Raw genomic sequence first — 130,228 nt, 5'->3', positions numbered from 1 at the left:
TTCTTAGACCACATTTTGAGTAACACAACTATGTAGATATAGCATTCCTTAACTTATCAAACCAATTGAAATAATCTCTTGAGATGAACACTAGCATTAGATGGGTGTTTGGACTTTAAAAACTGAGATTTTAGGGAGGAGCTAAGATGGCAGAGTAGTAGGAGGACCCTACGCTTGCTTTGTCGCTCAAACACAGCTAGAGAAACATCAAATCATTCTGAATACCCAAGAAATCTACCTGAGGACTAACAGAACAAACTGTATAACTAGAGGGGAGAAGAGGCCACATCATGGAAGGCAGGAGATGTGGAGATGTGGTTTGGGGGAGAAACAGATTGTGGGTGCTGTGGAGGGGAGGGAGCCCTGGTCATGGAAAGAGAAGAGAGAGAGAGAGGAACACACGGGTGATCACACAAGGAAAACACTTGCCTAAAGCCTTTGGGAAAATGAGAGGGACAGATTTTTGTAGTTTTTAGAAGCAGCAGGGCTCAAAGACTGGAGTTTTACAGGTCTGTGTCATGGCTGGTGTAAAGCCCTGAGGGTGCTGCAGTGCTCCTGTGGTAAAGGAAGGCAGAGCCTGGGAGCAGACAGCATGATCTGAGGATCCCTTGGGATGTGCTAGGAGAGATTGTTCCCCCTTCCTGGAGTGTATCTGGGAGAAGCGGCATTGCTTCTCAGTGAACAAAAGAGTTGGTGGGCACCATTGCACTCCCATGCCTCTCGGCATAGGTGCAGAGACACCTGCTGAGGGTGGCTAACCTGGACACTGGTTCTTCACTGTGCTTTACTCCAAACTCCATGCCCCCGCACTTTGGTGCAAATGCCCTTCTGGGACAAACCTGCATCAATCCCAGTGCAGTGAGACCCTCCCCCAGAGGACCGGAGCAAGTTCGCACCATGCCAGGTCTCTAAAATTTGGTGTTTTAAAACTCATCTGGCCTGCCTGGGATAGACCACAGGTGTACTGTGCTACTGGACGGGCAGACAGCTCAGACACAAACAAGGTGGAGGCAGGGATCTGAGAGAAGCCTGGAACACATGAAGAGAGATTTTTCACTCTTCCGGGTGGCTTCCTAGACAGCGGAGGGTGCAAACTCCCCTCTCCAGGGATGAGAGAGGGGAGCTGGTGCCATTTCTCTCCCTTGCCCCTCCCTTACTAACTTCAGTAAGCAGCACAATGCCAACAGTGTGCCTAAACAGCTTGCACCAAGCCCCACCCACCTGTGCTCTGCACGTGCTGCTTTCCTTCAGCAAGTGTGCCTGAGATCCAGAGCAGCAGGCTCCTCCCCCAGAAGACCAGCACAACTCACCCCCCACTGCACACACACACACACACACACACACACACACACACACACTACATATACTGACCATAGAGTGCTGCAAAGCTTCAGCTCTAGTGGAAATAGCATCGGGTCTCTTTTAACAAGCAGACCAGAGCACACCTACTTAAAATTCACCACACTCTGGCCAAGGTCCAGCACTCCCCACAGCAGGCAAGGAAAAATTCTGCAGAGAACTGACCTGAGGGAAAGAGCAGCCAAAACACAACAGCAGAGTGCACACAGCATACGCTAGAGACACTTCCTGAAGTGCCAGGCCCTGGACAGTGTATGACCTCTTCTTCATAAAACCATTACTCTCAGTAGCAAGAAACATAATAAGCTTTCTCAACACAGAGAATAAGAGACTTAGACAAAATGCCAACATGGAGGAATTCAATCCAAAAGAAAGAACAAGAAAAGGTCACAGCCAAGGATCTAATTGTAACAGATATAAGTAATATGGCTGATCCAGAATTTAAAGCAACAATCATATGGATAGTAGCTGGGCTTGGGAAAAGCATAGAAAACATCAGGTAGTCCCTTACAACAGAGATAAAAGACCTAAAAACTAGTCGGTCTGAAATGAAAAATGGAATAACCGAGATTTGAAACTGACTGGATGTAATGACAGGAATGGAAGAAGCAGAGGAACAAATAAGTGATATAGAAGATAAAACTATGGAAAATAATTTAAAAAATAAAACTATGGAAAATAATGAAGCTAAAAAGAAGAGGGAAAGAAAAATTAGATCACAAATGTAGACTCAGAGAACTCAGTGACTTCATAAAGCATAATAACATTCATATCATAGGAGTCCCAGAAGAAGAGAGGGAAAGGGGTAGAAAATTTATTTGAGGAAATTGTAACTTAAAACTTCTATAACCTAGGGAAGGAAACAGACATCCAAATCCAGGAGGCACAGGGAACTTCCATCAAAATCAACAAAAGCAGGCTAGCATCAAGACATATTGCAGTTAAATTTGCAAAATATAGAGAAAAAGAGAAAATCCTAAAAGCAACAAGACAAAAGAAGTCCCTAACTTACAAAGGAAGACAAATAAAGTTAGCAGCAGATCTTTCCACAGAAACTTGGCAGGCAAGAAGGGAGTGGTGTGTTATATTCAACATGCTGAATGAGAAAAATATGCAGCCAAGAATACTCTATCCAGCAAGGCTGTCATTCAGAATAGAAGGAAAAATAGTTTCTCAGACAAACAAAAACCCAAGGAGTTCATGATCACTAAACCAGTCCTGCAAGAAATATTAAAGGGGACTCTTTATGTAGGAAAGAAAGACCAAAAAGTGACAAAGACTAGAAAGGAACAGAAAGAGTATACAGAAACAACAACAAAAGTAATAAAATGGCGCTAAATTAATATTTATCAATAATTACTCTGAATGTAAATGGACTAACTGCTCCAATCAAAAGACATAGGGTGTTAGAATGGATTAAAAAAACAAAACAAGACCTATATATATGTTGCTTTTTAGGCATAAAGACACCTGCAGATTGAAAGTGGGATGGAGAACCATTTATCATACTAATGGACATCAAAAAAAAAGCCAGAGTGGCAATACTTATGTCAGATAAACTAGATTTTATACCAAAGACTATAAGAAGAGATGAAGAAGGGCACTGTATCATAATAAAAGAGTCTATCCAACAAGAAGATCTAACAATTATAAATATTTATGCCCTAACTTGAAAGCACCCAAATATATAAAAAAATTATAACAAACATAAAGGAACTCACTGATAGTAATACAATAATGTTAGGGGACTTTAACATCCCACTTACATCAATGGACAGATGACCTAAGCAGAAAATCTACAAGGAAACAATGGCTTTGAATGACATACTGAGACGGATGGACTTAACAGATATATCCAGAACATTTCATCCTAAAGCAGCAGAATACACAGTCTTTTCAAGTGCAGATGGGACATTCTCCAGAATAGATCACATATACTAGGCCACAAATCAGACCTCAATAAGGTTGAGATGATACCATGCATATTTTCCAACCACAAAACTATGAACCTTGAAGTCAACCACAAGAAAAAATGTAAATGACCACAAATGCATGGAGGTTAAAGAGTATCCAACTAAAGAATGAATGGGTCAAGCAGGAAATTAAAGAAGAAATAAAATAAAACACATGGAAACAAGTGACAAAACACAACAGTCCAAAACCCTCTGGAATGCAGCAAAAGCAGTCATAAGAGGGAAGTATATTGCAACACTGGTCCACTTCAAGAAGCAAGAAAAATCTCAAATATGCAACCTAAGTTTACACTTAAGGAGCTAGAAAAGGAACAACAAATGAAACCTAAATCCAGAAGAAAAAGGGAAATGATAAAGATTAGAGCAGAAATAAATGATATAGAAATAAACAAAGAAACAAAACACCACTAGAACAGATCAATGAAACCAGGAGCTGGTTCTTTGAAAAAATTAATAAAATTGATAAACACCTATTCAGACTTATCAAAAAGAAAAGAGAAAGGACCCAAATAAATAAAACCACACGAGATAAGAGAGATCACAACCAACACCACAGAAATACGAACAATTAATAAGAGAATATTATAAAAAATTATATGCCAACAAATTGGGCAATCTGGAAGAAATGGATAAATTCTTAGAAACTTAAAACATAAACTACCAAAACTGAAACAGGAAGAAATAGAGAACTTTAATAGACCAATAACCAGCAAAGAAATTAAATCGGTAATCAAAAATCTCCCAACAAACAAAAGTCCCAGACCAGATGGCTTCCCAGGAGAATTCTATCAACCATTCAAAGAAGAGTTAATACCTATTCTTCTCAAACCGTTCTAGAAAAATAGAAATTCATTCTATAAGGCCAGCATTACCTTGATTCCAAAACCAGACAAAGACCCCACTAAAAAAGAGAATTACAGGCCAATATCCCTAATGAACATGGATGCAAAAACTCTCAACAAAATACTTGCAAATCGAATCCAACAGTACATTAAAAGAATAATTCATGACGATAAGGTGGGATTTATTCCTGGGCTGCAAGTGTGGTTCAGTATTCTCAAATCAATCAACATATTATACCACATTAATAATAATTTAAAAAAAAGGATAAGAACTATAAGTTCCTCTCAATAAACGCAGAAAAAGCATTTAAGAAAATACAGCAACCATTCTTGACAAAAACCCTCAACAAATTAAGGATAAGAGAAAACAGACTTCAACATCATAAAGGTCATATACAGAAGAGCCACAGCTAATACCATTCTCAATGGGGGAAAAACTAAGAGCTTTTCCTCTATGGTCGGGAATAAGACAGGAATGTCTTACTATTTAACATAGTAATGTTACTATTACCATTACTATTTATCCATTACTATTTAACAAAGTACTGGAAGTCCTAGCCTCAGCAATCAGACAACAAAAAGAAATAAAAGGCATCCAAATCAGCAAGGAAGAAGTCAAACTTTCACTATTCACAGACAACATGATACTGTATGTAGGTAACACATAAGATTTCACCAAAAAACTGCTAGAACTGATAACACAAATTCAGTAAAGTTGCAGGATATAATCAACATACAGAAATCTGTTGCATTTCTATACACCAATAATGAAAGAGCAAAAAGAGAAATCAAAGAATCAATCCCATTTACAATTACACCAAAAAATGTAAGATACCTAGGAATAAACCTAACCAAAGAGGTAAAAGATTTGCACTCTGAAAACTTTAGAACACTTATGAAAGAAATTGAAGATGACACAAAGAAATGGAGAAATATTCCATGCTCAAGGATTGGAAAAACAAATATAGTTAAAATATTTTAAAAAATTGTTATGTGTCAACATTACTCACAGTAATCTACAGATTTAATGCAATCCCTATCAAAATACCACCAGCATTTTTTTTTTAAATTTTTTTTACATTTATTTATTTTTGAGAGACAGAGACAGAGCGTGAGCCAGGGAGGAGCAGACAGAGAGACACACACAGAATCTGAAGCAGGCTCCAGGCTCTGAGCTGTCAGCACAGAGCCTGATGCGGGGCTCGAACCCACGAATTGTGAGATCATGACCTGAGCCGAAGTTGGACGCTTAACCGACTGAGCCACCCAGGCGCCCCACCATTTTTCACAGCGCTAGAATGAACAATCCTAATATTTGTATAGAACCACAAAAACCCCAAATAGCCAAAGCAATCTTGAAAATGGAAAATAAACCTGGAGGCATCATAATTCCAGACTTTAAGATACATTACAAAGCTGTAGTAATTAAGACGACAGTACAGTACCGTCATAAACACAGACACATAGATCAGTGGAACAGATTTAAAAAACCCAGAAATGGACTCACAACTATATGGTCAACCAATCTTTGACAAAGCAGGAAAGGATATCCAATGGAAAACAGATAGTCTCTTTAACAAATGGTGTTGAGAAAACTGGACAGCAATGTGCAAAAGAATGAAACTGGATCCTCCCCCCCTCCTTTTTTTTACACCATACACAAAAATAAATTGAAATGGATGAAAGGCCTAAATGTGAGACAGGAAACTATCAAAACACTAGAGGAGAACACAGGCATCAACTTCTTTGACGTTGGCCATATCAACTTCTTACTAGATACATCTCTGGAGGCAAGGAAAACAAAAAGCAAAAATGAACTATTGGGACTTCATCAAGATAACAAGCTTCCGCACAGCAAAGGAAAGAATCAACAAAACTAAAGGGGAACCTTTGGAATGAGAGAAGATATTTGCAAATGACCTACCTGATAAAGGGTTAATATTCAAAATCTGTAAAGAACTTATCAAACTCAACACCCAAAAAATAAATAATCCAGTTAAAAAATAGGTAGAAGACATGATTAGACACTTTTCCAAGGAATATATACAGAGCGCTAACAAACACATGAAAAGATGCTCAATATCACTCATCATCAGGGAAATACAAATCAAAACTACAATGAGATATCACCTCACACCTATCAAAATGGCTAAAATTAACAACACAGGAAACAACAGATATTGGTGATTATGCAGAGAAAGGAGAATCCTCTTACACTATTGGTGGGAATGCAAACTGGTGCAGCCACTGTGGAAAACAGTATGGAGATCCACAGAAAGTTAAAAATAGAACTACCCTATGATCCAGCAATTACACAACTAGGTATTTACCCAAAGGATAAAAAAATACTGATTTGAAGGGACACATGCACCCTGATGTGTCAGGGTTGATGTATTATTATCAACAATAGCCAAATATGGAAAGAGTCCAAATGTCCATCAACTGATGAATGGATAAATAAAATGTCACACACACACACACACACACACACACACACACACACACGCACACACTATGGAATATTATTACTAAGCCATCAAAAAGAATGAAATCTTGCCAATTGCAATGACACAGATGAAGCTAGGGTGTATTATATCAGAGAAAGACAAATACATTATGATTTCACTCATATGTGGAATTTAAGAAATGAAACAGATGAACATAGGGGCAAAAAGAAAAGAAAGAGAGAGAGAGAGGCAAACCATAAAATAGACTCTCAATTATAGAGAACAAACTGAGCATTGCTGGAATGGATGTGGGTGGGGGGATGGGCTAGATGGGGGGTGGGCATTGAAGAGGGCACTTGTTGTGATGAACCCTGGGTGTTATATGTAAGTGATGAGTCACTAAATTCTACTCCTGAAATTAACATTACACTATATGTAAACTAACTGGAATTTCAATAAAACTTGAAAGAAAAAAACAAAAAAAATGAAAAAGAACCCTGAGATTTTATGATCCCATGCATTGATGTTAACCTAAAGGGAAGGCTCAGAAAATTGCTGTTGCATTCTTCATCTGAACCTTTTTAATTCATTTTTACCAATGACTTAGATGAAGGTATGAAGTTATACTCATCTGACTTATGTACATATGTGTACATATATATTTTAAAATAATAAGCACTAGTTTGTGTGACCCATATACCAAGCTGTTTTACGATTAGTATTTTATTCAGTCTTTTTTTTAATTTTTATTTATTTTTTTAGTAATCTGTACACCTAACATGGGACTTGAACACATAACTCAAGATGAGGAGTCACACACTCTTCTGACTGAGCCAGCTAGACATCCCTATTTTATTTAAATTTTAGAACAATAATTTTGTTGGGTAGGTACTGCAATCATCCCCAATTTATGGTTTATAGTAACTTCTTCAAGGAAGTTACTACTTAGCACTACTTAGTGTGGAGTTGGGATTTGAGTTCAAGCCAGCCTACTCCATATCCAGACCTTCCAACTCACCATGACTGGCACAATTGTAAGTGAAAGAAACAGAATATTTAAAGTATTCTCTAGGCAAATTTGCTAGTAAAAAATCAATACTATGAAATTTAAGAGGAATAAATGTCAATTACAGTAAAACCTTGGGTTGTGAGTAGCTTATTCTGTGAGTGTTCCACAAGATGAACAAACATTTCTAATAAATTTTAACTTGATAAACGAACGATGTCTTGCCATACCAGTAGTACGTGATGCCCAACATCACATGATCACTGAGCCAATGGTTCTTGAAATTCACTTTGATATACAAGTGTTTTGGATTACAAGCATGTTCCCAGAACAAGTTATGCACTCTATCAGATAGATTAACATGAGTCAATTATAGAAAAGATGGTTGAGGAAGGCCTGGCACATCAGAGTCCCTTGGGATCACCTCATATCCTTCCAGCTTCACCTCTAATACCATCTACTACGGCAGCACATGTCCTTAGAGACACTGCAGACCACCTGCAGTTCTGTAAAGAACCCACCTTTCTGCCCTGCAATGCTTAGGAACCACACTGGGAGAAGACTGCTCAGGTTACATGCAATAGCAATGGAAATAAGAGCTGATGGACAAATTTGCTTGTCAGTATTTTCATTGTGAGCAATTCTGGTCAGCATTCTACAGTCTCAGATGGTCCTAGTAAGATGCAGTCCCAGCTGCCTGCTGCCTGGACCACTCCATAAAGCACCGTTGATTGGCTTTTCTTTCCTCTCTGTTTCATGCTCCCTGGTTCTCGCTTCTGGTCCCAGCCACACAAGTTCTGCACACAACTTCTTGTCTCAGACTCTACTTTGGAAAAATCCAAGTGTCTCGGTTCAGGCTGCTTTGACAAAAATACTATAGACGGGGTGACTTTTTTTTTTTAAGTTTTATTTATTTAAGTAATCTCTACATCCAACATGGGGCTTGAATCCACAATCCCAAGATCAAGAGTTACACGCTTTTCCAACTGAGCCAGCCAGGAGTCCCTAGACTGGGTGCCTTAAACAGCAAACATTTATCTCTAACATTCCTGGAAGCTAGGAAGACCAAGATCAAGGCACTGGCATATTCAGTGTCTGGTGAGAGCCCCCTTCTTGGTTCGTAGAAAACTGTCTTCTCACTGTATCCTCACATGGCGGAGGGGATAAGGGAGTATTATCAGTCTTAAGTCTGAAGTCTTTTCAATAAGGGCACAAATCCCATTCATGAGGGTGCTACTCTCATGGCCTAATCACATCCCAAAGACCCTACCTCCAAATACCATCACACTGGAGATTAGGTTTCAACATGGTGGTTTCAGGGAGGCCTTAATGCTCAATCTATTGCACCAGGTGAAGACAGTGGCCTGGCAGTAAATCATGTAAACATTAGATGGTAATAGATGACAAATTCAGCTGAAGACAAGAACATGATATGGTAGAAAGAAAAAAAGGAGAGGAGAGAGAAAGAAAAGAAGGAGGGAAAGGTGTAGGAGTTGGCATAAAAGCATTACCATCTGAAGACCTGGGAGACATCAGTTGGCAGTATTACCTACAATTCTCAGCATCCACAGAGACTCAGTCCTTCTCATGTTAGGGCTCTTTGAATCATTTTGTGAGTACCAGAACGGTTTGATTGACAACCCTCCAGACACACAACACACAACTTCATGAGCCCAGTGATTTAGTCCCCTTGCAATGCTATTCTTCAGCTCTGTGCCCAGCCCTGAGCAGCCTTCACAGGCCAGAGCTCCCCCACCCATTGAAAGATGCTTGGCTGGGCACTCCGGAACTTACTCCAGGTGTTTGCCATTTGCTTGGTTTGTGTTGTTTTTGTTTTGATTTTTGTTTTCTGTCTTTTGCTTATTGGGCTTTTTATGAATGGATCTAATGCCATAGTATCCTTTATGAAGAAGTCCTGCTAGAACAATCAATCTGAAGAATGATAATAATAACCTGGGTATATTTTGCATCTCTGTTTCTAATGCTTGATGTGTCTTCACGTCTATGGTCTCTATCCTCACGACATCCCTGTGGAAAGGGCTAAAGCAGAGAGCACACACACCAGGATCTAGCCCATCAGGTTTCCAATGTTTCTGGTAGAAAGTTTAAGAGACATTTGACTGAGTCATTGGCACTTTCAAAGTTTTGCATCTTCTAAACTAACAGATCATTTGTCTAATTGTTTTCTTTGTTTTTGGGTTCTTTCCAAAGTTAATTACCAACCTTAATTAGTTCTAGTTATGAGATCTCTAAGAGTATATTCTTTGTTAATATATGCTACTTTATTAGCTAAGTCTAAATATTTACAAAATCTTCTAATCTATTAGTTTGGCTTCCTTGATAATGACTATTTTTATCTCTTTCTAAAAGGAGACATTGAGAGAGAGAGAGAGATCCGGCCTTAATCCCAAAGCTTGCGGGAAACAGAAGAGCTTCTTCTCCTTATTTTGTCTTCTGTTATTTATTTTTAATTGGAACCTCTGTGGGCGACAGACATTGGAACAGAGTGAAACAGGTAAATTGCCATGGCATTAGAGGTGTTGAGTGTATCAAAGATAAGGAAAGGACCAAATTTGTAAGCATAAGTGAAGGCCACCTGACGTTTTTCAACATTGATGGTTTTGTGGTACCCAAAAATGACAAATTCTTTTTAAGGTGCCCCTGAATGACCCATTCCTGCCCACGTCTCTCCAGGGTGCCTTGACTGTGCCTACACATTACACAACTCAACCAAGACTCTGAGCCATTTGTCTGAATCTGAAATTATTCCCCCATAGATGCTTAGAGAAGACCCATGGGTATGCTCACTTCAGTAAGAAAATTGGTCCATAGCTTAACTGCTGTGTTTCTTAGCTAAGGTCTTTGGATAAACTCCAAAGCAATAAATCATCACATGTGCCAGGAGAGAATTTTTTGTGATAGTTTGATCTATCTATATGACCCTTATATATACTATCACAAAATAACAATAATAATAATGGACACCTTGCATTTGTATACCACTGTCCATATTACAAAGTACTTTCTCACTTATAATAAACATGTCAGTAGAGGTACCTTGGACTGACCTATTAATGTAGTATGGTATAGGAAGGTTCTTTCTCAAGACTGTAAATGGAGATAAACAGATCATATGAAGGTAAACAGTAAATGCTAAAAAAATTGCAAAGCATATTATTTGGATAGGGGTCAAGGGCATGAGTAGTCATAGAAAACCAAGTTAAAGTTAAGAGACAGAAAAAAATTATGAATAAGCAGAAGGAAGTACAGAAAATATATACAGAGGACAGTGGCTGCAAACTCAAATGTTTTCATCTGAATGAAGTAACTGTGTGAACTTGTAACTATATGACAATAGCACATGCTTTGCCAAAAAACATTCATATTCAAAATTTGATCTAAATGTTGAGGTAGTCAGGGACGCCTGGTGGCTTAGTCGGTTACACATCAGACTATGGCTCAGGTCATGATCTCGCAGTTCATGAGTTCAAGCTCTGCGTTGGGCTCTGTGCTGACAGCTCAGAGCCTGGAACCTGCTTCAGAGTCTGTGTCTCCCTCTTTCTCTGTCCCTCCCCTGCTCATGCTGTGTCTCTCTCTCTCTCAAAAATAAAGAAGTGTTAAAAAATTTAAATGTTTGAGGTAGTCAAATAAAGCACTTCTTCACTCTGTATTTGGCTTCTTGGCCTCCACTTTCTAAGCCTTGGAGGACAGGGAAGGAAGAAGCCAGTTGGTGTGGAAAGAGCAGTGGGTACACCAAGAGAACAGCAAGGTCACAGAGAACAGATACCATGAGGGCAAGACCATGTCACCTGCGTGTGAGAGAAGAGCAAGAAAGAAATGGCCAGAAGTGACCCTACAGTGCCCTCTGTCTTTTGGGACTCTGTTTTCCCTCCCAATCTATCCGTCCACATGTGATCCTGCAATAAATGTCTTTTCTGCTAGAGTCAGAGATTCTTCTTCCTCATCCAAACAGCCTAACAGAAACCACCTACATACCCTTTTGATTTTCACAAAACCCCAAATAGTAGAAGGCTGGAAATCAGGGCTTCTTGAGTCTTGTCTAATGCTGCTCTCAGCACAGACACAATATTTACCTGCAGCATAGGATAACTGAGAAGCAAGGGTACATGTGTTCTCCTCGTATGGCATTACATTCCAAACCTACTTGGCTCCCAGTGGCCTTGAGATAATCTCTTTTCAGCCCTTTAAAAAAAAATGTGCTCCATAAAGAGGAATTAGTGGTGGTCCTACCAGTACTGGGAGAGTTACCCTCTCAAACTCATCCAATTTAGTCTTCAAAAAAACCACACAGAGGATCTGAACACCTAAATATGTCATCATGTGAAGAATATAAAGTAAATACGTAAAATAATACAGCCATACATTAACTTAAATAGTGCTAATAAATTGTTAGGCTTAGCAGGAAATGGAAAATAGCTAATGGAATAACGAAGAGTTTGTTTATTCCTGGAGCAGACCGCTATCATTCGTCATGTTCCCAGTTCCCCTGCCAAGAGCAGCAGCTAACAGGCTTGCTTGGGGTGATGAGGCGAGCCCAGGAAACTACTGTTTTCTAAATTTTAAAGGAAGTGCGGTTGTCATTCTAGGACTGAGAGGAGCAACAGGGAGAATAATCCACACAAGGGGCCTTTGTAATGTGAACCCACACTAAGGCAGGATTAGTAGAAGTTAGGGATGTGACATTTGGAGGCAGTTGGGTTTGGATTCATGAACAGAGTTTTGGAGCAGGGTTGGGTCCCTAACCCAAAGGAAATTAGTCCATAGGCTAGCAACTGACCTATTGTGTGGGTAGCCTTCCTAGTCTTGCTAAGTCCCACTTTCTCTGTTGTAAAATGAGAAAATAACAATACCTAACTCAAAGGACTAGGTACTGTCTGAGATCCAGCAAGCGAAGTGCCAAGCACAGTGCCTAGGACACGAACACTCAACAACTGTTAGTTACCACTAACATGTGGCCAAAGACGCAGCGACATAGCCCAGAAGCCAAAAAGCCATGTCTTTAAAGCCAAACTAGGAGGGCAGAGTTTTCCAAATTCTAGTCACTATTAGAGTGAAAGAGAAGTCCATTAGTTTATGTGGGCAGATCACAATTCACTTATTCAGTCATTCAGGAAACAAAATACACTCTTGGATTAAAGTAGAGAAATGGACAACTGGGTGGCTCAGTCAGTTGAGCATCTGAATCTTGATTTTGGCTCAGGTCACGATACTAGGGTGGTGGGATGGAGCCCTGTGTCAGGATGAGCGTGGAGCCTGCTTGAGATTCTTTCTCTCTCTCCCTCTCCCCCCACTCTCGCTCTCTCTCTAAAATAAAAATTAAAGGGGTGCCTGGGTGGCTCTGTTGGTTAAGTATCCAACTCTTCATTTTAGTTCAGGTCATGCATGATCTCAAGTTTCATGAGTTTGAGCCCCATGTCGGCTCTGCTCTGAGCCTGAGGAGTCTGCTTGGGATTCCCTCTCTCTCTTCCTCTCTCTCTCTCTCTCTGCCCCCTCCTGCTCATGCTCTCTTTCTGTCTCTCTTAAAATAAATAAACTTAAAAAACCTATAAAATAAAAAATTTTTAATAGAGAAAAACCTAATCACTGTTCAGACATTATCAAAACTTAGTTTGTAGGATAATATTTTATTTTGTAACAAAAATTAGAGAAAGAAAATCATTTTTCTATTTGATTATGAAGGGAAAACATCGCAATCACATGTTGATGATATAAGGCAAGATGCATAACATACACCAACAATCTTGCACTGATGTGTAAGTCCTTGTAAGTTAATGCCGACAATGCCGCCAGTGTATCGACGGGCACCATGAGAGATTTCCCAAGCCCATTGTGAATGACGCGCACCTGTTCCCCACGCTCCCATCTCCCTTGCAACAGTGTGACATAAAGAGGGATTAAAGGCTGAGAGATTACTTAGAGGCTATGTATTTTTGTTATGATTTTCAATTTTAAGGTTCTCGCAGGCAGGAACTGTATCTCATTCATGTTCTCCAGGGTATATTTATGGGTATCAATTACCAAATTAAAGAAATCTTGGAAATAAAAAATGTACAGTTCTTCACTGCAATAACCTTAGTTTTCAGGAGACATTTTCTTTCTTTGAAGTGCTATATGATCTTGAGGCAGGTGTTCATATAGTCCAAGGTCAATTTGAGGGCTAGGTTTTTTCAGCTTGCTTGTGGTGATTACAAGTGAGGCAAACAAACTGGACTAGAAATAGGGGATTTGGGCACCTTGGCCTCCACACTCTTTCTCCCCCCTGGCCCAAGGCCAACTCATCACTCCAGGTAGTAATGGAGGCAGGCAAAACAGAGAGGCCTGACTAGAGGAGAGGCTGGGCATCTTCAGACCTCACTGGAGGCCAGTTTCTTTTCAGCTTGTCTTCTTCTGATTCTTTAGAGCCATTGCTCCAGACCCACAAGAAATAGTCTCATAAAGTGCTGGTTGTCACTGGGCACAGATGGGGCGTGATGACATTTTCTCCCTTGTCACTGACGCAAACAGCAATGACTCTGTCAGGAGATAATACCTAGTGCCACATTATTGTATCTTGGAACTCAGATACATGATCTTTCTTATGTCTAACACACAGCAAGAACACATGGAAACTAAAATAAATGCTCCTAATTAACAAATGAAAATACATCTGAGCCAAGTGAAAGCTGTCAGCTGTTTAAGAGGCCTCCTTGGCTGCTGGGGCTGCCCATGACAGATCAAACCATCTAAACACATTATAACCACAAAAGGCATGGGATTTTCAGACTCGTATCCACGGAATGGCTTTTTAGTTCACTCTGCAGAAGAATTTTTTCCTTACTTGTAATAAATGAGTTTAAGCCAAAATCAAATTTTGATACTGATAAAAAAAAATCAGCCAGTACAATTGATAGCACCAGTTTAAGGAATGAAACACTTCTTCATGGAAACAGTGATTCATGAGCTGCTCTTCCCTATAGGAGATGAAGCCATTTGGGCTTTCCTCAGAGATGCTTATATTACTGGCAACGTTTAAAAAAACTTCATTATATAGAGAAAATTCCAGCCTTCAATTTTTCTTCTTGAGAGGGTTCAGCGGCTGCTTTGGTATATGTGTGTCTCTTGGTGAGTGTGTGTGTGTGTGCGTGTGTGTGTGTGTGTGTGTGTGTGTGTACGTGTGTGCGCACACACACACACACGAGTGTGTTTCATAAAATTAGATTCTAGCAAAGGGAAAGTGCATTTATGCAAAAGCAATTCATCAACCACTTCTGCGCTCAGAATTCACCGAGGTAATTTAGATACTTTAATGGCAAGGTAGTTTAGGTAGGTAGGAGGCGATGTCCCCTCCCCCATCCGACTGCTATGGTAATAGAAAACGTGTGCTCTAAATGAATCTTTTCAGAAAAGTAATTCTAGTTTTAATTATTTATCCACTACCAAATATAAAATATAATTACACAGCCAATGTCCATGGGAACAAATCCACAGCCCAGTGTAGAGCAGAAGAGCTTTCTGCTTTTAGAAATTTTCCATTTAAAAAAGAAGATATTTAAAAAAAATAAGATTAGCCAATGCAGCTTTTAGTGCTAATCTGATTTTCATGATGTTAGTGTTTAGTAAGAGCCCACTGCTTGCTCAAACACAATGGCTCCAGAATTTGCAGTGTTTTTACCATGGCCTTGACCTTTATGATGTCAGACATATATTACTTCTCTGCTATAATTTACTATTGACATCATGGATTAAATTTGTTGTTTCAGCTAATGTAACTGAGCAAGCAAGGTAGATTGTGAAACCAAAGCCAGCTACTGAAATACGAGGGTTGTCAAGTATAAATTTACAAAAGATATTCAGACTGGGTGTGGAAGACAAAAATAAATGGACAAAGAAGCTGTTTTTGACAGACTGCAAGGGGCTAGAGACTTCAACTTGAACATTGTAAATCCAAATGTCACGAAACACTGCTGCGGAGTGAGAGACACATCTATTCCTCAGGAATATAAATGGTGATGGGAAACCAAACTTTCAAGACACTGTGCGTTTGTGAAAAGTATATCCCTGCTGCCTGGTAACAAACTCACTGATCTCTTCTTCCTCTCTTCCCACCCAGCTTGGAAATCATTGCAAGTCCCTACCCCAGAACCAGCAATGACCACAAAGCCAGTGTTCCTCAGGACATCATTTGGACAAGAAGCCAAGATTATATTCCCTAACATGAGCCATGACCAGTTTTCACATCTCTGACAAATAATGTTTTTTTTTTAATTTTTTTTAATGTTTATTTATTTTTGAGACAGAGAGAGACAGAGAATGAACAGGGGAGGGGCAGAGAGAGAGGGAGACACAGAATCTGAAACAGGCTCCAGGCTCTGAGCAGTCAGCCCAGAGCCCCACGCGGGGCTCGAACTCACGGACTGTGAGATCATGACCTGAGCCAAAGTCGGACGCTTAACCGACCAAGCCACCCAGGCGCCCCAACAAATAATGTTTTAACATCAAAATGTAAGTGGCTTGAGAGGGAATACTGTAACCACCAGAACCTATAAAGGTGTTTCATCATCAGCATTGTGACCCCCCAGAAAGTAACTCAGCCACCCCCATGCCTGGTCTCAGAACAACAGTCTGGCCTCCAGGACTGTGTCTGTATGAGACTGCTCATTCATAGTCAGGCTTTCTTTGTAACCTTCCTAATGTATTTTCCCAGATACTTTGCAAGCTAAAAGCACTTCAGAATAACTGAAATCAGGACACAATAAATGTGGGCTACACCTGGATGCATTGATGGCTGGGTAACAAAAGAACAGAAGCGTATGAAGTAAAATGCTTTTCCACATCAGAACTTATTACTATGGATAATGCCCACTTGGATTTCTCAATCTAGTCCAAGGTTAGACTAGATGTTATGGATGGTATACAGTGGTTATACATTAGGGGAAATTTTAAGAGGATGGAGAGCTTAGGGTTCCTCTTGTCCCTATAAAGTCACTTAATAAGTTGGCTGTTACCCAGCCTTTTCTATGGAAGGTGAGAGAACACCATCTAAGTCCATGAGTCAGAAATACAATGAGTGTTTATGGAATAACACATAATACTTATGCTGCACTGGGCTTTAAAATTACATAGTCATCATTACAAATAGACTTTTCCCTCAAGTTGACAGTCCAATGTCCCCGTGTGTCTATGTGTAAGAGAGAAAATACAGATTCTAAGAGCAATGTTAATGTGGAAAATGAGCACATGAATACATTCTTTGCTCCTGATTCAAATTATGCCTTTGAATAAGCTGTTAAAAGCCTCTCATGGGGCCAGACAGTATTTTCAGGTAGACATGAAAAAAAAATGACACAGAAAGCTCTCCTTTACATCTACTCTGGTTAGCCATGGAGATGCCACGATTGAGAATGGGGTCAACTTCAAAGACCAATCACCCTTTTGGGTGTGAGAAGCTGGAAGGAAGATGTGCTGTGAACCTAATCCAAAAAAAGGGACCAAGAGCCCCTGGAGCTGACTCTAGATGCAACCTTAGAGAGAAATCCACAATCCACAAAGAAAGCTCTAACTTGCCTCAATCTCCTGACACCTCTTCAAATTAATTTGTGGGTGATTGACTGCAAGTTAGTTGGACACCCTCTAGAGCTCCCTCTCTTGGTGTAATTCAAATGCCCATTGTCCCGTGTCTCCTTGATTTTCAGGCCTTATGTGGGTGGGAAATTTTATTGTATAAGTTGATGGCTTAATTACTCCTGAAGAAAGTACCACATTTCTTTATTTAGAAAAATAGTCCCTTTGTTTAGGAAAATCAACTCTTCCTTTGCCTCACCCTAGCACTTAGTTAACATCCCATGTCATTTTCATGAGCTATTGATATTGGGTTGCAGCCACCATATATTGATTTATCTCTGTCTCCCACCGAGACAGTGACTTTGTTAGGATGTGTTCAGCTACGTTAAAAAATATATAAATACAGTGGTTTGATCAATATCTTCTCATATGTCACAAAGTTCACAAGTAGTATCTGCACAATTGGTATGTTCACTTTAAACCATCAAGGGCCAGGCCCCTTCCAGCTCTTTGCTCCACCATCTTAACATGTGGCTTTCATCCACAGGGTTTCATCAAGGAAGGAGAAAATGACAGAGATGTAGGAAGAAGTGGAGCCTTTTTCGGAAAAGGAAACCTTTCCCAGAAATCCTTAGCAAAATTCTACTTCGTCAAAACTAGGTTATCCTTAACCGCAAAGGAGAGTAGAAAACAGAGATGTTATAAGGGTATAATGCCATCATGAACAAAATAAGGTTCTGTGGGCAAGGAGAAAGGAAAGGACCAGAGATTAGGTAGATGGTGCATTGTATGCCACAGCCATGTACCTGGTAACTCTGCCATATGTGTTTGTTGAAATGAGTTATAGATGATGCAAAGATGATGCTCTCAATTTTTCTAACACACACACACACACACACACACACACACACACACACACAGCAAAGCTCTCCATAATGTTTTTTCTGAAGACTACGAAGATGATAAACTTTCCAGATGCTCCCGTATAAACAGTAATTAAAGTTCCTTGGACAGGAGCGCCTGGGTGGTTCAGTCAGCTAAGCAGCCGACTTTGGCTCAGGTCCTGATCTCACAGCTTGTGAGTTCGAGCCCCACTTTGGGCTTTGTGCTGACAGCTTAGAGCCTGGAGCCTCTTCAGATTCTGTGTCTTTCTCTTTCTCTCTGCCATTTCCCTGCTCACACTCTCTGTCTCTCAAAAATAAATAAACATTAAAAAAATTTAAAGTTCCTTGGACATTTTCTTATTTGAAAAATGACAAGCACACTGGACCTTGAGGAGAAAACCTGGGTTCTGGAACTGATTCTGGTACCAATGATGTTATTTTCCCTCTCTGGGCCTCAGTTTCCTAACTGGTCTCACTGCCTACAGTCTTGCTACTTCTTCAAGTCCATTCTCCATCTAACAGATACATATCTCTCCACTGCTCACAAACCTTCAGTGGCTTGGGTTGAAACCAAAGTCTTCTGGATCTATCCTTGTCTATGTCTCCCACATCATCTGGTACCACTCTTCCCTTTGTTCCTTCACTCTGCCACACTGGCCTCCTTTGTCTCCCTAACTACTTCAGGCTCACTGTTGGCCTTTGCACTTGCCCCCCTCTTCAGAATGTTCTGCCCCAACGTCTTCAGTGACAGGCTTCTTCTTATTGTTCATTTCTCAGTTCAGATGTCACCTCTTAGCAATGATATCTAAACTACAATCTTCCACCCAAACCTTCTCTATCACCCCATTTATTATAGAACCCTGTTTATTCCCTTCAGAGCATATATCACAGGCCCTTAATTATCTTGATAATTTATTTATTTGTTTATTGTCTGACTCCCACTGAGAATGTAAATTTCTTAAGCACAGGGACTTCTTCTCTGTTATTCACCATGGGTAATTCTGGCATGGTTTCTGTCAAGTCCACATACAATAAAATTGTTGAGTGAATGAATGAAGAATGAAAATCTCAAATTTGATCTCACAGTTCCCTTCCAACTCTAAAACCCTATGACTTCTGTCTCATAGGGTGACTATGTGCATGAAATGAGGTAATATATGTAAGCGTTTAAGCTAGTAAACAGTAAACTAATGTTAAGGCTATTTTAAAAATAGTGTGATATAGGGCAACTTGTAAACTGTTAAACAAAATTCGGCTCTTTGAACATTGTTTACAAAACAAAGCTGGAGATGATAAAAATTAGATCCAGAGCAAATGAACCATTTTGAAACAAAGTGTTTTCTAAAAAGGTGATATTCTAGAAAACAATACCAACAGAGTAATTTTTCCCTCAATCGGCTCTGTTGAAAGTAATATTCTTCCCCTACCCCATAATATTTGAGGTAGTTCTATTTGCAAGTCATTTCTAAAGGGCAGCAATTTATTTTGTATTAGTGATTCTGTGAACTGCAGATCCCACTCTGTGAGATCATAAATCTCTGTAATATCTGCCAGATATGAAACTGCATTGATGTGAGTTCAAGATTATAGAAGACATACCCATTTAAAAACTTTCATTGGCCCAATTGTGTTTCCAGATGGAGTACTGGACAAGAAATGGAACCTGAGAGTCTGCCTAGATGTTCTTTAGTGGTCTGCCAGACTTAGCAGGAGCCAGTCAATACTTATCTTAATGATAGAACAAGTGTGTAATGATTCCCAAGCACTGATTTGAAGTAGTCACCTCATTTCACTTGAACGCTCATTAGAACATTCATCAGAGAACTTTGTTAGGCCTCATGTCACTCTCTACATCTAAATAGCCAGTGGCTCCCCCAGCCCCTATCTTCTGGCCCTCAGGACACCACAACATGGCTCAGCCTAATTCCTAAGCACATGATGTCTCTGCTCCTATGTGTAACCACTATATTCCAGCCAAAGTGAATTGAATTTTCAGAATATGTCTGATACTCTCTTACCTGCCTGGCTCTGCCATGCAGTCCCCAACTCGAGATTCCCCTTCTACAACCCCCACCATCCCTACTATACAAAAAAATTACCTCCTTCTTAAATCCTACAGTCTTCCTCTTGGAAGTCATCTCTCCATCATCTTTGTATTTAATTATAATAATTACAAATTGCATTTATTGAGATTATGCACCAAACACTGTTCTAAATATTGTCCATAGCTTATCCTACAGCCTTCAGATAACTCCATAAGTACTACTGTAATTCCGCTTTCCAGATGAAGATGCTGGAGTCAAAAGGAGTTATGAACTACTACATAGCTAGTACATGCCACGGTTGACTCAAGAATAGACATATGACCTCTAGAACCAGTGATGTGCAGGTGCCAGCTTGGACCAGCTTGAGAGAGCCAACAGTATCTCCTTCCAGCTCTGCATTGGGTGATGTCGTACTGGTAGCTTAACATAGGCTGTAGTGAGAATATCTACACCATGGAAAAGGCATGAGCCACAAACCATTACAACCCTTATTTTATTCCAGACCATCCGTTGTTAGACATCTACCAGTACACCACTGCCTAAAGCTTGCCCTCTCAACCATTACACCACACTGCCTCGCCTATTTGCGTAAACATTTTTCCCACTAGACTGTGAGTTCCTCCAGGCAAGGGACTATGTCATACTCATTTATATCTCATGCTTTCTGGGCACATTGCCTTCTTTTCCACAGTAAGTATGCAATACACAGTTATTGGAATGATTCATAATTCATTGCCAAAGTAGCTAATACCAATTATGAGATGAAAATACTTACATACTTAATACTATTATAAGATGAAAAACATAGTGGTAGCTTCTCTTCTAGTTAAACAAAATATTTCTCACTTTAAAAAATATTATATACTGGGGCGCCTGGGTGGCGCAGTCGGTTAAGCGTCCGACTTCAGCCAGGTCACGATCTCGCGGTCCGTGAGTTCGAGCCCCGCGTCGGGCTCTGGGCTGATGGCTCGGAGCCTGGAGCCTGTTTCCGATTCTGTGTCTCCCTCTCTCTCTGCCCCTCCCCCGTTCATGCTCTGTCTCTCTCTGTCCCAAAAATAAATAAACGTTGAAAAAAAATTTTTTTAAAATATTATATACTTTACATATTTATGTCTTTATTATAAGGGACTGACATGATTATGGAAGCTGAGAAAACCCATGATCTGTCTTCTGCAAGCTGGAGATCCAGAAAAGCCAGTGGTAGAGTTCCAGTCCAAGCCCAAAGCCCCAAGAACCAGGAGAACCTGTGGCATAAGTTCTAGTCCAAATTGAAAGGCCTGGGAGTGAAAATCCTATCAATGGTGTTTAAGTTCCAGTCTGAAGGCAGAAGACCAATTCCCAGCTCGAACAGTCAGAAAGAAGAAAATTTCCCTTCTTCCCTCTTTGTGTTTTATTCAGTCCTTCTGTGGGTTGGATGAGGCCCAGTCACATTAAGGAGGTCAATCCGCTTTACTCAGTTTAAGGATTCAAATACTACTCTCCTTTCTAAACACCTTTGCATACATACCCAGAAATAATGTTTAACCAGATAACTGGGCATCCTGTGGCCCAGTCAAATTGACAAATAAAATTAACCATTACACTAACCAATAAATAGGAGGGATGCTGGGTAATGATTGGCCTTTTCCCAAACTCATCAGACCTCTGGGATCTTACCTTACCCCAAGAACTGCTCCCTTCAGAAGTCCCCACCGGCAGGATCTGCCTCCTCACCTTCCTTTGGCTCAGACCCCTCAAACGGGACCCTATACAGGTCATATCTGAGCTTTCTGTGCCTCTAGCATTGGGCAGATTAAACTGTTGACTTCTCCCAGGAAGGGGCCTGTCTGTAGGCCTCCCATGCCCCCCCCCCACCCAGTGCCCACCCCATCCCACATGCCCAAACTTGTTCTCCTGCCCCTACTGGGGACTCTCAGCATGCCATATGACAGAGACAATGTTTTCTGCTTTGTTTTGTTTTGTGACCAGTCTGAAGCTCTTTGAGGGCAAATACTACATTTTTCATCTGTTCTTGTCCTGTTGCCTTTAGCACAGTGCCGGCCCCAAAGCGGGGATTGTCTGAGAATAAAAGAAATTATGCCATATCAGAAGACAATCAAGTGTTCTGACAGCCTCTATGGGGCACCTAAAAGGAACAAGGAAATAGCAGCAGCAAAATGTCTACCTGGAAGAGTAGGAAATGGCATAATCCAGAGGGGTTTCACTTTATTTAATTAGCACTCAATAATATTTACTATGTACCAGGCGTGATTCTATGCACTTCTAAAATAATAAGTCATATTTAATCTTGAGGAAACAAATAGGTTGAATAACTTGCCTGCAGTCAACAGCTGAACTGCACAAACCAAACAGTGTGGCAGCAGACTCCTGCTCTTGACCAGGACCTGCTGCTGTTTTTGTGAACCAAACAGTTATGAGGGAAGCCGGCAGTCAAGCCAATGGGGCAGATTCAAGTTTGGGGAATGACTTCTGGACCAGGAGCCCGGGAGGCAGAGTGCTAGGGAAGCCTGGGACACACAGAGCTTGATGGAAGCAAAGATGCAGACTGTTCTCACCAAACACAGGTGCAGTGGGGACCAACAGGGGCAAAGCCAATGGAAGTAGGTTCTTAATGCCAATCTCACTGTCCTTAGAGAACAGAAAGCAACTGACCCATCCTTCTCACACTGTTTGGTGGCTAGGGGCAGGCTCTGGGGGCAGACAGCCCTAGCTCTGGATCCCAGTTCCACTGCTGAACAGCTGTTGACCTTGGACAAGTTACTTAGCCTCACCGAGCCTCAGTTTCTACCCTGAGGGATTGTTCTAAGGACTAAATGAGATAATGCATTGTAGAAGGCCTTCAACTTAGTAAGCACTTACTAAATGTTGGTTTATATTATTATTACTGTTGTTACTCATTTCAAATCCCCTTTGGCCTTGTCTGAGCTGATGTAGCAAATTTAAAATTTGTAATTGGCTCCTACAGTATGTCTCGTCCTGGCCTTGGGCCAAGTATATCTTCATTATGAGGAATTTGTTCATTCTCAAATTTTTTGTGTGTGCTTACTGTGTGTATGCGCCAAGAACTATCTTTGATGCTTAAGAGACAAAGATGAATAAAGCACTTTGTGCTTTAGGGTAAATAAAAATGCAAAAAAAAAAAAAAAAAAAGACTTAGAGGTCATTGTAATAAATGGTATCCCAGTGGTATAAATGAGTCACCATAGAATAATGGAGAATAGAGTGCCAGCTGATGGGAGGGGCTTGGGATCTTTATATTTGAACTCAGTGTTGAGGGGTGAGCAGGACCTCATAGGTGGCAGGGGAAGGGAGTGGCTGGCATTCCCAAGGAAGGCACAGAATGAGCAAAAGCATAGAAGTGAAAAGGAACAAATTATTTGGCATGGTTGTGAGTAGGATTGTAGCAGGAAATGAATTTGGAAAAGGAGGCAGGGGTCAGATCCTGTAGACAGTAGAACAGTGCTGAGGGACTTTATGTAGTTTTAACTTGATTTAATTTAATTATCTCATGTTAGATTTAATTTAATTTGCATTTTAGAAAGATTATTTTGGCAATAGTTTTAAAAATTGATTAATAGTGTCATCTCAACTTCAGTAAAAACTTTAGTGATTTGCATATGCCAATCACAACCTTTGTCCTTAAACATGTATCTCCTGTACTCTAAATTCCTTAATATTTTTCTTTTAATTAGCTGCCTTTTTCCCCCCTCAAAATTATTTTAAAATAAGCTTTATATCACAGGCATAAGTGAGAAGCCAGTGTCATTTGCCTTAAAAGTGAACACAGTAGTAGTCATATTAACCAAATAATATTATAAAATTTGATCCAGATACTTTTCAAAAGTGTTGAGTCTGAAGACTGTTCTGATTTTGTCTTTTAACGCTTGCAAAGTAGCTTCGCTAAAATGCTCCCCAGAAAAGTTGTAGTGGGCAGAAAGATGGGTGACATAGAGGCGAGGGAGTTGAAGAAGCTAAAAGTACGAAGTGGGAAAAATAGAAATAGAGGAGGCAAAAAGACAGTTCAATGCATGGGGGCTAATGGATAGGAGGTTTCCACATGGACTATATTTTCACACCTCTGAACCTTTGCTTCTGCTGAAATAGTCATCCCAAACCCTCCAGTGTCTTCTTTCTTTCATCCAAATTACTGTTCTCTCCCACGTGTTTCCACAAAATTGTTTTTATAGCTGGTATGTCTCTGTAGTCCTTGCCAGTGAAGTTGCGTGTTGCAAGCTTTGTATTTTTGAGAACTTAGCAGTTGCCTACAGTGAGTGTTCAGTTGAAAAAAAAATGACAAGAACAAAAATTAGTTCAGCACGTGTCAGATGGATGTGACAGATATACTAGCACCAGCATGAGACTTTCTTCTTGATCCAGTTAGATAAACTGGGTAAAGAACAGAAAAGGCAATAAGTTTCTGATCACATGACCCAGTTATGAGTCCACATTGCCTGGCAGCATCTTACACTTTGGGAAACACGGATTAGAGCGGGAGTTTTAAAACTTCTTTGATCAGGACCTATAGAAGAAACACATTTTATATCTGGAGCCAATGAGAATAAGAGCATGCACACACACACACACACACACACACACACACACAACTAAAGAAAAGATAATTTAGGCAATAATAGTCACCCTTACTCTGTATACCGTGCTGCAGTATGCTTTATCCCATGTTGTTGTCTTTCCTTTTTTTCTTTTTTAAAATGTTGATCGTGGAATGCTAAATTGATTTCACCCCCCCCCCCCCCAGAACTGGCTTGTGAAAAACTCATACTTTGAATATTTCTGAATTAAGGGAAGAAGGACTGGTGGTAAGGAAACAACAAAAGAGGCTATTGTAATCATCCCAGCAAGAAATGATGGGTCCTACTGGATGCTAGTGGCAATAGAAACGAAATAGAGATAAAATTGACAGTGTGATTACACTCGCCTTTAAAACATTGTAACATTTCCCATAGGGCGGTGGAATTTATAAATCCATTTATTGCGAGTTAGTTTAATGTGATCGAGCTCTCTAGCAATTGGTCAACTTTGGGGTGACTTTTGATGGGAAACTAGCACTTCTGGGAAAATTGGCTGGTGGCATCAACCTTGCAAAGCAACACATTCGATCAGATTCAAATCTGAGCATTTTTTTTTTATGTTGGAAAGCTTTCTATTTGCATATTCCCTTCACATCATGCTCTTCAAGAAATCTTCAACCGTGGGCACACTTGGGTTTTTAAGTCTGTACAGCAATTGTTGTCTTGGATGATAGCTTGTTTTGTAACCCTCTGGTAGCCACACGAGTGTGACAGTGATGAAATTAAAATTGTAATTACATTGTGCTCATATTGTTTGTTCGAGTGAGACTTAATGACTGAGTTCCCTTGAGCGAATTGCCAAATATGAGAACATTTCAAGTCTTAAAGCAAGGAAAAATACACTTTCTTGAACGGCTCTGGAAAGGCCACCTCTATTTACAAGTGTGGCTATAAAATAAACAATCTTCACCTTTAATTTACGTTCACTACCACACCAAGATGCTTAGGTGTTAAGAAAGGACTGTACGACGATGCATTTGCCAGACAAAAAGCTTTCCCCGTTATTAATGACTGGTGGTGCCCCAGTGTAATCAAAGGGCACAGCTGCGGTGATATACAGCAGTGACAAACCTCAGGATCTTTCCTTCTCGATGCTAACCTAACAGCTAGCAGCCAAGAACTTCAGTGCTGTATATCTACAAGATAAATAGCGCAAGATATGAATATACGTATTGCTTACAGTCTTGAAAAGTATTGTTATATCCCCCTCCACAATCATTCTAAATATGACGCAAGTGCATTTTTCACCATTTCAGTACAAAGCTTGTTGTTTGTAAATGGCAATAGTTTTCTAGTGGAGATTTAAAACCCTCCAACTGTCCCACTTACTGCAGGCTGATTTGAAAACTGGTGCCTATGCTGCAGATGGTGTCAGTAGAGCAGGTTTCCAGAGATTCATAACCCCTTTTACGTTGACAGGCAGCATCAAAAGAAGGAATCACTTCAGGAATATACTAGAAATCATTTTTATTTTTACTCCTCGATCATGCCAAGATGATCTAGAGGGAAAACTGAAAGTCACTCATGATATGAATTTGACATGAAGGAATCTGTAAGAGGAATTCACTGGTGTTTTTATTTCCAGCTACTAAGCCATTTTTTTTCCCTCTCTCTCCTGCTTTGAACTTGTGACCAGTAAGTGCCATATTTTGCTTTGCTAAGAGTTCAAGAAATGCATTTAATTGGGAGTTATGGCCAAGGTAAAACACAGACTAAATAACCAACATGAAAAGAGGTTAGCTTTCTGCACTTACTCAGGTGTGAATTCCTGCGGAAAAATTCTATAATCACTGATCAGGTTTCCATTAAAAATAAAGTGAACAAAACCACTGAATGGACAAAGCAAGGTCTTTTCCCAGATCAATAGCAAAGACACGTCCATGCACACACAGAGGAAGTCAGTGCAGCTCCATGACCTTTTCATGAACTTTCTGGGAGACGGAAAGATCATTCAAAGGGCAGAGGTCAGCGTTCATGCTGGTCACAAACAAAAATCAGATTTAACCTCGTAATGAAGGATTCAGGGCTCTCACCTACTGATGCAAATCAAATACTAACATTGTATATTTTCCTACATTATCTACTGCAGAAGAAACTGCTTTTGTATTTGAAGCATATATTAACATTTATTTACCAACTCATATTATTTTGCTATTTTTTTATCAAGCATCACCAGATTGAAAACTGGAAGACCTCAGTCAAGATGGGAATCTTTAGCTCACGGAGAAGAACAGATGCTCAAGATGTCCTCTCTGGGTGCTCCCCCCAACGAGCTCCAGGGCACACAGCACAGAGGAAAGAGCAGCGTTCTCGAAATGCAAGATAACAGGGAGTTAAGAAGAGAGCTCCAGCTAGAAATAAATTGCATAGGTCATGAGGGGAAACCTGAGTGTTGCTACTCTGTGGACCCGACCCACCACACAAAGCTCTCAGTTTTTGCTCCAGAGACGTTCAGGGCAGAAGAGATAGCAGTGGGGATGACTAGGACTCTAGGGCATTTGACAAAAGAGCCATGTTTTCAGTAGCCCAGACTCAGGTCAGCATCACTGGGAAAACCCAAAACTGACATGGCTTCCTGGGTGACATAGCACTTCCACCCGAAAGTGCTAACCAGTAACTTTTCTTGCTGGTATTCTTCAACAAAGGAGAACCCAAATAGACCAAAGTTTTTCAGAATCAATTAGTGATAAGGCACTTTGGGGGGCTTTGAGAAATCAGGCAAGTATCAGAATATAGGAATCCTACTATTCAGAGAAAATGAGTATCTTAGCTATCAATCCAGAAGAAAAAGCATTTTCAGAGAAACCGATGCAACCACTATATGTCACAAATGGCTTTGCATCTCTCTATGGATGGGGCGTGGTAGTTCAAGGTTAGAAAGTTCCAAAGGCTTTAATAAATGCACCTGTAACATATAGCAAAATCTGGGCACTATCTTGTATTCTAACGTGTCCTAAAGATACATGCTATTCTTGCCTGTCCATTGTTATATTTTCCTGGGTACAACATTTAATTTTCTTAATCAATTGACATATGACATAAGCAAATTTCAACACATCTGAAATCTATTTCTACCAGTAGTTTTTCTGTGAAACTTTAATTCTCAATACTTCGTGTTAAGTTGGAAATTAGCTCTTAGCAAAACAAGTTTATGTGAGCATGTGGGGAGTGGGATGGACCAGAGAGAGTGGATGCCTAATAAGCCTATAGAACTTGACATCTAGAGAAAATACTTGAGAGAGCATTCCAGCTTTCCCTCTTTGTCTTCCAGAAAAGAGACCAATGTTTGGTGATAGAGTATGTATGTGTGTGGGGGAGGAGAGTTGAGGGATGCCGACCAATCAGAACAGAGACAGGCCCTGACCAATCAGAATGAACTGTGGGTCTAGTGCTGCGGCAGTATCCCAAAACTCTGCCTTAAGTACCAGTTAAAATGCTTTGGCTGCTGAACCGTGGGAGGGTGGAGGATATACTGGAGAGGGACTGTTAGCTCAGGTAATAGATAACATACAGTATCAGACACAGAGAATCCTCTTAGACTGGGAAAAAGATGGTGTTTGGTTAAATACCCATCTGCCTGGGTTAGAATCCTGACTCTACCACTTACAATATAAATACTCTTGGACAAATTAATTAACTTCTGTAGGCCTCGCTTTATTCGTCTGTGTAATGGGGATAATAATGGTAACCTCATAGGACCATATAGAGAATCACATAAAATGCTACACTAAATGCTTTATGTACACTCTTCATCTACCCATAGTGACTCTCTTAGGTGGACAACCATTTACTATCTGCATTTTACAGATGAAGAAATGGAGGTTCTGGAAGGCTGAAAAACTTGCTACCATCTCACATTTGGTAAGAGGTAGAAAAGGGACTCAATCCAGGAAGTCCTGCATGGAGCCTTGTGTCACCCTCACAGTCTGGCCCCAGAAACTATTCTATGTTGGCCTTAATGGCTCTGCTTAAATGGCCTCCCACTGAGAGCCATAGTATTTATTTAAAATAAATAAGCTGCTTATAAAAGGACTTAATGTAATGGATTTCTGCCTAGCTTTTTCCAGAGAGGCCAACGTGTCCAAGTTTATACAACTAATTAGTGGCAAAACTGCATTAAAGGTCCATCTTCTGGCCCTTAGTGCAGTGTTCTTTCTACCACACACGCAGCCGTGAATATAGCTTTCAAAACAGATTGTAAGACTGCTCTGTGAAGGACGGCATAGTGGATAAAAATGAGGACTCCTGAGTTAGACTGCCTGAATTAGAATCCTGATTCAACTGATGTGTCTCTGTGCCTTATTTTGTTCATCTGGAAAATGGGTATGATAATATGATCTATTTCCTCAGGTCATTGTGAAGATTAAGTGAGGAATGCGTGTAGAAAGAACATTTAGAACAATGCCAGGGACTTTAAAACCACTCAATAAATGTTAGCTATTATTATTTTTTTATTCAAGCACATAGCCGCTATGTAATCAGATCAACAGCCAAATTTCAGAAACTTTGCCTTGCACTTTCCAGAAATATGCTGGGTCAAGAGGACTAAAGTGGGTACATGGTGGACTGAAGTACTAAATTAGAAGGATAGAGAGTTATTTAAAGTCTCCTGAAGAAGAATGGTTAAGCCTTAGTTCTGAAATCAGATAATACTTCAAAGAATCTTGGTAACATTATAGAGAAGGAGGTCTGAGAAAGTATTATAGTTGAAAAAGGAAAAAAATTAGAGGGGAACCCATGAAAGCATATCATACCCCAGTGACAGTAAATTTTACTAAGGGAAGGTTTAGGTTTGCAAGAATCCTGATATTATTCAGATCAGAAATAGAAAGCAAACTCAGCTAAATATAATTTATGTGAAACATTTTAAATGTCAATTTTTTAAAGGAAATATATTACGGAACATAATATAAATGTATATTGGAATGAATGAAGAATTATAATTAACCTGAAATAAATATTAAGTCCAATTTTGAGGGGAGAGGGCATAAAGATTTCAAAAATCTATTTCCCTTTCATCGACTTCCATAAAATTTTTTTAATTCTTCACAGAGCACAGTGAGCAAGTTTCTGCTTCTTCTCCCTTTTAATGTGTTCAACTTGGTTTTAAGCACGCATCAGAAAGCAGCTTACAATGAAAGCCTTTTGTCGTCTGTAGACAGAAATGTCAGAAGCTGAGCCCTGGCCAATACAAGGTATAAAAGAATTCCCCCTGATGCCATCTGTCCTTCAAGGTCAAGCCCTGCACAGCTGCATGCTCAGGATGGCCTAGGATCACCTGGGTAACCTCTGGGTGACGTTCATATTTGAGATGTGACCTGAAATGGGGAAGAAAGAGGAGAAATAGCAACATGATACTTAACAGATTCTGGTCTGAGTGATCACACATTTGGCTTTCTGCAAGGCATAAATCTATTATCTTCAAAACTGGCCTGCTTGCATTGCTGACATTCCTCCTAAGCAGCTGCAAATGATAAGCCTTACTCTACATAATTTTCTTCAAAGTACCTTAGCGATATGATTAACCATATATATACATGTGATGGACCCTATTTTCCCCGTTTCAGTGTGGAAGGTTCAGAGATTTCAGTGACTCACTCCATTGTTTACTGACTCTACAATGAGTCCTGCAAAGCTGCCTCATTCTACAGAGATTCAGATTCCAATAATGAAACCATATCTTAAAAAAATAATAATAAACTTCAAAAAAAATTACACAACTGGATTATGCATTATAATCTACCATTCTATTTTTCCTCACGTGGGGATTTTTCCCCCCTACAACATTGTGTTAAACAAAGTGGTTTTAACCAAGAGCTTCCGGACAAAGAAATATGTTGGCACTGGTTTCTGGCAGTGCTTGAATAAGGTTAGCACCTATCAAGAACTAGGGGCCTTAGATAAAATTGCTCTCAGGGCTTTGGGGTAAAGAAAAAATTTTAAACCAAATGGAGCCCTCCTTTCCCAATCTATTAAACAATCCTAGAATCAGAATCATGTAATTTAGAGGCGTCTATGGTAATGTGCTGAGGCCGATGTGTGACTGGTGGCAGAGTCAGCTGGTCCTATCTCCTCCCACTTTGGTAGCATCAAATTAGGCATGGCACTTTTACACTTCGAACACTGTGAAAATGCTTCTTCCTCCTACCTTCCCAGGAGCTGGTTGCTATGTATTTATCAAGTACCATGGGTTTAACAGGGCCATGGATTCAGCCCTGGGCCCTAAAGCTGGAGAAGGTTATTTCTGTGGACACCAATCATTAGATATTTGAATAGTATCTGTTATGCTCATGCCTTAAATAGATAGGAATGGATGATATGATACCAAGGAGGAAAAATTCAAATGATTATGCTTGCTAATCTAGTTTTTTTCTTTAAAAAAGTTTTTTTAAATTTATTAAATATAAAAACTACTATTAGGGAGGATAAATTGATCCTCACGTGGTGATGACTGACAACTAGGATTTTGTAGAAGTGTGGAAAAGTTGAGAGTAATGAATCTTCTGAAAACAACTTTTATAATCAAAATAAAAATATCTCTGTATGTGTGTTTGTTCCTTTTTCCTTCTAAAGAAAAAATTTTCCTCATACGTTAAAAAAAACAAGAATCTTCTCATATGTTTTACATTAATGAAACAATTTCCTCTCTGAAAAAAAAGATTGTTAAATAAAGTGGATTTAACTTTGACTCATCATTAGCTCTGTCTCCTCCCCTGTTCTGGCATTCTTGACTTTTAGTACTATACATCCTTCCAGGAGAGTCTAGTAGTAAAATCATGGAGGGAGTTTAGCTTTTATTGATTCTGAAAGAACAATATAACAAGATACTGACAATAATAAACAGATACAAAGTTGTTTCAGCCTGGAAACAATTGCAGCCATATAACCCTTGGTGGCCTCTTTTATATGAACTGTTATTTTTCTCTCCACAATGACTAACACGGGAACTATCATCCATCCAATCCAGCAGGTTCTATTTGCTCAGGAAATGGTTAAACTACTACAAGTCAGCCCTGCAGCCTCATGGAAATGCTTTGATTTGTCTCCCACACAAAACCAATTTGAGTCATTTATTTTACTAACAACTCCCCACAGAATCAAGACACTGCCCAAAGTCCCCTTTTAAGAAAAATTTACCCTCACAAAATGTGACTTTGCCAAGAAAGTTTCCTCTGGAAAAGACACAGATTTCATGCACTTTCATGAAGTGTCTATAGAGCTTATACTTAATATTAAGGATTTGCACAATTCCTTAATTTGGCAATTTTCTCACAGGAGGCTCACAATTCCAATCTAGTTTGATTTGATGCTGTTTCTGACATGTAAAATAAAGATTTGACTCAGAAATTATCCAGGGTAAACAATTCAAATGTAATATTACTCCAAGTGCTCCTAGCCTCAGAACAGGAAGATGTGGGTCCCTGACCCTTGTCTTGTGGTTATCCAGTCAGTCAACAAATAAATATCCGTGTCCTCTGGATGCATAATATTATAATAGGTGGTTGTATGAGCTATTCTAGTTCAAACACTGCAAATATTTCTATATCCTATCTTCCAAAACAGACTCTCCGAGGGAAAGAAATCAAACAGTTAAAAATATACTTCTCAAGTAACAACTCCTTTTCCAAAATGGGTGATTCATAATTGAGTCAGCTTCTCCCTGATGGAAGGTCACCGTAGGAGCAGCCAAGAGGGAGGGTGACTTTCTCCTGCGATGCCTCAGGGTCATCCTGCAGCTAACAAGCCACAGGCTTCATACATACACCTGAGTGAGCAAGATTTGGGGTGATGGCTGAAGAAAAGAAGAAGAAACTGAAAAGAGAAAGAGGAATAAGAAATTCCTTTGAGAGAAAATAAAAATCTCTTTTGTATTCCAATTTCAAAGTGAACTAAGTTTCACACATGACGCTCTCAAACTGTAAGGCTTAAGAACACCAGCCTGCATCAAGTCGTTAACCTTTTAGGACCTACTCAAAGCAATGTAGTGTGACTTTATTAATGAATGCTTTAATGTGGTCTATAAAAGCTAACAAACACAGACACTTGCTATGATTCATCAAATTTAATACTCCATCAAACCTTTCAGTTTAAAAACCAATGCTTTTTTTTTTTTTTAAATACCCAATCCTCAAAATGGGAGTCCTGTGCTCCAATTAAATTTAATGCATCAAAAAATAAAAACCATAAGAACTTAATACTGGTCAAAATTTTTGAATAAACAATAAAATAAATAAATGCTGTGCAACATTAATTAATAAGTCCAGAATATATTTTATTGAAACCATAGACAACCAAGAGAAGTAGCTCTTGAGAACAGATTTGCTGTTTAAGGCACACATTGTCTGCTGTGTTGTCTCTTGCTAGGAGGCAAGAGACCCCATTGTAAAACAGCTGGGCTTCTTGCTTCAGGCAAATGCAAATTCTACAGTCGAAAAACTTAAATAGATACTTGTAGAATTTTTGCACTATTGTACTCAATGACTTTTATATTTTGGAAACCCATACTTATGTGCCTGATTTTGTAAAATCCCTCTTTGTAATTTCAATATACACATATTCTCATTGATGTTTTATAAACCGCGCTACAAAAGAACAGCTCACCTTGCCTGTATTCAGTGTCCATCTGCAAGAGTTCTTGGATGAAGTTTTCAAAATGTCAGTTTGCTTTAAAGACACCTTCTTATGGTTTTGTTCTTGAATGTTTGTGTGCTGTGGCATTTATCAGAAGACAAATGAAGAGGAGAACTTTGGTGGTCTCACTTGATTTTGTGTTCAAAATCTAGGTTATGGCCAATGCCTGATGTGTACCAAAATTTAGTACAGTTCCAGGAAAACACTGTCCCAGGTCCTGAGAACCCTTTGTGGACAAAGAAAGGGGCCTATAAACTGTGTCATCAGGACCATCTGCCGTGTCATCAAAAAAAAAAGTCCAAGTGGATTATTATCTTTTTCTCTTTAGATCATCCTATAGATGTCCTAAGTGCTTTGCAAACTTTATTCCTCTTTATCTGGTTGTCAGATAGGTTATCTCTCATTTTACTAATGAAGTATCAGACATGGTGAAGTTAACTGATGAGCTAAGACTCCAACAAAACTAAATCAAGAGGCTACTGACATCAGGATCTTTCCATCATTCAGAATGCCACTTCTTACCTCCTGGAACAGAGAATGCCAAGTTATGTGAATTCTACCCAGTTCAGTTAATTTCTCTTAAACACACTGCACACAGTGAAAAGTTCTCAAGCACACTCCAGAACAAAAAAAAAAAAAAAATGTGAATGCTCTTTAGATTTTTTTTTTCCAACGTTTATTTATTTTTGGGACAGAGAGAGACAGAGCATGAACGGGGGAGGGGCAGAGAGAGAGGGAGACACAGAATCGGAAACAGGCTCCAGGCTCCGAGCCATCAGCCCAGAGCCCGATGCGGGGCTCGAACTCACGGACCGCGAGATCGTGACCTGGCTGAAGTCGGACGCTTAACCGACTGCGCCACCCAGGCGCCCCTCTTTAGATTTTTTTTAATGCAAACATAGAATCTACAAGATAGTTTAAATGATATGGGAAGTGAAAAACTACTATGTTGCTGCTACAAAATGTGAATAATTCACTTACATTATCTGAGATTTGTGTGGCAGACTGACTCATGAATCATAGAGTAACCATTAAAAAATGACAAAAAGTAGGTCAATTTTTAAATTTCAGCTATATGTCAATCTATCTGAGAAATAAGTGAGAAGGCTACATTTTTAGTGAGAATTAGACTCATATACAGGGAAAAAATTTGGTATGATTCAAAACCACAGAAGTTATATTTAGCCAGGACTTTTAAAGATGTACTTCCAACCATTCACCTTAGGGATGAGTAGGCTAAATTCTGACAGGTTAGACAACTTAACTTCTTTAATCCTAATTAGGGTCACAGTTGACATGGTCAAGTTCATCTGTATCATTTCAACTATAAATTGGGCCTCAGTAAGGAGAAAAGTTTCTACTAGCTATATTCTGAGTTCCCTTCTAACTATAATGTCCAACTAGTCATTACCTCGTATCAGAGAATATCCAGGTCTCCTGTTTCCCATTTGATGCTCTATTCATCCTTATTTCATTTTTTGAACATTGGGAGAAACATGAAGAATGATGTGTAAGGTACATCACAAGCCACATTATTGTGAACTCTTGGGTTTATTGGTGGGGATTGTGGATAGAAGGGTCAAGGTCATCCTAGAAATATAGATCGTGGCTTTGATATCTTTCCAGGAAACAAGAGGGCCAAGGACTGGTCCAAAGGAGCGGCCACTGGATGGTGCTGTAGAGCGTGGGTGACAGTCAGGTGAGAGAGAGCCTGGCTGACTGCGTGTGGCCCTGGCTGGGAGGCAAGTGCCCACACTCTGTCTCCCACTTGCCCTGGGTGACCCTTACCATTCCAGCTCCAGCCATACCTGTAGATCTTAGTCACCACAGATGCAGCCAGGATGTGACTTTTTTGGCTGCAGATAGAAAACTAGGCAGCCACTCTTGGCCAGGAACATGGTGGTGGAGACGGATAAGAGTCATAGAAGACTCTGCTTCAGGGGTTGACTGAGCATGTTCTCAAGGCAGTGGGTGCCTCACAGAAAGTGCTGTAACATGCTGCATTAAGAATTAGCAACCCAAAGAACTAGAGTTCCTTTAATTTCACCCTCATTTAATACAGCACTGTGCTGAGTCCTGCAGACTCTACAATGAGCAAAAACCCAACAAGGTCACTATAGTCTGGTCACATGTCTTTACTGGTCAAAGCTGCCTCATATAATAAACTCATTCAGAGTGGATTTCAGCACAGCATCAGACTCTTTTAGGAGTGTTTTGTCATGAGCTCATCTCTGCTCAACTCCCCAGAACTGTCTATCCCCTTTGACCTCTGTGTCCAGCAATAGTGAAATAGTAACTGTTCTCCAAAACCTCCACAATCCCCCTCATCTGTACATCTTTGCACTTACTTTTCTTTCTCACTAAAATTATCTTCCCACTAACTCTTTCATTATTAATTCCTTTGACTCTCTTCTTAGATAGCCAGGAATCTTTGTCTTTTCCTCCAACACCATCTCAAACTGACCTGGGCCCCCATCGTGCGTTGCCATGGCACCAGGTACCTCTCCTATCAGAGCTTTAAATTGCCTTTTGCTTGGCGGTCACTTCCACTGGGTTCTAATGGATAGACATTACCCATAAGGATAATGTCCCAGCTTAGTTCCTATTATTTTATATACCAGCACCAGCATGGGTTCTGGCCACAAGGTCCAAAGGTAAACTGCATTTCAACTTAATTGGTTTCCTTTGTAATTCTATTTTTTGGAATGATCTTAAAAACATTACTTTAAGAAGGCATCTTTAGGTTTCATCTGGCTGTTGAAGGAGTCTGTGGCATAAGAAATTTTTAAATTTTTTTAATGTTTATTTATTTTTGAGAGAGAGACAGAGTGTGAGTGGGGAAGGGGCAGAGAGAGAGAGAGAGACACACACACAGAATCCAAAGCAGGCTCCAGGCTCTGAGCTGTCAGCACAGAGCCTGACGCAGGACTCAAACTCACAAACTGTGAGATTATGACCTGAGCCGAAGTCAGTCGCTGAACCAACTGAGCCACCCAGGCACCCTTGTAGCATAAGAAATTTTAAGAACTTCTGCTGAATGCTCAATAAGTGTATGATGAATGATTAGTTGGACAGTTAAATGGATGAAAGAAAATAAATTAAATGAAAGAAAATTCCCTATGATCCAGCAAAGAAAGAAGGCTCCAGGTCTGGGAGTTGTGAGAACTTGCTGCCCATGAACATATCTTTATTCCACAAGATGGACCTTTTCTTCACGAAATTTTAGAAAAAGTTCAAAGTTTATTGAATACCCAATACATTTGTGGCCTGTGGAAAACTCTCCATTGCCTACACTACCACTAATCCCCTCCCCTTTCTTCCATGCTAGCAAAGCTTATCTACTATAATAGTGCTAAACCAGCCCAATATTCCTTTGTGGTTAGTTCTGGCCATGGCTCAGTTCTAGACAATAAGATGTAAGGGGAAGTCTCTAGGAGTTTCTGGAAAATAAGTACTTCTTTGGCAGTGATCTTGGAGAGAAGCTTTCTTACCACCCTACCTTTGAGCATAGCTTTGTGAAGGTGTACAGTCTAGAAGTATGGCGGCCATTGTATGTCAACGAGGCAATAAATTTGAGGATGAGACAAAAACTTGCTAAGGATGGCAGATTGAAGTGGAGGAGGAACCTGGGTCCTCACTAATAGGATTATCATTAAATCATTCATGGCAGCACCCTATCCCAAACATTCTTATTTATAAGATTGTTAAATATCATTATTATTGAGCCCGTTTTTTGGTGGGTCTCCTATGACTCAACGTCTTCCCATCTCATACAGCAACACAACCTACTGACAAATTTGGCTGCCATAAGGCTTAGGGCTTCAGACCTTAACTAGCTAAGCACATCATTCTTTGTTCTCAGTCATCAGTTAGTATTTCCCCCTGCAAAGATCAGATTCATCCAATAATTATTTTAGCCCTAAAATACACCAGAAAGAAAAGAGGAGCATTGGTTCTCTAGTAGGGAAATGACTTCATGATCCTATAATCACTATCACCAGCAGACCTTGCTGAAACATTTCTATATACCTAGCTCTCCTGTGTCCTGACCTAACATGCCAGGCCTGGACTGACAACAGCATACAGAAGAGGCTAAGTTCTGCTCTGAAATTAGAAACTGCTTTGATTCACACCAGCTCCAGGCATCACTTTCCCCAGTTCCAGCCCATCTCCTCCTGTACCTCCTGACATCGCTCACTTTCTAATTCTCTCTGGGGATTGACACACCTTTCCAATGGACTGTAAGCTCTTTTGAAGTCAGGGACAGTATCCAGGGGTTATTGTATCCTCCTTCAGTATCCAAGCGGGGAGTCAATAAATGTTTATTTCATGATACTTTATAAAAGGTTTAGGCCTACAGGCATCCTTCGTATATATTGGGGGTTCAGTTCCAGACTACCACAATAAAGTGACTATTGCAATAAACTGAATCAAAAGAATTTTTTTGGTTTCCCAGTGCAAATAAAAGTTATGTTTACCCTATACTGTAGTCTATCAAGTGAGGAATAGCATTATAACTAAAAAAGAAAAAAAAAAGGCATGTACATACCTTAAGAATATTACTAAAAAGTGCTAACTATCATCTGAGTTTTCAGCAAGCTGTAATCTTTTTGCTGGTGGAGGGTCTTGCCTGAATGGTGACAGCTGCTCACTGGTCAGGGTGGTGGTTGCTGAAGGTGGGGGTGGCTATGGCAATTTCTTAAAATAGGATCCCTATTTTAAAATAGGAAACTTTATTAGTTTGCTACATCGATTGACTCTTCATTTCACTTGAATACTTAGAAGCCATTGTAGGATTACTAATTGGCCTAATTTCAATATTGTTGTGTTTCAAAGAATAGGAAAACCCAAGGGGAAGGAGACAGGGGAATGGCTGGTCAGCAGAGCAGTCAGAACACACACAGCATGTATCTACTAAATATACTGTCTCATCCTGATCACAGATCACCACAACAAACATAATAATAGCGAAAGATTTTGAAATATTGCAAGAATTACCAAAATGTGACACAGAAACATGAAGTGAGAAAATGCTGTTGGAAAAATGGCGCCAATAGACTTGCTTGACACAAGGTTCCCACAAACCTTCAATTCATAAAAATAAGAAAAATAAACAGTATCTGGGAAGCACAATAAAGTGAAGCGCAATAATATGAGGTATGCCTATATTCATGAGAGTTGAGAGTATATAACATGATCCCTGCAGAGAAAGCACATGTATAAAGAGATACTTATGATGCCAAGCAGTGTGCACTCTAACAGCTGCATGAAGGAGAAAGTCAAGGTCCCTTGGGTCTGAGATGGGAGAGGAAGCCTCTATAGAAGAGCTGCACCTCAAACTAGTCCTGAAAGTGGATAAGACTTAGACAAGAAGAGGAATGAAAGGACCCACCAGGCGGGTCACACAGGGTGAGCAATGACAGAGGCAGAAGGACTTGCAGGAGAGTGAAAGATGGATGTAAAGAAAGTAGGAATAAAATGGGAGAGGCAGTTTGATATTAGACGGCGGAGAGCCTTTATTGTAAGCTCAGGCGTTTAGGCTTCATATTATATAGGGAGCCATTGAAAGTTGTGGGAGAGAGCTACAATTATGTGCTTTGCAGATGCCATTTACCACACATCTTGCTGTGAAATCTGAGTCATTCATTGATGACAATGCCAGAGACTCTATACTGTCAGTCAGGAGATTATTAGATAGTGGAATTATCTGGTGAACAGGTTGTATAGGACAGACTCAAAAGCCTTCCTATTTATGAACTGCTGCTTCCTGCTAACAATCATACTTGATTTGAAGGAAGGTCCTTCCATCACATTCCCAGAGACATGTTACAATTATCATCTTTTATTCTTCATTTTTGACCTCAAGGGCAGAGGCCTATAATAATCCTACACCTCACTTTATAGCACATCGCCACATTATTCCCACAAGGCCCATCTCTCATTTCATTATTTTCTCCTCCTCACCCCAGAACCCTCATCACCATTTCTCTCGTCCCCACAGAGGCATTCTGATGTTGTTAATATGTGCATGTATCTTTGTAGATCTAGTGTTGTTTTGTACTTAACAAATTTGAATTTGTTTTTTAAAATTTGGACAAATGGCATTACACTGTACATCTCATTTTCTCTTACTTGTTCACTCAAAATTTTTGCTTTTAAAATGTATCCATGTTGCATTATCAAAATATTGCATGTCTAAAAAAATATTGCATATCTAAACATTGAAAATATTGCCTCTGTTTGCTGCATACTTTTCCATAGAATGCAACCGCCCCACTTACTTATTTATTGTCTTATGAAGGGCATACATGTTAGTTCCAACTCCAAATTACCACAAACAGTGCTAAAAAGACCTCTTTGTGTGTTATCCCTTTGCGAAAATGTCTCTAGGATGTGTCCAGAAGTGGGCTTGGAGAAGCAGGATGACTATATAATTTATTGTCTTTCCTAAGAGGAACATTTTGGGAAGTAAAGGGGGCACTAGTAGTATATTATGCCCAAACCTCAGGTTTTCCCTGCCTTCCTGCTAAGCGGGACCTCTTGTCATCTTTGCCTTAATTCCATTAAGATTGTCAGATTGCTTTCTAAAATGATCGTACTCCTTTACTCTTCTCCCAACAATCAAAGAGTTCCCATAACCCCATAACTTGTAAACACCTGGCATAATGCAACTTTCCTGTCGTGACATGCTAATGTGTCTGAAATGGTCTGTGTTGTTCCATGACCAGTGAACTTGAGTACCCCTTCTGGTACCAGTTCACCACTTGAGCTTCTTCTCCTGTGAACTACCCCATCATATCCCTTACGCATTTTTCTTTGAGGTTTCCTGTCTTTTTTTTCTTGTCAATTTGCAAGAGTTCTTTGTATATTCTATGTAATAATCCAATGTCATTTTTTTAAGAGATAGTTTCAAGCATTGCAAATTCTTCTCCCAGTCTGTCAGCTGTCCATTAACATTGTTTATGAAGCTTATGGTTTACAGTTGCCAAGGTCACCATTTTCTCTTAAAAAATAAAAAGACACCACTATCTTCTTCTCCAGGTTCTGGCTGACTCTCTAGCTCTTTGCATATTCTCTATAAAACAACAGCAAGATCGATAAGAAACACAAAACATGGCCTAGGATGTAAGACATTTGGGCCTGCAGAATGGGGTAATAAAGCTGAAAAGGACCTTGGACATCACCTAGTTCAAACCCCTCACAACATTCCAACTCACAAAAGAACAAGTGCCTTGACTGAGGGCTAAAAGCACAGGTCTCCTGCCTGATTCCAGGCTGGCTCTTCTTAGCACATCAGACACGCTGTGAAAGTGTCTGTTACTCCAGCCGTTCCTTATGGACATTCCTTATGTCAGGACTGACTCACCCTTCCATTTCCCATCCTGTAGAGCGAGTCCTGTTTTTGTTTCACGGTGGACTTCTTACCCAAGGCTTGGAGCACTAAAAGGCTAAAATGATTTCATTTTAGGATCTCATTATTATCAGCACATGTTTATTTCCTGCATTTTCAACATTTTCAAAGTAAAGCAAAAGACCTCACCTTGCTGTGGGCAGCATGTCTGAAAAGAGCCCACCAAACCTCCTGAGTCCAATGCCAACAAAACTCGGCTCCATGGCTTCCCCTGTTTCATATTCACACGATGCAAAACACATGGGCCAAATTTATGTCACTGCAATTTGCCTGGCAGCCTGCATTTAAATCACCAAGGTTTGCAGCTCCACGTTTTAGGGTGTCGTTTGCAGTCCTGTAGCCAAGAGCTCTGAAGAAACAAGCACACATGAAGGCTTGTTAGCCAGCCGGATGTGATGGGGCTCTCCTGGCAGACTAATTAGTATGCTGCAGCATATCTGCATATCTCTCAAATAGACATTGTTTGTGTCTTTCCTCAGTGACAGGGGAGACTGTTCAGTAGGACACCTTACCTTTTAATATGCAGGGTTTGTTAGAAGAACAGCTCAATTCATATTTCCCTGGTTTGATGGTAAGTGAACAGCAGTGGCAATATTAATCTGTAGTAACCTGTCAGTGAACTCTACAGCTAATATGATGTAGTTATGATTTTACCATCAATCAGGACTGAACAGGCTCTGGGCAATCCTTACAGCACAGCCTCAAAAAATCTAATTGTGCAAAAGCTTCATTGGTTTCCAACATTTCTTTTTTATCTGTCACAGGCTTTAGGCCTAGTACACAACCTTTTATTATTGGCCTTATTGCATTAGCTTGTTGGACAAAGGAGAAAAGGCTAAAGCAGAGGGTTCCCCTGCATTCCATCATTTGTTTGCATGCAGGATTTTATTTGACAGTCTCATATTGTTTTAGATGTAGATAAAAATTATTAGGACATATGGCATCATGTGAACTTTTGAACTGCCAATTGCCAATGTGTTCTAAAGGACTAGAGGCATTTAACAATTCTGATCTACCTACAGAGGCGGAGATGCCACATGGACGAGCCAATGAGGTCTCCCAGGGAATTGCATTTAGAGTCAACATAACCTTGCATGTCTTCCTTGACCAGTTTTTATGCGGGGGAAGAGTAAAATCACTCAGAAGTGGAACATTCGCAACTGAAATGATCTTTAGCCAAAATTAAGGCTGACTCTTTGTGATATGATGATAAGCAGTTCACTTTCTCCGAGAACCTGCACACACAGTATGAAGTAGCATGGAGCCACATGGCCTCCGTTCATATGCAGAACATTTCTCCCGGTGTCTGGGACGCAGTCAGATTCTATTCCAATGAAAGCATGTGCATAAAACACAAACCCACATCAAAGTAGCTCCAGCTCTTGAGTCTACGGGGTTGGAAGGGACTGTAAGACTTAAAACATATAAAAACATTTACGAAGATGAACTATTAACTTTATCCATTTAGGCATTTTAATCTTTTGCATCTTAAATGCGATTGAGCCTTTTGGAACTGGGAAACTGCTAATCAGCATGTTGGGTAAATGTTTCTATTTTAAAATGTGCGCACTTAGAAATAACAGCTGGCCATAAAGTACATATTTATGTTTGTGATTTAATGTATCACAAACTTTATATTTTATTTCATTTAGCTTCACAAAGAGACCACACTATTTTTTGCAAGCATTATATAATTTCCACAACAGCTTTACGAGTCAAGACACACATATGACAATAAATCAGATATGTATACAACGCCTAAATTTTTTCAAATTTGAAATGACTTTTAATAAAAGAAATAAGGATTATATCCATTTCTTACACTGTTCTGACTTATTTAAAGATTCAGTTGAAAATTCCTATTCATTAATCAAGAAAAATCTGCATAGAATTATAGTGATTGTCTTTTGAAACACTGCACCCTTGCTTCAAAGGAAACATATTGTGAGTAAAGGCACATCAACAGCACAGCTGAGTGTTAACTCTTCACAAACCAGCGTGCACATTGTCCGCAACCTAATAAAAACATCTACACAAAATGAGGAAATGGCTGTGACATCCTGCAATAAGCATGCAGGAACGCGCCTTGGAACTACCGAGGCGGCTGCTGGAGCAGAGAGACAAAAACAGGATGTGAAAATTATTGCAGGAGTGGTGGTGACTTTGAGAGTTCTCTGGCTACCTCTCCATCATTGGTGAGATTTGCTTGTTTTAAAAAAAACAATTTTTTTCTCTAGAAGACTCTTCTCAAATACCTAAATCTAAATGATCTTTTAGACCACCTGAAAACATTTCAGCTTTGACAGACCTCTTGGAAATTTACAGCTCCTCATGTAACCATTCCTTACAATGTGGTCTGCATACCCGGTAGCAGGAGTTTTCGTCAATACAGAAAATGTTTGCATCTGTCAGAACAAGTTTATTTCCATAGTATCATAGGTATAAAGCGGGGAAGAGTACTAGATCCTATTGCGTTGTTATTAACAAGCAAAACATGACAAAGAGCATTCTCATGAGCAGGTTCAAAGTCTGAAAACCAAAAAGATCCCCAAACTGAGTAATTATCCCCTAATAAGAAATCAATGTCTAACCCAGACATTGCTGAACACTCAGACAACTTTTTAAATTAAAAAGCATGTACAGAGGCATAGCTACTACATACACGCAATATTCATGACAAATACCAGTGACAGTGGAAAATTCTCTGCAAAAGCAAAAAGTGCTAAGCAAACGAAAAGTACCATTTCACCAACATTCTCCTTGGGTGAGCTGGAAAAAAGATCACTGGATTCATCTCATTAATGTCTCAATAAGTGTATATTGAGAAAATATGTCTTTCAAAAGCACTGAAAACAAGGGCAAAAGGTTTATTGAGGAGAATGGGAGGTAAAGACATGCGTCAGAAGGATGGTGAACTTCCTTAAAAAAGACTATCTGGGGCGCTTAGGTGGTTCAGTCAGTTAAGCATAAGACTTCAGTTCAGGAGTTCAGGTCATGATCTCATGGTTTGTGAGTTTGAGCCCCACGTCGGGCTCTGTGCAGACAACTCAGACCCAGGAGTCTGCTTTTTGGATTCTGTGTCTCCCTCTCTCTTTGCCCCTCCCCTGCCTTCACATACTTTATCTCTCTCTTAAAAATAAATAAACATTTTTTAAAAAATTAAAAAGACTATCTGGCCATAGTGATAGGTAAAGTTACAGAGTTCTGGGGGAAGAAGAGGGAAAAGCTGATGAATTTTAATTCACCACATATTAATTAACTAAAATTGGAACATAGATAATAAACATTACTATGCAAATTGTTTATATTTTCAAACATTCATCTCTACACATATATATTACATATAAATGTAAAATATACCTTCTCATGCTGTTATAGTTTTTTAAATAAAATGTCTATTCATGTACATCTTAGGTACATATAATTTTGGCCAGGTTTGTCCTCATTGAGAATATTTCCTAGACCCCAGACAATTTAATAAAGTTTCATATAATTTACGCTTTTTTCAAAAAAACTGTAGTCTTGTTTGGAGGGTATAAAGAGCAATAATTATTCTGGAAATCTACTGAGCATGGAAAGAACTGAAAAATATAAAAGTCATAATGGCAAAATGTGTGAAGTTCAGCAACCAACAAGAGGGAAACACAATTATAAGCTTAGTTGGTCAGAATACAAAAAAGCTAATAAAAAAATACAATACAAAGATTAATTTCAAAATTATTAGAAAAACATCAAGTAGTACATGAATCATTGAGGTAGGATTAGTCAGCTCCTCTTGTATTTTGCAAGCAGAAAAAAGAGGAAATGAAATTCAAATCCAATCACATTTACTTGCATTCTTTTTTGGTTAACATTATGTTTAGATTAAGGCTGTAGGTCAAATGAAATATATGCTGTGGGTCAAATGAAGTATTTGGTTAAACCATATGAAACTGCCATTTTGTAGGTCAAAATTGGTTGACCTTTAGCAATTCCACGTGGTTCATGTATCTTAATACATGTTGTAATGTAGATAATTTCAGATAGTTTTTGAAGTCAAATGGGCATGTTTGGATGTCATCTTAGTTCTACCACTTGATTATCTATGAACGCTTAGGCAAGTTACATGCTTTTACCTCTCCTGTAGTATCCTCACCTAGGTAAAGGGCACTGTGGTATCTACTCTTAGAGTGTTGTGTAGATTAGATGAGTAATCCACATATAGTTCTTCATATAGGGCTTTGTCCCCACCTAATGAAAGTAGTTCCCCAAAGGTCTGTATCAAAGTCAATAGTTTATAAATGAGAAAGGAGGGACCCTAAGGTTTTACTGAATCTTCTGAGATGCTCCACGATTTTAAGTGTTCTGGGCTTCTGGGCACCTTCCAGAGAAGCCACACCTAACACAAGCCAGCTGTCCATATAGGTGAGGGCATCCCACCAAACATCTGCTTTGAATCAATGTCAGCTTCATCTTTGAAAGATATCCTGAATCTTGTTTCCACACCTCACTCTGCCAGGGACAGTAGAATTTAAAATCACCAGGAAAACACGGAGAATAATTCTTTGAAATTCAATAGCTATGAAATTGGAAAGTGGAGTGGGTGGGGAGCTTATGTCAAGCCCCTCACATTTCATAAGCAATTTAATAACTCCTCAATGCCTGATGGTATTAATCCCACTGGCCTTACATATTTGGGTTAATTTCCTTTGGGGTAAGCTTTTTCACACCCCATCCAGCCAGAGAAGCAAGTGCTTATCAAACTCTGGAGGATGCTGGTGGGTGGTTTCTTCTCAGTGGAGTCCTCGTCTCCAACACCCAGTGTGCTCTTCCTACATAAGCCTTCAGAGTGAATTCCATTGCCTATCAGCTTTCTGGAGGAAGGACACAGAGCCCTGAAAGTACATCTAACAATTAACAATAAGCTTGTGGCTCTGATGAATGATTTCCATGTAATATTTCACTTCATTCTCACAGGTCTACGGGAGTTATCACTTCCATTTAGAAATGAGGAAACAACTTCAGCCTTACCAAAGTCACACCACTAAGTACCAGAGAATTCCAGAGTTGGACTTCTCTGTTATTATACCCTGATTCTTCTGAAAATCAAGAACAGCCTAAGAATAGGCATGCTATAGATGGTTTTTCTTCCTTATGAGTAGAATTTCTATATCAAATAATCAGCTAAAGACGACTATTTTTCCTCATCACATCCTCCAGCTCATTCCCATTATCCCTCAAAATGGGCCAACATCACCCTGCCTTCCATTAATGACTAAAGAGTGGTCCTCTCCTATATGGTTCCCAGTGTTTTACCTTTAAAGGGAACCCCTTCAATGAACTGATGCATTGTTTTTAGTCTTAGCTTGTCACTGGGTGTCTTTCAACTCCAGCACCAGTTCTCCATATCACAGGTTTTTCTGGTGTTAAAAATATCAGATTTTTCCCACTGAATATTTAGAATCTGTGCAAGCCCAGGATCCCTGGCACAAATCAATATTCTACATTAGAGAAGTGCAGGAATGAGCCAATAGAATTAGCAGAGTAATTTACTGTGCCTCGGCTACAGCTGGTAGGGACCACAGAGGGAAGCAAGCAGATGTTTGTTTGATAATGGCAGTTTCCTCCAGTGGTCAGAGCCCAATACCCATACTCTGTTAACAGTCTGTCCGGCTTAACAAAAAGGGGTAAGGGAGATCTTGAGAACTTGAGCTTCCTCAGTTTGTAATGCCAATTGAGTTCTCCTTCTACTATTTCATTGCACTGTTCTGTATTTTTCATGGTTATAATATGGAATAATATCACATGAAGGTTTAGATTTGTGGTGGTGAAAAAAGAAAAGGGTTTGGATGCAGACAGGTTAGAAAGTGTTATTGGGATCACAATTTCCTATAATTGTAAGAATTTCCTATAGTTGAAGTGTTCAGGAAATCTTGGCCAATGATACCCCACTACAAGCTTGATAGAAAATAAAATGGCAGCAAAAAGCACATGGAAGAACATGTGGGTTTTCCTCTGTTTCTTTGCAATGTAGTAGTTTACAGAAGTTTTGTTTTCTTTTTTCAAAAAACAATGAATAAACTTGTAACAATAAAACATAGAGTCAAGGAAAACCCTGTTTCCTTTGGATTAATTTCTGTCTTTACATTCATGCCCAACCTCCTGGGAGGGAGATCAAAACTTCAAGGGTAGCAATGCCCTCTTTTGAGAGGCCACTGAGGAGACGACCATACATACACTATGAACCTACAGTAAGTCTTGGTTTCTGCTTTTGTTTTTGTTTTTCTTTTGGATCTTATCTATACCTTGAAATGTTTAATCTATCAAAAGTATTCAGCCAAGATATATTTTCTGAAGCTTACTATGGCAAAATTCTGAGTCAAGGTCACAGAAGAGATAATGTCATAAATGAGAATAGAATAAAGTTACAAATATTAACAATATAGGAAGATTGACACAAACTTTAGGGGATGAAGCCAAAAGAGGGTGTTTAAAAGAGGAAATAATGAGACAACATTATTTTTAAAAGGCCACTTCTGCTTGAAATCTTAGTGGAACTTACCCCGCCAGAGATATGGTGAGGGAAAGGTGAAGGAAATAGCAGGCGCAGAAGCACAGACTTGGTGAAGAATGAAATTCTTGCAGTGAGAGAACAGAAAAAAAGTCGCTTGGGCTGGACAAGCCCAAAGATAAGCCTGGAAGAGAAAAGAGCCTGAAGCTTGGAACACTTTGAATGCCAAGCTCTACCATATAGGTATTATGTGGTAGACTACACCCTGAGGGGTGTCCCACCATTCAGGGAATCTGAGCACAGTCTGTCCAGTCTGTTCTGTAATTCAAGAAGGTCATTGATCATCAATGCGTAGGTTGAATTTGTGGGTACAGTTTAACAGGAAGTTAGGGGATAATGGAGGCATGAATGAAGATGGTAACATGAAATGAAATGGAAGTTAAACTGAGGATTTGGTGTTAAGGGGCTAGAAAATGCAGAACTTCCCAGATAATTGGGTGATGTGGTTGGAGGGTGGTAGTTAAGGAGGAAGGAAGGGCCAGGGGCAACTGAGGTTTCAAACCTTGGGAACTGGGTGCCATTAAAAAAAATCCAGACCACAGAGAAAAGGAACTGATGGGAAACTCTGTGGAGTATCTCAGCATGTCAAATGCTTTTCATGCAGCATTTTATCCCATAGTCACAATTTTTATTAGAAACTATATTATTTCCACTTTATTCCTGAGGAAACTAGGACTCCAGTAATAACCAATTTGCCCAAAGTCACATAGACAACATATGAAAGAGTGAGGGTTTGAAGTCAATTCTGTCTGGCTCCAAAGTTTATACTCTATTCCAGAGATTTTCCATCTGTGCTCTAAAGAATTCTAGAAATCCTCGGAGGCTCCTTGGGATCTCCTGAAGGAGCATGAAGGAGGTTACACCTCTGGGGTCCCTTCTTGGCTTTCACCTAGCTTAAGATTTCCTTTAGCAAAAGAGTTTTCCTACTAGCAAAACCAGCATGTCCTGTTTCATCTCAAAAGAAGAGAAGGGCTTGTTTTTGGACACACTGGATTTAAGAAGCGAACGGGACAGGTGAAGTTGTCCAAATGTTAAATATGAAGAACTGAGCTTAGAAATGAAGATACAGATTAAGGAGAGTGTGTATGGAGCGAATCAGTGCAATGGGTTCCCTTGTTCCATGCTGGTATTAGCAATACCAGCTTTCTAGTATAAGTAATCACATTCTTACATTTCTAATATTAGTAATCACATCCAACTGTCATGTGCGAAAGTGGCTAGAGGTTCCTGGTTTCTCTGTGATGCTGGATCCTGCTCTCTTGAGGTATGCTCTACATACCTCTGCTCCCACCAGTTGGGTATCCAATTTATCAAGAGCACTTGGATTTATTCCCAAACCATTTTTGCCAGTTGCATCTGTTTTTTTTTTTATCGTTCATAATTTTATTAAACAATATGTAAACCAATGCAATATGAATGCAAAAGGAACTGAAGTTTTTTCTTAAAAAACTGGTTGAATTATTTGGATAGAATAGACAAGTTTCTTTGCCTTCAAATGAAATGGAAATGAGATTATTGTTCAATATTGCAGAAAACCATAAAAATCTAGACAGATCCTGGGCTCAGATGGATTTTCCAATGTCTTTAAATTCTTACATCACCAAGACTGGAAGTTGTAGATGATGTATTATTATTATTATTATTATTATTATTATTATTACTATAGCTTATACTATAAGAATGTTGAGTTGGCCTTCAAGCATCAGACCTTGGCCCTACATTAAAAGAGTGAGGAAATTAAGGTATATTTGTAATTTTAAGTGAAAATAAAATGTTACATGTGTTTGTATGTATCACTTTTATGATGCCTATTTAAAAGACTTCTTTATTAACCTACAACTACTAGTTCTGAGCAAGTAGAATAAGAATGTGTCTACCATGTATTTCTAGCCCCTGAACAGAAAGGGGATTTTTACCACTTGAGCACAGGTCAATCACTTGACTCTTCTGATCCTTAGGTCAAACCAACTAGAAAATTTGGCAAGGAACAAAGAAATTGTTGCACTGGGCTGAAACGTCCTACAACCCACCAATATGAGAGAGGGCAGGAGTGAGATTTTAGATTTTAAATGACTTAATTATGATTTCCACTTGGAAAATTATGTGGAAAGACTTTCTTCTCATTTCAAATATATGTAAGCTCACTTATTACTAATAGGCACAATTCTGCCAGTCTCCATAGTGACATAAAATAGGATTCCAGGCTGGGCTAGCAGGGAATGGACTGCTGCGAAGACATTTTTAACTGTGTATGCAAGGTCAGATTTTACTTTGCTGCCCTGGAGAAATACGAGGAGCTGCAGCAAACAGAAGGAGAGGCCACGCCGCTCCCCAGCAGCTGCTGCATCGTGACCCGGAAGCCCTGAGCGCTCAGCACCAGCCACGAGGCCTGTGTCTCTAATTGGCACTGCAGCCAGTTAAGTCTCCTCCCTTTGTGTGCCCTAGGCTGCCAGAGCTAGAGAGAGAGAGAGAGACGAGAGAGAGGGAGAGAGAGAGAGCAAATAATGTGTGTGTGGTGTGTGATCACCTGCTTCCCTTCTCTTGTTGCCATGGGTTACGGAGCCCAGAGCTGGAGAGTGGGGCCAAGCACTTGGGGTGGAAATAACTGCGTCAGCCTCTGAAAAAAAGAAACTAGAAATAGGGAGCAGGGAAACAATGAGCAAAAGAACAAAAATCAACATCCCAAGGCAGCCTGACTGTCAGCAAGGAAGCCAGGCACCCGAAACGAAAGCAGTCCTTCATAAATCTAGATCCCACCGGACACATTGGTCCAAACACTGAGGAAGAGAACAGAACAAATGCAAACGTCTACAGCAATACTATGCCTCCACCGCCTTGGGCCTTAGGTACGGGTCTAGGACCCACCTTGGAGAGAAAGTCTGTTAAGAGTTAAGGCAACAGCTGTCAGGGAGCCCATGCTCTGCACAGCATTATGGAGTACGAGGCACTGAGTGGAGAGACACACGAACAGGAAGGAGGCTGTGACCTTGGGGAGGCCACTATTTAATTAGGCATCTTAAGTCTGTACGTCAGGCTTCTTGTGAACCCTACACCCAAATACTCATTATTCTTCTTATGTGATGGCCCATCAAGGAAAAGAATGTGTTTTCCCCTCTTTCCTATGGCTTCTGAATATTTTATATGAAATGTCATAACTTTTATTAGAGGGGCTTTTCAACGAAGTCCAATCTCCTAAATTTACAGCTGAAAAAAACAGGTTCAGAGAGGTTAGGTGCCTTGATCAAGAAAACTCAGCCTGTTTGGGGCTTTTTTTGTTTGTTTTTTGTTTGTTTGTTTGCTTGCTTGCTTGCTTTTTGCAGAGGGAGAAAATGGGGAGGGGGACTCTTAAATGATGCAGATAATGTTTACTTATATCGGTCTCAGACTGGATGGCCAGGAGGTAAGAATCCTACATCTCTTCAGACTGAACTATCAAGAAAAGAGATAACTGAGATCCCTGCTTTTCTGATAGGGCCACCCATTGTCTTTGGATGTGAGGACAAGAGCTGCTTCCCACCAACATCTGGGTCCAAGCCTCAGGCATGGCAGGACATTTGCATGATCATTAGGACAGACATGGTAGTGAAGGTGTGATCTACAAGCCTTTCTAATTCAGACTACTACTGTGAGCTTTCAAGAGCAATTTCTTCCCTCCTTGACCCTTGCCAGAGGGAAAGAGAGCCCTCAGGTTATTGCAGTGCCTATTGACTTTGGCCATCCTTTCCTTCCTCAGGTTTGTGGCGAGCCTGTGTTCTTCCCTGGTTACCATCAGCTATCGGCCGGAAACTGATTCCATGAGAGGTTGTAGCTAATCTGTGTGCTGGAAGGGAACTAGTTTCTTGATGCCACATTGCTGACTAGCCATTTGCCAGTTCTCTTTCCAGCTCTATCTCTCACTTGCTAAATACAGGGAGGCGGCCACTCTCTTTTTGGCTTTCAGTGTGTCTTGAAATTTAAGCTCTCACGTTAAAACATGTGGAGACGTGTGTCACTTGTATGCTCTGGCAGTCACTGTAAAAACGTACCATCTACCTGATGCCAGTGGAGTAGAGATAACTGTGGCTGCTTGACTCCATGACCCTCCCGGAGAAGGCTAACTTCAGAGAGGGATGAACATGACCCTTCACAGAAGTGTGACAAGTTTGTCCAGCTCTTTTGTCTCCCCTGAGCTCTCTGTGGGGGCAGTGTGGGCAGGACACAAGGAGGAGAGTATAGCCCAGGTTTCTCAAAGGGCAAATAAACTATGTCACAGCATCTGTGAAAGTTTATCAGGAAGCACTAGAGAGCTCTGATGCTGGGAACACATAGGGAGCTGAAGGCTACGCCTTGGAATGCAGACTGTCCCAGGATAAACCACAGGAAACAGGTGTGCCCAGGTTCATATCCCATTTGAAGTACCATAGCTATTCCAAAGGAATAGAAGGGAGTTAAACTTCTCTCTGCTAAACAAATTAATCCAGATCCTAAATCCTGCTTATTGTTAATGGCCAAATATCCTTGAGATGGATTCCTCGGCAAGTCTTTTGATCTCACTGGCCCTCTGGGGGCTACAGATTTCTCTCACTAATCGAAGTCCATAGATCTTTCTCCTTCAGGGGTTTATCTATACTCCGTGAGTTTTTCAAAATCCTTATACCATGTCCTTCTTTATTTCCCTGTACTCTCTTTCTCTCTTCCTCTGTCCAAATCACTCTTTTATTTACTTTTCACTTTTGATCTCCACACAGAAATAACCTCTCTGTGTTCTGGGATTCAGCAACACACCAACAAAAAATGTTTACAGAGCCCCTACGGAGTGCCATCCCAGGGCCAGGGCTGGGGTACAGCTGCAAACAGCAGATGTGCTCTGTCCCCACCACACTTGTCGAAGGAGTCAGAGAAGTCAGAGGTGAGAAGTTTCTGTTGAGAAGAGGGAGAGCTGGGGATGGAGACAGGGAAAAGCAGGTACAAAGGTCCCAAGTCAAGAAAGAACGCAGCATGTCGAGAGAAACTGAGAGGAGCCCAGTAAAGCCAGAGCGTAGACAACGGAGGAGGGATGGTGAGAGATGATGGGAGAGGAGCCTGGCAGAGACCAGGTCATGGAAACCTTAAGACCTTCTAAACCACATCAAAGAATTAGACTTTATCCTGTGGCAAATGGGAGGCATTGAATGTCATAAGTAGGGGGTGGTGTGATCAGATTTAAACTGTAGAAAGATGGGTACAAGACTGAAGGGCACATGGGAGTGTCAGTGGGGAGACCATTTAAGAGACAGTGAGTGGTGGTAATAATTACAATGTGAACAAGAGTAGTGGCAGTGAGGATGAAAAATCTGAACAGAGTAGAGACTTATTTAGAAGTGGAAATGCCATCTGATAGCTGTGTGGGCTGGTGTATGAGAAAAGCATGGGCTGCTCTGAGAGGAATCATTAATTATGGAACAGGAATACAACAGTGACCTCCGACGTCAATCATGGTGTCTGCCCAATCACAGCCCCTGCTGAAGGGACAGGTCTACAGGAGCCTGTGTTAAACAGGGTAACCCTACCCCCACCTGGTCTCAGCTGATAAGACCAGGGGTAAGCACCTGACCCAAGGGCAGGCCATCCATAGGCTGGCCAGCATCCAGCGATGTGGTCTGGCCCATCACTGTAGTCCGGGCCAATTAAATTTGCTCTCTTGAGAATATAAACCATGAAAATGCCAAGAGAATGAGTCAGTTAGTAATAAGAGCTGAAGTTTTTAAAAGGATGAAGCAAGGGGGAACATGTGCAAGCTGAAGTTATAGGGAAGAGGAAGTAATGACTAAGCAATAGTCAGTCCACAGAGAGGATAGGATGGAACAGATGTCAAAAATAAGCAGATAAACCAATAGAGGGCATCCCTGTGGCTCCTGAGAGCAACAGAGAGCATAGGTGTTTTCCAGAACTATCTCTAGCCCTGAGCATTTTCTATTTCAAATGCTGTTCCACAAGCATCCTTGCAATAAATTGCCTCTGTAATTTGAGTCTCTGTTCATGGCAACAAAAAAAGCATTCCCCAAACACTCACCTAATATTTTGCCCAGTGTCACAGGCTTGTCTCTGCCCATCTTGCTGTGTGTCTCCAGGGTGGTCCGGAGATGCTTGCCTGCCCTAGATTCCTTGGGAGGAAGGAATTCTGCCATTCCTGATGACTTTACAAAAGTGGCCTTTGGCTGCACTCAGTAGGTACATCGAAATCAGAAAGAATGTAAAGCTTCGTTCCAGAGATTCTGCTCTATGGCAAAATTTTAAACCCATGACGTGTTTCAGTGGGTTGAAAATGTCTTTGAACGTGTGCTCCCATATCCAGAGCTATGATTAATTACTGGTGGTCGCTGCTGGTTATGCCTGCAGCTCTCAGCAAGAAAATGAGTAACAAGTATTTGAGCTTTTACATTCTCTCTCTGACAAAGAGCCTCTTTAAAGGAAAGAAAAAAAGAAAAGAAAAGAAAAAGAAAAGCTGGATGTAATCTGTAATAAGGTTCCTATATTTTCTGGGCAGCCTGGGCCCGCCAGCATCTGTCCTAAGATGAGCTATGATGGAAGCAGGTGAGATGTGCTGCTTTTATCCCGCACACGAAGTTATCCTCATCATGCTCCGTGCACATTTCTGAATTAGTTCCAGCTAGTTAGTGTCACTGCAAGACAATTTAGACTGCCATTGTTTGAGTATTCAACATACTCTTCGATGATGGATTCCCAGAAAAGGCGAAATCCATTACTTACACACAGTAGGAAAATAAACCTTCTCTCCAGTCTATGACATGAAGATCGAGAAAGCTTTTCATTTTAGACAGTTGGAAATTGCATTCAAGTGGCTTTGTCAACTTTTTTACTCAATGTCTTTGAAAAAACAAATTTAGCAATCTGGCTTCTTTATTCAGTAGGGGTGAGGTGTAGCTAAGGATATTAGCTATCAATGAATGGTTCATGGTCTGTTAGCTAGCACTGGCTTGTAATAAAGTGCCACTAACTGACAGCTGTGCCTTGAGGTAGCCTCACAGTAAAACAACAATAAAAACCTTCCAGAGTTGAAATGTACAGGTAGGGGAAGTTTGGTTCAAAGGGCATTTCTCTCCAGCTAGAAGAAAAACACCTAGTGGATTGAAGATGTTCAGGGTATAGTTACAATAGTTTTCAAGTCAATATAACAGGTTGATAATGTTCTCGGAACTACCTTTCAACAGATGCCCAAACATTCTTAGCATGGGGCCAGAGAGGATATGAATGGTGTCCAGTGGACTGTGGGTCAGGAGGCGAAGAGACTTCTGCTTTACAGAAAGGGCTTTGCAGGACACCACTTTAGTGGCCAGGGAGACTTTGGGTGGTGGCCAATGTAACTGGATTGGAGCAAAAAACTATAGAAGAGTATTTCCCAAAGTGGGTTCCTAGGAATAGATCAGGTATAACATATGAAAAGGAGTCCAAGATCAGGTTAGTTGGAAAAAATGGGGCTTAAGTAAAGCTACACAGGTTGTAGGACTTCTTGAAGCTTTTAATAAGCTAATTAATCTGTGTAAAAGAGTATAGCTTGTGGTCTTCTCAATTTCTTTTTAGCAGGGGGACCATGGGAACCTTTTGATGGAGCACCTCATCTCACTGGGCTAGTATGCTGTGAAAAGTCTTTGGGAGAGATTCTGGTACTCACTCTCTGTCCTCTTCCTGACTCTCCAAAAGACCCTATCATGTTGTCTCTTATAACCAACTTAGTTCTGATCTTTTCATCAGGCTCTTCCTTGTCCCTGCTCCATCCTGTTTTCAGCCTTACTCTTTGACATTGAAGATCCTGTCAGTTGTCCCAGGGACAACACTGACTCTCATCCTGACTGGGTCCTCCTAGATTACAATCCTGGGTGCACTCCTCATGCTTGAACAACCCTCTCTCCTGTGCTCCCCAAAACAGGATTTCAGAGCCATGACTCATTGAGGCCCTGCTCAGCCCCTTTGGTCCCTTCAGCAGGCAAACTTGCACTGATTATCCAGCGGCTGCACTAAAGCGCTGTCTTCCCCCCCCCCCCCCACTTCCAGGCTCCTGATGGAGACATGTCCTGTGCAACCTCCATCCTTGATGGGGCTCTGAGGTGCCCTGAGGAGCTTACAGACTCCAGGAGGCCTGGAGGAAAAGAAGCAGAACTAACGTTCCCTATCCCCTGTACATTCCCTTCCAAAATCTGTCACTTTCTCCCTCTAATTAGAGTTCCTATCTGCCTTGCATAAACAGCTGGATTGGGGCAAAACCTTGAGGAAGCGATGCTGTTCTTCCAGCCACCACTGTTTCTTATGTCCCATCCCCCAGCCTCCCCCTTTGGAGCCTCTTCCCTCCCACCCTCATCTAGCCTTTTTTCTCTGTACAACCTCCTCTTATTTGATATCAGTCATTTACACATAAGTATAATTTTAAGTCAGTTTTTATCCTCTCTGGGGACATTTAAAAAATATTAGGTAACTAGGAATGGAATGAGTGGCCTCAGGAAGTAGGTTAGGGAGCTCTATTCCCTGCATGCTAAAAACCACAAGATTGCCTTTACAGAATGCTAGTCCTGGCTATGACATTAAGTAGGAGAGCAAATTCAGGGGACTAAATAATTCTGCACCACTGGCTAGGCTCCCAGGTGGTAAAGGTGGATAAGCAGATCTCATATTTCGAAAAAGTTATACCTGGAGCTAACCATTCAGTACTGTGATTACAGCTCTTACCAGCTGAAACTTCATGCCATTTTTTATATTTTTATGTCTTGTACTGCACAATGGCATTATTATTTGACTGTGCAATAAGGAAAAGAAGACGAGAGAGTGACCCAGAGTTCTAATAATGCATTTTCCCTCTTAACATCAATGGGTTGGTCATCATTCAGAGCCAGGAACCCAACATCTACTGAAATTGAGGGGAGGTGACTGATGGAAACAACAGAAGGCACCACAGGCCACTGCCTGACTGGACAGAGATCCACAGGCCATGTATCGAGAACGGTGGATATGTGCAAACAAGCAAGCAAGCTGGCTAGCTAAGAGAAAACAAATTGCTGGAGGAGCGAGTATTTAATTTCTCCCGTATTACAAAAACACCCCTATGCTAACTAAGTTACAAGCCTTTTTTGGATTCCTTGGTCTCTGGTATCCATTGGAGCTCCCCCACAAGAGAAACTCATTTTAGCAGCCTCGCTTGGCCAACCAGCTTTGGCAGGGAATGAAAAAGAACACTTAGATTTAGTACCAGCTCCTTTCTGAGTAGGGACTGTCTGAGTTCTAGGGACTTTCTCAGTATGAGGCTTTCTTTGTACAGAAATTGGTATTTCTTGCAACAGTTGCATATAAGGTGACTGGGATCCATCAGCCATCTTTGCCTTTCAGACCCCTGTGCATGTCTTCCTCACAGAGGCCTGCCCAAGCTGCTCCATGTCTGTTTACCCTCCATAAATACCCTCATCCCCGTCCTCCTCCAACACTTGATTCTTTCAGTATTAGCTTCTAATGAATTAAATACTCTGCTCTTTTACTTTGTCTACTTCTCTCTCCTCAACTCATTCCCTATAATGTAGGAGAAGGCAGAGATTTTTTACAGGTTTTGTTTGTTCTTTGCTTTTTCCCCAGTGCCTAGAATAGTGTCTGGCACATAGGATATGCTCAACAAAAATATATTGACTGAGCAACTGACTAAATTAATTAAAAATGCTAATGCTCTGGAAATGAATATTCCCCTCCCTCAAAATAGGAAGCCTGTTGTTCTACCTTTACACACTTCAATTTCATGCATGTTTTTGAAATGTATCATGTCCCAAAGCAGGGTACGGCCAGTACTAATAAAGTAAGTGCTAAATTTTGGTGGATAGGAACAAATATTTCAAAGTCTATTAAAGGCTGTTTTTCTGTTGCATATGTAATGTATTATACATCTGAGTTATGTTTTCCTTATAGATAGTATTGGGGTAGTATGCTACTTGCCCTCAGCTACAAAGTGTTTCCCTATATTCTCAGCTTTATCTAGTAAGCTTCCTGAAAGATTGCTTTAAAAACTTGGTATATAGACAGAAAACTGAGAAGGAGAAATGAGACTCACACAAGTCAGGAGAATTACTGGAAGATCATGCAGCTGGAAAGAGACATATTTAAATTAGGAATTCAGCATCACAATCCCCTCACTAGTAAGGTTTCCGTTTGCCACAAATGTGTTAGAATAGTGCTACGCATTTGCACATTGCTTACTAGTAAATAAATTTCATTAAATTTCCAATGTTCAAAGTTGAGTAAAGACTGAGTCAAGACCCTAAAGGATTTACAAGGATTTACAAGAATCCACAGCTTCTAAAGCATTCCATTTGAGATGGAAGTCTATTTTAAGCCACACGGAACATTTCTAATTAACTTTTATCATCTACCCAATAATTAGAAGCCTGTACCATCAAGAAACCCTTTTACAATTTACTTTATAAAGATAGCATTGAAAGGGACCTTGGTCATTGTCCATTCGGGCTCCTATTACAAAAATACCAGACTGAGTGGCTTAAATAGCAAATATTTATTTCTCACAGTCCTGGAGGCTAGAAAGTCCAAGATCAAGGTGTCGGCAGATTCAGTGCCTGGTGAGGGCCTGCTTCCTCGTTCATAGGGGGCTATCTTCTCATTGTCGTCACAAGGTGTAAGGAGTGAGGGAGAGCTCCTGGAGTGTCTTTCATAAGAGCACTGATCCCATTCATGAGGGCTCTACCCTTGTGACCTCATCACCTCCCAAAGGCCCAACTCCAAATACTATCACACAAGGGATTAAGTTTCAACATATGAATCTGGGGGGACACAAACATTCAATCCATATTAGCCATAATCTGCAGAATCCCCGCATTTTTACTTGAGAACTCTACGACTCTTGAAGTTTGCAAACCTCTAACTCCCCATCCAGTGATCCTCTGGGTCCCCTCTTCTTCCAGATAGCCTACTTGGACAGATGAAGACAATCATTAAGTTACCTTTCAGCTTTTCTTACTCCAAAGTAGCTAATTCAAACCATGTTGGTGTCCATGATGTTCTATTTCCCAGCATGTTATGACTCTACAGATACTCAAGCATTTGAAAATGTAAAATGTCAAAAACATAACCAGGAAGGAGTAATTGAAAAGACTGAACCCAGTTTCCCTTCCATTCCTGTCAAAAGTGACTCTATGCCAAGCCATTCAGGAGAAACCAGCCTTGTCTTTGGTTCTGTCAAGAGCTGAAGCTGGCCTTGGCAATAGGAGGATCTCAGAAGGCCAACCTGGGGAACTGAGAACTGGCCTTGAGCAATGTACTTTGTCAACACCTGTAATCCCTTCACCACCTAGCTCAGTACCCATATTTATTGAATTGAGTCTGTATCAAATTTAAAACTGAGCTTGGAGCAAACTTTATCTGGTGTGTTAGGGGACAAAAGATCAGAGAACCATCATTTTTCTTGATTTAATTATACCCTTGCTGTCCTTTTAAATGAATGCAGTTGCGCGCGCGCGCACACACACACACACACACACACACACACACACACACACACACAAAAGGTAAAGAATCTTTACCTCTTAAGATCACTGCAGGGGCGCCTGGGTGGCGCAGTCGGTTAAGCGTCCGACTTCGGCCAGGTCACGATCTCACGGTCCGGGAGTTCGAGCCCCGCGTCAGGCTCTGGGCTGATGGCTCAGAGCCTGGAGCCTGTTTCCGATTCTGTGTCTCCCTCTCTCTCTGCCCCTCCCCCGTTCATGCTCTGTCTCTCTCTGTCCCAAAAATAAATAAACGTTGAAAAAAAAAAAAAATTAAGATCACTGCAAAAACTAAATGACATAATTTATATAAAGCAATTAAAACAACACAGGCCATAGAGCTTAATAAATGTGGGTGATAACAATAATGATATACAAATGCCTTCTTCCTGCCATCGACAAGGTCTGGGCTCAATCATTTATTTTAATATTATGAAGGTGTAACATGAGATATCTTTGTGGTGATAGAGCAGTTCTATATCTTGTGGTGGTTCATGCATCTACACACGGGATAAAATTGCATAGAATTACACACATACACAACTGAGTGCCAGTAAAACAGATGAAATCTGAATAAATTAAATTGATTGTACCAATGTCATTTTCCTGGTTTTGACATTGTACTATAGCTATGTAAGATGTTACCACTAGGGAAAGCTGGGGGGAAGTTACAGAGGACCTCTCAGCACTATTTTTGCAAGTGCCTCGGCATCTATTATTATAAAATGAAATAAGTTATCTTAAAATATTTTGAAATAATTAGAAATTATTTTAAATTATTTAAAAATAAAAAGTTTGTAAAAAAAGATTCATGGTTTTCCCATACTTTTATAAACTCTGAAAGATTTCATTAATAATATAGATGTTTTTATGTTTCCTCACTTATTAAAAAAAGGTTAAGGGAAAAACTCTCATCTCTTCCTGGAAATTACTATCATTTAAATGGAAACCATTTTTGCCAGTAAATGTGGTTCCATGAGTTTGAGATAGATTTATGCAAATAACTGATTTATAATACCACTCACTTAAAAATACTTTATCTTTAAGTATACATTATAGGTGTTGAAATTTAAAATATTTCTAACAGCTGCCAACTATTAAAGTTATAATAAAATCAAGTGGTCATTACCTAAGGCGGGGGTGGGGGTGGGGGAAGAAACAAGCACAAGTCTATAGGAACTTCATAAACACAAGTGATAAAAAGATCTAATGTTCTTAAGGAAAATTATGCACTTGCCCATCCCCAAGTAATATATTTTAGCCATGCATTATAAGAAACCTATCTTTCTGTGCAGTCACAGAAAAACATAAAGCTCAGTCCATTTGCTTCCAAAGGAAATTCTATTTTTTGTAAAAAGCGGCTCAACTCAGAATGAAGGGACTGACTTATATTTGACCACTAGGTGTCACTGTTGGTGGTGGCCTGGGCTGTAAGGAGGGGGAGGGGAAATTGAAAGCTATCTCTTAGGGGATTTTTTTGGATTGTGAGATTGTTTTTAAACATAAAATGCTCATATTATTGCCATTTTGCTTATCTGTGCTATGAGAGATGAGGTGGAAAGGAAATAGAGAAGTATGAAGATAGAGCTCTTAGAAAATCACGGGCCATCGCATCACTTTAGGAGATGGGAAGTGTGTGGCTTAACTATGGAGCTAGAATACCCAACAAAAATTGACTATTAAACACAAGCCCATTTTAATAATTCCCTAGCCACATGGCAGGAAAGCAAAAAAACATCAATTACTTCATGTTCAGAAAGGGAAGCATTCCTCAGTCATGTCTGCCTGGTGCTCAAGAAATTAGATGAATAATTTATATCACAAAGCAGAGTGAGGGTCAGCATGTGTGAAGGGGATTCGAGGAAGAAGCTATTGAGGCACGTCAGAAACATCATCCACGAGGCCACAAACAAAGCCTGTTGGAAGAGCCTCAGGAAGTTGAATGGGATTTTTTTTCCCTCATCTATCAGTGAAGTATAATTTAATTCTAGACTTGGCTACAAGAAATGGGAACTTTTTCAAAGCCCATGGAAAATCAAACAATGAAAAAGAGATTTTCCTGGTGTTTTGCTTGGCACAGGACTCCAGCGATAGCAAGATGGGTGGTGCCTGTCTGGTCTCAGGAGGGAGATCGTCCTTTTCTTCAGAACAGCCCGGGCCTGCTGCCAGGCCTCAAGGTCAGGGGCCTGTTCCTAGGGACCCAGTGGCATACCCAGGATCTACAGGCTTGCTGGGCTCATTGGCAGAAACCCACAAAGGAAGCTGCTATGTGCCAGTGCTATTTCAGGCAAGCGTCTCTAGCTGGAGCTGTTATTCTTTCACTTTCCTAAGAGGAAAAAAAAGTTTAAGAAAACCAGGAGTTGGGATAGAAGTGAAGTTGGAGAATAGAGCCCAAATGAAGGGTAGAAATCCCTAATGAGCATCCAGAGGAGAATTTTTTTTATTTTTATTTTTTTATTTTTTTTTATTTTTATTTTTTTTAATTTTTTTTTCAACGTTTTTATTTATTTATGGGACAGACAGAGACAGAGCATGAACGGGGGAGGGGCAGAGAGAGAGGGAGACACAGAATCGGAAACAGGCTCCAGGCTCCGAGCCATCAGCCCAGAGCCTGACGCGGGGCTCGAACTCACGGACCGTGAGATTGTGACCTGGCTGAAGTCGGACGCTTAACCGACTGCGCCACCCAGGCGCCCCAGGAGAATTTTTTTTAAATGGAGAGAGAAGTTGACCGCATGGCCCCCGATTTTTCATACTTGAAAATATTTCCTTACTCATTTATGTTATAAGCTAATGCATGAAGTGATCATTTCTGTCCTTTGCTTTAGACATTTCTCAGGGCAGTATTGGCGGTTTATTCTTAACCACACTTAACTGGAGGCAAGTTAGTGAGATAATCATTTAATAAATGAAGAAAAGAGGAAAATAAGCAGCTAACATTGAGTGCTAACTGTATGCTAGGTGTTACTCTCAGTGCTTTCCAAGTATTAACTCATTTAATCATCCAACAACCCTATGAAGAAAGTACTATTATTATTCCCATGATACATGAAGAAACTAAGGCAGAGAGAGGTCAAATAGCTTCCCCGAGGTCACAGAGCCTCTAAGTGGCGGTCTGCCTCCATGGTCACTCATCCAGGCAGTCATAAGACTGGAGCTTGAGTTCTGACCCTGATCACCCAGTCTCTCCTTATTGGACTACTTTTTGCCATCTTATGACTTGTGAAATGTCTTCCTCAAAGTCAGAGACCCACAAAATGTTTGCCCAGAGGGATTTCTCACTAGCTACATTCCGGCAAAATACTGTGGCGAAGGATGAAAGGCATACTAGAGTGGGAGGTGCTGGGAGGTGCTGGCCCTTGACCATCATGCCTCTCTCTTGGCTGACACTTTAAACACTACCTCAGGTAAGTCCTCATGACGTATCTCTGTCACTTACAGTCTCATTTCCACATAACGCCTAGCTCTATGAGACTATATATCGACCTCTCATTGTGATCTACTTGAAAGTGACTTCCAGAAAGTCTACGTAACAGTACTTGGTATGAAAACACATCTTTTCCAAGAGGTTTTAAATGCCTACTCTCCACCACACACATATATACTAAGCTTTTGCCAAAATAAGTTTAAACCAGTTGTGTAATTGTACACAAAATAGCTGAAGCTTCACAAAATGCTTGTGGGCACTGAGCAGGGGTGGGAGTGGGGTGGGGGAGAGACAAAGAAAACACGTGTGCTCCCTAATAACTCTGGGAGCTGCACTGATTCTAATGGATAGTTTCTAGTCCAGCAACAGTATTGCAATTTGTCATTAATGGATGTGGGGAGGCCAGTTTCCTTAGTTGGAATGAAGCCACTATTAGTAGATAACCCCCTCCCCCTCCAAAAAAAAAAAAAAAAAAAAAAAAGAGGAGAAGCAATCCCAGGAAACAAACCCAGAGGAATCATTGGCTCTGTAAAGTAAAAACGAGTATCAGAGCACAAAATGTTTTGTGGATGTTCTCATTGTATTAATTTTAGGACAGACACTAAGCATGAACAATGGAATCATCCAACAGATTTCTCATTCCTTTTGTACTTTTAATGGGCCAGCTTTATTTCATGATATGTCTAGGAAGCCAATTATGCAACTAAGGGAAGTTTAGAATTAAACTGCCTTCAATTCAAGTGACCAAAGAAACCTAACTTTCAAAATCCCCTCTCAAATCTGATCAATTTTTGGAAAATGTTTTCCTTTTTACTTTGCCACATACATATCTAGATACCCTTCCACATTATGGGAAACTACCATAGAAAAGGAAAAACTAAAGAAGTAAACACAAAATGTTTATTAAGATGATTGCACTTAAATACAAAGTTCCAAAATATAAATTCTTCCATATTCATGAAACATAACACAATAAGCAACCGTTAATTTATCAGAAGTAATTTTTCACTAGTTGTGAAATGTTTCACTAGAATATACAATACACTATATCGTATATTCATATTTTCAACAAACATTTTTGGGTTCTGCTAGGGACTGGATAGTATCCCCTCAAAATGTATACATTGAAGATCTTACCCCCCAACATGACTGTATTTGAGAATAGGGCTTTTAGGAGGTCATTAAAGTTAAATGAGGTCAGAAGAGGGTCCTAATATGATAATATTGGTGGCCTTAAAAGAGATACTCCTCTTTCTCACTCTCCATGAGCCTGTGTTGAGGAAAGGCCATGTGAGGACACAGCAAGAAGGTGGCCTTTTGCAAGCTAGGAAGAAGTCTCATCAGCTGCCAGACCTTGGTCTAGGACTTCCAGCCTTGAGAAAGAGAAATACCTGTTGTTTAAGTCACCCAGTCTATGGTAATTTATTATGGGAACTTGAGCTGACTAATATGGGCTCCTACTTTGTGCCAAAGATATTACTGCTTGCTGCTGTACAATGTTGTTCAGCTCAGATATGGTCCTTGCCCTCTTGAAGCTTATGGTCTTGTTGGGGTGACAGACATTAAACAATTAATCATAAAAATAAGAGTATAGCTATTATTCGTAACAGTGAAATACAACAGTTAAGAGGGTAATTTGAAAAACTGAGAGGAATTCAATTTAGTTTGGGAGGTTAAGGAAATGACACTTAATCTAAGTCTTAGAAATGAGTAAAAAGTTAACCAGATGAGGACAAGGATAGAAAGTTCTGGACAGAGGAAACAGTAGTATGTGCAAAGGCCCTGAGGCAGGAAAGAGGATGTTGATTTTAAAATAACTGAAAGAAGTGAGTGGAATTACAGAATGATAAGCAAAGAAAAAGGACACAATATAATTCGTATTTATAAAATATCACTGGAGCTTCTGTACAGATAATAAATGGGGTGGGGGAGGGTGACAGTTGATGCAAAAAGACCAGCATGGAGACAGGGGACAGGAAGACAGTGGCTTCAGCTAGGGTGGTGTCTGTGAAAATAGGTTAGAAGTAAACAGATTCCAGGAGTCCTTTGTAGGTGGAAACAAAAGGACTCGGTGATACACTAAAGGTGGAGGGAAGTGGTTAGAGAGCAGAAGTTATTAAGGATGACTCTCTGGCTTTCAGTGTGAATAACTCATGCCCAGATATGGCATTTACAAAATGGGGAAGGCTAGCAAAGGAACAGAATTGGGAGGTGAGAGCCACTGTCTAGAACTGCTGTTGTACTTGCTTCTGGGAGACTGATCTTGAGACTGACCATGAGACTATTCTCTGAGGTGAGATTTCAGACATATCATGCATACCATATTCAGTAGGTGATGAAGATAAATGACAAAAACCACGAGGACCAGCACAGTTCCAGTCAGACTTCTTGGACGTAGCTTACTACTGCAGGCTTGGATTAGGATCCTCTTGGTAATCTACTTCCAGGGTAAGTATCCATTGCTGGGCAACTATCAGGGGAATATCAGGAAAGAACAGCTCACAAACTTGTCCAAACTTCACCACCACACTGAAGGGCAGGGTCACAGATGAGGTGAGGGAATCCTTTAATCTGAGCCAATACATCACTCAAGAAACCTGGAAGAGGTAGCAGTTTTCTCTGGATCCCTGGGCATAAGAGGCTTGTAGAGGGGAATTAGGCTTCACTTGTTTCTCCCACCATAGACTTGGTGCCACCACCACTATGGTCTGGTAGACATAGGATGAGGGATGCTTTTGCCAAAAGCCTTGAGGATGTGAGACCCCTCCTTGCTCTTCCAAATAGACTACTATTAAATAATAACATGCAAATTTGAGGAACATGTTGACTATTATACTACCCTCACAGGTAGGGATCTATAGCTATTTCAACAGAGACCGTTGGTTTCATTCTAACTTCCATTCTTTCCTCCCTCCATAGCATTGGGACTGCAGTTCTTAACGTGGGTTGCTAGAAGCTGGGATTAGCCTTGTGGTGATGGAGATGAAGCAGTGTGGTGGACTGGAGAGCTGCCTAAGAGGTAAAACCAGCAGGAGTTGGTGATCAATGAATATGGAGACTGAGAGAGACACTCTAGGAGACCAAGACAATGCCCAGGCGTCCCATTTGCAAGAGAGCAAATAATGATGCTGTTTCCAGACACACAGAGAGAAGACCAGGTTTGGGATTAGAAGTCATGAGATCCACTTTGGATATGCTGATACTCATGAAGAGATCTGAAAGAGGCAGCTGAATACACAAGCCTGGAGTTGAAATGAGGGCTCTGGACTGGAAATATAAACTTGTGCACACCAATATTTCCTGATTAAGTAGTAAGGGATGAACCTCCAAGAGAGACTAAATACAAAGAGTAAAAAATAGAGGAGAAAACTAGGAGAGTGTGGTGTCATAAAAGCCATGGGCAGAGAGTATTTCACGCAGGAAGGACTGTCGATGGCATAAAGTGCTTCTGAGAGCTTAAAAGGAAGACTAAAACATATCCCTTGAATTTAGCCACATGGAGGCCACTGGTGACTCTGAGGAGAATTGTTTCCAATGACGAGGGAAGCCAAATTAAACCAAGTTGGACAGCAACCAGCATGTGTAAAATGGAGCCAGCAAGTATAGGCAACACCTCATTTCCCTTGCCAACTACCCCTCCTCAGTCGCCATTACTCATTAGCAGTGGTCAGAAGCTCCCCTCAGTATACTCTTCTACATAAACATCACCATCACCATCAAGAGTAACTCTACTCAGGGCACTATTGAAAACTTTGTTTTTCATTGTTTTTTAAAATGATGTTCACTTTGTGGCACCTGGGTGGCTCAGTCGGTTGAGCATCTGGCTTCGGCTTAGGTCATGATATCATGGTTCGTGGGTTTGAGCCCCGTGTCAGGCTCTGTGCTGACAGCTCAGGACCTGGAGTCTGCTTCAGATTCTGTGTCTCCCTCTTTCTCTGCCCCTCCTCCGCTCTCTCTCTCTCTCTCTCTCTCTCTGCCCCTCTCAAAAGTAAATAAACATTAAAAAATTTTTAAAAAATGATGTTCGCCTGTGATGGAACAAGAGTTTGAATGGTTTTTATGGCAACAAAGACAGATGCGCAGACTGGTCTGTTCACTCTCAATCCCTTTTGTAAGAAGGTTGAACATAGGTTGGGAGTGCAGCCCATGGTCATGGAAGTGACTAAGGCATCTGTTTGGGGTTGATGTCTGGCCCTCTTTGTTCTATTCCCATCAGCAGTGGAAATCTCCAGGTGTGGGTAGCAAGTGAATAAGGAATCAGATGACAGGATCCCCTACTCGGCAGGCTATCGGACATAGAGGGAGAGGAAAAGCAAATGTATACATTAAGGACAAATCAAGGAAGTGCTCTTTCACCCAAGGTCACTAATACAAATCTATTCCTAAGACAGATAAAAGCTCAGACTTGGGGGGAAAGGACCAATAAAAGACAGGGGTTATTAACTGGGTGAACGGAATGAATCTACCAAGGAGAGGGTTCTGGAGAAATGGTTTTAAAGTGAGAACTCTGTTGTTTGGCACAGATTAGGAAGGATAATTACAGCCAAGGGGAGTAGAATACTTGGAAATGGCTTAGATATTAGAGGGACAGAAACAGAGACTGAGGAGTCAATTCTAGCTTCAGGGTTTGTACAGGTCTGCAACCACTGGTCAGAAATCCCAAAATTGAAAAAGCTCTGAAAACTGAACCTTTTTCCCTAAATTATTTGGCAGTCAATTCTGACTTGACCTGAACACATTTGGCTGCAAAACCTGATCTAAAAAAATGTAAAAATATTCACAATTATCTCACTTCAAGGTGAATAGTCATATACTTTATTGCAGAAATATTAATGTGTTTGATTACAGAGTGCTGCTCACACTCCACTGGGGTGTTAGGCATTGTAATACAGATGGCACTGAGTTATCTTCCTGAAATTATGGAAAATTTTGAATTCTGAAACACATCTGGCCCCAAGGATCTGGATAAAACACTGTGGATCTACATGGGGAGGGGTCAAGAGGATTGTATTCCTGACTGTATGAGGATGATTAACACAGAGACCACACCCTGGGTAAGACATCCACCTTCATGGAGCACATATGGGGTATGCAGGCACAATCGGGGGTTATGGATCAGCCTGGGGCTGAACCTAGCTCTGTATTCTCATAAGAGGCAGGCTTAAGGGGCCCTGATGGTCTCCAGCCAGGAAACCCATATTTTTTGAGGGGCTGCTGCAGGCCAGGCACAACATTACCTCATTTTATTCCTCACATCAACCTCTTGAGAAGAGAAAATAAGAATCACAGAGTCAATGGCACATTTGGGGATCATATCCCAACTGTGTGACTCCAAAGCCCATTCATTGCCCATTACACATGGAAGTCTCTCATTGAATACAAGTCAATAAGCTGAGGGCTAGAAAGGTCAATTATAGCAAATTCCTATGGAATATATTCTACATGCAGGCACTTCGTTTAATTCTCAAAACAATCAAGCTGGGTTGGTGTGTTTTGATCCCATTTTTCAGAAGGAGAAACTGAGGCTTACTGCGGAGAAGTAACTTGTCCAAGGTCCTACAAACCTAATTAGTGGTGGAGCTGGATTTCAAACTGACATCTATCTGTCCCCAGAGTGGCCCTGCTCCCTGTATGCTATGCTTCCTCCTGAACATAGATTGCTGGTGCCAGTGGCTGGATATTTACACACACACACACACACACACACACACACACACACACAAATACAAACATACAACTCCTTTTCTTAATAGCCATGTGATTACCCAGAGTTAAGTGCCAATGGCCTTCTGGGATCTCTCTGAAGGGTGAAGTGATAAAGGTCACAGTGATGGCCACAGAAACCTGTTTATTATCAGGAGATTACATTTCCTGTCACTTAAATGAGCCAGAGACCTCCAGACACTCCAGCAAGACTCCCATTACATAGAAGAACAGCTTCAACATCAAAAGAGAGCAAGATATGGGCAAAGGAGGGGGAGGCGTTCTTTTCTTCAGCTGTTGATGGTTGGTCAAGTGAGTCTAATGGCTTATTAATAAGAAGCAATTAATTGTGTAGCCAGCCCAGTAGTTCTAAGAAATGAAATCCCAAATCTGATACATGAAGGGCATCAGGGATTGAATAACTGTTAAAAAGCAGTTTCTGGCACTGCTTTGCATCAATAAAGATGTAAAGAACAAAGGAACAGTGTGCAACTGCACGATCAATAGACACTTGAAATATAAAAGCTGAAAAAGTGAAGAAGTGTGGAACCTGGTAAAATGTTAATATCTTCTTTCCAGAGAGGAAATCAGAATCACAAAGACACAGAGTTGGAAAGGACTTCAAGAGGTCATCCTGGCCCATAGCTTAAATTCTCCTGGCTGGGGACAGCTAGTCTCTTATTTAAAACAGCCAGAGAATTGCAGTAGACCATATTCCAGAGAAACAGGAGAATGTGCATTTACTTATTGCAGGCACTGGACATCTGGCCCACTGGGAGCAGTAAATCAGAGTCCAAAACTATGAAATACAAAGGATTTCTGAACTCATCAGACCTCCTGTGATGAACAAGACTGACATCTGCCTGCATTCCAACAGAAATCGTGTGAAATCAAAATTTCAGCCAAAAGAAGTCTGGACCCCATAATGAGAATTCTTATAATTCTAAAGCCAGAATTCACAAATTTCAGCCACTGAAATGAAGGGATGCAGAGGCCACTTGGGGGAATCCCTGGGCCTATGTGGTGGTTATGACAACCTGTGCTACTTGGCAGGAAATAATACCCATATGGAAGGGACGTTCATAGTTTATAGTCATAAGCTAAGAGAATTCTAATGCTCGACTGAAATTAAAACACACATACACCCATACACACATTTGGAGATTCCAGGAATGTGGGAGACATAGCATTTGTATCACAATGCTAATTTACTAGTTAAGCCCAAAATGTGTAAGATTTTTATCTTTCAATGAAGTTGCACTAGCAATGTCTCTGCATCCAAAATGTCCTCAGTTCCTATTAATGAGGCTACAGGAAGACTCAGTAAAATGTTTGGAATGCTTTGAGATCTCTGAACCCCTTGGGAACACCAGACATAATAATAGAACAGATTTAATGATCTCTATATCGTGCAATGCTTGTTGCCTAGAAACATTCCCCATAGATTAGTAGATTCTGTTTTTGTCCATATTCCTGTATTTCTGAGTCTTCTACATTTGTTCATATAATCAAAGAGAGGATATGTGTAATTTATATCTGTTCAGACATTGTTTCATTTCTGGGTGCTTTTTAGGGAAGTGCCAAAGAATTCAGGGGACCTAGGGAGTTGTTTCATCAGCTGGCAGAGCATTCTGTGAGGTTAAATACATTTCATCATAAGCATTGCCATAACAATGCTATAGCTGAGGAAATAAAATCAAAGACTAGGGATTGAGGCAAACATTTGTAGCAGTGGTCCTTTTCTTTCAGTCTAAGAGACTATCTTGGTAAAAACAATCCCTTTTATGGGACCCAAAGCTGCCAAGCAAAGGCCATTTGTAATGAGACTATTCTTTTAGCTACAAGATTATCTTATAAACTATCGAATCCCATGGGCTTTAAATATAAAACTGGCTGACACAACCTAATTTTAATATGGCAATGTAGTATGCCATGTTGGAAATGTATGAACATGATTGGGTTTTAACTGTTTTTTAAAAGGGTTTGCTAGATTTTGCGCCTAGGCTATCTAACACTTGAAAGACTGGTAACTGTATAAGTCAGAGCTACACTCAGCTGGTCCCATGAAAGAGGAACTGGTGGCTGAGTCAGGGATAGCATGAGGCAACAGGAGGTGCACTGCCTGTGTTGCTACGGTTATACCTTCTGTGATCCATCCTAAACAGGAAAGGCCCAGTTTCCTGGGGGCACCTAAGTAGTTGGAATAACTCATCAGGATGCACAGTACCCTGCCCGGATGGTGAGAAACCCTTCATGTTTCTCTTTGAATAGACATGCTCTCTTCTCCAATGGGTCATGGGAGAGAAGCGGGAGCTTTATGTCTTGTGCTTTATGTCTGTGAGTCTGTGACTCTGGATAAAGGCCCGTTCATTATGAGGGAGAAAAACCTGGGGGCGCCTGGGTGGCTCAGTCGGCTGGGTGCTCAACTTCAGCTCAGGTCATGATCTCATGGTTTGTGAGTTCTAGCCCTGCATCAGGCTCACTGCTATCAGTGCAGAGCCTGCTTTGGATCCTCTGTCCTCCTCTCTCTCTCTGCCCCTCCCTCCCTCCTCTCTCAAAAATAAATAAACATTAAAAAAAAAAAAAGAGGGAGAATAACCTGTTTCAAGTTCCACTTCTGGAACTAGAAACTCAATCCTTGATTAGATAAAGAGTAAGATCAGTGAGTAAAAATTAGAAACCATACCTAGAATGGATGAACACATCACATCATGTCTTTAAAGGGAAAAGGGATGATGAACCTACTCACTTCCATTTGGCCTATTGAGAAGGACCAAGAATAACATAACAACTCTATTTCTATAGGTGTCCCCCCACCTCCCATTGCTCTTTTTTGTTTGGTATTTATGTGAAATCATAAGGAAGAGTCACTATTAATAAATATATACTGAGTATCAGAGATGTGCTAAAGGAATTTTGAAGTATAGTAAAAAAACATGATATTGTGAACCAACAGATTAACATAGGAATATATTTTATGGTATGTATGCGATGATGTTTTCATGCATTGAGCCCATATAATTAATCAAGTAAATAAATAAATACAGTTGGCAATAGCTCATAAGCATCTGTAGGCTATTTACACAATTGCGAAGGGGAATGAATGTCTTCCTTCCCATGTTTTACCAAACTTACTAATTTTATGATGCGGCATGCCTGCTTTTTCCCAGGGTTAAATGTTAAAAGTCTCTTGATGAACACAGAATAAGTTAACTGATAAATCAGAAAAGAGTTTATGAAACTGAAGTACAAAATATGTTCTTTGCCTCGTGTACAATATAATATTGTGTTAATAGCCAGTAAACACCGAAGGCATTGCCGCGTGCACGCTAGATTGGAGAAACAGTTGAAACCTTGCACAGCAGTGGCTTTCTTCCACTGATTCACAGAATGGAAACAACATAAGGTATGTCTGATTTTTTTTTAATCTAAGTAGAAGTGCTAAAAAAAATGGGGCACCCTCCACTGTATCAAGCTTTCGAGTTAGAACCAGAGGTAATGACACACCTGGAAAACCAGCAAGAGGAAAGTTTATGAGACAATAACCCCAACCTATAATTTTAACAATAAAAAGACATGAATCAAGCACACAGGTTGTCAGACACTGTCCTCATGCAGTAGGCCTTCTGGCCGGCCCAGAACTTCCTTTCCTTTTTTTCTGACAACCATACCTTGAATTTTCTGTGAGGAAACCACCCTCCCCTAATCTCAGGGCACAGTGAGATTGGGTACGTTGGGCACAGTGGGTACGTTGCCACTCCTGAGGTAGAGATGTTATCCGAGATTCCACCATCAGTATATTCCGTCCCCCCGGCCATAATTATTGTCTCAAGGATAGGCACAGGACTCCAGTTTGACCAGTCATCACCAGGCCTTACAGCTCTTTGCTGAACTGAACATGAATCGAAGAGGATATAAGTCTGAAGTAGCTGGGGGCCATCATATGAAGAGGATCTATCCAAGAGTGAAACCAGTAAACGGGAGAATAAGTAAGAGTGAGACTGAGTGCAAAAAATTTGAACTCCAGGTTCCAGCCATGCCTAAATGCACCTAGATTTTTAAATTACTATATTATGTATTAAATTCTTTTTCCTTTAACATAAGTCAGCTTAGGGGTGAGTTTCTGGGCTCTTATAACCAAGATATTCCTGAATAACACACTCTAAAATAATGAGCATGAACTATAGTGGGCCAGTGAATATGAAGTCCTTGTCTGTCATTCTGGCAGATGATATAGAAGAACTCCCATCTGTGCCCCAGATGAACCAAGAAGCTTCACTTGCTGAATCCATGTGCCAAAGACAGAGTCAGCCAGAGGTAGAAGTGTCCCATGAAAGATTACAGTGGTCATACTGGGGAGAAACCATCTCCAGGCTAAGATGATTTGACACAATTAAGAAACTAAAGTCTAAATTGAAACAAGTAATATCTGATTTATCCACTGCCAACAGCAAATGAAGAAAAGAGAAGACATAAATGGAGACCAGCCAGTGGACATGTTTTGGATTTGCAGAGCATCAGAGCTGTCTGCAATGAAAGAACACAATGGACTGTAGAGGTTCTATATCAGTAGACCAAGCACAGACTTCCAGGAAGCTTTTGATAGACAGGCTTTCCTGGGTTGCCTCCATCATTCCATCAAGCTCCTTCTGACCCCTGTTGGATATGAATCACGAGTATCCAGAATTTTACAGTTGAATAGAGGCAGAGAGAAAGAACTACTTTCCTTTGATCAACCGCACACAGTTTTGTAACGACATGCTAAGAAAGGATTGCTTTGTAAAATAAAAATATAAGCAGAATTTTAGTGTACTAAATTCATACATGTGTATCATACATGTGTATGCAAAAGAACAAAGTTCTGTGTGGGAAAAATTGGAGGCCAGGTTAAGTGCATCAAAGGGTGACCTGTGTAGAAAATCTAAAACCTAATTCCTAAATGTTGACCATCTACAGAGAAGAAAACTGGAAAAATAGATAGGAACAGATGAAATTAAAAAAAGAAAGATTTTTAATATAGGTGGGAGGTAATTCAAGTCTCAAGAACATGATGTAGAATGATGATGAAAAAAAGAAGTGCCAGTGGAAGCTTAAAAATTTAGACAGGTTGGGGTGCCTGGGTGGCTCAATCAGTTGAGCATCTGACTATTGATTTCAACTCAGGTCATGATCCCATAATCATGGGCTCAAGCCCCATGTTTGGCTCCATGCTGAGCGTGGAACCTGCTTAAGATTCTCTCTCTCCCTCTTCCCCTCTCCCCTACTCATGTGTGCTCTCTCTTTCTCTCTCTTAAATAAAATAAAATAAAAATAAAATAAAATAAAATAAAATAAAATAAAATAAAATAAAATAATAAAATAAAATAAAATAAAATAAAATAAAATAAAATAAAATAAAATAAAATAAAATAAAATTACAATAATTCAGACAGGTTCAGATGTCCCTGGACTCCACATCGTCCAGTGTGACTATGGGAACCACTTACACGTCCATTTTCTTTACCCCATCCAGGAAAAGCATGGATTCAAGCCAGATTGTGAGCTTCTCAAGGGCAGGAGATATTTCTTCTTCTCCTCCTTCTCCTCCTTCTCCTCCTTCCACTCTGCTTTCCCCTCCTCCTCTTCCTCTCCCTCCTTCTCTGTCTCTTCTGTCTCCTCCTCCTTCTCCTCTTCCTCATCCTTCTCCTTCTCCTTGAAATTCCTAGGGCCTTCCACAGAGGCTGTCAAATACTGCTGAATTCATTGGTTAATTAATTCCAACTGGAAGTGACAATGGCATTCTTAACTTATCCCTAATTTTACCAATGAGAAACTAAGGGGCAGAAAGGTGATGAGTTTAGTTCAAAGTCACAAAGCTAGTTAGAGGAGCATCCAAGACAAGTGTTCAATATTCCTGAGATGAGGAAGAAATTTCTCATGTGTCTGAAAAAGTACACTGGATGATAGTGACTCTTCTAATTGATTAGAAGATGGTTGCCACACAGAACAGAGCGATACTTCAATCATTGCAGGAAATAAAAGGTTCCTTCCTGTCTTGTTTTACTCAGAGACAGTTCAAGCAACAACAGCCAGTGAACTGAGGAACAGAGAATGGAACAGTGGTGATAAAAAGAAACTTCCACAAATATATTATCAAAAGCATTATTTGGACTCCCTGTTTGGGCTGAAGTATCTAGGGACATCAACCTCCTGGTAATTCTGTGGTGTTCGTTAGTGCCTTTAGTTTGTACCCATAGGTTGGGAACAAAGGAGGAAACCAGAGGGACAGATGACAGAGAGTGAAAACTCACTTACATACCCGGGTTTAATTCCACACAAGTCATTTAATGGAAACCGTTATCCCTGAATTAATCGTCTCTTCATCACTAGCCAACTGTGCAGCCCTCTGTGGATCTCTGCTGCCTCATCAGTGACTGAGGATGGAGGACTGAATGATCACTAAAGTCCCTCCTGGCTCTAATGTTACCAAATTCTGAGTGCCATGGGATGTGACATAAGGGCATAATCAAATTCAGTTGAGGTTAATCTATAATTGTCCATCCTGCCTTCCTCTTCTGGCTTTCACTGACAAATGAGTGTAAACCTGAAATTCATTTTGTTTCCAGAGATCCTGGGATGCTAAAATTATTCATCAAAAATCAGCTTTTAACAAGAATAGGTAAGAAAGTAAATTAAGAAAATTAAGAAATAATGAAGCCATTTTAAAAACAGTAATGATTTAAAAGCAGGTAAGGGAATACTCTTATTGGAAATGTTGATAATACCTGCAAATGAGCAGTTAGGTGACAAACACACAATGGGATTAAGGGATTTTGCTAATGTACAGATGAAACCATTTATAATAATTTCTTCCCAAATTTGGAGATAATGCAAATGTTTTGATTATTACTGAAAAGATACATTTGCTTGAAAATTGACCATCCTTCAGAATGTTGAATATTATATCTGAAGATGTTATTAATGTTTTGCTCAAACGTCTCTTTTCAAAAATAGCAATTTTCTAGAGTTTCTTGTAAATCAAAAGATGTTTCTGAAAATTATCAGAACCATATTTGCTCTCTTAAAAAACAAAAAGTCAGGGTGTGATGCTAGGAGCTGTAACAACCCACCCTAAACCTCAGGCACTTGCTCACTCAGAGACAATGTGAACATCCCTGGCAAGGAAGCTTCCAAGGAACACCTCTTCCAAGCAGCGAGTCAAGAGGCTGGAACCTTCCATTATGAGGATCCTCTATCTCCTACGATCTCAAAGGATCTCACTCTCGGCCCTAAGGAGAGCCAGGGGGAGAGCTTGAAAGATTCCATAGAAGGTTCTATGGCCAAGCCTGGTGGTAGGTCAAGTAGCTTCTACTTACATGCCATTGGCCACAACTCAGTCTCATGGTCCCACTGAAACACCAGAGGGGCAAGAAGAATAGTTGAGCAGTGTGCTCCAGAAGGAGAAAGAAATAAGACTGGTGAACACTAGTGATCTCTGTCACAATACAGAAATCAACCCCCAAAAAAGAAGCCGGAAGAGAGCTGGAGAATGGGCAGGGTTCTGCACTGGGGGCCAGTCAACACATGTGAATGTTGGCCAGCAATCAAACAGTCCACAAATCTTCAGAGTGACCCCTATGTGTGTGGTTCAGGTGCTGTGGGAGGAGAAGGGAGGGTTTGGGTAAACACTTCCTGACTCAGACAAGGTTGTTGCCAACAAGATGATTACAGAGGAGTTAAACAGATAATATATGGAAAGATAAATACCCAGACACCATTTAATAATACGAGACAACATTACTCTGAGCTTTAAGGACAGGGATTTGGCTTTCTTTGGGGAGCCCAACACTAGGTACAAATCATGGCATAAGTTGGCACAGATACATGTGGTTGACTTTAATTAAATGGACTATAACAGATAGTACAGAGAAGTACATTGACTAACCTTAATTACTAAGTCCTCTAAGCTCAGTGATTACTACAAGGGTGGTATAATAGACATTTATTTGCTGTTTCCCCAGCACAGCCATTATTCCCCATCTCTCACCAAATGGTGTCCTAAGGTGGGGAAATGTCTCCATTCTTAGGCATGTGGTTTGTCCACACCCAATTTCAGAGGCAAACATCAACTGTCTTGTATCAAAATTCCTCGTACACAGATTGGTGCAAGTCTAGGTACATGATCCTGTCAAGGTTACAGAGAGAGAAAGAGACAGTGGATCTGGAAGCAGGTGGCAGTACAAGAGATACTCCTTCTTTTCCTAGAAAAGAGTGAAGATTTAATATCTTGGACTGCCATGTCACGTTGCTGTCATAAGGAGACATCTCAGAGCTGTGGGGATGCTGCCAGATAGGGCCCAAGGATAAAGCTTCACCATAAAATTCATAATGGAAAGCTGGTGAGAAATTATATCTGTGGTGACATTGCTTAAGCCCCTAGATTAATCCTCTCCTGAAGCCAGATGCCTTTGGATTTTTTAGTTTTGTGCCAACTAACTTCATTCTTGTTAAAGCCAGTTTGAAAGTGTTTTTGGTAACTTGCAACACAAAGTCCTTATGGAAACAGGTGATGTGGCCACTGTGAAAGGTACTACTGGTTTCCTACCTAGCAACGTTTCCCTACTTCTTTCAGGCAGAGCCTGAAAATGCTGAACAATCACTTTCCCAATCTCTCTAGTAATTAAAGCACATGTATGAATATATTCACTCCTGGTGAATAGGACCTGAAGAAAACTCTTCAGTTGAGGAGTTGGGGTATATGGGAGGTGGTTCTGGGAAAATTTTTACTCCTTGACAAAAAGTAACACACAAGAAGAAACTTCTTATTTTGCTGTTGGCCACCGTGGGTGAGGATGTGATAGCTGGAGTGGAGCAGCCATGTTGTAACTCTAAAGAAACAAAGCCAACACAGAATGGCAGAATGAAAGTTAGAACCTGGAGCCTTGATGACATCAATCAATTGCTGAATTTATTAACTTTGCAATTATCCTACTCCCACCTTCATTTATTTATTCCAAGTTATTATTTAGATGACAAATTATTTCATTGTTTACATTGCTTTTGCCTGAATGGAGTAGACAGGGCTTAAAGGCAATAGAATTGTTAGAGGCTGACAGAAGTGTAGGAAGAAGGTTTCTATAACAATACAACAACAATATCTACAATACACTGAGTATCTACTACATGTGAGGGACCTCTTCATTTATATTCTTAATTTTAATTCTCTAATCTTCACAACAATAAGAAAGCATTATTATGCAGATTTTTCAAAGGAGAAAGTGAAGTCTCAGAAAAGTTAAATCACTTGTCCCAAGCTACCCACCTTTTATGTGGCATCACACAATTCCCACGCATCTGCACTCATCCTGTTACGTCGCTACAGTTATGAATTTCAGGTCTAGCAAATATAGCAAGCACATTTTTAGAAGTTGAAATAATATTTTCTATACAGGGATCAAACCTAAAGTTATGAAGTAGGTGAACACCCAATGTAGTTAAATTAATGTGACGTGTCACATTAACAGGTCACCAAGAATGAAGAGGACTTGTGCCTTTGCTTTCCTGCAAGATTCTACTTCCCCCTAACCTCTTCTTTGCCATTTATGTGCTGCCTATGTGAGAAAATCATCTACTGGTTCTGTTCAATCTGGGCCCAAGTACAGTAGGGGATGATAAAGAACTCTTTCTGGCAGTGTATCATCCCTTCCCTTTTCTTCTGATGGCAATACCCTGCTTTTCTTAAGGAAAATTACATACTCTGCCTTCAGCATTACACACATTCTGGTGGAACCATTAGCCAAGGGGTCATGTGACCTTCTGGCTAAGGTGACAAGTGACCCACATATGCCATAAAGGCCTTCACTTCTAGGACTCTGCATCTTGAGGGGAGTGATGCTAGAGTGGGGAAAATGGTTGGTGCCCGTATGGTCACTTCAGAGAGGGTACCATTGTAGACCAGCAAGTGTTTCCTACTCTCTGTACCCTACTACCTAGACCCCCGCCACAGCACTTCCTGAGCCCAGTTTACATCTTTCCACTGGTTACCCAATGTTCTTTGACAGATCACTTTCCTGCTTAAGCTTACTTCCATTTAAACCTGGAAAGTTAACATTAGACTGTCAACTCTGTGAGGGCAGAAGCCACTTCTGTTTAGCTTCATTGTTGCATCCCGAGTATCTAGAACAGAACTTAGTAGATATCAAGCATTCAACAAATATTTTAACTTCTTAATTAATTAATGAGGTCCAGAAATGAATGAGTCATCCAGTCTATAACCAAGTGGAATATTGATGATTAAATGTCAGATCCTCTTTAAGGATTTTTATAGGAGAAATTATCTGCTGCTTGTCTCGGCTGAACAAAAGCAGAACCTTTGATACCACGAAGAATGAGCAACAACTTAATCAGAAACAAAGAGAAAGTGTTTCCTCTTGTGCCACTAAGTCTAGAATGTGCTGTTTGAAAGACAGGCAGAGAAACCTGTGCTTCCCTGTGTGAGATATCCACTATGCCACACATCCCAGAGCTTCTGATCCTTAAAGAGGGTGAGTAGATAGACAGAGAAAGGATAGAAAAATGAAGAATATTTCCAAAGGAAGCCACACTTCCCCTCTGCTAAGAATTATAAGGCCAGAAGTAGGTGACTTAGCTTGTTGTCTACTAGATAAAGAATGGAGATGTGACTAGGGCAGAAGAAGTCCTCCACACACTGCTGCCGGCTCTCCCCCAACTTCTTTCAGTCTCTCCCAGTCTCTCTGTCTCCTTACACACCCCCCCACACACCACACATGCATGCTTGCACGTGCGCACACGTACACACACACACACATAGAGGCTGTGAGAACCCAGAAACATACAGACATAAAACAAATGGAACTGAAGGAAATCCAACACCACAAGCCCCTGGTAATGATAATGATGAAGAAAAGCTGCTGCCAGATGCATCTTGTGATGACGCCAATGATCTAATTCTCTCACTATCAAAAGATGCCGGTAAAGGCAGCCTTGACAGAAGGCTTTAAAAAATCAAAAGAGCACAGCATCACTGGAACTGTGTTATCTGATTTATGTCTTTTCAAAGACCAGGCTTGTGTCATATGCTGATAATAGACTCTAGCCATCAAAACGTTATTTTATCTGGTATCTTGATTTTAAAGAATTGTGGAAACTAGCAAATAGAACTGGGTTATTTATATGATGTTTGAAACTATCGTAGTCTACTAGGGGAAAATGCGACACACACACACACACACACACACACACACACACACACACACACACACACCAAAATCAAAACTCAGGCTACATAGTAATATAATAAAAGGCAACAGCCTTGATGTTATAAACGGTCAACAATGTAATTTCCAAATTAGGACATTTTTCTTTCATAATTTCATAATGCAAGTATGAATGAGTGCTAAGCTGGTATGTGGGTGCCAACTGGATGAGACCCTTACCCACAAGTACTTGAGTACTGCCAGAATTCAGAGCCATCACTGCCAGCAGATGGAGACTCCTGCTAAAGAAGAACCCACATCAGGAAACAGCCTCATCTATTAAATTACACAGAAATAGAAGGGTCTCCGTGGAGCAGGCACAACACAAAATTTAAAAAAAAAAGTTTAAAAAAAGTTTAAGTAATTGAATGTAAAAAGTCCCCAGAAGCATGACCTAATCATTCCACGTTTCACGCAACTTAGAGATGACATCTTTTTCCTTGAATGACTAGACATTAATCAGACAGACCTCCACACTTGAGAAGATAAATGTCACACAAAGAAAATGAAGCTTTCTATATATTTACCTTACCGTTTAAAGCAAAGACATTAGAAATGAATGAGATTTTTGACCATTTATCATAGAGAGAGACCAATTGTCTTGCAGAAATTTTTATGTCAAACCACACCTGGCCATACATGTTTGTCTCTTGATTCATGAGCCCTAAATATCACATTGCAACACTGTTGGGCTTAAGCCAAAAATAATGTGCTTAAAACTTCTTCCTTGCAGTCTTAAATTAGCAGCAATGCTGGAAGAAAGAAAAAAGCTGCCTTGATGATCCAAAACTATGAAAAGTCTCAGTGTTATTTATTTAGTGTTTTAAACATGTTATTTAATGGGGTTTGGGCAGTATATTGACCTTCCTAATGAGGTTTGACTAAAGCCAATATTAAAATTAATGTGCCCTCCCTGAGCACCCAGTGACAGAATGTAATAGGAGCTGGCTTGGAAGGATCTGTGTGGCAGACAGAAGTCAGCCTGGTAATAAAAACTGGCCTTGGACAATCTGTATGCTGATGATCAAGAATTAACTTTCATCACTGTTAGGGATTTCAGGAATCATCTTTTCAGGCGAGACTCAGTGTTCAATGATCAGAATATACTGATAGGAAATATTGATCATAGTGGTTATAGTTTGTGAAAACATAAGAAGACAATATAAAAGATCCTGGAAGTGATTTTAAGTGGAAAGACCAGTAGCACGTGCATTTGAATTCCATGTGGGTGAAAACCACTGCAGGGTAGTAATAATGCCTGGGACTGGACAGCCCTACAGCACATCTACATTCTCTTCTAGATCCAGTATATTTTCCAGACTCACATGCATTCTTAATTATTATTAGGGTGCTTACTTGCTAACATGACCTCCTCAAATCAGTCCTAATTCTCATCCCTAAGCATCCTAGAACCACCCCACCCCTAATCTCTGACAGCACAACCAGTCCAGGCTGATGGTGATGTCGGTGGTGAGTCATTTCCATCTCCCAACTTTTCCATTTTGTCTCCTTCAACCCCCTTCTCCCTCTGAATCTCCAGGTTAAAATGACTAATAATAGCTTATCGCATGACATCTAGCCAGATTCAAGGTAACTTTCAGAACATGGCTTTTAGTAAGAATAAGCTTGGCTTTCATTTACATATCCTTAATGGCCACCTCACAGCTGGGTGGCTCTGGGTGAGTTATTTTACTTTTCTCAGATGTAGTTGCCCAGTCATAAAAAAAAAAAAAAAAATGGGGATAAGGAATGAAATTATACTCACAAATGTTTTAATACCAAGAGGCATTTCTTTGGGTTAGATGGAATAGGGTTCTGCTAATTATTCTAAGTCTGGAGGTTCAAATACTGTACGTTCATTTCCTTAATATAGTCCATCTGGATATTTCAAACTCCAAAGAGAATTTGAGAGGCTAAACTACCCAATTCATGCTAAGAGTAAATATATTTACACAGGCTGCCTACTCCACTGCATCACAAACAGGGTAATTCCCATCTCAAACTCTTTTTGGTAAAATCCCTTGGCTGTGTTCTCTGAGAAGGTGATTACAGACGTTCTCCTTCTCTTCTCTTTGTATTTGAACCCTCAATCCTAATGGACAAGGCAAGCGGGTCAGGAAAGCAAAGAACAAGCCAGGAAAGGACAAGGGCTGATTTTCTGTTGAACTTGCCTAACTTCTATTTCATGTTTAAGATACCAAAATAGTTCTTCAAATATGCTTGCAAACGGTGGCATTGCCCTTGAATATGTTCCCCCGGCTCCCATCTGAGTCAGTGTAATGAGTCTGCATTTTATAAGAGCTGAGCCTGGTCCAAATGGAACCGTGTAACTGTTAGAAAGATTAATGGACTGTATCATCCCACAGTTGACTATAAACTTCTAATTGTGTGAATCTCAGTGTGGCGTCTAGAGCTAAATGGGAGCCTGCTTCCTCAGTCGCTAATATCCGCTGATATTGTTCATGATTTTTCTAATGCCAACCCTAGGTACATCAGGGCTGGGCAGACCCCTGAGGAAAACAACAACTTTTGTTGTAGGTACTTGAGAGCAGTCATTTTCACCGTTGCCAATTAATTCATCAATCCGTGTTTACCAAGCTGCCACCGAGAACAGGGACCGGCACTGAGCCCTGCTGAGTGAGGAAAGGATGGAGAACTCTATGAAAACTGAGCCTCTGCTCCAGAGCAGATGTAAATATGAGCCAAGAGGGGGCTGCATGACATCAAGCAACTCCCTTACCCCTCTGAGCCTTAAACTGGGAAGCAGGACACCCACCAGGCCATCTACCTGAAGAACAAGAGACAAAATGTGTGTGTGAACACCCTTTGGAAAACATTAAGGTCAACACAAATGAAAGCATCCATCATGACCTATAATAGAAAACACTGGTCCTGTAGAGCTAAGAATAAATCAAGTTAATTCGGGTGTATCTGCACCCATTCTCTTCCTTATAAATTCAAGCCCCTCTCTCTTCACATTTCAGAACATTTTGAGTGGTTTATCCGCTGAGTGGTTTATTTCAGCTTTGAAATCACGCGTGGAGGCTTCTTTCAGGCACACTTGCTTTGTCCTTGACAAGACCACATTCTATTAAAAGAACTGTCAAGTATTGGCCCTTGGTTGGGATCAAGGGAAAGCTAGAGAGGGCTTCTTTCCTCCCTGTACTCCTACCCACCTGTTTCTTTCCCCACTCCCTCTTTTTGTGGCTCCCTTCTGCTCCCTCTGAACAGGAAACACAGAGCTCTCAGCCCTGTGATGCCCCTCCAGTTTCCTGGACCAGTGAGCAGAATCCACATAACCGCTGGGTCCTTCATCCCAGGCACCTAACTGTGTAAGCTGCATTTCATCACTTTGCAGAAATGTCCCTCTCTCCTTCCTTAGAGCTGCATTAAGTGAACAGATTCCCTTACGTTCTAAACAGTCTTTCCTTTTCAAGAAATTAAGGAAAGAGAAATATTAGGTATCTACGTTGCTACAGTGCGTTGTGAAACTTGGGATGGATGGCATAATGCTTCTTGGCAAATTGCACTGCAAGTCTCCAAAGTTAATCAAGTTGCTGAGGTTTTCAGGATCCGGATGTTGGCAGAATTTCCTCACACTCCTATGCCAATTTAGATGTTTAACTATCTAGGGAACAGTAAATATAGAACACACAACTACAGCATTAAGAAGGAACCGTGGCTGCAGTCCTGTCTAACCAGCATGTCCCCTAATTCCTCAAAACTTCCCTTTTGACCAGATGGAGAATAATAATATATATAATACCTTCCTCAATCCTGGAAAGGGCTTTGCTGCCACTCTCAAAAGGGTTCAGGCACTTTCCTGCCACCTCATTTATAACAAGCTAATTCATGCTCTGTAGATCAGAGAAATGGGCTGATTAGGAACAGATTTGTGTAGATTCAAATCTGCATTTTGAGTGATGGAAAAGCTAAAGCCTATTGCACTCTAGGGTTTAGAAGTAACTCTGATCCCATCTACTGTCTCAAGTTGTTACAGTGGGGTCTATAAAAGCACAATCCCAAAGAAGCCTGAAAATAATGAAATGGCAAAAAAGTGCAGCATCAGATTTTACCTGCAATCCCTGTAAAGTCCTTTATTGAAATGTGGGAAGGTTGTATGTTAACCATTAAGCCTTTATATATCACTAAAGGAGATGATGGCCCAAGTTTGGGTCTTCAGACCTATCACCAAATGTCTTCTGTTGCTTCACCCCAAGACAAGTAACAGTATGGAATTTGGTCCTGGGAAAGAAAGTTTGGGGAGGGGAAGTTAAAGCAGGAGAAAATAAGAGAAGGAAAAAGATTCCTAATACCACGAAACTCCTGCCATTCGCAAATATAATTTTCTGTCAAATCTGGACTGGGCGAACTTATGTAAGTGAACAAAACCCCCTGGATGCTACAAGAGTAAGGGAGGAAATGGATAAAGCCCCGGAGATCCAGGGAAAAGAGGCCCGTGTTAGCTGAAGGAACTGGTGGTGTTTTTCCTCTCATCCTTAAGAGTATAAATTGTGGAAGATATGAACAAACAAAAAGCCCAATGAGACTATTTATGAGGAGAAGCAATAAAATCCACACAGATAATGTATGACAGAGGGGGGAAATGAACTTTCCAAAACAGAGTACTAACACCCTCTTCGTGGGTGCAGTGCACAAGATTAACGACGCCACCCTCAGACTCCTTGGTGGCATTTCAGGACCTTGCTTTACAGCTCCCTTTCATTTCACTGGGATGTAAATAATTGATAACTTGAAGGGACCCAAGAAACCCACTGCAACTGAACACAGATATTTTTTATGACATCAATTACAGGGATAGTGACTTGATGAGAAAAGGAAAATATTTCAAACCACACTTTAATGATCTCTACCAAGAACCCCTAGTGTTCCAAATGAAACGTGGGTCTCTAGGCCTTGTTGTTTTTCTTTTTTCCTCTGTTTTCCTCCTCTTTGGGAATATAAGTTACCGCTGAACAGAAGAGATGGTTAATTATGTCTATACTTTGCAGTGGTGGCTTGCAGGCCTCCTTATTTTAATAGAGAAAGAAAGCTTGGGACAGCGGAAGGCTTTGAAGGGAGGTCCCTTGTGTGTGCCCCGTCAGGGCCACATGTTATATGACAAAAGTGTTGTGGAGTTGGGCTTGGCAGCTAGGGCTACAATTGTAGTTGAGATTGTCATTTATGACATTACAACACCAGGGCACATTACAATGATATGGTAAGCAGCACCATTAAGGCTGTTGAAAGGAAGTCAGAGTTCAAGTATTTGTGCATGAAGCACTTTATGTGGTGGCGACTTCTGAATTTATAGTTGTCAGGACGGGAATAGAAAGGTTGATTTGGTCTGAGAACGGGTCTGTTCATGCTTGGGTCTGGTTGATTGTGAAGTCCAGTCCATTTTTCCTTTTTTTCTGGCAAAACTCTTGCAAGGCTGTTACTGCTTCATCAGAAAGGGCTAGAACCATGTCTGGAAGGTTATCCACAAACCCCGCCCATGCAGCGCAGTGGGAGTATGCTCAGTACTCACGCACACGGGTCCTGAGAGAAGGATGCTCTGAGGTAGTACTGGTGTGGGAGGCAGAGAGGGCCTGGGTATGTCTCTGAATAAAGGAGGGAAGAGGGTGGAGAGATTGCTCCAAACCAATTCCAAGACAATAAAATCCCGTTATTCTATGACTCATTACACGCGTTTGAATCCAACAACAGGTCAAAACACATAACTTGAACTATCATTACAGGACACAGGACAAGTCTCCTAGAAGCATCTCATACTAAGGTCTGGGTGTGTTTCTCACTACCGGCATCACCACTGTTGCACTGCACCATTTCTTTCTTTGGAGGGGCCTAAACCACTGAGGGGAGAACTCTTTGGGTCAGTTAGTTTAGAAAAGAGATCTGCCAAACTGCTTGTTCTCAGGGTGAAAAAGATACTGATTAGCCGGTAGGCCACAGTTCTGAAGCCCTCATACTTTAAAGTAATGTAATTCTAAGCTTCCATGTCTTGTAAAGAGCTGTTCACTGACTTGGCTCCCAAGCAGGAAGAAAGGGGGGTGAACGGTGCAATGAAAACAAGAATTCGTTCTCTTCCTTCCAATTTTTTTATACAAATACGCCCTTGTTTCTCCAGTTGCATTTTCTCACCACTCTCCCATACTTTCCTAATACTCTGCATCATCTGATGATGTCAAATAAGCTATAGGATATAAGATCTTCAAAATGTCAGCAGTAAAGTGCTTCTCGTGGCTTTTTTTCCTGGCCTATCTGTAAATGGCACCAGGAAAAATCAATCTATTTTTATGAGTCGTCCAACCCAGCTGGGTCTACTTAAGAAAAATCTCCAGATGAAATTTATTGAGATGTTCCTAAAATGCCTCCTATTTACGTATTACAAATGAAACATTATTCAGAATTTGGAAGTGATTTCTGGAGTATTTGAGTCTTTTCATTTTGAGCCTGCAGGAACAGCCCATAATGAAAACTTACCGATGGAGTTGATATTTGATCACATCTGTGTTAATTTGGGACTGCTAACTTATCATTAATAAAGCACTTGGCTAGAAAACGATGGCCATATTGACGGTCTGGTAACTTTTTTCTCCATTTTATGCCACAATAACTGCCCAGTCTTATTGTTGCCCATTATGAATGCATAAAGTTTTATAGCCTAAGTAATGTCAAATGACGCAGTGTCAAGAAGACCTGGAGACAAGTTGGGAGGGTTTAGATGGAAAAAGAAGTTGTGTGGTCCATGCCAGCCTTGCTTGTAGTTTTACTAGGTATTGATCCCTTTTTTACATACTGATTTAGCATCCTGAATTATGATGCAGTGTTAAATTTAAACACCACTGGAGAGCTTGTACCTCAAAGGTTGCTCTGTGTCACAACCACTTTTGACTCTGATGGTGTCTGCCTCTCTAGAGGAGGTGTTTTATGAGAACTGTCCATAAAAGACTGCATGGTGGTTAGCTCTGCAGTGGAGAGAACATGCAGTGCTTTATAAGCATCTGGAGGGCCAGCAAGCATGAGCAGTCCGGTACACCAAAAATATTCACAAAATCAGAGTCTTGAAAGGAACTTCCAGAGATCAACCAGAAGCAACAGACTTATACATTCACTAAAACTTCAGAAAAGAGGTTTCCACAGACTTCCTTGATAACAAAGTTCATTATGCAAGCCTAATCCTAGAGGAAACTTTCCCTACACCTCCCCAAGCCTCTGCACTTCACACTCATTCCTTTTTCTCCCATATCGAGGGCCAGTGAAATCCCACCTCGTCTACCACAGAAGAAAGTGGAGTATATTGGTCAAGCTTTTCAAAAATTAGGAGTTCTTAAATATTTAATTAGGTATAATGCATTACACTCCAGGTGTTATTTATATAGTGTCTATTTGTTGCATATGCACCAAGGCTATTTTTATGAGTGAAATATATCTGAACACCATGCTAGAACTTTTTTTTTTTTAGTCAGGCAAGCTGGATTGAGTTCTAGGGTCTTTTTTTGAAATAGGTGTCAGTTAGTTGCCAGTATTGCAAAACACATGCTATGTTCCTAGCATATTCCTATGATGTTTAATGTCCAAATATAGAAAAGAAGGGGAGAGAGGGAAGGAGGGAAGGATAGAAAGAGGGAGAGAAGGAGAGACAGAGAGAGGGAAGGGGAAGAGGGAAGGAGGGAGAGAGGAAGAAGGATGAAAGGAAGGAAGGAAGAGAGGGAGGGAGGGAGGAAATTATTTGTCCATTGATTTTAGATCTGCATGGAACTCACTCCCGCACTTTTTTAGTCTGATGTGGGGCCATCCTGTTTCTCATTGCTCGTCACTGAGGCAATGCAGGGACAGGGGAAGGAGCAAACAGCCAGTGGACCACAGATGGCTTTGTGTTCCATGCAGGACCATGGATAGCTTTGTGCTCCATTGCTGGGTCTAGATTCCAGGAGAGCACAGGAAGAGCACAGAGAAGATAATGTGAGAACAGAAGGTGATTTATTCATGGCAATCTAAAATGATTTCCTTCTTGTTCACCTTTCCTTCCAATGCCTTAGGCAAATCTATTAATTCCTCCCTTACAGTGGTAAAAGAACAAAACCAAAATAAGGTAAGGTGTGGATTTTCTCTTCTGCAGTATGAAAATATATAGGTTTCAGAAACGAACAGTTTATTCCTATCTAGAATCCGTTAATTGATGGTATTTATTAAAATGCAGTAATTCATCAGGTTTTACAAAGAATTAAGCTATGGATCGCTAACAAATTAAATATAACTTTTTATTTTGATCAAATGGCTAGCTCACTGTACCATGTTTTACACAACTATCACATTTAATCTTCACCCAATGGAATAGGCAGTTGTTCTCAAAGTGCCTGGAGGTTCCTCGTCCAGCAGCATTACTCAGGAACGTGTTAGAAATGTAAATTCAGAGGCCTCACCTCAGACCTACTGAATCAGAAACTCCAGGGATAGGACTAGCCATCCATGTTTTAACAAGCTTTAACTGTCCTGACATACAGGACAGTTGAGAATCACCAGGCTATGGAGTATTCTCATTCTAGAGTTAAGAAAACTGAGGCACGAAGACTTTAAGCAATTTTACTAATACCACATAGTGAGAAACCAGTCAAGACTACATGACTCCAAAGCCCTTGCTCTCAACTATGAGGTTATGCTGCATGATGGACTCAGTTTACTTAGGAAAACAGTGTCAAGAATATAGACAAATTGGGAAATATACTCCAGAGAAAGAATTTAGATTTAAAATAATAATAATAATAATAATAATAATAATAATAACATATGGCTTGAAACATGTCTTGCTTGGCTTAATTTCTGTCTCTAAAAATCTTGAACTGAAAACATTCTGACTCAAAGTGTTGAAGTCAAATCAGGTAGGTGATGGGAAAGAATGCTTGGACTCAGAAGGTCCAGCAAGCAGATGGCTTCTGTCCCATATGACAAGGCAGCCACTAGACTAAATGCCAGCAGAATGATGCTACATCAAAATGATCTCTAGGGGCACCTGGGTGGCTCAGTCGGTTAAGAAGTTAAGCATCTGACTTCAGCGCAGGTCATGATCTTGCGGTTCGTGAGTTCGAGCCCCACGTCAGGCTCTGTGCTGACAGCTCAGAGCCTGGAACCTGCTTCGGATTCTGTGTCTCCCTCTCTCTCTGCCCCTCCCCCGCTCATGCTCTGTGTCTTTCTCTCTCAAAAATAAATAAACGTTTTTTAAAAATCTCTAAATTCACTAAAGAAAAGCCAGGAATCCCAACTTGTGAGGGAAAATTTCCAACTTTAGCTATTTAGCTAAAACATTAGCTATTAATTCATGAATTTTGAAAGAAGTATGCCGATTTTTTTAACTATGGGTTTTGCTTACAGCATGCCATTTTGTAACCTTTCACTGAGAAATCCTCACATTTAATGAACACAGATCAAATGACTGAGGGTATATAAGGTTTGTGAAAAATATGTGTGGGAAAAAGTGTGGGAAATTGAACGTATGGAACTGTGCTAAGTGATCACATTATCAAAAGTGGGCTTAAACCTTATGGCTATGTCATACTGGTCCCTTTTATTAACTCACAGTTTGGAACAGTGATTCCTAATATCACCGCATTTGTATAATATTCATTGAGATTGTGTGACTGCAAACCCTGATTTCACAAGAAACTGCTTGAGTGAATGTTGGAAAATAAGCTTTTGAGGCATATGTCAAGTGTTTATGTGGGCACCATTTTAAATTCTCACTGAGAAAGCCACTCTATGGACTGAAAAACATTCAGAGGAAGCAGGTTTGGAAAGGTTACTACAAAATCCATCTCAGCTGCAAACAGAAGTGATTTTAATGCCTGTTATTTTGGAAGCAGTTCAAAGTTGTTTTTTCCATTGTAAATAGCATTAAAGTGCTCTGTGGAGGCAAGTATTACTTTTTTCTTGGCCCACTGCACTTCAGTAATGGCTCTTATACACTGAAGGCACAACAATAAGACTCAGGAAGTTATGCACAGTATATCAGGGACAGCAGAGGAGAAGAGGGAGGGGAGAGGAGGTCATATGGTAAGTATAGAAAAGAAAAATTTGGGGGTGGAGATGCTGTGCATGCGAATACCAGCCAAGACAGGGAACATCTGGAAAACCTGCTCTGTATTATGTGGTCATTCCACAAACTTTTCCAAGGAATCACATAAGGAGAATATTATATTTTAATTAGAGTTGGGACTGATCCAGAGAAAGGGGGGAAAAAGGATGGTTTGGTGAACGAGCTGCATTTTAGTTTGGCTGGGTCCATGAAATGCAATTAACCACTTAGTTCCCTCTAGAGGTGCTCAGCCTATTCCAATGGCTCAGCGACTTAATGAAACATCACACTGGACTCTTTCTTGCTTAGCCTTAACCTGTTAAAAGGAGAGAAGTAATAGGTGAGTGTCAATTGAAGAAAAGAGGTCAAACCTGGGACCTTTTTGTCAGGAGACCCTAGAAAGCCAGTATGATACCCTTGTCTCCCTCTGCCTTTCTTATTTATGTCACATGGCAAGTTTATCAGTTATTCTCTGAAGGTAACTGGGAAAGAATAGATATATGAATGTGATGAGGTATGTAATTTATTTAAGGTAATATTCTATTTAATTTTATGAGAAAACACAAGTATTATGCCAAAAAAATAAAATATTCCACATGTCTTGAATCCTCAATAGAAATTAAATACATTTTAAATGCTAATAATTTATTGTTTTTAGTTTAGCATCTAAAATATTAAATTTAATGTATCTAATATTAATAGAAAGGAGTGAAATAAATATTTCTTAGAACTTTGTTGTTGCTTACAAATTCATCATCATACATTTATTGAGTCCAAACTACATAGTGGGAATTGTCCTAGAAGAACCAACCTCTCCACTCAAGGGACTAGCAGTCCAGTAAGAGAGACATGGCATAGAGCCTTGAAATGTTAATGACAATATAAGACAATGATATATATAACGGCAGTCAGTAAATTGCCAAGCTAATGGTTTAGAAAGAAGCACCATGGGCTCTAGGGGTAGAGAAAGCAGGGATGGCTTCCTGAGAGAAGTAGTGATTGTCTGGTCCTTGAAGGCTGGATAGTATCTGGATAAGTGGAGAGGAGCCAGAGGATCAAGCAGCGAGTGGTCTATGCTCTGAGCAAATGCCCAGGAAGGCGTTAAGAGTGTTCAAAGGGCAGATGATGGTGGTTGAGAAGAGGCTCCTGGAAGTGACACAGGGAGGGTGACATTTTAAAGGAGTCAGTGGCCAGAATATATAAGGCATTGACAAATGTCCTAGATAAAGCATTATAGGGATTGCAAAAGATGTTGTTTGAGGAAGGATCCCTGGTGTAGGGAAGAAAAGCTTATAATTGAAAAGGGTCCAAAATTGGTATCTAGAGATTTAAGGAGTACACATACTGAACATACACCAGGAATTACAAAAGTGGGATACTTCCAAATGTTTAAGGGATGTTTTTTTCTTCAACGGTATCTCTGTGGCACATTACAGTTTGGACATGATGATGTCCACAGTGATTTCTCTGTTTCCCTTCCTTTATACCCCAGACCCCAAATTATTATGCCATCTGAAATAGTCTAAATTCCTGACCCCTTGCATTTTGACCCCATGCCAATAACATGTCAACTCCCTTTCTTTCCTCTTTAAGCATTATCTTCTCCAGACAGTATTTGGCCCTTATACTTGAACACCAGACTTTGCAAAAGTTGGAGAAATCTTGCAAAGAAGGAACATGGCATCCGATTTTTGGACCCACCCTCCTTCGATACTCTTCCAGCTGCTGTGCGTATACATACTGCTTGATTTTATTTAATAAGAAAGCTCAAAATGTTTCCCAATTCAGAACATAACCCTGCATGCTGTTCCCTCTAGTCTAACCAGAAATCCCATTCTCCTCCTCCTCTAACTCAATAAACCAAATCTAATTGGAGAATAATTATAAAATACACTGATGTGCAATTTGTTACACTAACCCAATAATTAATTAATATGCTACTTATGGTTCGGAAGAGCTCTTAAGACACAGCACAAATACTGCTAGATGAAAGAGAATACCAAAGACATAAACCAGGGGCAGCATCTTTATATAAGACAGGCCAGGAGATAAAGGCAAGATCTACTTGGCCTGTTTGAAACTATGGTGAGAATTGTTTTACCCCATTTGAGGATTCTCCTTTTGCCCTTTTTACATGTGAAGTAGATTGTGTGTCTTGCAGATGAATTGGCAGCTGGTGGATGGACTTTTTATGTTTAAATTTTCCAACCACCAGATGCTTTCAGGTGAGAGAACAGTCCTAATCAATGGAGCCCATTTCCTATGGACGCCTGGTTGATTTGAGTACACAAGCTACACTCCTCCTGGTAATACACAACTCCTAGTTGCTTTGGCCTTCACACAATTGAAACTTGCAGCAGGAAATGCCTTGGATTTTCCTCTTCATTAATAAAATGTGCAGTATGCATAACTTGCCCTGGAGATTTCATTTTAAATGATTATAAACCTATCTTCTATTTGCCTTTGGAGAGGGGAGAGTTGAAGCTAAATCAGACTCTTTGTATTTAGAGCAATGAGCAATTATTAAATGACCACCAAATATATATTTTTTTCTTTTTGGACAAGTGATCATATTCCTCATAGCTGGGTGCAAGATTCTCAGCGACACCAGGCAATGATCCACCAATGCACCTTCATACACTGAAGGATAGTATGTTTTATTTTAATCCTTTCACCTCTGTCTCGTAAAATTGGCTTTTATCTTTAGAAGCGTAATGAACTCTTTGGAGTACCCACCACCTGGGAAGCTACAGTGTTTCTCATCTAAGGGTGAAAGAGCCTGAAATGATCCAGAATGGTGCACCTTTATATCCTCTTCTTCACAAGGCTCCTGGAAGCCTTTCTTTTAATCAGCTCTTAATATTTCCCTGGCAAGGCACGCCTGAAGCATTTCCCTGGCTCAGCGTGGGTGTGCCTGTGTCAGAACCCTGTTTTCCTGGAGACCTCATGTTTGTGCAGCAACACAGTTCACTTTGGCAGGCCAGCACCATACATGACGAATGAGGACTCAAAACCTACAAGTTCAGCTGATTTCCAATCTAAGGCCTATACCAAGGAAGTAGTAAATCCGCCACAATGTGGTTCTTTGCCAGGATCTGTATATGAGTACTGCTTTGTATTTCTATTGCTTTTAACATGAGGTTTGAAATTCAGCTGAGACTTGCCCCGTTTTATAAAAAAAAAAAACAACTGATCAATTGCCTACCTATTGTCTGCAACAAAGGATGTACTGCACTAAATCATTGTGTTTTTAATCCACATTTCTTTTACATGGCATGTTATGTTGAAATGGGAGAGCCTTTCTGTTCACATGCAACAGTTAACTTCAAATCCCTCCCTTCAATGTGTCACCTGATCCTTTTTATCATGCATTAGAAATTTCCTGAACCTGGCAAAAAGAGCAGTATTTACGCAAGCTTACTTTTTAGGATCATGGACCTATTTCCAGAAATTCTTTTTTCCTTTCAAAACAAAAATACCAGTTTATTTTCAGCCATGGGATTTTCCTTAGCAAAGAGAATTAGTCAAGCCAAATACTTTGGACTCATCCCATGTCAATTCATGAAAGGAATGCTAATTAGGAAATTCCATATATTATATGAAGCCATACTGGACAAAGATAAGACAAAACTTGCTTAAATGAATTATTATTTGGAGGAATTTCCAAACTATAGAAAACTGAAAGGAACAACTCCCTTCCTCTCTCTTTAAATTCTGCACTGTCCATCTTTAATGTCCATACTATCATATTTCAGATTTTAAATGTCCAGAGTCTATAGGAAAATGTTTTTACCTATTTTTCTCATTCTATAGAAACATCATCATGGCACAATATGTGTATGGATTTTTTAAAATAAAGACAATTGTGACAATAAGGCAAACAGATATATTCAACACTGGAAAGCATCAAACAACCTGATAAAATAGATTACAGACTTCCTATAGATCATTTTGATAGAGTTAGAGGCTAAAATATGGAATGAACATAGTGATTGCTTAATAAATTATTACTGATGTGATAATGTTCACATAATACAAAGCTCCTCAAACTTTTTTGTACAAGAGAATCACCTGGGGTCGTGTTAAAAGTGTGAATTCTGAGTCTGTCCCCAGAAATTCTGATTTGGTAGCTGTGAAGTGGGTCCTGGGAATCTGCAGTTTTGACCAATATCCCAGGTAATCCAGGTATAGATGGTCCATGGGCCACACTTCGAAAAAATACTGCCATGGGGCATGAATTGTAAAGAAAGAAAGATTTATTTCCCATAAGTCCAGAGCATTTCACAAAGTAATAGGGTGACAAATGCTCTCTTAAGCACAGAAGGGAACATTGCCAACCTGGAAGGATAGGACATTCTGCTCATTTGTTCATTTACTCATTCCTTCCTTCATTCTTCATATTCCACTGAGCACCTATGACAAAGCATTTACTTGCTTGCCAGACCCTGAAGCTGCTCTGTGAACTCCCGGCATAGTCAGGGGTGAGCCCATAGAGAAGCCCATTATCAGATGAAGAACCATCATGCAAAAGAGCATTCTTTTTCTATTTGAATTTTCCTTTCTTTGTGGGCATTTGAGCTTGTGCTCACATCACTCAACATCAGGCTGGACTATCTTTGCCTTTTTCTGTTTTTTTTTTAATTGAGATATAATTGACATATAACATTGCATTAATTTCAGGTGTACAAGATAACAATCTAATATATATAGATATATAGATATACATATCAGATATATATATATCAGAATCATGAAATTACCACCACAAAGTCTAGTTGACGTTCATTACCACATAAAGTTTTTTCCTTGTGATGAGAACTTTTAAAGATCTACTCTCTTAGAACTTTCAAATATATAATACAGTATTGTTCTTTAGTCACCATGTTGCACATCATATCCCTAGTCCATTTCAGTTTCTATTTTGTTTTTTTTAGATTCCACATACAAGTGAGATCATATGGCATCTGTCTTTCTGACTCTTCATTTTTATGACAGAAGGCAGAGCATGGAAGCCAAGTTTAACACCAGCTCAGTCAAAGTGGGGAAATTGTGTATTGGGGACTTTGATACTATTTTTTTCATCAGAGAGTTAGTTTTCTACTGAGGATAAGTTAATGATGTCATATAACTCACTTTCAACATATATTGCTTTTTCCCTTCAAGCTAAAGGATAGGCCAATTAAATTTAGCCTTTAAAATAGACCACATCCAGGGCACCTGGGTGGATCAGTCTGTTAAGCATCTGACTTCAGCTCAGATCGTGATCTCATCGTTCATAAGTTCGAGCCCAGCGTTGGGCTCTGCACTGACAGTTCAGAACCTGGAGTCTGATTCAGATTCTATGTCTCTCTCTCTCTCTCTCTGTTCCTCCCCTTCTCTCTCTCTCTCTCTCTCTCTCTCTCTCTCTCTCTCTCCCCAAAATGAATGAACTTAAAAAAAAAAGAGACCACATCCCAAATTCCTTAGAACTGTATGAAAATAAATCACATTTTATACCGCCATATGTACTACCTGGTGTAGAGCTCAGATAAATAGGATTCTCAAGAAATCTCTGACACAGGATATTATTCAAGTAAAATGGTAGAACATATATCGCCAACCAGTATAGAAGCCAAAAGTGGTCTTCTTGTTCTAAACCTTGAAACTCTGACTTAATGCAGTATCTTGAGGTAGGATTTTTAAACTATCAGATGCTTAGAAACTTTCAATTCAAGTTTTAAGTGTATTTATTTATTTTGAGAGAGAAAGAGAAAGAATGAGCGGGGGAGGAGCACTCCATGCTGTCAGCACGGAGGCCTACATAGGGCTGGATCTCACAACTGTGAGATCATGACCTGAGCCGAAATCAAGAGTTGGATGCTTAACCGACTGAGCCACCCAGGCACTCAATTCAATTTTATATCTAAAGAAGTTCTATTTCCAGAAATGGTAGGATAGATTTTTTTCAGACCAGATTTCCTGCAGAAAAAGAACCAAAAATATTGGATAAAATACTAATATAAAAAGTCTCATAAATGTATCAATAAGCTGACAAGGAACCACCAGAACAAAATCTAAGGGGAAAAGGGAAGCTACAGAAGAAAGCAAGACCTGAGCATCACAGATGCTTTTATCCAGAAGACATTTCTGAGTTTTGTTGGCCTTATACAGAGATAGACAAAAGGCAAGGCTCAGGGCCAGTGCAAGAGCAGAGCCTAAGAAAAATCCTTCCCCACATTAAATGGAGCCCAAAGACTACACCCTCAAAGAACATGTCAATCGGAAGTGAACTAGCCTCTGCTGTGCTGATTTGTGGAGAAGGGAAGAAAAGTGGGAGAGGGGAGAAATGTCGCACCCATAGGCCAACCCTTGTGTGGATCTGCATTCCCTGGAAATTTCAAAGAACCTCAAACTCTGAACTTGATTGAAAGTGGTAGAGGACTGGTAATGCCCACAAGTGTCTGGCAGAAGCAAAACCTCTCTGGAGAATGTGCCTTTGTGAAAAGTCCCAAACGTTCCCACCAGTAATTTTTTAAAGACAATGACAAGTACATACACAAAAGTTACCAAACATACTAAAACAGACACCATGAGCAAATTTGTTATCTGCCGCATATCCCAAAATTTTGCTCCAGAGAAGGATCGCTAGGAGAGGAGAAGACACCAGCCCCACCCCCGAGAGCAGGTGCCCTTTAATCCACTGAATATTTGATGAAAAGTTTCTTTGGCTAGAAAAGATTAAAATACCTGTTGAGGTATTTGGGGGAAGATAAACCCTGGGTTTTCTTAATTACGTGACTCAGCATGGCCATCTTTGACAATTAAGAAGCCAAACAATAAATTCTTTTGGGTGAGAAACTTAACTACTTGGAAGAAAACTTTATATGTGTGAGGAATTCAAAGAGCACATATTCTTCATTATAATCTTAAAAACGCACACACAAGGGGCACCTGGGTGGCTCAGTCAGTTAAGCGTTAGACTTCAGCTCAGGTCATGATCTCGAGATTTGTGAGTTCAAGCCCCGCATCAAGCTCTGTAGTGACAGCTCAGAGCCTGGAGCCTGCTTCGGATTCTGTGTCTTTCTCTCTCTCTCTGCCCCTCCCCTACTCACACTGTGTGTGTGTGTGTCTGTCTCTCTCTCAAAAATAAATAAACGTTAAAAAAATAAAAACAAAAACAAAAATCACACACAAGAGGAAAAGATTTAGTATGTTTTCAGAGGCAAAAAATGATGTGTGAAACTTAATCCCAAGTGACAAGAAGCAGCATGGAGAAGTGGCCTGTGGTCTCCTTGGGATTCTATATGGCATATCACATTAGTCCAACTGCTATAATCTGAATTTATCAGGCCTTTTGATTTTGTTCATGTGTTTTAGATTCAAAAAATGTATTTTGCCAGAATTCTTTGCCCTTAATTTTTAAAACCATGTGTGTTTTAGGGTCAATTTAATCTGCATGTTTCCTATTTTCTTATAATTAAACCATCAAAATATTGTCCTTTAAGAACTATTTGATGTCCACAAAATCATATGAGCCCTTTCAATAAGCTTCTTAAAAGGGTTTTTATCCCACTTAAAAACAGAAGTTGCACTGTGTTATGGGTGACCTGATGCAGAAACCAAGAATCCCCTTTAAATTCCAAAATCCTTGAAGTCTGAATAATTTCTGAACTTGGAGAAAATGAGTTCACCCATTACTAAAGTTTCTGTGTTGCTAAAGAAGACATTTGGAGCAAAGATGAGTTCCATAAGAGGGGAAATCAGAGCTGCAGAAGAAACTGAGGTATGTGAATTTAGCTTGGGCCCCTGAGGAATAGCTGGAAGCCCAACTTGTCACATTGCCATCCACAGAGCAAGAAAAAGCTCAAATGCACATCAAATGTTTGACAGGACTAAAAAGAAATGTGATGTCCATATGAAATATTATTTGTTCATAATGCTAAGAAAACAATGGAACATAAAATGTATGGATTTCAGCTCCATCCTATTTGCTCTCGAGCATAATCCTCTGCTGTTGGCAGCCCATGGAAAACCCTTAATATATTTACCAACATTGAATAATTAATTCCTCATAAAGGATAAATAGGATTTGTTATTCTAACATTAACTCCTGTTACATAGAACAGCAGAACTGTGGTGGCAGGCCCAGTGGATGGAGGTTTTTTTGTAGAAGGTTATGGATAGCAAGCCAGGAAAATGAACTGGGTTCTGTAGAAAAGTCTCTCCCCTGCTCTGCTGGTGTTGACAGGAGCCCAAGAGCTGAGCAGCAGCTAGCATGCCCGTGAGGGGAAAGCTCTCCCGCCAGGCCCCAGGGTGCGTTCAGGAGGCATTTCCAGGGAACCCATAAATACTTCTGTTCTGAGCAGTTCCCAGCTCTTGGAGAGCACAGGCTTGTTATCACCAAGCATCAAATACTGAACAGACAGGATGCAGGGGCTTCCCCACCAGAGGAGCTGGCACACGAGCTCTAAGGAAAAAGGATCTGAGTCCGTTTCCTGCGATTGTTAGAGAAGGATGGTGGCCTGGCCCTTGGGTATTTAGAGTCCTGTGTACATTACTATTCTCATGTGATCACCAGGATCTCAGCATATCCAGGCCTCAATCATCTACAGAAAAACTCCCTCTGCTTAGGCAACTGAATTAAAAGCTTGATTTCTCTATTACAGCTAAAATAGTTTTATTCACAGTTTGCAAAGCTGTAGCACATGCATTAAATATTTCCTTTTTTTTTTTTTTAATTTTTTTTTTCAACGTTTATTTATTTTTGGGACAGAGAGAGACAGAGCATGAACGGGGGAGGGGCAGAGAGAGAGGGAGACACAGAATCGGAAACAGGCTCCAGGCTCTGAGCCATCAGGCCAGAGCCCAACGCGGGGCTCGAACTCGCGGACCGCGAGATCGTGACCTGGCTGAAGTCGGCCGCTTAACCGACTGCGCCACCCAGGCGCCCCATTAAATATTTCCTTTAATATGCTGTTGATTTTAACCACAGCAGCGATGATAATAGTACCAATAACAAGCATTACTAGAACAAGTGAGATTAGCAAAGTTGCAAGATACAAGGTAGATATATAAAAATCTAATGTAGTTCTATACACTAGCAACAAACTATTAGACCTTTTAAACAGCTTTTTGAGGTACAATTCATATATAATGAACTGCATATATTTCAAGTGTACAATGTGAAAAATAAAGTGTACAATTTTATAAGTTTTTACATATATATGTTTTTACATATACATATAGTTTTTACATAAGTTTTTATACATACATATATGTCTATACATGTGTGTGTATGTGTATATACATGAAACTACCACCATAATCAAGACAATGAATGTATCCATCATTCTCAAAAATTTTCTTTGTCCTTTTGTAATCTCTCTCTCTCACCCCTCCATGGCTTTTCTCCACCCCCATCTGTTTTCTGTTACTATAAATTAATCTGTATTTTCTAGATTTTTAAATATATGGAATCATAGACTATGTACCCTTTTTGGCCTAGCTTCTTTTACTCAACATTATTTTAAGGTTCGTCCGTGTTGTTGCTGGGGGTGCTTAGAACTTCTTGGATTTGTAGGTTTATAATTTTGATCAAACTTGAAAATGTATTCAACCATTATTTCTTCAAATACTTTTATATTCTCCCCTCTCTCCTCTCCTTCAAGAAATCTATAACACATTTATTAGGACTCATTAGCTCACCAATGCTCTGTTTTTCTTTTAGGTGTTTTTTTTTTCTTCAGTTTTTTTATCTCTGAGTTTCATGTAGGATAGTTTTTATTGCTTAAAATTTATTAATTTCTTTTCCTCTTCAGTGTCCAATCTGCCATTAATTCCGTCTAATAAATTTCTCCACCCAGGCATTATTTTTATCACTAGAAGTTCAATTTGGGTATTTTATTTTATATTGTTCATGTCACTACTTAACATTTTTCATCTTTCCTCTAGTTTCTTGAACACATGAAATAGAGTTATAAAAACTTTTGATGTCCTTATCCTACCAATTCTAATGTCTGGGTCATTTCTGGGTCAATTTCAATTGGGTAAATTTTCTCTTAATTATAGGTCACGTTTTTTTCTACTCCTTGGTATATCCAGTAATTTTTTATTGGATTCCAGACAGTGTGAGTTTTACCTTCTTGAGTACTGGATTTTTTTTTCACTCTCAAATATTCTTGAGTTTAGTTCTTTAATGTATTTATACTACTAGGAAACATTTCGATCCATTTGGGTCTTGCTGTTAAACTTTGTTAGGAAGGCCCAAAGCGGCATTTAGCTTAGGGCTTATGAATTTTATGAGGTTTTTCTCCTCTGACCAGTAGGAACAAAAGTATTATCGACACTATGTGAGTTCTAAGTATTGTTTACTCTACACTTTTTGAGTGACTCTTTCCCTGCTCTCTAATAGTTTCCTTTGCAACATGCAGTGATCAATTGCAGAGTTATGGGGACTCTGTAGACCTCTGACATAGCCTCTCGGTGCAGTTCTAGTCTCTCCAATACACTGATCTACAAACTCTATCTTGGCCTCCCTGAACTCCCACTTCTACTTCTTCAACTCAAGAAGACTTCAGGACTCTGTCTGAATTGCAGCCTCCTCTGCTGTGGCCTAGAAACACTCTCCAGGTGATGAGCTGAGCAGTGATAGGGCTTGCCTTATTATATTTTTTTCTCTATCACCCAGAAATCACTGTCTTCCATTGCCTGACATCCCATGGCTTAAAAACCATTGTTTTATATATCTTGTTCAGCTTTTTAGTTGTTTCAGTTGAGAGGACAGATCCAGGCCCTGTTACTCCATCTTGGCTGGAAACAAAGTCGCACAACTAGAAACTAAAATTAAAAATATATACTATTTATAATAGCATCAAAAAATATAAAAGTCTTAGGGAAAAATTAATGTCGTGTGTGTAAAATCTATATACTCAAGATTCTAAAACATTTCTGGGAGAAATTTAAAATGGACCTAAATAAATGGAGAGATAAACCGTGTTTATCAGAAAACACAGTGTTGATAAAATGTCAATCTCCCCCAAATTGATCTATTGACTCAGTGCAATTTCAACCAAATCCCAGCAGGTTTTTTTAATAGAAACTGGCAAAATGATTTTAAAACTTAATATGGAAATGCAAATGAAGATCTAGGAAATGGAATTATTCTGAAAAGAAGAACAAATTTGGAGTAATTATGCTACCCAATTTCAAGACTTATTATAAAACTATAGTAGTAAATATGGTGTGGTATTGCGATGAATACAGACATATAGATCAATGAAATAGAACCCAGAATCCAGAAATGAATCCTCATATCCATGGCCAATTGACTTTCAACAAATGTGTCAAGGTGCCAATTCAGTGGGATGAAGGATAGTCTTTTTCAGTAAAAAGATCCTGGAAGAATTGATCCTGTGGGGGGAAAATTTCTAGAATGCACCTCACACCATATACAAAAATTAACTCGAAATAGATTACTTAACTGTAATATCTAAAACGATAAAACTTCTAAAAGAAAATATAGGGAAAACATTTTAATTTGAATTAGGAAAATGTTTCTTAGGTAAGATGCACAAAAATAAGTGAACCACAGAAGAAAAGCTACAATAAATTGGGTTTCATAAAAAATTAAACTGTAATAAAGAGCCTGACTCCATTTTGATGTTTGATTTTGACTGCTGACAGCTTTCAAATCCCACCATTCCACCTTCTCCTTCTGCCCCACATCTGGGCTAGCTGATAAGAAAGCCCAGGGGCTCCTACCTTTGTTGCCAAAAGGAAGTTCAAAACATGCAAGCCCTGCCTCTCAAGCACAGGAACCCTCACTCGAGCGCCATTCCCTAAACACAGTACAAACAAAACCAGCCTCTTTTCCCTGCTCTCTCAAGCCATTTTTGTTCCTCCTTAGGAGCCTGCCCTGCTCTCCCCAGAAAGTCTCATAATTGCATAATAATCCTTTCCTACCTTCCTGGCGTGGTCTCAACACCTAAATCAAATTTGGTGGACAGGAATCGATCCTATTTCTATGGGATAACCACCCAGAACTTTTACACTTCAAAAGACTCTGTTAAGAAAATGAAAAGGCAAGCCACAGACCAGGAGAAAATATTTGCAAGCATGTTTCTCAATGAGGCATTTATCCAGAACATATAAAAGAACTCTTAGAACTCAATAGTAAGAAAACAGTCCCATTTTAAAAATTGGCAAAAAATTTGAACAGACTCTTCATTGAAGAAGGTATAAAAATGACAAATAGTCATACAAAAAAGATGCTGAATATCATTCATCGAGAGGGAAATGTAAATTAAAACAGGTATCACTTCACAGCCACTATATTTAAAAAAATTTACAGTGACCTACAATACTGAGTATTGCTGAGGATATGAAACAACTAGAAATTTCATACATGGATAGTGGAAATGGAAAATGGTGCAGCCACTTTACAGAGCAGTGTAGCCGTTTCTTAGTCAGATTAAACACAGACTTATTATACAACCCAGCAATCCTACTTTTTAGGTATTTACCCAACAAAAATGAAAACATACCCATACAAAGACTTGTAATTAAATGATTATTGTAACTTTCTTCATAATAGCCAGAAACTGGAAATAAGCCAAATGCTTACCAACTGGTCCACTGATAAACAAAATGTTATATATCCGCATAATGGAATACTACTCAGTAATAAAAAGGAACTACTGATATGGGCAACATTATGAATGAATATTAAAAGAATTATGCCAAGTGAAAGAATCCAGACACAAAAGACTACATACTGCATGACTCCACTTATATAAAATTGTACAAAAGAGTAAAGCAAGGATTTAATGGGAGGGAAGTGATGTTAACATGGCACAACAGAATTTGGGGAGTGATGGAAATGTTCTATAACATCATTGTGGTGTCAGACATATGAGGCTATATATTTGTCAAAACACATAAATTGTACCTTAAAACTGGTACATTTTGGGGCGCCTGGGTGGCTCAGTCGGTTAAGCGGCCGACTTCGGCTCAGGTCATGATCTCGCGGTCAGTGAGTTCGAGCCCCGCGTCAGGCTCTGTGCTGACAGCTCAGAGCCTGGAGCCTTCTTCCGATTCTGTGTCTCCCTCTCTCTCTGCCCCTCCCCCGTTCATGCTCTGTCTCTCTCTGTCTCAAAAATAAATAAATGTTAAAAAAAATTTTAAAAAAAACTGGTACATTTTATTGTATGTATGTTACACTTAAATGAAAAAAAATTTAATTAATATCTAGCATCTACTGACTGATGAAGCACTATACTGGACTCTAGATTGTTCTCTGTTTCACATACATTATCTTACTTGATCCTTGCACATTCAGGGTAGAGTTGAGGTCTGATTCCATAAAGACATGGCTCAGGGAGGTCAAGGGACTTCTCAAGATCATACTATCTGTAGGTAGCTTGCAGTGTTGGAATTTTTTTATTCCAAATTCAGTGCTCTTTTACCTACAAAGCCTCTTTTTCATGGAAATCTAGGTTTTTAAATCTTTCCTTGATATTTTTAATATGTCGCTTTATACTATCTTAAGTAATCAAGAAAAAAGACCATTTAAATCAAACTTTTAAAAATTCAATTATTTTCTTTTGTAGTTCAATTATTTATAGAGGGCTTTATTTAGCACTTATTTTGTACTTTACAATAATTTCTGACTCTGACAGAGTAAACAAATTGCTCTCTTAGAAATTAGCATCTTCTCACTTTTACTCAGAACCTTCGAGGGACTGACTATGAATTTGATAAAGGAAATGTTCCATCATAGATTAGCTACAATGGAGTAAAAATTTGGTCTTAATACTGAATAAGCATTGTTTTTTGTCACAGTTGGGCTGGAAAGAGAGAGAATGTGCTGCCTCAGCCTTTCTCCTGCTTAACATGATGGCTTAAGAATATAACCATGATGGATTTTGCCATATCTGTGAGCCACTTATGCTATTAATTATTTAATTTTTCTTAAAGATTCTTATTTTTTGTAACTATTCTAATCCTCAACAATAATGTCTACAACATCACAGGTTTGATAAGTTATATATACTTTTAATAGAGACATGACAAAAGGGGACATCTTCTGGCACCTCAGAATTTTGGCTAAAGCTTCAAAGCTTTAAAAAACTGATGAGAATGACCCCAGCAATCTAAAGCAGGGTGTCAATAGGTGGCCAACCTGGTTTTTTAAGACTATCAAAAGAAGGTTGAAGATTCATCAAGAGGAGATACCCCATTAGAGTAGACAGTGTTATGGAATCTTGATTCTTTCCTCAAGGCTCCTTTCCCTCCACTTTAAACAAAGAAACAGAGCTTCAAGAAAACTACTCATAGAGACTGATGATACTTGTCACACATACAGGCTGGCCTCTTACCCCTAGCTGGATGCAAGCTTTGGGCAGCTCCAAAGCATTAGCAAATTCTTGGGAGAACCCCAAATTGTGTTCCCTGGAACTCGGAGAAACTGAAGAATTCAGAAAGCAAGAGATTAGCTGGTGCTGCCCCAAACATCAGTACAAGGAGAGAGGGCCAAGCAGAGCAAACTGCACTTCTATCAATGACAGACAGAGCAAGATATGTGAATGCCTATGAGTCACATGTTTGATGTGCCACCAAGTACAGGAGTTAGAGCTCTCTTGAAAGGTTGCTGCCCAAGATCTACCTGCTGAGGTGAGAGAACCCCAGTGGAAAAAGGCTAATTGGGCTACACTGCCAAAAGACAGAAGCCAAAGGAGTGTCAGACAAAGTTGGAGAAAGAGTCCATCAGCTCATCAAGGAATGGTCTTATTAAGGTGGTGGAAACATCTCCAAAAATATGCCCAGTGGGGGCCAGCTTGGGCCTGTCATTAGGAAGGCACTGATCACAAGCTTACAACAGCTCCAAACAAGCCAGTTTTTCTATTTTCCTCTAATCCTCCTCCTCCTTCTAGCCTTGGCTCTGGGAGCCAGAGCAATGTTGTGAATTGGAATCTGAGAGTCAAAGTGAGCAAAATAAAACATCACTCCTTTTTCCTACTAATAGTCTTCAGGATCAAGGGTCAGATGGTGGAGCATAAAAACTCTGAATTGGATGAGAGACTGAAATTTGTATTTTTGTGTGACTGGAATTTTTAAGACGTGAGCATGAGACTGTTTTCTTAATGAAAAAACTAATCTGAAAGGAATTTAAAAAGTTATAAGGGGTGCCTGGTTGGCTCAGTCAGTTAAGCATCCAACTCTTGATCTCAGCTCAGGTCTTGATCTCAGGGTTGTGAGTTCAAGTCCTGCTCGGGCCCATGCTGGGCATGAAGCCTACTTAAAAAAATATATGAAATTAGTCTAGAATATCATCCAGCAGCACAAGAAAGATCTGACAGAGCAAGCAGCAAGATAGTAAGGGAATAAAAACAATGCTATTTCCTAATTTATGTTACGGTGTTCAGCTCAATAAATTCGTACATTTATTCAGCTCAATGAATTCAATTAACAGTTGTTAAAATTAAAATATTCATTCATGCACCTATAAAATCATGTTACACCCCCCTCGTGGTCCTCATTCCATATTCCACACTTTAGGAAAGACTGAGTCATATCACATTAGAAAAAAGAGACCCTGACAGCATTTCAGCACCTGGCCATCACTTAAGTGTCAAACAGAATCATTTAGCAATAAGGACAGTATCTCTTAAGTGTCAAACAGAATCATTTAGTGATAAGGACAGGATCTCAGAGATAGCAAATGACTTACTCCAAATCACACAGCTACTTATTTAACCAGAACTCAAGTATTCTAAGTCCTAGATTACAGTGCTTTCCTGAACACTATGTTGCATTCCTGGTTTACCATTGGTAAGTTTTAATATTGTGTTGAAAATTTAATTGTTGAATATATATAATTTGTCTGCCTAATTGTTTCACAACAACAACAGCAGCAACAACAATTCTGAATTTTTATAATTTAATTAATCCAATATTAAAACTCTAGGAAAACAAATTGTCTTCAGATTTCTACTCTATCTCTAACATGTCTGCCAGGCCACCCACTTACCTCAGAGGCTGGGCTTGAAAAACTTTGAGTAGGAACTTTTTTGTAGAGTTTTCATGAATTCAACAAATGCTTATTAAACTTCTCATGTGCCAGGCCTTGTGCCAGGCACAGGGAGTTCAAGAGTTCTTGCCCTCCAGTTGCTCAGCTCAACAGATGAGAAAACAGGCAAATACAATAGAGTGGGACAAGTACTCTAATGGAGGTGTACTGACTGGGTGATATGAGACCCAAGAGACACCTGACCAGTTTCAGGGGGCCAAGGAGACTCAGGCAAGGCTTTGCCTAAATACATAAAATATACATATATAAACACATATATATTTGGTTCACATCAGAGGTCATGACTAAAGTGACATCAAGATTTCCACTGGCTTGCATGTTTGGATGGGCAGGAAAAGATCTCTGACAGACTCCACACCCTATCTGGTGGGGCTCTAAGTGTAAGCCCCTCTCCCCCTCCTTCCATCATTTGAAACATCACTGCACCTTGAGCAAATAGAAGAGGGAAAATGAGTCGTTCAAGAAGAAGAATCTGCCTTGAAATTGCATCCCTTCCCATGATTTTCCAAATGAAGAAGTCGAAATGCACAGCTAAAATGGTCAGAGGCTGTGGTAAGCAGAATAATGGCCCTCCAAGGATAGCCACATCCTAAACTCCAGAACCTGTGACTATGTAACCTCACATGGCACAAGGGACTTTGCAGATATGATTAAGGTTAAGGATCTTGAGATAGGGAAAGTATCGTGGGTTATCCAGGTGGGCCCAGTCCCCTTACAAGTAAAAGAGGAAATCAGAGAGTCAGAGGCAGATGTGATTATGGAAGAGGAGTTAGAAAGATATAGCCTTTCTGTCTTCAAAGAAGGAGAAAGAGGGTATAAGCCAAGAATTGTGGGTAGCCACTAGAAGCTGGAAAAGGCAAGGATTCTCCCCTAACCCTACCATCACTTTGATTTAAGCCCAGTGAGACCTGATTTGGACCTTTGACCTATAAAATTGTAAGGGAATAAATCTGGGTTGTTTAAGCTACTAAATTTGTGGCCATTTGTTATAGCAGTGATAGAAAACTGATATAGAGCCCATGGCTCCTTACTAGAGTGAGCTGAAAGTATGGTTAAAAAATGGTTTCCAGGGGCGCCTGGGTGGCGCAGTCGGTTAAGCGTCCGACTTCAGCCAGGTCACGATCTCGCGGTCCGTGAGTTCGAGCCCCGCGTCGGGCTCTGGCCTGATGGCTCAGAGCCTGGAGCCTGTTTCCGATTCTGTGTCTCCCTCTCTCTCTGCCCCTCCCCCGTTCATGCTCTGTCTCTCTCTGTCCCAAAAAAATAAATAAACGTTAAAAAAAAAAAATTAAAAAAAAAATGGTTTCCAGAAAAGTTAATGATATTCAAACAAGCAAATGTCAAAGATAATCATCCAAACTCTGGGGTGTGTGTGTGTGTGTGTGTGTGTGTGTGTGTGTTTAAAGCTGGATACAGCAGGCTATTTTTTTATTAAAGAAATACATTTTCACTGGGGAGTAGTTAGAGTTCCTTGAGGAAGATGTATAATTTTCTGCAGATGAGGATAGTTGACCTCAAAAGTCTAATGAGAAATTCACTGTGAATACCATGTACATCTTCACCCAATGGGAAAACAAAGGTGCTGATCATCAGTGGACTGTTGGCCATAAGAAGCCATAGGGAGGAATGACCTGGATGCAGTCCTGAACACCAGAACATAGTAAGCATTTATTCTCTTTCCAGTACTCTGTGCTGCTGGAAACATACCTAAGGAAACAAATGGATTACTGGAGCAATAAAAGCCAGAGATCTGTGGTGTGAGACTCATTACTTGCTTTTACTGTCCAAATAATCAGAAAGAGTAATCTGTAAGTATTCCTTCATAGTGATGTTGGAAAGGAATTCTTCTTCCCCCTTCTCAGCCATAAAAGGTACCCATGAGGATACACGCAATTGCATCATGAATTTTTCCTTTGTCCTCAGCAGGATCCTGCTTTTGTGTTTGCTTCAAGTGGGATTTATGAGAAATAGACTCTTATTCTCTCTAAAAGTTCACCTACAGGTACAGATCAAACAATAATGGCTGTGTGATAAAGCACCTCTGCCCTCATGATGTAATGAAACTGCCTCAAATGAAAATGCTTCAAAGTTCTTTTCCATCTTTGCTTTCCCTGAAGTACAAATCATTCACTGTTTTATTTTATTTTCCTGCAGCCTTGCTCTTTGTGCCCCCTTTTTAATTCATGCTCCTGGTAAGGAGGTGTTGATTTTGAGGAGCTTTATACAATGTCACAAATTCCTAGAATTGGAAAAACCTTTAAGAGTTCATCGAATCCTCCTCTTTGTTCATCTAATCTAGGGCTTTACCCAAGCCGGCCAAGGAAGGCAATGTTCTCCATACTCCTTAAGATCCCACAGTTTGGAAACCATTATGGGCTTAATTTTGCTCCCCTAAATTCATATGCTGAAGTCCCAGCCCCAGTATCTAGAATGTGACTGTATTTGAAGATGAGATCTTTAAAAAAGGCAATTAAGATAAAATGAGGTCATTGGGGTGGGCCCTAATCCAATCTAACTAGTGTCCTTATAAGAAAGTGAGATTAGAATAGATACACGGAGATGGAAGACCAGGTGAAGATACAGTAAGAAGACAGCCATCTACAAGCCAAGGAGAGAGGCACCAGAAAGGACCACCCCACTAACACTTTTAGGCTCCAGAATTATGAAAAAATAAATTTCTGTTCTTTAAACCATACAGTCTGCACAGTCTATGGTACTTTGTTATACAGCTCTAGCAAATTAATACAGAGAGCAAACCCATTAGCCCATTTACTGTTAGAAGAATTCTCCTCATGTCTAATAAAGATCTCATTTGCTCTAAATAGTGGCCTTTTATTCTGTCTTTCGTGTAAAGGGTAGCAAGTTCTTTTGAAAGTATCCTGAATATAGTAAGGGAATCCAGAATGTCAGATGTAGAAGGGGTATGGAAATTACTAGTTCAACCACTTCTTTTTACAGATGAGGAAACTGAAACCAAAAATGTTGAGTGAGTCTTTCAAGGTCACACTGCAAGTTGCCAGTCAAGCCCAGGAGATGGGCACAGGGCCTGGACCCCTGGCCCTCTGCTTTCCATCTCATGCCAGAAGAACTAGAACAATTTTTAGAGAAACAACATTGGAAGGCACAATATGAATCACGAGAATTGGGAGCAGAGGGTGGTATCACAGGTTACCTGTATGTGGTAGCTGTTGGTGCTTATTTTCCATGATAATAACAATTTTGCAGGATTTTGAATTTATAAAACAAACAGTTCTGGACTCACACGTCATAATCAACTCAGGGGACCCACTGTACATTTGACAATCTATCATTATCTGATATTATAATTTCCCTCTTTTGGGAGCTGGGGGGCATTACCATGACCTCGAGCTGCCACAGTGAATCTCACAAGAGGACACACCATGTTGTGAAAACCCAAGCATGCTTTCTTGTCTCTTATGGTTTCATCCATTCCTCTTCTGCTCTTCATCTAATTTTTTTTTTGCCCAGGACCTTTCACCGTACATCCATCATTTTCTAGAAACTCTCTGAAGGACAGAGAACTCTACATAAATCATAAAGTAACGAAAGATAGAATTACATTATCTTACTCTTCTTTGTTTATTCTCACCAATCCTTCAACCCCTCACATGGCAGAGTGGCAGGTTTCACACATAAAACTCAAAGCACTAAACTTCTTTCCTTTGGGTCCAGTTCTCTCCACTGGAGCACAGTGAATCTGTCAATTCCCCTGAGCTGACTCATTGCTGAGTCACCGATGCCACTGGCGGCCAAGGCAGGGGGCCACAGCAGCTGATGGTGTTGATGCCTGGGGTTACTTCCCTACAGAAGCTAGGAAGCAACAAGGGAAGGCAAAGCCTGCCAGTCTGGGGTGAGATTAAGCCCATTTAATAGAGCACAGAAATAGGGGTCAAAGCTGAGCTGAATTATTTGTCTGGCTATCAATTAAGCAGAGCTGCCTTATGTGAACCTTCTGACTCATTAGGTTGGGGTTCTCAAAATGAAGTCTGTAGACCACCTGGGTCATAATCACCTCGGGTCATGTTAAAAACTCAGATTGCTGAACCCCACTTCAGACTTACAATTTTAGCAGCTTGCCCAAGTCAGGAGTGATTGCCTTTAGGACACCAGCTTGTTGTGTTTGTCTTTAAAAAAGCAATACCATATGATTTCACTCATATGTGGAATTTAAGAAACAAAACAGATGCACATAGGAGAAGGAAACGAAAAATAAAATAAGATAAAAACAAGATAGGGAGACAAACCATAAGAGACTCTTAAATACAGAGAACAAACTGAGGGTTGCTGGAGGAGAGGTGGGGGTAGTGCTAAATGGGTGACAAGCATTAAGGAGAGCATTTGTTGGGATGAGCACTGTTATATGTAAGTGATGTATACTAAATTCTACTCCTGAAACCATTATTACACTATATGTTAACTAACTTGAATTTAAACAAAACCTTGGAAAGGAAAAAAAAAAAAAAGCAATGGGATGGACATTGTAGAATATCCAAGCTATTTTAGTTTAGGGAACCACCTCTGCTTTTGACAAGTGTTAAAAACATTTATGAAATCGAAATCTCAGGGCTGTGGCCTTGGGGTTTGCATGTTCATTAAGCTCCCCAGTGATTCTTTGGGTCACAAAACTTGGAAAACTCTTTCCTGTAGTTTTCTCTCATAATCCTTTTGGTTGATAATTGGGGGAGAATAAAAGAAAGGAAGAAAGAAGGGGGGGGAGAGAGCAAAAAACGTCTTTCATCACTTTGGTCTGCCTCGTTCAATTTGGTATGTACTTGCCCTATCGGGGAGGTGCACTATCACTCCATTTTGCTCTATCCAGCATCTAACTTTCTTTCTTGTGTGGGACGAACCATTCCCTATGTGTTGTATTAGTGGGACATAGTGCCTGAATCCCATGGGCAGCTCAGGCATAAGAGAGCTCTTCTGGCCCCACCTCTGGTTGCCAGACTTGAGCACAAGACCACACTTTACCATTTGATGTTTCCACCACTGGGATAAGGGAACAGGGAGAGTGATGGGTTTGTAGCTGTGGCCACAAGATCTGGAGGAGCAATGATATCTTGGCCAGATGACATTGTCCAAATATCATTCACTTTATAATGGTACTACTTGATAATTAGGCAATAATATGACAAAGATTCCTGAACAAGTCATTGCAAAATTCTATCTAACCCTGGTTATACTGCTGGTGAATTGCCTGACTTTAGGCAAGTTTCTTCTTCCTTCCAGGCCTTACCTGTATCATTTATAAAAAGGAAAATCATTATCCTTACGCGGCTTGGTAGAATTGTAGTAAAACTAAATTTTAAATATATATGTGCTTTGTAAACTACAAAATACGATAGAAATATTAGTGGAAAATGAATTTTTTAAATGTATACTTATTCTCACAGAAGCAAAAATTTCCACTCAGCAAGAAGTATTTTTAGAAAGAGATCCTTAGTTTCCTTGTGTGACTCTTAAATTTAACATCCAACTTGCTGATTTTTAACATCATGAATTTTTATATTTTGCTAAGTCCCTGTTGTTTCATCTGCTATCAGGCAGTCAAATTCCCCACAGGAATAAAAGCATTAAATAAAATGCTATACACACTACAGTAAAAACTTCCATCCATTTCCCAACAGCTGTTGCTTTTTAGAGAAACCAAATATTTTTGGAAAGGGCCACAAACATTCTGGATTCAAACCATTTATTAGCTTTGGAAACATAACATGCAGTCATCTTGCCAGTCTTAATCTTGCAGTTCCATTAAACACACCACAACTGCATCATAAAACAGAAAAGGGAAGAATTTATAAACAAATAAAGCAGTTAATTGGGGCAATAAAATAGCAGTTCCCTCCCAAGTGTGGAATCGCTGTGTTTCAACCTACAGAACCCTGAAATCTGCTTGTCAGAAGTCTAGTCCCTAGCAGAGCCAAACACAGATCAAAGATTTCAGGATTGCTCCTGGGTCCACAACACTGGGTCCGTGTACTGCCGCCACGCCCTCAGTACCTCCTTCCCCTCACCTGGCATTGCTGCAAGTCTTTCCAAGAAGACCAGCTCCCAGCACAGTACTCTCTTGATTGTTATTCCATAGCCAGGGTTCCAGTTGAAGAAGGAATTGCCGGGAGAGCCACAGCTATGGCTACGTCTTCAACACAACACTCAGGTGGGGAGATGGAGACATCTTCTCAGATGTGCTTCTGTTTCCTGGGCAGTGCGGTAACCTAATAGCACTATCTCTCCTGTGCACTGCCAAGATGAGAGCAAGCTTTGGAGCCACAGGAACTACGCTGCAATCCTACCATTGCCTCTTGCCTACTCTACGGCTATGAGCAAAAGCAAGATTTTTAATATGAGTTTCATTCACCTATTCATTCGACACATATTTATTGAGCAACCTACTACATACCTGATCTTTAAGATCTTTTAGCAGTTAAGTGGTGATGCTAAACCCCTACTTCAGAGACTTGTTGTGAGAATCAAATGAGAAAAAAATATATATGCATATACAGGTTGCAATAGTATGTGCTCACAAATATTCACTCCATTGGTTCAAGTAGCAGATTAGAATTATACTGTACGTGCAATTAAAATCATATCTTGCACAGTATTGCTTTCATTCAAGAAAGAGACAGAAAAGACTTAGGGTATCCACCCCCCTCCATAAATGGACTCTGGCTTCACTCACGTGAACTGCAGAATAGTCAGAGGGATTGCAGCTCCTGCTCCGAGGGGCCCTCTGTAGCAGTGGGATGGAGCAGAGCCAAGTGGTCCATGTGGGGAGTGCACTCATGACCTTTGCCTTGTTAACACCCAGGACCTGCACTCTCTCCCACCCCTGGAAATGTTTACAGTCTGTTTATGTAATCAGATGTGTGCACGCGCATGCACGCGCGTGTGCACACCCACATACACACTATCTAACAGGAAATTATGTTTCTTCGTAGAGGTCTGGCTTTTGGTATGTTTTGTTTAAACTCTCTAGAGATAAACTGCCATTTACCTTTGTTTAATATCCCCCATAATGCATAGACGAGAGCTGTACCCAAAAGACGTTCTACTAATGACTTATAATACTTATGAACAGTTACTTTCCTGGTTTAAAAAAGAATGAGATTAGTATATGGTACTCTTATAAACCATTTCCCAGGTCCTAAATCAACTGAAGAGAAGGGAAATACCTGACGGTCAAAATCTGTGTGAAGCCTACATAAGTGCTTGCTACTGCTTGAAATCTTTCTTAGACACAGCAACTGCACATGGGCCTGCTTTAGAAAATGTCAACTAGGACACTATTGATTAGAGTTAGAACTCCTAAAAGGGAGGCAGGGAGGTGGGAAGGGAGAAAGGAAAAGGACTTAATCCCTTCACCAGGTTAGTATCTTAGATACTTATAATTCATGATTTCCAGGCTGTGCAGTCAACATGTTGAGTTAACTGGTTTCCAAATGTACTGGGATTGCTCAAACCTAAATGAACCTTTTATTTGTGAACTCATATGTGGCTAAAGAGATTGAACCCATGTGTCTCATTCATTTGCACATTGGCTGTAAAAATATCTTTAAGTTATACTCTGGAAAAGATCCGTAAACCTTAAGCCAGCACACCATCTCCTTCACCTCAAGACCTACTGAGAAACTGTATGGGTGACAGTGCCTTCTTGTTTCTAAGCCTTGCCAGCTCCTGTCTCCTCTTACGTGTAAACAAAACTCAAGCGAACCGGGAGTCATTTGGAAGGCAGTTGGAGTGCTGTCCTTTCATCAGCTCACCTGGTGCTCTAATAAAATATCCAAGAAGCCCACATCTGGTAGGTAATAAAATCCAGAGTGGAATGAAGATGCCTGGCTGCTAAAGTGCTCTAGCCACCAGACAAAGCCATTGCGACATTTTCTTCAACTGTTGCCGATGCCAGGATTTTAATGGGGCAAAGCTGAGAGCCCTCTTTCTATGTATTTTTCCTGCACTGGGCTCACTGGCTCTGCTGCTCCCATGCTGCCAAAGGTTTTCTCCACAGCACCATCAAAACCGGCTCACAACCCAAACAAGGAAAATGCGTCTTAACATGACAGAATCAAACACAATAACACTTATCTCATACTCCCATCTCCCCAGGGTGGTGGCACTGAAGGGCGGATCTCCTTTCTTCTCCACCTCTTCTGAGTCTCCCAAATAAGAATAAATGTTAGGTCTCTTTGCAGGAAAAGACAGCTATGCCAACCGCAGAGGACATGTTCTGACTGTCAACAGTGATGGATGAGATTCTGTACATTTAATAAATATAAATGTCATAATCCAACCATCAAATTTAATAAACAAAAATACCACAAACCATCTTTCCTCTCTGCTCCATGTGCTCCTTTAAAGCTGATAACATTAGAACACATTTTGCCCAAGCTATAACCTCACCATCTGCCTGGCTCAACTTCTGAGGACTTGGTACGGGTTAGAAAGAAAAGCAAATGACTTCACACTGAGAAAAAAACGAGGGACGGGGGCCTGGATGGTTTTTTCACTCCTCCCTTTCCTTCTGACCTATTTGTTAACTATAGAACCAGATGTAACTATCGGAGTATAAGTTCAACCCTCAAGAATTATTAGGGAGGCAGATCGTGGAGAACATTTTTTTGCATGAGTTACACGAACAAAACTCTAAAGGCTTCCCCAGCAAGCTGAGTTGTACATTTCAGGGCTTTGATTTGGAAATGCGGAGATGCAGTCAGATGCTGACTGACTCATTAAGGACGCACTTTCTTTTGATGGCAAATTAATAATAATCATAACCACAACAATAAACACATACAAAAAATTGTTTCATTCCTTGGCCAGATTCAAAGCTATAACTGGAAGGGGCTCTTTATGTTGAGTTTAGGAAACCTCAGTGGCTCAAAGAAATGGAAAGGGGGAACTAAGTCCAAAGAACCTTAGAAAATGTCTAATATGAAGAGAGAGAAAGATAGGCTAGATCTATTTTTTTTCTATTGCTCTTTTTTGAGAGCCTGCTATGTCCCAAGTACTTTATATACATTTTGACAATTTGATCTCATTGAGTACTTTCAAGAACACACTCCAAAAGATATTACTAACCCTATGTTGTGGCTGACGCGTACAGAGGCTCTATAACACGTTCAAGTTTAGAGCACTAGAATATGAGAGAACTAGACTGACCGATTCCAGAACTGCTACTCCTTCCTCTCTGGGAACCTCAGTTTTCCTTTGGGGAGCTGCTCCTTCCCCATTCTGGTGTAGTTTGACCCCACCTCCCAGTTCCAGGATTCACATTTTTACCACATCTGGCTCCAAGCCCAAATTCATAACTACTATGCCATGGTGCTTGGGAAATAGATTCAGATGCTCCAGCAACACTGGTGGTTGGGGTCATTGTCAGCCATAGAAAGGACACTTCTTTATACCTAAAAACCTCCAAGGTATTAAAGCTAAATCCAACAAGACCGTGGGTTTTAGGAGGTGTCCATTAGCAGTTGCTACTCTCATGCCATCAGAGATTTCCAGGAAGCATCCTGTGCAAATAATCTGCACAAGAGAAATCATTTGTCTGTTTCAGAGGGTGGTGTAATTTTCCTCTCTTTAGGAACCACCCCACACTCTGCAGTTCTCCCAGAGTACACTTCAAATCTCACACCATATATACCGCGTGTTTCTTAATGATGCCAGGGAAGCTAAGTGGCCATCTTGTCCCCCTTCTGGTTCCATGTGTTCAAAACTAGGCTTGGGTTGTCCAGGGGCTGGGTCATGTCTCGGTGACTAGCAAAGCAACATGTGCCCCAAGACAGAATTAACCTAGCAGGGAGGGGGAAGAGGAGAGGGGCGTTCTATCCACATTTATCCATCTAGGCAGCCTCACCACTGGAAACTCTGAGCTCCTGGGCTCTTTAATATAGAAAACCCAGAAACCTGAAGCTCTGGGCAAGAGGCAAGAGGATGGAGCCTGAGCAGAGGACTTATTTTACTTGAGTTGAAGTCTCTCTACATTCCCTTGGTACATGGTAGGGGAAAATGCAATGGAAAAATCTCAAAGAGATTTTGCTACCAAATTACTACTAGGACTGATGTTGAAAAAAATGTTATTTGGAATTGGGTAGGATTTTGGAATTTAAAGGGTTTCTTTGTCTTCTTACTTTTGGTTATAAGGCAAGTCATTTTGCTAGTGTCACAAAAATGCAATAACTTCAGTGTAACAATTACCGTTTTTTCCTCTTGACAGAACTCTCAGGCAACGGGAAGCTGCAGTGCTTGGAACAAATATTGTGGCTTACCAGAGATGACGATAGGGGTGGACAAAACTCTGCAAGAAACAGTCCCTGCCCTGAAAGCTAGGAATCTAATTTACACAAAGGCCATGGTCCGTGCTATACTTTGGAGACTTCTACAATTTTCATAGCATGATTTCATACTTTGAAAACTAATGTTTACTATCACAGATTTCTACTTTCCAGAATCTTCTATGAATAAAAAAAAAAAGTTGGGGGAGGAAGTGCAGGAACCAAATTTTCCACCCCTAGTGCCCTCCTCCCCAAAATACATATAAATGGTGGTAGCTGAGAGGTTGGAAAGTGGGGAGGGAAAAAGATAGAATGCCTCCCTTCTGCCCACATCTGTCCTTTCTTACTAGCCAATGCCTTTAAAAAGAAGTAAGAGATGCAAGGGATCCTGTGGTCTGCTCAAGGAAGGCTACCTCCCCTCAGGGCCATGTTCATATTAGCATCTAAGTCAACAGCAGAGGAATCTGGCATCTGTTCTTAATTATCCTTTTTTAATTCAGAATACTAAACAGTGAGTTCAATACTCTGTCTTCTTAGTTGAACCTTAAAATACCCATGTTATTTAAACTGTCCTCCTTGAGCTCTGGAATCCAGAAAGGTTAAGTGTGCTCCCCAAAGATACATAGCAAGGGCTTAGAAATTAATCCCAGACATCTGATTTGTTTCTAACTATACATGAGTTAACAATGGCTAATAGCAAACTTATTTTGAAAATGCTTGCTAGCTATTTTTCCATCACTAGAAATTACCTGGTAGTTTGCCTCATAAATATTGTATCATTATGATTCCTAATATCTCTGTCAGAGTTCTTAACTTTTATGATAATAGGCAACTTGGAAACACTTTGCCAGACATTAGGCCATAATGTACAAAATAAGTGACTTACAAATGGGCTGTAGCTATCTAAAGCATGTCTGGTAAACAAATAACTGATATTGGACAACAGTGAAAATCAAAGCTTAAGTGCTGTCTTTGTGAAATGAAATAAGGACTGCTTTCTGGTTCTTTGTCTCACTGTGGACTGCTATCCTTTTCATTATCCTTTTCATATCCTGCTTTCCTTTTCATTAAAAACAACTCCTGGAAAAATAAACCCAGGAAAAAAACTATGGGAGGCAAAAATACAAATACAGCCATTCTCTAACAACACCTATTACACTATCTGCTGAGTAGCTCTGTTTGTGTAAACAGAATGTCCAATTCCCTAAATTTTAATATTTTTAATTTCCAAAAGCAAAGTACTCCCATAAAGAAGTAAGGCCATTCGTTGAGGGTGAAGACCCAGAAATAAATTACTCTCTGGGATACTACCACCCAAGTTCCAACTAAGAACAGTTTTATACAGATGAAACCAGATTAAAATAAATTTTAAGCACAACTTTGAAAAGAAGTAAAATTTTAGAGATTCAAATGTTGGAAAAATTGCAAGTAGAAGGATTAAAAAAGTTTTGCTTGGATGATGGTGAGGGATTAGGCTTTTTTAAATTTATTTATTTATTTTTAATCCTTTGCCCCCACTCTACCAAAGTTTGAAGAGAGCTTAGAGAAATAGGAAATGATTTCTGAAAATTGAAGGAGCCTAAATAAAAATTTTAAATGAGAAAATATCAACTCCAAGAGTGATATCAGCAGAGAGGAATGTAGACCATATGGTAATATAGAGTTGCTCCCAAGCTTCCTCAGAGCCAAAATAAAGAGGGAAACAGAGTCACTTATAAGATTCAGCATGTCAACAAGACAGAAACAAACCAAATGTACAGGAGAATCACATTTCCTGAAACAGACCTGGGAGCGTTTTTCTTGTGGCATCTCATGAAGAGGATGCAGGCTGATGCCCAACAGCATCCCTGCAGCATAGGCACCAGGGTTCCTTCCGGCAGGTTCATCCTTCACTGTTTGCTATGGCATCAGGCAAGGCCCGACCGAGCAAGCATGATTCTAAGACAGGTCAGGTACTGTGTTTCAGAATTATATAGCATGGTGAGCTTCAACCCTGGCTATGTATCAGAATCTCACCTGGGGAGCTTTGAAATATCCTAATACCCAGACCACATCCTAGACCAATTTAATCAGAATCTCTGGGGATGGGTCCCAGGAGTTAGTAGTTTTTAACAACAGTTTCCTGGGCCACCTGGGTGGTTCAGTCGGTTAAGCGTCTGATTTCGGCTCAGGTCATGATCTAGCAGTTTGTGAGTCAAGCCCCACGTCGGGGCTCTGTGCTGACTGCTCAGAGCCTGGAGCCTGCTTCAAATTCTGTGTCTCCCTCTCTCTGACCCTCCCCACTTATGCTCTCCCTGTCTCTCTCTCTCTCAAGAGTAAATACTTTAAAAAATGTTCGTAATTAAAAACAGTTTTCCCAAGTGATTCCAGCATATAGCCAGGGTCATGGGGCCTTTATGATAGATGTTCTCCCTTCTTTCTCCCACTGGCACTTCCCCATTCCACTCCCCCACTGTGACGCCCAGGACAATATACAAGACTCACTGCAGCTTAGAGCTCTCATTTCTCTCCCACCTTTGTAAACAGTGGTTTTGACTGTAGCTATCTTCCTTGAAGGACCCCCTCCCAACTATCTGTGCCTTGACTATGACCTAACATCTGCTGTCAATCTTCACTGACATCATTTAATTCAAAAATGACACCAACTGTAATCTTTGGGTAGGCATGTGTCTTTGTAGTCACAGTCACACACAGATACAAATTGTGATTTTTCTTTCTTTTTTAAAATAATGTAGGACAAGTCATGCATTTTGACAGGTACTGCAGAATGACTTACTCAGTACACACTCCATCCCTTACCTCCTCCCTCGATTTCCTCTGCCCTCTACCAGAAGGGAAATTAACATATCTACTCAGCTTCCCATATAACTAGGGTTCATGGATCTGGTCACAGATAGAGGCAAGGTCCCCAGGAAAGACTCCTATTCCTAAATAAAAAGACAAAGCTTCATGAAGAGAAAGGTTTTGCTTGACTCCCTTCTTCCTGTCTGGAAGCAGCCAACTTTAAATTATATGGATGAAAGGAGCTCACTAAGCATGGGAAGTGAGGACATGGGAGCAATAGCACCAGCCCTGGACTGCCTATCCTGAGACTTCTTATTACATAAGAAAAGTGAACCCGCGTTTGGTATTAAGCTACTGTAATCAAGTTTCCGCTGCATACAATCACGTGAAATCCCAGGCAACACATGTATGGTACCATTGAACAAGGTGGACTAGAATAGTGTTTTTCAAAGAAGTTACAGTCCCATATTGAATCAACCTTAAATATATAGATGTAGACACGGAGATAGATGGTAGATAGATACAGATTTCATTTCAGTAGAAATGAAGGGTGTCACTAATCTACCCAATTTCTCCTCATCCTCTACAAGTTAACACAGTTGTGGCTTTTTCTCTGCTGCAAGAATTAACAAAGAACAGGGAGGTTTTTCTTGTCCAAGGTTCATAGAGAAGATGAGTTCAATTGTACAAGATGGATAGGGACCCCAAGAGTTGGAGGAGGTAGATGAGGCCCAATCCAGGGGACAGAAGGGTTCCCTCAAAGCAAGATGGGAGGCAGAGGATGTGACAAGTTCCTCAAGTGATTAAGACCTGTGTTCCCACAGGGAGACCACGTAGTGGACAGGTGGTAAAGACCATGACCTTGACAGTTAGCAGGGTGAATCATGTGTGGCCTGAGGTGGGTGAGGGAAAACTGTGAAGGCAGCTCTGTGGGTCACCCTATCCAGCACTGCTTGACAATGCTGGACAGCATCCCACTTAGTAGAAGCCTCATTGGAAAGATTAAGGCCACCATGAGCTAGGACTGTGGTGTTTCAAGGTTTCCTGGCACCACTTAAATTCTCAGATGCTTGTTAATTCATTAGAGGTAGAGGAAGCCATCCAAAATAACCGATACTGGACTCATTTTGATAAAAAGAGAACTTTAGAATTAATAAGGCTGGGGGGAAAAAACCACAAAGAATTGTGAGAGCTGATGGTTCTTAGAGTTTCATGTTGGAGAATTCATTCTTATTGCCCAGCCCATTGTTTAAAGAGCTGTTCATTCTACATTATAATCATTGGGAGCAACCCAGTCACTAAGGATTGTATTTATCAGAAGATAATTAAACCTTGGAGAAAAGGCTCATATTTGGTTTTGATCAAACTAGAGAAAAGGAGTGAGGAAGCCAGTTGCCCCTTCTGGTAAGGCTTTAGTATCATCAAACTGGGGGGTGGAAGGGACTCTTGAAGATCATCTGCTCCACTACACATGTGATGCTAAAATCCTCTCCCCAGCACCCCAGCATTGCACCTCGAACTCTGACTTGAGCACGCCTTCAGCATACAAGGCACTATGTGGGTACAGTGTCACAAACGGGATGTGAGGGCAGAGCCTCAAAATGAAAAAGTGAGAAATGAGTGCATAAACGTTTGTAACAACACTCAGTTTTTGTGGAAAGTGGGGTGATAAAACAGGGTAAAGTCTCAACAAGGGTCTACAACGCGGGTCTCCAGGGGGATGGGAGTCAATGAGAAACTGTTCAAAGGAGACTCAGGGAAAATTTTGGTAGAGTGAGAACAGACTCCACCAGTTGTACAACTTTGCTGTGAACCCAAGTGGCAGGGGAGGTCACAGAAAGGTGTTACTCAGGTGAGAAAAGGAAAAGGAAAAAGATGTATATGTATATATATATATGTATATGTATATACGTATATGTATATGTATATGTATATGTATATGTATATGTATACATATATCTTTACAATTCAAATCCTACTTCCTACTCTGCTCTGTAATATTCATTTTCCCCAAGAAGATTAGTGCATTTCATCTGGAGTTCTGAAGCCATTAAGAATGCACTCAAATTCTTCCACCACCTTTGTCCAGCAATAAACATCACTGAGCCCAGCAGCAGCCAGCTCTTCTAGCAGTATGTGAGGGAGTATTGGGGGAATTTGAAAATTTTATGGTCTGAAAAGTGGGCCTTAGCACTTTAGCTTTTATTCTCTCAGAGAGCTTATAAATCCCTCTTCATTTAGCAGTTTTCATGAAAATGACAGCTTTTGTTAGTCAGGCTAAAGTGAGATTAAAAATAAAAATTTTAACCATTAATCCTCACTGATTAAAGTGAGACCAGAAATCAAATTGTTACCAACTGTGTGCTAATTTCAGCTTAATTCTTTGGCAAGAGGCTTTGGAAATTTTCAACTCGCCGTGCTAATTCACAATGCCTTACTACTGATGGCAGAAAGTCAAGGTCTCCTTTCCTCCTGGGTCCAGGGTGTGAACAATGACTATTTCAAAATCAGTCCAATAAAATATAAACATTAAATTCTTAGCTATGTTGTTTCTCAGCCATCACTTTCCACACCACTCTCTCCTCCTACTCACCACCAACCTTCCCCCCACTCCACCAACAGCTATGAAAAAATATCTCCCCAGAGACTAGAGAATCACAGCTGAATGGCTGGCCTTTCCGCATCAAACAGAATGCCTGCAGCATCAAAGCAGGTGTCACCCCCCACACAAGCCGTTTCTATTACACACAGTGCTGGGAGGGAAGGAAAATCTTCATGCCAATAAGCCACATCAATTCATCAATCAAAATGAATTCATGCGCTAATTAAACTAGCAAAAATTTAAAAAGGCATTTGTGTTACAGACATGAGAGTGGGGTGGGGAGGGAGATGGGAGTTAAAATTCCAGGGAAGTGAAAACTTGACAGACACGGTACCACATAGAAAAGGCAGTAAATACATGGCTGGAATTAACTGCAAGCCTTTCCTTAACTTAAAAATAATAAACAAACAAACAAACAAACAAACATTCACACATACCAACAACGGGGGGGGGGGTGCAAATATTTTCCTGGTTGGGCCAAAACTGACATTAGCAGGGGTGTCCTCTGTATTGTGCACATTGGGAAAACCTGTGAGCAAAGTAAAACTCTATCCCTCTTTCTTCATGTCCACTTGTCCCTTAATACTGAACATCCTTCCTACTCTTTTTGATGACTTGGCAGGGCTACAAAGTACAGTTACATGGTTAGTGCACTGCACAAAAGCCTAGAGCTGAGGGAAGAATGCAGCTGAAATCCAGTCCATGCTCTGACAGCAAAGTCACATGCTCTGGCATGGAGTTGCTGTCATTAGGAAGCAGTGCCTCTTTCCTCACACAAAGTGCCCTCTGCTTGTGCACCCAGAGGGCTGTGACCCCACAGAAGCCAGGGGAGGTCCTGGTCCTTGCTTTTATTTACCTCTTGTCTCCTGTTTCTCCTGTTTCTGTTTCCTCCCTCTGAAGCTTTGAACTGAACACTTCTTCAGCTGTTTCAGCATATCATAAATATCTGAACAAAGAAAAAAAACTCAATTATCCATCCAAGTGTTTCATCTATATGACACCAAGTACCCACGTATAGGGGAAACATCTTAATGCTTAGTATTGTGTAGACAAAACATCTGGTTGATCAACTTAGTTCATGTTTCTCTCAGATTCTTGAGTACCATAGAAATGCTCTCATACCCACTCACAGGCTGGATTCTCCATTGTAGAGTGCAAACTAGTTTTTCTAGGCTCAAAGAGTCCAATTCAGTATAGGGGAGGCCTGAGAGATAATAAAGGGACAAGGGGGCTGTTTTCCTCTTAACACTAAATAAGTAACATTTAGCCCACTTAGCGAAATATTACGGGAAGAGAACTTTTCATCTTTAGTCCAATTGTTCTGATGCTTCATTTGACAAGATTCTTTCACTGTCTCTTATCTGTGTTGCATTCGGAGGAGAAAAACTTTAATATTTGCTTCAAATATCTCAATTTTATAAAGGCTGTTTCTTTGAAAGCTTGCTCTTGAAAAACAGGAGTCCAGTGGCATGGGCTTCCTAAAGTTAGTACTGGGGCAAATAAATTGGCCCAATCTCAGCTATCTTTGCTCGAAATGACGGAGAAAAACGGTTCGAATATATCAGTCCTGTCATCTGAATCTAGCCTCCTGGTCAGGGCACTCTATAGCATCCCGGCCAGGTAAATGGCGAATGGCGAGGTGAATGGCGAATGTCATTCTCCTCGTTTCCCAAAAAAAGAGAAGCAGTTGAATGAAACGCCAGGCCCGTGGTCAGACAGTGAGTCAACAGCATAAGGGCGAACTTTCCAGATCTTCCCAGAATTGGCCCCAAGACTTGGTGCACAAGGGGTGAAAACTAAAACTCCTTTTCTTCTCCCCAAGGCAGACCGTGAAACTGTAAAGATGAGCTGGCATTTTGTTTTATTTTGTGTAATAAACTGTTCTTTTCACAGCAGTTGGCCCTGGGGGGGTTTCAAATAGCACTGCTTGGCTGCAGCTGTGGGTGTGGCCCGGCTCAGTCCAAAGGCAACTTGGAGACCACAGCTGTGTCAGGCCGAGCGGGATCTTAAACCTCCCATCTGGGCTGCACACTTTCAAGTTCACCACCCACCCCCTCCCCAAAAACAAGTGGAGTCATTTTCACAAGCCAGAACCCCGCAGATGGGAGGTTCTGCTCTTCCTCCGCCGGTGGTTACTTGGGGGGGGGGAGGGGGGGCACCTCCGATACCCCCAGAGACTGACCCCCACAGGCTGCTCGGGACAGTTTCTGAACCGTCCCCGGGGCCATCCCTTCGCTACCCACGAGAACCCTCCGCAGGGGCGTTGGTAACAGCGGTCAGCATTTTCAAAGAGGTTACCGGGTGGGAGGGGTTTTCTGTTTGGTGTTTCGATTTTTTTTTTTCCCATGACTCTTTCTCGGGCTCTCACAGCCCGCTCTGACAAGTGGCATGCGTGCCCCGATCCGGTAGCTTCTGACACCCTTCCAGAAAAAAAAAAAAAAAAAAAAAAAAAAAAAAAAAATCTTCAAGGGTTTCCTTTGAGCCCCCGCTTCCAGCTCCAGCAAATAAATGACAAAGTGACCCCTCCGCCGGCAGCGCCCAAACGCAAGGACGGAAGCGCGAACTCTGAACCCCTTCCCATCCCCTAAGTGACGGGGAATCACTCACTTCTTTGTCTCACTGAGGAAACTATGTGGGCTCGTGAATGGCTTCTTTTCTGACTGGATTACAAGTACGTCAGAACGGGCACCGTCTGGGAGGGCGGCGAGCGAAAACGCAGCGCCCGGCGCACGTCTGGGCGGCGGGGGTCGCCGCGGCGTCCTCGGAGCGGCAGAGAAAGCCCTGGAAGGCCGCGCCGGGCCGCGGGAGGAGCCGCCGCCAGGGGGAGCGCCAAGAGCCCGCCGGCCTTTGTTCGCGCCGCGGCGCCGGGGGAGCGCGGGCGGCTGCCGGGAAGGGCGGGGGGACGCGCCCGGGCCCTCGGCGGTGGGAAGGACCCGCGTCTTTGGCAGTCCGAGTCGCGTTCGGGCTTTTTCGGCGGGCACTCTCGCTGTCTGGGGCTGGGCGCCTCCGTGTGCTCCCACACGCCCGGCCTTCGACGCGGTCCCGTCCCTCCTGGCCGGCGGCGTCCCCCTGCGCGCGTAGGGGATGGGGACGGGGACACACCGGGGGTGCAGACGGAGCGGGCGGGGGACGCCAAACAAAGCCTGGGGAGAGCGCGAGCGAGAGGGGGTTATAGAGGGGGTGGGGCAGCGTGTGTGCGGGTGGGGTGGGGGCTAGGGGGAGAGAGAGAGAGACAATAGAACTAGAGAGCAAGAGGAGGGAGAAAGGGCAGCTCAACGCAGCAAGTCTAAGCTGAACGCAGTCCCCTGGGAGAGGCACTGTCCTTCAGAGGGTCCCTGCCGTTGGGTGGTTGTGGACTGGTAAAGAAGAGTGAGCCACTCATTTCAGCAGCAGACAGATGGGTCTGTAGGTATAACTAACGTGACAGATAGGCAGGCGCTGGTCTTCCCAGGGATCCTCCTTCCTGGGGAAAGGAGCCAACACTTCCCTCAGAGGGCTGCAATAGCTTATCTGTGGAGTGTCAGGCTATCCCAGAAGAGATTCCGTGATCAAAGGCTTGGGAAAAGTGATAAGAACACAGTTTTTTTCCCAGCTAGCAACGCTGAGCAAGTTCCTGGGACCATGGCCACTTTCTTCACTTGTCATGCTTTCTTCCTCTCCGTTTCAGCCAGACTGCCCAGTATTCCTATAGAATTGTAAAGCCTGTGTCCGTCTACAGTTAGAGCCAATTCTGGACGTTTGCTGATGACACCAAAGAGGGGAAGACTGACCGTGACCCTGGGAATAAAGGTCACCAAGAACATTTTCAGCCCTACTTCCCTTAGTCTGGAAGTGGGGGAGAAGCAATAGGAGTCTGGTCACTCGGGTTTTAAACACTAGCTTTGAGTTGTAAACTCCATTCAGGGAACAGTAGGAAATGGTGCAGGTACTTGGTTAGTTCATTTCATTTTACCTACGTTGAGCCCCTTAACTCCTAAAACAAACCATTTCTTTCATACGAGCATAGGTGCATTACTTGGTCTTCTTTTCCCCATTCGTAAAATTGAAGGATTGGATCAAGGTACCTTCCAGTTCCAAAATTAGAACAGGTATCTCTGTTCAGGAATTTGCAGAGGAACGTTCCTTATTTAAACATCCGATGCAATCATGGGGTGAAGAACACGAAATACAAATTTTTAAAGGAAGAGAGTGAAGTAACACAGCATTTAATCCAGCTGAATCTCCATTTCCAAATTTTGTATTTCTAATGTTGATAATTCACTGTTACATGAGGTCACATCTAAAACAGTTAATGCTCCCTAAGTGAGAAGGCAATGTCACCTCTGAGACCCAGCATGGAAATCAACCAGGGAGAACTATGGGATGAGATCATTTGCTGTTCAAGAGGAAACCATTTTCCTGCACTAAGAAGAGTCTCTTAGACTTTAGAATCCTTGGGTTTTCCAGTAACAAACCCTGCCAGGATGTAGCTGATTTTTCTGAGCCTCTAATTTTTTTGTTCGTATTTTGTCCTCTTTTCACTGTTGTGTTAGTTTTGGAGTTTGAGGACAACGGACAGACACAAACCCAACTTTGTGGCAAGACCACTTCTCAGTTACGCACATCAAATTTTAACAGTTGTGAGAATGTCCGCGATTAAGGCTGTTTCACCTAATGTTTGTCTAAGTTGAGAAGGTTCCAGTGATGAAATTTAAAGTCTGTGGCTAATGAGGAACACAGGTTTTTTTAAACTTCATGTTTAGAGGGCAGTTCTTTAGCCTCTCTGTTGGAACTATGACAATGTGGGTCTGATAAAATATGACTTGGTTTGAAACTATCAAATAGCATTATAAAAATGTTTGGACTAGATTTAGGTCTCCTCAAAGGTGGCAGATTGATAGAGCATGGATAAAGCAAGTCAGCTTCCAGGAATGATTGCTTCGTGAGAAACTGGGCCCTTCTTTCTCCGGAGTGACATGACATTCCCAGACAACGTCTTAACTTGCAGAGTCTTCAAAGCGCGAATCCCAGCTTCCTTCCCTGCTGAGAAGCCTCTCGCAGGAGTGGAAATTTCTCTAGGAATTCTGTAATGGAATGGTACCTTGCTGAAGCTAGGGGTCACCAGGTCATTGCATTCTAATCAGCCAGAAGCCAGCAAGGCCATCACCATAGCTAAAACCTCCAGAACAAGCCTGTGAAATATGTTCTCTGAGCTCTCTGATCTCCTAGGTCGACCACCTCCATAAGTGGTTTCCGTCCCAGTCCCGCCAGGTTCTCACCTGGACCATAGCCCCACCCGATGGCAGGGCCTCATGGTCCCACTGAGTCTGTTCCCCCTTCCTCCATCCTCTTACCTCACCGCCCTTCTAGGTACATTTGCATCTCATTTGTGTGACTGGTGCACCTAAGGCTAGTGGCTCTGTAAAGCAGGAGAGGGTCTGTCATCATTCCAGAAGAGCAGCTAATAATTCTGGACAAAGTATTTTGACTGTAAGTGTTGACTGATCCCAAATCATTTAAGTATTGCTTCTTCAAAATACCATAGGTTGTTTTTGACTCAAGACTTTTATGGCTAAGACAAAGAACAAAGTTTTAGCTGAGACAAATAAACCTGCACTATAGATCATTTACATTTATATGCATGTGTTCATACATGCATGTAAAGCTCCAGTTAGAGTTTTTCCAATGCTTGGTATCTTAACTACCTCCATATCTGGGCCCTCTAGCACATACTAGTCAAAGGAAACGATATCAGTCTTGTTCACCTTCTTCACCATTAGGGGATGGTCTTCTTCCGCATTTTTTGCTGATCAACTAATTACAAGAAGCTCTGTGCCGACATGTTCTGAGCTCAGATTTTACAGAGCAGTCACTCTTTCTTCTCTCTCTGCACCCCCCCCTTTCTGCAGTGGTGGGAGGGATTTTACCAACTATGTTGGCTTTTTACCAAATAGAATAATCTATGGACTAAGCGCCTTACCCACCCCTCAGAAGCCAATCCCCCATAGTTGGTTCCCAGGTGGACTATTAAATGTCCTTTCTCTTCCTTGCTCCCGTGGTTGCCGCTGTGGAGCAGTAGCCACCTCACCGGGAAATTGTTGGCTCCTCACATCACGCTGGTTTCTGAAAAGCTCGATGAGTATCTTACCAGCAGGCCCAAAGTCAGGAGCCACAGCATCAGCCAGACCACGTGACTGCCCCTTCAAGCCGGCCTCAATCACTTTTCTTTGCACAAGGAAGCAAAAGCATCTGCCCCACCTTCTGACTGGCCAACAAGTATCCCGTATTTGCATAAAAATGAAATCAGCCCACAGATGTCAATTGCAAGCATTCTTAGCAGAGCACTCTGCTAGGCACTAAGGAACCAGATACTAGAGGGGGGAAGGTTTGCTAAGAACACTGCAGAATTTCTGAAAATAGCTACAGGAAGAGGAGAAAGCTCCCGGAGGCCAAGCTGCAGCGAATCCTGGAAAGCAGTGCTTGACACCGGAGGTCCAGTCGGCCAAACGGCTTCAGCAGAGCAGCATATTTTTACAGAGTTCATTTAAACCATTATGTCGTGTATGTTCTCCTTTTTTTAAAATGATACATCACTGCTGACAGTTGGCATGTACTGTTTTCATAGCTTAGCCTTTATAAATATTATGAGCACATATCACAGCAGTATTGTTATAACGAGTTGCAATGATGTGTTCTTTGAGAGAGTGCCAATGACTGGTTTATATCCTTGGTGATGCTGCAGCATCATAATAAATGTGGTATAAATCTTTTCCAAGGTTCAGCAGTTCTTTTGAGCCAAGCACACTACATGTGGGTTGTTGGATTCCCCGTGTCGCCCCCAACCTTTGAAACCCCTGCTTCCTCAATGCTTTGATATATAGTTCCCAATTTTGAGGATGTTAATATGGTCAGTGATCTAACCACACTCCTTTAATAGAGGGCGGCCTTTATTATAATCTGGAAATAATTTTCATCTAAACATCACCAACAGCCAAACATAATAAAATATGTATAAGTCAAGTAACATTACCCAGAGGCCGCATGGGCTTTAGCAGAGTCAGCCGCCGCCGCTCTACAGCCATGGGACTCGGGGAGGCAGGGAGGGAGGGGGCATCTCTGTTTGCTGTCACAGGGTGCTGTCATTGTTGGGGGCAAATGGGAGAAAGCAGTCACCCTCTACTAAGATGGCTCTGTTACCGCAAAGGTAGGCCAGCAGGTTTTCTCGGGGAACATCAGGACCCAAAGCAAGGGGCTAAGGCAGTGAAATAAGCAGCATGCTAGAGGCAGGGGCTGACAGCGTTCATCCCTTCCGGTCATGAACTCACTTCGTTGATTTGGCCAGGGGGCCTGGTCTTTGGTCTTGGTTCCCTTCTTTCTACCATATGGGACCAGGGTAAGGACAGAGAAATATAGAATTTTAATAATGCTGGGGCACCTGGGTGGCTCAGTCGGTTAAGCATCTGACTTCGGCTCAGGTCATGATCTTGTGGTTCATGAGTTCGAGTCCCCCATAGGGCTCTGGGCTGACAGCTCAGAGCCTGGAACCTGCTTCAGATTCTGTGTCTCCTTCTCTTTGCCCTCTCCGCTCTCTCTCTCTCTCTCAAAAATAAACATTAGAAATAATAATAATAATAATAACAATGGCTCCAAGTCCACACTCACTATGTCAGGGCCATTCTGGGTAAGACGGCCACAGCCCTGACTTCTCACATTGCCTGAGTCACTCCCTATAGAAGGACACCATCTCTGGCCCTCAAGTACCTGAATCATGTCCATGAGAACAGGTCCCACATACACTGGTCCCTTCCAAGTAGGGTGCATTAGAATGATTAGTTGGAATTGTAGGTATACTGAAAACTAAACAACTGAACCCTGAGTGATTAAATCTTCATTTCACCCTGCTAATTGTATACATGGGCCAAGAGCTGCCTTCAGATAATCACGCTCAACAGAAATTGGCTGTGGAAATGGAATTGATCTATAAGCAGCTGTCCCAAGCTTGAGGTGGTAATTCTTTTGCAAAACATTAATATATTCTGTATCATCGATGAAACCACACCTGAGTCAGAACAAATGCAATAGGGTGTTTTAGGGGAAAGTATAACAACGCCAGAGGGGAAACTCCCTGTAAGGTACGGGCTTCATTCAGGCTCTAATTTTTTTTTTAACATTTATTTATTTTTTTGGGACAGAGAGAGACAGAGCATGAACGGGGGAGGGGCAGAGAGAGAGGGAGACACAGAATCAGAAACAGGCTCCAGGCTCTGAGCCATCAGCCCAGAGCCTGACGCGGGGCTCGAACTCTGACCGCGAGATCGTGACCTGGCTGAAGTCGGACGCTTAACCGACTGCGCCACCCAGGCGCCCCTCATTCAGGCTCTAAATCACCTCCATTCCTGAGTAGGCTGGGGTGACTTCATTACCTTTTCCTGTGAATTATTAATACCAGAAACACTGAGCCTTGAGGCAACGGTTGGGAAAAACTCTATGCATGAAGGAAATGAACCCCACCTATTTTCAAGGGCTTCTCCTTTTCTTTCCTGGAATTTCCTCAGTCCCCCCACCGCCCCAAGTTTCTTAAGTGTTTGTGTGTTTGAAACAGCTGCCACCTGACTCATTAGAGCATGTAGTGCTATTGCTTGAGTTTGCTTATTCTTTCAGGAATATCTTTTTGAAAGAGAAACCTAGTTCGTCTAACTTTTTTGCAGTGCATGTCCCAAGTCCCAAGTGACCTATGGGGATGTGAATTCTGAAGAAATTCTCTGCCTGCTTTTTGCTTTGCTGGGAAAATAAGCTGATAGGTGAAAAATGACTTCCATCAGTGGACCCCTCCTATTGCCACAGTAACCTGTAATCTCAAAAGACAGTTGCTCCTATCTGGGGAGCCAGGACTCCTGCTCCCACTATACCAGTCTCCTAGGTTTTACTCCCCATCCTTCCCAATCCTTGGTGTGGCCAGCACTCTCCCCTTAGACTCCTCCCCCTCTCTCCCTGATCCCCTGGAGCCACTTGGTCTCAGGACCTCTCACTTGCCCTCTTGTCCTCACACCTGTCCTCTATCCACAGATACCTCCCTCGACTGTCCAGACATTGTGAAAGCATCTTGTTCAAAATTAATTTCATTATAATCCACATCCCCCAGCCCCTCTCTCAGCACTGGACCCAGACGGGAAACTAAGTAAAATCTGAAAGATTAAGTCAAAAGTAAATCTTGCATGTGTGTGCAGTTCTTAATGCCCTAAATAC

General features: G+C 40.7%; 1 long non-coding RNA gene across 1 annotated transcript; it reads right to left on the bottom strand.

Annotated features, from left to right (window-relative positions):
- Positions 1 to 29,745: 29,745 nt before the first annotated feature.
- On the bottom strand, positions 29,746 to 124,013 carry LOC147578554 (uncharacterized). The gene is made up of 4 exons (XR_015254306.1): positions 123,611 to 124,013; positions 121,860 to 121,949; positions 40,878 to 41,097; positions 29,746 to 30,024 (listed from the first exon to the last, which is right to left on the bottom strand). It is a non-coding gene; the product is annotated as an uncharacterized LOC147578554 (long non-coding RNA).
- Between the last annotated feature and the right edge of the window lie 6,215 nt (positions 124,014 to 130,228).

This window comes from Puma concolor, chromosome C1, assembly GCF_028749965.1.
Source record: "Puma concolor isolate L17-30 chromosome C1, mPumCon1.1.hap2, whole genome shotgun sequence".
NCBI classification, from domain to species: Eukaryota; Metazoa; Chordata; class Mammalia; order Carnivora; family Felidae; genus Puma; species Puma concolor.
Note: the sequence above shows the minus strand (reverse complement) of the source record. Positions and strands in the feature narration are given on the sequence as shown.